This window comes from Ursus maritimus, unplaced genomic scaffold, assembly GCF_017311325.1.
Source record: "Ursus maritimus isolate PB19 unplaced genomic scaffold, ASM1731132v1 scaffold_11, whole genome shotgun sequence".
Classification (NCBI taxonomy): Eukaryota; Metazoa; Chordata; class Mammalia; order Carnivora; family Ursidae; genus Ursus; species Ursus maritimus.
The window spans coordinates 60442052-60586230 of record NW_024423453.1 but is presented as its reverse complement, the minus strand read 5'-3'; the positions used below and the strand labels follow the sequence as shown (position 1 = coordinate 60586230).

Below are 144179 nucleotides of genomic sequence, written 5' to 3'. Positions count from 1 at the left end.
TCCCTACTTATTGCGTGTTATAGAGGCTACTATCTCAGAATACCGGCGGAAAGAAGAGCATTGGTTGTACCAGGGCAATATGAGATATGGACAGGTTTTCTTTTACACAGCATCGCTAGGTGATTCCTTTCTTGAAAGATAATGTTAGTACTCTGATGATCGTCAAAAATTGGTTTTTGGGAGAATATTTAACTTCTGTATTATCATTTGTTGAATATTCAAATGGATGAGCTTAATTGATTTTAAGGTGCATTTTCTTTCGAGATAATGTAATGACTGCCAGTGTTGACTCTGCTACTTAAAATGTGTGATTAACAGGATTTGAATGTTTAAACATTTAACACTAAACATTTAAACATTAGAATTGGAAGTTAAAAATATGTTTAAATTATGCAAAGATGAGTAATGTCCTGCATAGCCCTGTTTGTCCCCTAAGAGAGAAGGCATCCATTAGCTCTCTGAAATTCTACCTAAGTAGTCTCCCAGTCCTCTTAAGATGGGATAGTCACTTTGATCTGTCTGTCCTCTGAAAAATTACAGACTACCCCAACTAGAAAAATGGGGTCCCCCTCTTCTTCCCAAGCTAGAAATTTGATGCAGTACTGGGACCCTTTAACCGTCACAATATACCTTTCTAGATTTTTCTCACAATAGGAAAATAAAGTTGCTGATATCTGAAAAAGTAAAGTGTGTTGTGATGTATCTTGTGCAAAACCTGTATTAGTTGAGAGAGGCTGTTATGCTAAGGTAACAAACATTACACATCATTTCTACCCACAATCGTTGACCAAAGCTAGTCACAAGGTTCCACATAATTGCATCAATGTTGAGAAATATGGGTGCCACTATCTCTAGTACAATCCTTATCACACTCTTTAAAGATATGACACTTGAGAAGAGAAATGCCAGCAATCTGTGTGTGTGTGTGTGTGTGTGTGTGTGCTCATTTGCCCCTCTTGTGGTGTCACAGAAAACAGGGGCTAGGTTAATAAGAGAAGAAGAGTGCCTTGATAGTACTGCTAAAAGATAAACTGAAACATATTGAAAATTTTTAAGAGTTTCAGCAAACTTCGAGAAATGTGGTCTATGTTCCGACTGCTCCACTCACCAGCCATACCTCTGTCTCTCTCCCTCTCCTTGGACTTCCCTATTCTTTGAAACACACAATATTGAAATTAGGCCAATTAACAGCCCTACAACATTATTGTATAATAAACCCTAAGTGCTCAAGTGAAAGGAAGAGTCCCATCTCACATTTTAAATCAAAAGCTAGAAATGATTTTAGTGAGGAAGGCATGTCAAAAGCCAAGATCGGCCAAGACGCCTCTTGTATCAAATAGTTGGCCAGCTGTGAATGCGAAGGAAAGGTTCTTGAAGGAAAATGAAAGTTCTCCTCCACTGAACACACAAATGTTAAGATGAAACAGCTTCATTGCTGATATGGAGAAAGTTTGAGTGGTCTGGATAGAAGATCAAACCAGCCACCACATTCCCATAAGTCAAAGCCTAATACAGAGCAAGGCCCCAAATCTCTTCTGTTCTATGAAGGCCAGGAAACATGAGGAAGCTGCAGAAGGAAAGTTTGAAGTTGCAGGGGTTGGTTCTTGAGATTTCTGGAAAGAAGCCGTCTCCATAACAGAAAAGTGCAAGGTGAAGCAGCAAGGGCTGATGCAGAAGCCAGTTCTCCAGAAGCTCCAGCTCAGATAATCCATGAAGGTGGCTACACTGAACAACAGATTTTCAATGTAGACAAAACAGCCTTCTATTGGAAGAAGATGCCATCCAGGACTTTCATAGCTGGAGAGAAGTTAATCCCTGGCTTCCAAGCTTCAAAGGACAGGCTGACTTGCTTGTTAGGGGCTAATGCAGCTGGTGACTTCTAGTTGAAATCAATGCTCATAGACCACCCCCAAAAACCTAGGGCCCTTAAGAACTGTGCTAAATCTACTCTACCTGTGCTCTATAAATGAAACAACATATGTGGATGACAGCACATCTGTTTATAACATGATTTACTGAGTATTTTAAGCCCCCTGCGAGACCCACTGCTCAGAAAAAAAGATTCCTTTCAAAATATGATTGTCTATTGACAGTGCACCTGGTCAGCCAAGAGCCCTGATGGAGATGACAATAGGATTCATGTTGTTTCCATGCCTGTGAACACAATATCCATTCTGCAGCCCATGGATCAAGGAGTAATTTTGACTTCCAGGTCTTATTATTTAAGGAATACATTTCTAAAGGCTCTAGCTGCCATGAATAGTGATTTGTTCGATGGATTTGGGCAAAGTAAATTGAAAACCTTCTGGAAAGAATTTACCACTCTAGATGCCATGAAGAAGATTTGTGATTCATGGGAAGGGTAAAATATCAACATGAACAGGAATTTGGAAGAAGTTGATTCCAACCATCATGGATGATGTTGAGGGGTTGAAGACTTCAGGGGAGGGATTGACTGGAGAGGTGGTGGAAATAACAAGAGAACTAGAGTTAGAAATGGAGCCTAAAGATGGGGCTGATTTGCTGCAATTTCATGATAAAACTTGAACGGATGAGGATTTTTTTTCTTATGGATGAGCAAAGGAAGTGGTTTCTTGAGATCAAATCTACTCCTGGTGAAGATGACGTGAAGATTGTTGAAATGACAGCAAACAATTTAAAATGTTACATAAAAGTAGTTGATAAAGCGGTGGCAGGTTTGAGAAAATTGACCGCAACTGTGAAAGAAGTTCTCTGGGCAAAATGCTATCAAACAACATCACACACTATGGAGAAATCATTCTTGAAAGGTAGAGTCAATCGATGAGGCCGACTTCATTGTTGTCTTATTTTAAGAAACTGCCATGGCCACCCCAACCGTCAGCAACCACCACCCTGATCAGTCAGCAGCCATCAGTGCTAAGGCAAGACCCTCTGGCCGCAAAAGATTATGACTCACCAAGAGCTCAGATGATAGAATTTTTCAGTAATAAATTATTTTTTAACTAAGATATGTACATTGTTTTTTAGACGTAATGCACATTCAGTAGACGGCAGTGTAATGTAAACATAAATGTTATATGCACTGGGAAACCGAAAACTTCACGTGACTCACTTATTGTGCTAGTCACTTTATTGAGGTGGTCTGCAACCAAGCCCACAGTATCTCCGAGGTGTGCCCGGGCATACTCCTTTCTAATACTCCTGTTGTCTTCCCCCATTCTCTCTTATACGCTTAAGTCATCTCTTCCAATGCTGCAGAAATAGCTGTCATTAACTTCACTGGAGGTAAATGTGTGCAGAAGTGGCTGTGGGGACAGTTTTGTTGCTCCTTTTTAGCTTCCGGATTTCTAGCAAGTCAAGGAAGAGATGCAGGAGATTTAAGTTTTGCTTTCTGGGGAGAAAATCCAATCTTATGACTCTTGCTGGACTTAGGGGAGTAGAAACAGCATGAGTCCATAAGCCAGACTTGGGTCAAGCTGGAGAAGATTGGGTTAGATCAAGAAAGAAGTGGATGACAATGGGAATTGGAGGGGGTGAGGAATGGAGGTAATTAAAGATGTTAGTATCGGTAATAATGATGACAATAGCTAAAACTCACTAACACTCATAGGCTAAGGATGGTGTCTCCATCCCTGGACATCAACAAATTATTTCAAAACCAATGGTCATATTTTAAAACATATGTATCTGCAACTTCCAGAAAATGGTTTGAATAAGGACAAAAGATTATTTTATTTTCCTGATTGTTCAATAAACATTTGCTAAATAAAATTTTTAAGGTACTGTATTTCCCTAGAAATCTCTTAAAAAAAAAAAAGAAAAAGAAAAACCATTATACTCATCAGACAAAAGGGTTTGAAATTCCAGGCATTGCCACAAAGTCACCTTTAAAAAAATTTTTTTTTTGCTTGGGATATTTTGATCATGTGCTTAGATCTCATGATCTAAAAGGAAGGATACAGGAGCCATTACCCCATTTTCACAACTTACCGCAGAAGTATTTAACTGGAGGATGGCGAACCTGGTGGCAAGTTTTCTGGAAGTCACTGTGCTATCAACATGTGTTCTTCCAGGCACTCCTAGTTACATCAAGACTCTCCCACCACAGTCAGCTTGTGGTTGATTTGCCGAAGTCAGGGATCCGCTCTAACCCGGATGTCTGGAAGAGGGGGTGTTTGACCAAGCTGGGATTCCAGGAAAGTTACCAAGAAAGAATATCTTAATTGCTCATTAATTCGACCAAACTGAAATATACACCAGCATTTTCTGTTATGTTCTGAGGACACGAATGAGTAAGATATGGCTCTGCCCCTTGAATAATTGATACTCTGATTGGAGAAGTTCAGCCTAGAGAGGAAAATCTGTGATCCTTATAGCACACTCTAAATCAACTCGAAAATACTTTTAAGGAGCAAAATGCTGATTTTCCTGCTTAGAGACCATTTCAATTTATATTTATATTTCAATTTATATTTCAATTCCTCCTAAGGTATATATTATGTACATATTATATAACAATATATAATATATAGTAATATCTATAACAATAATATAAATATATAATGTAATGATATTCTCCATATGTATATGTGTGTGTGTGTGTATGCTATTTATAAGTTGTTTCCATTTCTTGGCTATTGTGAATAATGCTGCAATGAACATTGAAGGCAGGTGTCTCTTCAAGATACTGATTTAATTTCCTTTGCATATATACCCAGAAGAGGGCTTGCTGGATCCTTCATACTGTTTCCCCACACGGCTGTACCTATTTACATTCTCACCAACAGTGCACAAGGGTTCCAAAAAGGATTAGGTCTTGAGACAGACAAACCAGGGCTTGAAAATATATTCGACCTGCTCCACGCTATGTGATCAAGGTCACCCCACCTTGCTGAATTCCTGTTTCCTTGAGGGTAAAAGGAAATTTTACCATAGGGTTCTGAAGATCTGGTGCTAAAGCCATTTTATAGTGCCTAGAACAATGTCAGGCATATACTAGTTACTAAAACAATTTTGCACCTCTTTTTTTTTCCTGCTCCTTTGCCTGACTCTACTCAGTCATGAAATTGGTAGCGCAGCTCGAAAGTAAACGCACCCGTTTGGTATGTATAGCCACGCTCTTCCAAAAGGGTTTGGAAACAATCTACTCCAGCATATTCGACCTCTCTGTTTTAATGTCAGCATGAATAAAAATGGAGTCATTACCTCTTGCTACTTTGCTGAGAGAACCGAGATGAGGATGACTCAGATGCTGTTTAAGACTCAATCTGAACATTCAAAAATAGGTTCCGTGTCAACAATAAGTCAGGGTAATCAGGTCACTTCTGCGGGCATGCTTGGAGGAGAATGCTCTGATCTCCATTACTATTTTAAAGCGCAAAGTATTGAAATTTGCCATTAGATTAGTTCCAAGGGGCCTCTCCTTTGTAATGCAGGGGATGGTTTCTTTTGTGAAAAGATTCAGGCAATTTCTCAGGAATGTGCTGCTTTGGAGTACAGATGCTGAGCACATGAATCAAATTAACTCTTATAGTAAAACATTAATCTATTCCCCTGGTGCTTTTCCCAAAAGTATTGAAAAGAAGTCGCTGAAAAATTGTTGCTAGGAAATTCTGGAGACCAACTGCAAGAAACAAAATGCAACTTCCGATCATTTGGGCAAGGTCGAGGCTTTTAAAAATGATGGTGATATGTTTCCCTCTAAGGTTAGTATATAATCCTCTTCATGGAAAGTAACACCTAGATTCTGAGCCCCAGGCCCATATTCTCTGACCGTCTGTAGCTATCTGTAATCCATACACCCTCCGAAAGAGTCGCTTGAATCCAGGATAGATTTTCAAGTGGAAAAGTCACAAGCAAAGAGAAAATCAGAAAAATGTGGCGGTTGGAGGGGTAGGGATTGGAGACAGTCGAACAAAAAGGAGTGAAAAATACATTTTAGGCAAAATTATCGGGTGCCTGAGCACATGCCAAGTTTTTAAGAAAAATAAACGTGATAAAAAGCATAAGCCCCGTGGATTCTTAAGACACACTATTGATGAGTCGACTACCTCTCTTCATTAGCCTTGGTGACCCCAGAGAATTGTCTTTAGAAAACCTCTAAATTTCAAAATCCAAGATCATATTTATTATCAGAGCGAAGGCAAAAGTAGATAGTGATAAACATTGAACAGGCGAGGGCATTTTAGTTGTTTTCTCTCATTACAGAACGACTGTAGTAAACTTACTCCTATTATTCATGAGTTAACGATTTTATTATTAACTTACAGAACTACAGAGAAAATAGACAATTTTATTTTTCTAGGGTAATATGTAACCGAATCAAAGCCGAGTTCATCTGCCCAATGCATAGCAAGCCCATTAAAACTGACCTGGAGACTTTGCAGGGAAGACAGGCAATTTATTGCTATGGCGCCACCCAGGAGAATGGGGAGCTAATGCTCAAAAGTCCCAAATTCTCTGCAAGTGAGGGTTTTTAATAAAGGACAAGACTTGGGGCAAGTGTCTCCTGAGAAGGTAGATGCCCTTGATTGGAGAAAATATTAGAGTCTCCCCTCTACTAAGGCATTAATATTAGCTCTTTATTTTATTTTTAAATATTTTATTTATTTATTTGAGGAACAGAGTGAGCGAGAGAGAGAGCACAAGCAGGGGGAACAGCAGAGGGAGAGAGAGAGAAGCAGGCTCCCCACTGAGCGGGAAGCCTGATGTGGGGCTTGATACCAGGACCCTGGGATCATGACCTGAGCCAAAGGCAGACACTTAACCGACTGAGCCACCCAGGCATCCCTAGCTCTTTATTTTAAAACGCTCTACCATGCTACAGGTCTGTTATGCTTTAGTAGCATATATTATGCTTTAGGATCTTTCGATCCCAATCAGGTCACTTCTGTGGGCATGCTTGGAGGAGAATGCTCTAACTTACCCATTACTGATCCCAGCCAGGTAGTCGCAGCCCATGGGATTCGTTGGGCATCTGCATCCAGGACAGGCACAACACTAAACTCTTCCGAAGCACTCTCACACTCAAACCCCACAACAATGCTACACTGTATTACCATCCCGACCTCACTGCGGACCTCTCATTATAAGACATTTCACTTCTCTCTCATTGTCTAGCATCCATAACGTTTGGAGGGCGCTATGGAAGGTAGACTCAAAATGGAACCATTTGGTTGTTAAAGTCATTGCAATGCCATCGGGATGCCTGGGTGGCTTGGTGGGTTAAGCCCCTGCCTTTGGCTCAGGTCACGATCTCAGGGTCCTGGGATGGAGTCCCATGTCGGGGTCCTTGCTCAGCCAGGAGTCTGCTTCTCCCTCTGCTTGTGCTTTCTCTCTCTTTGACAAATAAATAAAATACTTAAAAAAAAAGTCATTACAATGCCTGATTCATGTGGAAATTTGCTTTAACACTACTATGAATGTTCAAGTGAGATTTGGAATGTGTCTCTCCGACATACACAGTCCCAGATCTATAGCCATCATTTTATTCCATGGACATTAAAATGACACGAAAGAACAGTAACACATGCAAATGAATACCTCAAAAATACCTCAAAAACATTGTCCTTGATGACAGTATGTATTTAGAACGAGATGTATGAATAAGTTAACCTCATTCATTAAGAGAAACATAGGATCCCTTGAAACTTGATGCCAAGTCAATGTTTCAATTTGCCCCTAGCAAGTACATTTTACAGAATACCCACCAAATGATACAGGGATTTTTCCTCAGCTTCATCAAAACAAAAGATGTGGAGTATTTTGAAATATGATATAATAAAAACGGCAGAATTTTGTTCCTCTGCCTCATAAACTGGATTGCTTTAATCTATAAATCTAAAAGAAGGCTTTTTCCCAAATAAGAAATAAAGTGCAGCTGAATTTTGTGTAATTATTAGTAGGAAGAGGCAGAAATAAAGGAGTGGCTTAAAATTTCTGAAAGTTAAGATTTTGAAGCAGAAAAGCGTAAATGCCGTCCAGAGCTCAATGCCAAACTTTCTTTTCCTCTGAAATCGTTTTCACCCAGTTGGTTAGCCCAAGATTTATTTTACAGGTTTATTCTGCGTGTAGTCTCTGGCAGTGTTATTTATTAGACTTTATTAGTTTTAACTTACCCAACGCTAATGTTTTTTGATGAGTGGGTTTGGATCTTAAACCTTGCTAATCATGGATAATGTCATTACAGATTTTTGTTTGCTGAGGGCAAACCAAATTTGGCCCTTAATTTTCTCAGCTTTGTCTCCAACAAACGCCGAATGAACAAAATCCCAAACCTCTACTGCCATCCAGTGGTCCGTCTGAATTTTTGCAAATAAAATGATTTCCTTTACTGCAGCAAGCCATGATGAGCATTTGAAAAGGAATTTGTCCCCGTAAATTGCTAGAATGTTTTAAGTATTTTAACCTGAAGCAACTGAAAGCAAACACTTTTAAAAATAAACCATACATGTCTATTATATTTACATTATTATGAATAGTGTTATTTTTACCATTGCAACTAAACGATAAATACAGCAATAGCCCATTTCCATCTTACTGTGTTTCACATGTGATTTCTTTAACCTTTTATTATGATATAATTCAAAACTCATACGCAAAAATAATATATAGAATCCCATGAAGAGACCGCCAAACGTTTTTCAGAGTAATTGTACCATTTTAGATACCCACCAGCAATGGGTAAGAAATTCAGTTTGTTGGCTTTCTCATACGCATTTGGAGTTGCCAGTATTTTTTTTTTTTTTTAAGATTTATTTGTTTATTTGAGAAAGAGAGAAAGAGAGCAGGAGGAGGGGCAGAGGGAGAGGGAGATAAGCAGACTCCCTGCTGAGCAGGGACCCTGGTTTTGCCAGTATTTTTAATTTTAGCTGTTCTCATAGGTGTAGAGTGATATCTTGTTGTCGTTTTGATGTGCATTTTCTTAATACACATTCATAAATGAGGCCGAATAGCCTTTCATGTGTTTATTTGCCTTAAGCATCTTCTCCTTGGGTAATGTTTATTTACGTCTTTGTCTATTTTCTAAATTTTTTTTATTGTTGACTTTTGCGAATTCTTTGTACATTTTAGCTATAACTCCTTTGTCAGATATGGGGTTTGAAAATACTGTCCCCTAGTGTGTGACTTGTGTTTTTTATTCTCTTAATACGGTCTTTCACAGAGCAAAAGCTTATTATTTTGCTGACATTCAATTTATCAAAAACATTTTTGATGGATCATGTTTTTGTTGTCATGTCCAAGTCCTCAGTCCTAGAGATAGTCTCTTTTGCTTTTTTCCTAAATGCTTTATAGTCTTACCTTTTGCATTTAAATCAATACTCTGAAGTGCATTTTTCAGGATGCCCATTGCTGCAGCACCATCTGTTGAAAATTCTTCCATTGAATTATCTCTGTACCTTTGTCAAAAATTAGTTGGGTGTGTTTGTGTATAACCGATGATTTTTATCTTGCTTTATATTGAACACATCGCATGATGAATCCCAACAACAATTTTTTATGAAGCTAATATAGAAACATCAGTAAGATGGGGCGTCTGGGTGGCTCGGTCGTTAAGCATCTGCCTGGGCTCGGGTCATGATCCCGGGGTCCTGGGATCAAGCCCCACATCAGGCTCCCTGCTCAGCAGAGACGCTGCTTCTCCTCTCCCACTCCCCCTGCTTGTGTTCCCTCTCTTGCTCTCTCTCTCTGCCAAATAGATAAGTAAAATCTTAAAAAAAAAAAAAAGAAACATCAATAAGAAATCATTTTATAAAAATGAAAAGGAAAGCTCAATAAAATTAAATGGCTTAGCTAGGAAAACACAGAAAATTATTCCAAGTAATAATCACCTACTAGGTTACAGCCTAATTTTAAATGAAAAGCTGTATAACAGATCAGTAGAGAGCAGGGTCTTTGAAATGACTTCCATGGTTTAAATTCCAGTTGGGCTTTTATCAGCTACAGGACCTCGGGGCCCTAGCTACTAAAACTTTTCACGTGTGCATTTTGCATTTCCAAAGCATAAATAGTCAACTATCTCCTTGTGTTGCTGTTAGGCTAAGTTCATAGATGTAAAACACTTACTTAGGACTACGCTTGACATATTAAGAATGCAGTAAATGCCAGCTCTCATTAATCAAATCTGATAAAATATGTCTAATAATTCCAGAGACAGCTTGAATCAAACTTATCTTTTAGCATAAAATATATTCATCCTAAATCTTAAGCAAGTTCCCAAGTCCATTTCCTCACTGTAAAATGAGATTATTATGAGGAACAGACAAGCTCAGGCATTAGGAGAATGTATCACAGTGCTCAGTTATAAAGTATGTAGTCCTGTAGCAAAGACTACCTTTCTAAAGTGTAAAATACTGTCATTTTTTACCATTATCAATAAGATCAAACGTTTCTGAAGCCCTAATGTATATGTAAAGTATTGTTAGCTAAGAGGATTAAAAAGCAATAAAGGTGGTCCTTATGCTAGATTGCATCTTCTAGTCTACAGGCAAAAACTAGGGCAAACAAAATAGAAAAGGGAGGGAAGCTATTGCTCCTGTGGCTTATGAGACTAACCAGGTTCAATATCCATCATGCCTAAACATAGTTTGAGTGCTGGAGAACTCCAACACCAACGACTCTACTGACCCAGGTTTATATTATTTTTTTAAAGATTTTATTTATTTATTTATTTATTTATTTATTTATTTATTTATTCAAGAGAGAGAGAAGTGACAGCATGAGACGGGGGAGGAGCAGAGGGAGAGGCAGACTCCCCGCTGAGTGGGGAGCCCGGATGTGGTGCAGGCTGATAGATTCTGGGACTCAGGGATCACGACCTGAACCTGAAGGCAGACGCCTACCCGACTGAGCCACCCAGGTGCCCCGTCTCTTGACCCGGTGTGTAAAGACAGGGCCAACGTTTAGCAAACTCATGAAAATTAAATTTCTCTGATATCCTAAGAGAAAGAAACACAGATTAAGGAAATCTGCCGCAGAAGAACAGCAGTTTGATCAACTTAGCATACGTAAGAATTGATTACCAACAAAGAAAATTCCATATGGGACATTAAAGCACTGTGGTTACTTATCTCTTATGAAGATAATGATTTAATTCATAATTTATTGATAATTATTGATATTTATTGGTAAATACTGATAGTGTTTTTTTTTTTAAAATAGATCACTATTTCGAGACCAAGGTAGAGTAGGCTACTTGTCTACTGAGTTCCTGGAGTCCCCTATTAACATCCCAGGGTGAGCCACATCACTGGCCCCACACCTCTGCCACCTCCTGTCAACTCACCAGTTTGTGGCATGTAGAGAGTGACACTTCAGCCCTTCACTGACAGCAAATACCTCGTAGAAGCAGAGAAGCAAGATGACTCAGGGAGGCCAACTGTACGGGCTACAGGCAAAGCCAAAGGCTGCACAGGGGAGTAGTTGCTGCGAAAGAAAAAAAACAAAAGAAAACAAACAAACTAGAGCAAGTTCAAGATTTAAAAAAAAAAAGTTATTCATATTCATGCTTGAAACTCAAAGTCTCTCTTAATCATAGGAAACAAACTGAGGGTTGCTGGAGGGGAGGGGTGGTGGGGATGGGGTAACTGGGTGATGGGCATTAAGGAGGGCACGTGACCTAATGAGCACTGGGTGTTGCACACAACTGGTGAATCACTGACCTCTACCTCTGAAACCAGTAACACATTATATGTTAACTAATTGCATTTAAATTTAAAAAATGGAAAAAAAAAAAAAAGAAACTCAAAGTCTCCTCTTGACTTCATTACTTTTTCCATCCTATTCTTACCCATTTTTGAAAAATAATAACATTGTACTCTTTTTCCTGTGTATTGCTTTGTTGTATATTTAGTATTTTGAAGACAGTACATCTTAGAATGGGGAAATATATATGTATTTCTTTTCAGGATTCTGTCCACGTCTTTTCAAAAGAAAGAGTCTTAACAGCATAGCCAAGATCTGAATGGTTAGCTGAAGCTGGACCATCTCTGGCACGGGGGTGGGAAAGAGAACTTGCTCACTGGGACAGGGCAAACTCCCGCCTCCTCTGAAATTTTCTGGGAGTGGTCCCAAACATGCATGTATGCTTCTTTTAACCAGTGATGACCTGTCTCTCTTTTTCCTCCCGTGTAAATAAGGTTCACAAACCCGAGGAAGTGTAATCATAACCAGTTTGGAGGGAGAGTGGACATAGGGATTGAGTCCAAGATTGCTGTTAACCTGTGGAAATGAAGGGGTATTGTTGGTTTTTGGCATTTTGAAAATAACTCATAAAACAAGAGTATCTGTACACAGCTTTATGGATATCAAAATATTCTCGTGTATATTATTTAAATTTCACCACCGAGATGTAAATAGCAAAGATATAATTGAATCAGTACAATAAAATATATAGCAGGAATTTGGGTTTCATTTTGCTTGCTAGGAAGCTTTGAATAATCTTTGAAACAGAATTGTCATTCTCTCAGATAACATAAGAAATGATTTTATGCATGCAAAGAAATTTTTTAAAAAGGTGGAGAATTATATCAGAGTTAACCAAACAGATCCACTTACATGCAAATAGCAACCAGCAAAACAAAGTAAACTTCACTGGCAAATCCCACGACTCATAGGTAGCACTAAAATGTTAGGCAAACAATAGATAAACCTATATTCTTTTTTTTTTTAAGATTTTATTTATTTATTCAACAGAGATAGAGACAGCCAGCGAGAGAGGGAACACAAGCAGGGAGAGTGGGAGAGGAAGAAGCAGGCTCATAGCGGAGGAGCCTGATGTGGGGCTCGATCCCATAACGCCGGGATCACGCCCTGAGCCAAAGGCAGACGCCTTACCGCTGTGCCACCCAGGTGCCCCATAAACCTATATTCTTGATGTGCTAAATTAAATAGTTCCACTTTCCTGAAGAAAAAGGAAAGGTTACATTGCCTGAAGAATTTAGTTCTTATTAACACTTTCCTCTAGGTAAAGATCAATAGCACATATCTCTGCGATAAAGTAAAAAGTAAAGTCCAGTCCAGTGAGTGAGAAATAAAGTATGAGAAGTCTTAAGAAAGGAAAACAACAAGGAGCATGGGCAAATGTCGAGAAGGTTCAGGAGAGGTGGGTTAGGGGATGGGTGAAATAGGCAGGCGAAGGGGATTACTAGTACACTTACCTTGATGAACACCGAGTGACGTAGAGAACTGTTGAATCACTATATTGTACACCTGCAACTAATACAACACTACACGTTAATTACAGTAGAATTTGTTTTTTTTTTTTAAGATTTTATTTATTTATTTATTTGTCAGAGAGAGAGAGCACAAGCGGGGGAGGGGCAGACAGAGGGAGAAGCAGGCTCCCCGCTGAGCAAGGAGCCCTATGTGGGGCTCAATCCCAGGACCCTAGGATCATGACCTGAGCCGAAGGCAAACACTTAACAGGCTGAGCCACCCAGGCGTCCCAATTATACTGGAATTTAAAATAATTAATTCATTAATTTTTAAAAAAAAGGTTCAGGAGAATGTAGTACTTAAACTTTATATTGAGAAATGGGTAAAATTTGGATAGTCAAATGGAGGAACAAGCAAGATGTTTCAAGTAAAGGGGAAAGCAAGTCTGGGACACAGCTAGCAAAGCAGTTTGCATGGTGTAGAATGGTCACATTATGGACAAACAAGCATAAAGGTAGTTGAGGCTAGACAAGCTGAGGGAACCACAGGGTCCTGGACAAAGGTTAAGGACTTAAAATTTTATTTATTATGTATTGTTTACTTATTATTAATTAAGTTCAATTTAATGAATTATTAATTAAATTCAAAATTTTAAAAAATTTATCCTTTTGAAAATGGGAAGTCATTGATGGCTTTTAATAGGAAAATGACATAATTAAAGGTATTGTTTGGGAAAATTAACCCGATACTGGTATGCAGTCTGAATTAGGGAAGAGCGAAGCCAGAGGCGGGAGGACTAGCTAAGAGACTACAGCAACAAGTCTCCCTGTAGATTGTCTGACCATCAGCAGAGGGAGTGGGAGCAGGAAGGCAGGATGCTGATCCTGACCAGCACCGAACACTCACAACGTGCCGGCCCTGCCCAGAGCTCCCTCTGATCCTCTTAAACAGCCCTGTGAGGTGGACACTAAGCAAACTGCCCAAGGCCAATGTACCAAGTGTGTGATAAGTATATGACATTGAATACGCCCTCTGTACAATTGCCTCTACCAGAGAAGCTCGAGGAAAGGTCAAGGAGGAAAGAAATACGCTTTCTTTGATCACCGGGGTATTTAGCCTGGCCTGTGAGCAAATTCCAGACAGAACTCAAAATTCTTGGGAAACTATGCTGCCCGACTCCCTCTGTTGAGGCTGGTCCCTTCTGAACTGCTCAAAGAAATGCTTCCTAGAAATTAAAAAAAAAAAAAAATCATAGTAAACATTTTATTGTAAATATATTGAAAGAAGAAATCCACAGAGACTTCTAGATGGCAGAATTTCGACATTTTGGTGTTCAGACGTTGGCTCTCCTCATTTACATTCAGGGTACACAGACTTCTATCATATGCCTCTTTCACTAATAAGAAAGCGAAGCCTTGGGAATGCAAGCAGCTCATCCAAGGTCAAGCTGGTTCGTTACAGTGATCTGAACAAAATTACCATCTGGTCAATTACGCCCTAGATTCTTTCCAGTATACACCACCACCTTGCTATCTGGAGATGAGTTTATTTTTACTAAGTGGAAAAGAAAAAGGAAAAAGAGTGTGGCTGGTATTAATGAACTATCTCCACTGTTTTATACTTATTTTGCTATAAGCACTTCTGAATACTAAAATGTCTTCTGAGATTTCCTCATCCAACATTTGATTTATCATTATAAATCCATATATCAACAGGAGCGTTTTTCTGACTTCCGTTATCATAAAGAGGCATCGGCCTCTGTGAAAATCAATGTTGCTCGTCTCATTAGCCATAAAGACGGTGCACCACGCTGGATTCCTTAAGATGTAAGGGTGAAAACGATGTAAGTGCATTTCCTTCCCCATTTAAACTTAAACCACACATCTTATATATCTCCCTTCAAACACTCAATTGGGTGGGCAATTTGAGCTCTAATAGCAATGGATTATTCTCACCACAGTGAAAGAACAGAATTGAAATAGAAAAGAGCCAGCAAACTCATGTTACCCACACAGTGTTCATGGAACTATGAATTTCTAGCCACGGAAATTAGTATATTTATCAGACAACAGAAACTGTTAAAATTAATACATGGAATTAATTGAAGGGCTAAATGAAGTTTCTATAAAATTGGAGTGAGCAAATCGGTTACAGAGAAATGTGCCTATAATAAAAGGAAAGGAAATTCTGTCTCCAGTAATCAGTTCACATTTACCTGTGATTTGTGAGATGCGTAAATCATGAGAAAAAACAATTTCCTTAAAGGTTTACTGACAAAATAAATTCTCTGATAAAAATAATGTATATTTTAAATAATTCTTTCAGATTTAAAAATTTAAAAGCTCGATCATTATGATGGCTTTGGAATAAAGTCTGCTGAAGGGGCACCTGGGTGGCTCAGTTGGTTAGGTGGCTGCCTTTGGCTCGGGTCATGATCCCGGAGTCCCAGAATTGAGCTCTGCATCGGGCTCCCCGATCAGCAGAGAGCCTGCTTCTCCCTCTGCCCCTCACCCTGCTCTCATGCTCTCTCACTCTCTCTCTCTCTCAAATAAATAAATAGAATCTTAAAAATATAAATAAATAAATAAATAAATAAATAAATAAATAAATAAATAATGTCTGCTCTATTTAAGAATACTACTCTAGTGCCTGGTCCCCGGAAAAATGATGAAATAAACTGCCTTTTATTTTACTGACACATTGTAAAAGAAGAAATTAATGATATTGAGGGACTTTTAGAGGTCTGACGATTTTTTTTTTATTATGTCTTGGTCACATGTGCAATGTAGACTTTTATTTTTAAACAAAGAACAAATATACTCCCAGTAACACTCTCACATCTTATTTAATCTAATTGCCAAATTGATTGACAGTTTATATTAGGATACAATAGGAGAGATTCCTGAAGAACGTGAACACAAAACCATTTTCCCATCTATACGTTTATTTGTGAATGTTGCATCGGTGTCACAGAATGGAAAAAACCTGGGACTTTTCCTTCATACCATGTTCAAAACTTTACTGATCTGATATGAGACACAACAAAAATTAAGCTAGAACCTCGGACAGAAATGGCGCTGACAGGAAATGAGTTGTATATTTTTACCAACATATAAGAATCCATTGTATAGGCTGCGATCTTAGAGTGTTTAACAGCAGCTGCTCAAATATTTGCTCTATAAGGACTCCTCCCTGCCCGAAGCCCGTCTAATATGAGCATGAATCAGCCAGGGATCTGCTGTCTGTCTCCATTAAAGCATCTTCTGAGAGTGTCCTGGAGCCTTCAGATGACACTGAGGGTGTGTAACATTTCATTGCAATGTCAGCACAGGTAAAAGTTACTTCTGGGGCGCCTGGGTGGCTCAGTCGTTAAGCGTCTGCCTTCGGCTTGGGGCCTGATCCCAGCGTTCTGGGATCGAGCCCCACATCAGGCTCCTCTGCTGGGAGCCTGCTTCTCCCTCTCCCACTCCCCCTGCTTGTGTTCCCTCTCTCGCTGTGTCTACCTGTCAAATAAATTAAAAAAAAAAAAGTTTAAAAAAAAAAGTTACTTCTGTCAATAAGGCTGACGTTACTGCAGCTGGTTTGGTCTGGATTTGCTCTGAATGTGAGCTCCTCCCACACCTCCAATTCGAGTTACAGAGACTACCAAAGAAGGAATCAGGAACCTGGAGCATAATTTATTTGGGGGCTCTCAGAGAAGAAGGGAGGAAGCGGCCAAAATGAAAAACATAATGTCGTTGGATGCCGGAAGAAACTGTTTCTCTGAATAAAATTTCTAGAAATGACACTTGACTTTGTAGTCAAAGTTGTGAAGAACACAACTACTTTCAAAATACCCGTGTGAGAAGAATGGTTCAAAATAGTTTTATAGGGGCGCCTGGGTGGCACAGCGGTTGAGCATCTGCCTTCGGCTCAGGGCATGATCCCAGTGTTCTGGGATCGAGCCCCACATCAGGCTCCTCCGCTATGAGCCTGCTTCTTCCTCTCCCACTCCCCCTGCTTGTGTTCCCTCTCTCGCTGGCTGTCTCTATCTCTGTCAAATAAATAAATAAAATCTTTTAAACAAATAGTTTTATAAGGCAACTCCATTTAAAGAAAGACTCTTATGTCATCATGATCTCTGGTAGGTGAGAGTAATTGAGTATTGAGGCATAAGGATATATTTGACTCAGGAAAAGGCAAGACTGAGTACAGATAAACAAGATCTGGAACATTCTTGATTTAAACTGAAGGATTAAACTGAATTTTACTACAGGTTAAAAATAACCACCCACTCATAGAATGAACTTTGAAACAATGTGGACTCTTTGCTGTGTCTTTACATATTGGTGTAAGTCATGTGCTTTATGGGAGTTCATCTGACTCTTGGTGGTTTAGATACTACTGGATTGAACCCCATATTTCCATTTGCTACAGAAGTCCAAAACCATTCCTTGATTGTTGGCTACTTTCTGGACAGCTTACTACCTCATGACTTCCTCTGCTTCTTGGGTTCTTGTTCCATACATGCTGAAGAAGTGCTGCCTCATCTCGACCTGGGTGTAGAACAGCTCCTTTATTGTATTGTAAGCATGCGTGATTTTACTGATGACTGGAGAGGTGGGGGACAAAAACACATCAATTATGATACTGTCCTCTCCCCTAGGTCCATTTTTACCACTTACCAGAAGTTTTTCTCCTGGCTCTTTTTCTCTGCTTTTCTGTTTTGCTGGCTTGTCTCTTCTCTTGGCCCCACCTCTTTTGCTCCACACTTCTCCTTCACCCCAACCCCACCTCCCATGCCTCTCAGCAGCAAAACAACACATTCCTCCCCTTATTTCATGCATAGAAGCTTCCTCCTTCTTCTGAAGTGACTAGCTGATACCTCCCAGCATTTATGAACGTGTTTTCTGAACAGAAACTGTTCACAGAGAAGAATTCTGGACTGACGGTTAGGACAATATTTTCTAACTCTATTACATTATGTCTGTATTTGAATAAGACAAATTTGGTGTGATCATGTTGAAAATAATTAGGATGGGGCGCCTGGGTGGCTCAGTTTGTTAAACATCTGCCTTTGGCTCAGGTCATGATCCCAGGGTTGTGGGATCAAATCCAGCATCAGCTCCTCAGGGAGTCTGTTTCTCCGTCTGCCCCTCCTCCCACTCGTTCTCTCAATCCCCCTCTCTTTCTCTCAAACAAATGAATATAGTCCTAAAAAAATAATTAAGATGGAACCAACAACTTCTCACAAGTTTACTTCATTGAATTTTTAGCAAATGCAGGGGAGGAAAAACTTTTCCTCTACCCTCTTAGGCTCAATGGCTGGGGACCTGTGAGTTGCTGTAACAAAAAACAGATTAACAAGGAAAAAAAGCAAACAGTTTTTATTGACGTTCATATTTTTTACATACATGAGGCTTCACAGAAAAGAAGTGAGAAACCCAAAGAAGCAGTTAGACTCAGGGGTTTATATATCATTTTAACAAGGACCAATAAATTGTGGAAAAGTGGTCAGATAAAGGAAAGGGAGCTTGGGCTTCTAGGGCAGATAAACCTTGTGGAAGTGACTAGAAAATATACGGGGGGAACTAGTGGCACATAAAGGACACTTTTAATAAGGTTTGTCTATGTGGTCTGATCTTGGTGCCGCTCTCTATCTCTGGCTTGCTAAGGGTTGCTCTCCTCATCGTGCTACAGGAGAGGGGAAGATTTATGCCCTGCTTTGCAGGAAGGGCAGAGGGTTCTTCTTACATTCCTTGTTTCTCAATTGCCTCCAGCTCAAAATAATCAATATGCCACAGTGGCATATTTAGGGGTAGCAAAGATATCCTGATCTCTTTCACAAACAAGTGAGGCATCTTTCTCCCCACTTTACAGAGGAGGGCTCTAAGGTAATGCTAGGAAACCTCCCCAACATGACTCTGGAGTAAGTGGGAGGCCTATAAAAATACTCGGTTCTGGGGGCTCCTACTCACAAGTTTCACGATGCTTTTTTATATGGAAACCAACAATCAACACAATTCTCTGAACATCTATAATACACATTTTGAAACTTGACTCTACTATTTTGTAGTATTTCTTGTGAGCCTTTTCTCCCTGACAAGACAGGAAGTTTTTCTAAGACCAGCACTAATTAGTGAACTTCTCCCCTCCTATCCCCAAGATTAAGAACCAGTCACCATATTTAATAAGCACTTTTAAATTCCCTTATGCTAATTTCACCCTTCTGTGTACCATAGGATAAACCATCTCATACAGATTTTAGAATAAAGGTGGTTTTATTGGTTATCTTTAAACTACCAGGAACCGGACTGAAATGATATGAATAAACATTTGAGCAAATTATTTGGAAGCATCATCACTCAGGATTAACCTTTAGTAAAATGCTATGAAATGCAGTTTTACATACATAAACCAGAAAATCCCATTTTCCCCTTACTGGTTTTTTTTGGGACATTCTGAGGAGTTCCTTTCTCCAAGGCTACCTACTCTGGTCCTTCTTTCAGGAGCCTAGAGGCATCATGACACCTCCCTCCACCTATCCTTCTGAGATGTTAGTCAAATAAAACCATTTAGTTGAACAGGATTAAGAGGAAGGAAGGGAGGAAGGAGAAAGAAAGAAAGAAAGAAAGAAAGAAAGAAAGAAAGAAAGAAAGAAAGAAAGAAAGAAAGAAAGAAAAAGAAAAGGAAAAAGAAAGAAAGAAAAAGAAAAGGAAAAAGAAAGAAAACAGGTTTAAGATAACAGCTATAAATGTCTAACCACTCATGGTGTATCTGATGCTGTTTCTTTTATTTCTTCTCTCTCTCTCTCTCTCTCTGGCTGGGAAAAGGGAAGGGAAACTAGTTATCACCAGTTAACTAGAACATTCTTTGGCTTTTATTATGTCTTTTATGCCTCCCTTCCCCCACGGAGGCTTAAAGCCTTCTATTTCAGAATTTATATTTTTTAGTGCCCCCAACAGGTTTAGACATCTTCCTCTACCAGACTGCAGTCTTCAGCACAGGTAACAGTTTTTTCAAAAATATTTTGTGAAATAACGATTGAACAATTACCAATATGGAAGGAAGTTCCTCAGTTTCCCTTCATAATTTATCCTAATATTCAGTCAAAGTAGTTGGTCCCATGCGGGAGACTGTGGCTATTAAGTCCCTTTAGAGAAGACAGGGTACTTTCTCCATCAATCCACAGGGCGCCTGGCAACACCTTGGCCATTCAGATGCACTGTGACATTCCCTACAAACACGATCCCAAGCAGCTCTCTTATCTACCTAGTTTTCTGAGCTACATCACAAGGACTGCAGAGAGGTGATGAAAACAGAAAGGCTATTGGTTAGAACTTTCACATAGCTTGTCACAGCACACACAGAGAGCTCACCCTCCAAACATCACTGCTTCCCAGGAGGCTCAGCCAGCACTTCCCTGGGTATTCAGGGAACCCCTCTGAGAAGACAACTGGGAAGAAACAAATCAGAACAAGATTCTGATGTTGGATTTATCATTGAGTTTGATGGCCTCTTTCCAGGGCTGGAAAAGACAACACGATATGAGGCTAAATTCTCCTTCTTAGGACTTCTCTGGTAGAAGACAAAGTTCTATACCTTTTCCTTGCACACAGACAATTTTACAGTCAGTCCAATTCCTACCACTATTTTTTAAAGTGTAGAAAGGCTGATCGATCTCCCTGAATAAACATAACAGATACACCAACATGATAGGCAAAGTTGGGAATAAACACTTGGATACGCTTAGTGGAGACAAATCCGTAGTAAGTGGTTAACGACTTCTGGCCCTTGGGAAAAGCTGAGGAGTTCAAGTGAAGAGATGTGTTGTAGGACGGGGTTCTGTGGGGCGCCTGGGTGGCACAGCAGTTAAGCATCTGCCTTCGGCTCAGGGCGTGATCCCAGTGTTCTGGGATCGAGCCCCACATCAGGCTCCTCCGCTGTGAGCCTGTTTCTTCCTCTCCCACTCCCCCTGCTTGTGTTCCCTCTCTCACTGGCTGTCTCTATCTCTGTTGAATAAATAAATAAAATCTTAAAAAAAAAAAAAAGGATGGGGTTCTGTGCTTTTGACACAGGAATGAAGAGGATCCCTCAGAGCCTGCAGGAAAAAAAAAAGCGTCATACCTATGGCCTCGAGTGCGCCATTATGGCAGATTGAGACATATGGGCAGCGTATCGCACCTCAAGCAACTGGTCTCCAAATGTAGCCTCCTCCTAGACCCTCTGACTCAAAAGAGCTTTAGTTTTATGCATTTCTTTAAGAATAGATCCATTGTTATTATCTTGAAATGGAACATCAGAAACCCATCAATTTTATGTCTTTCGCTTACCTGGAGTTCAAAGTATTGTAGCAGCTCTGGTTCTTTTCTGTGAGAAACTGCTCCAGGTTGACCCTGAGTTTTCCCCATATGAAGTAAATTGAACAGTTAGGGGTTTACGAGATTTAGCACATGAACTCAATGTCTACATTAAGCACCGTGTCGAGTTGGAATTACTTGCTGTTGGAAAATGAACTGCTATAATAGTTCAGAGCGAACACTGAGTTTTGTCAAAATTCTGTCACTTTCAATGACAATGAAAATTACATTTAAGAAGTCACGCTGCTTCTGGCTTTGCAGATGCGGTTTCCTCCGTCTCACATACAGTGAATCTGTGGAAGTAATCAAGGAAAGTCAAATGCCCACTGATGAAATAAAAAGGTTACTTAGGAAGTATTGGTTGATTTTTGTTTTCTTAGGTATTCATCAAAAAAGTTCCAACTTGTTTTAGTGGTAATTAAAATCCTCTATTGACTTAACTTTTTAATTTCATTTCTCAGAAACAAGGCGCATGATTCTCATTTGCACAATTCCCAGTCGAAACCGCATTAGGTTTTTAAGCTATTGAATTGAACTTGGTGCTTTGATGCAGTAATTTACTAAACAGTTTAACGCCAAGCTATGGGAACTTGAAGACTGTAGTGAGTCCATGACAATAGCAAAGTTACCTCAACTTGTCTGCAAGTAGCAAATAGCTCCTGTGTTTTGTAAACTAATATATTTTCACACCTTGAGTAACATTGCCTTAAAAAAAAAAAGTCCATCTTCATCAAATGAATATGAGAACAGAGGGCTCTATTTTAGTGAAAGAGGCCATCAAACCAAGTCCAGACCCTGAGGGGGTAGCACGGAGGTCTCGTTTGCTCAATTCCTTCTCTTCACCCACACAGCGTTCTTTTACTTGAGAAGGGTAAGCAGATTTTACAAACAAACAGGGGAGGGAATTGAAATTACTGAGCCTGAAGCAATAGGATTTTGGACAGTGGAGAGAAATCACCTGGGAAATATTAGAGCCTTGTTGTCAGAATCTTGGGGTCACATAGGAAGTTGTATAAAGAGGCCCACTGGGACCCATGGATAAAGTAGGAATAGAAATAACATATGGTAAGAGCGTGAGAGGAATCAGTCTACCTCTCAAATAATTAGTCATTTTATGCACGCAGGTGGACAAAAGAGCAACAGGCAACCGGTTAGTCTGAGACACGATGAAGACCTTTACACAGTTGTAATAGTTGCCAAGCTTCTCAATTACCGCCATGGTGCTGAGCATAAATATTTCATTTCAAAAATATTTTTCCAACTGTCTTAAATCCACTGTGGAGAGAGGAAGCAAAAAAAAAAAAGAAGAAGAAGAAGAAGAAGAAGAGAAAAACAGAAAACAGCATGCTAAGCCATAGGGGTACAAAGATGTACAGAACTTAGTCTGCATACATGAGGAATTCAGTCTTTGGAGGAAAATGTTATAGATAGGGAAACAGATGGATCGATTAAAATGTAGCCTTGTAAATTCTATTATGGAGATGGGAACAGAATGCTCATGGAGGACAGGGCAAGTACGTTCCTTGAGGGAAGTCAGGGTTCGCACAGTATTTGAGATGAAGATATTGAAGAAATAACAACAATTTGCCAAGAAAAAAAAATGATAATGCAAGTTGGGGGGGCGGTGGGGGCACCTGAGTGGCTCAGTCTGTTAAGTGTCTGCCTTCAGCTCAGGTCATGATACCAGAGTCCTGGGATCGAGCCCCTCATCAGGCTCCCTGCTTGGTGGGGAGTCTGCTTCTCTTTCTCCCTCTGCCCCTCCCCATGCTTCTGTTCTCTCTCTCTCTCACTTGCCCTCTCTCTCTCTCTCTCAAATAAATAAAACAAAATCTTAAAAAAGAAAGAAAGAACAGTCCTGAAGTCTGGCATTTGCAGGATGAGCAAGAACATCAATGAAAGAAGAGCACGGAGTGCGTGAGAAATACAAATGCGGGACAGGCTTCAAAGCCTAGTAGCCACCAGAACAAAAAGGTTCTTCTCCCCGCCATCTGAGGCAGTGGTTCAGAATCAGAATTACCTGGAGGACAGCTTGCTACATCACAGCTCTCTGGACTAAAGGGTTGTGCCTTCCGTTGGTCTGGGGTGAGGCCTCACACTTTGCCTTACTAACAAGTTCCCTGGAGTGCTAATTCTGTGGATCCAGGACCACCCTGTGAGATAGAGGGAGAGAATCTGATTTCATCCAGAGGGCAGTTGAGAGGCAGAAATGAGAGACAATGGAGAACTTTATGGGGAAGACATGGAAATCATTGGCTTTGGTTTATAGTAGGAGATACCACTAGTGTATGGAAGTCTGGTAACAGGAAAATAAACTAAGGATTATCAAATACTCTAACTGAGCGATAAGTGAGAGCTTTCTACCTGGTAGAAACCGGAAGGAAGAAAAATGGCTAAGAAATATGTCTTAGGTAGAAGGAACGGGATTTGGCAACTTCTTGGATTTGAGAGTTGAGGGAAAGAAAGTAATGAGGAAGGACAAAGCAAGCATTGGCTCAGGAGAATAGGCCCTTAAGAGGGACATCACCTGAAGGATTCAACATAAGACACTGGAGCAGGTCTCAAGAAGGAGGGGTAGTGCGACCTCTATTTCTAGAAATATTGCTTTGTGGATACTTTTAAAAACATCTGTGTACAGTGCTGGATTAAAATACAAATCCTCTTTAGTGCACCGAAAACACGATGACACTGTAAATGATGATTATATGTCACTACGCTTTTGTCCGACCCATAGAATGTACAACACCAAGAATGAAAGTTAAGGTAAACTATGGACTTTGGGTGATTGTGATGAGTTAATGTAGGTCCATACTTAGTAAAAAAAAATGTACCATTCCAATGAGTGATTTGGGTATTAGGGTAGGTGGGGGGGGGAGGGCAGGGAATATGTGGAAATCTCTGTACTTCCCTCTCAATTTTGTTGTAAACCCAAAACTGTTTTTAAAAAAGTCTTTAAAAAATCAAAATTTGTGACATATGGGAGTGACATACAGTGTCAAATGCTACTCAGAGGTTAAATAGGATGCAGGGCAAAAAAAGCCTTCGGATTCGGTCAGAGGCCATTGTCTTCCAGAAAAAAATAGTTTTCCTCAATGAAGAAAAGATAAGCCAAACTAGAATCAGTTGGGGAGTATGTAGGAGTTAAGAAAATGAACACACCAAATGTGACTGCACTCTTAAGAACTTTGACATCAAAGAAAAGGGAGGATAGAGGAACTTGATGGAATGGTCGGATCAAGAGAAATTGGTGGTTGCTGGTTTGAGGGTAGGAAAGGGATTTAAGCATATCTGGAGGCAAACGCCAGTGGAAAGAAAAGATCCAAAATTCTTAAAATCAGGTATTACTGATCCAGCAAAGCCCATAAGTAGACAGGAAGTATTAAGAGATGTCTGCCAAAGAATGTTCCTTTTTCTGCTTTCTTCCATATTAGTAATAGCTGAACAATCATCATTATCAACACTTTTTGAGTAAGTGTTGAATGTGAACCTGGATTTAAGTTCAGTTACACCTGATCTCTTTATTTTTTATAAATCAACTTCCTTTCAGTTTCTTGGCCCTATCCCACTGGGCTGCTGCGAAACTTAGTCCTCCTGAGACTCTGTCCCTGCCCAGGCCTGAGTTGTGCTCTGGTTCTGGGATCACATGAAATGACATCCGGGCTTCTGGCACCTGCAACCATCCTTGCAATTACCAGAGTTATCTCTTGTCCCTATCAGTGTCGCCCCTACAGCTTTGGTAGACCTTAGCTACTCTTACACGGTAAAAACTTACTGGGAGCCTGCTTAAGCTCATCCCCCAACCCCCTGAGAAGCCCTGCAGTGCCCACCCCTTTGGGGAGTCTTGCCAGCTTTCCAGGCACTGGCATGGAGAAGGATGCAGACCCCTCTGCTCTCAGGGTCCACAAGCCCCCTCCTTTCCTCTCTCAGCTTTGGGGACCCTCTGTGTACTCTGGGTGAGCATTTGCTCCTTTATGGTTTTCTCAAGGCACTCTCTCTCTGTCTTCAAATGACACCCCACTCTTTTCCTGCTTCCTGCAAAACGTAAATTCTCTGAAAGTTTGAGGCTTTGAAGAACTAAGAATGATTTGCAAGCCAGTTTCATTTTTCTGTCCCGCTCCTAAACTGCTTGAGACATTGGGATGAGGGGCGGAGGACAGAAAGCAAACAGACAGTATGGGGCGGGGGTTGGGGGCGGGGATTACTCATACATATGCCTACACGTCACGTGCCAGCCTGTACACCACACATTTTACCTTTATTGGCTCCTTTAATACTCCTACAACCGCACGAGAAAGACAAAATTATCTTCCTTTTATAAATGGTAAAATTGAGGCTTAGGGAGATTATTTGTCCAGCTTTTAAAAAGTAGTGCATGGGGATGCCTGGGTGGCTCAGTCAATTAAGCTATTAAGCGATTAAGCATCTGCCTTCGGCTGGGGTCAGCGTCCCTGGATCCTGGGATGGGGTCCGCGTCAGGCTCCTTGCTCAGTAGGGAGCCTGCTTCTCCCTCTGCCTGCCTCTCCCCCTGCTTTGCTCTCTTGCTCTCTCTCTGGCAAATAAATGAATAAAATCTAAAAAGAAAAAAAGAAAAAAAAAGTAGTGCATGGTAGAACTGAGAATTCAGCTAAATAAATTCTCACCCCCAAATCCCTCCAACTAATCACTGCACTAAACCTCTGCCTTTATTTTCAAAAGATAAAATAATGTGGACCTTCACACATATCTACTGAAACAGCGAGGGTCTCAGAAAGTCTGCCTTTTATTTATGGTTATGTAGATTTTAAAGACATGGGTTAACTTCGTTTCCCAGAGAAATATATAAAAATGAACCTTGCTATGAATATAATATCAAGTATTTGAAAATTACTGTCTTTAGGCTTTTTGAGGACAGGATTAATACTTTTCTATGTCCCCCCACCCCAAATGGCTAAGACATTTCCTATAAAGAGTAAATAGTATTTAGTAATTTATATTCCCACCCATAAATATATCTGGGCCCTTACTCAGGAAGGTTCACTCAGTGCTCAGGGGGCTGCATGTTGACATGGAGAAGGCAGACAAAATGTCCTGGGAAAGCAGGGTCCTTCATTACTTGCTGCCAGGAAATGATGTGCTTATCTTGAGACACTAGTACTTTTTTATTTTAGGAGCACTCCCGAGTGTGTTACTGATTCATCCTGTAGTAGGGTCAGCAATCTGGTTACCTACCTCCAAAAAAGGCGGGAATAGAATTGGAAAGCATAGAAACATCATGATGACCCCTTAGGGAAAAAAAATGAATAGATGATAGATAGATAGATAGATAGATAGATAGATAGATAGATAGATCTATATATATCTTCTTTTTTATTATTATTTTAATCCCCTTTACTCAGTAATTCTACTTTTGAAAACTGAATCCGATGGTCTTTGGTTGCATCAGCTTGGCTAAGCTACAGTTCTCAGTTTCTCAGAACCACTTATCCAGGTGTTGCTCTGAAGGTACTTTTTAGATGTGATTGAAAACCCTTATCAACTGCCTGTAAGTAAAGGAGATGGTAAGATCGTTTGAGTGGGCCTTATTCAGTTAAAAGGAACCAAAAGCAGAGGAGCTTCCCAGAAGGTGAAATTTCGCTTGCGGACTGCAGTTTTAGCCCATTCCAGAGAGTTCCAGCCTGCCTTTCCTGACAGCCTGCCCTCGGGATTCCCCACTTGCCTAGCTCCCTCCACAATCACGCGAGCCAGTTTCTTAAAGTCTTTAATGTATATCTCCTACTGGTTCTGCTTCTCTGGTTGTGAACCCTGATTGATATTCTTCAATAAAAGAAATAAAAGTAAGACGCTCACTAGAGCATTTTTATAATAGGAAATTTAAGTGTGCAGTATTATGAGATTAAGGTAATGATGGTACAGTCACTGGATGGGTTTTAAAGTTACATGCATGAAATTTTGGTACTATGGAAAAACATTAATGTTTGAAATGCAGGATAAAAACTGTATATGGAGGATGGTCAGGGTTATGTAAAAATGCATCCGAAAAAAAAAAAAACAAACCTAGAAGGGGACTTGTATTAGAAGAAGTTGTCTTTGGGAGATGGACTTATTTATTGTATTTTAAACTGGAAAGAAAAGGTAAATATTAATCTTTTAAAAAAAAGCTGGCCATTTATGTAAAGCTGCACATTCCTTTAGAATTAAGGACATTTCCAAGTATTCATAATTTTAAAACTACTGCTTTTAAATTCATTGGTGATTTTTCAAAGAAGTCTTGTGCCTTGATCAATTAGAATAGTCAGAAAAAAGCAAAGTACACAGAAAGCACAGATAAGATAGTATGATTCTGCTTAGTGAAGAGTTGCCTGAAATTAGATTTTGAGCTGGACAAGTTTCTATCAAAACGAGCCATAATTGTAGCAGTTGTTATAATAGGCCCAAATCTTAACACTTACATTGGTTTCTCTGCACTAATATTACCAATGCTGCTCACAAGCCCATCTGTGTGGGTTCCAACAGCTCCCTGCACATGTATTTCAATATGTCTCCCTCTCTTAAGCTGTCTTTGAAAATGAACAGTTAAAAAAAAAAATCCACAGTTTTTGTCAGAAAAACTGTGGGGAAAAGGGACAAAGAGACATAGATGGGATCAGAGCAATAGACCCATGAGATTATTTAAGTAGTTAAATCCATCTGATGTGTGTATAGAAACAAGGTATAAAATGAATGTTCCTTGTTCTAGGATTTGTCCAATGAGGATTAAAAACTCAGTAACATACTTTAGTCCTAGCTGCCATATTCAGTTGTCTACCATCTAACCTATTATCACTTCTTAAGCATGTTTTATACGTACATTTAAACAGACATGAAATCTAAAGCAGATTCCTCTAGAGTGGAACCCATTGTTTTATGTGATTTCATGTGTGTTTTATGTTGCGTAAGTACCCACCCTCTCTATCATGAATACACTTATTGTGCAAGTATGTGTTTATAATAAGAAGAATAGTGATATTCTAATAGGTCAAATATAAAATTATATATATAATTTTTATATTTTAAAATTGTATAGATCATATATTTGCATATATGTATATAAAAGGCATGAGAATGTGGATTCCAAATAAAGGGTCAGTGGGTATCCTTTTTTTGCCTGCCTTCTGTCTCTGGGTCATGGAGTGACTCCAGATTTTCCGATTCGAAAAGAGTCAGACTTCTGGAAGATTTTGAGATCCTACAGCAAATTTAGGCTAGCCATGTCGTCAAATGCATCTGTGAGCCTCCCTCCCCCAGTGCCGCTGGGGGCACCAGCTTCTTTGCAAAAATACCCTGGGGAGATGTGCTCTTTAGTCAGCAACCCTGAACTCTATGAGGCCATCACCATAATTTCATACAGAGATTTTGGAAGAAGTCAATAAACTTTGGCAATGTGCTCTGGGCACATGAGCTTGTTAGAGAACACATGTAGTGATCACTGAAGAGTTGATGACAATTCGGGATCCTCTTTTTTGCGGCATCTGTTTTCATTTATATTCAGTTGTTCATCTGCTAGTCATTCAGGAGGGCTTATTAGTAGCTTAGACATATTTAAGCAGTTGACTAGCTGAATCTACACAGAAAGCTAAGAATACAGATAATGGTCAGAGAAGATTAAGGCAGAATTCATTATACACACACACACACACGCACACACATTACAATAGCAATTCTTTTACTTGTAGCCTTATCGCTTTTATTTGCACTAGAGCACATTATGAATAATGTGGTTCTGAGGCAAGTGGACCATTCAGTTCTCTGATTCACGAGCTAGAGCTCCTGTGTTCAGAAGGTGTCCAGTCCTGTGCCGGGGAATAAATGTGGGCCTTTATCCCGGAGCATCAGATAGACTCACTCATATGTAAGGCATTATTTTTATGTGAAGGCAAGTATTTTATTAAATAGAATTCAAAATTTGTTTTGAAAAAGAACACTTGGATCACATCAGGCTATATACCTTTCCGCCTCTATGACTACACTTTGACTCTTCAAGCCACGTTTCATTCACTCGTTCATTCGTAAACAGAACACCAAAAGCACAAGACATAAAAGAAAATCACTGGTAAATTGGACTTCATTAAAATGAAAAACATTTGCTCTTTAAAAAATGCTATTAAGAAATGGAAAGGCAAGCCAAAAACTGGGAGAAAATATTCACAACACATATGCCAGATGAAAGACTTATATCCAGAATATATAAAGAATGTTTACAATTTAATAATAAGACAAGTAACTCAAAAAAAAATGTCAAACTGTTTGCCAAGATGGTTATAAAATACCTGCCAACAGTGTATGAGAGTCTAGTTACCTATTAACTGTGTGATCTTTGGCACGTAATGACAACTCTGTCTCAGAAACGATGGTAGAATGCAAAATAGTCACAATGAATCTCTTTCCAAGAAGCGGAGTCCATCACCCCCCACTGCACACCCCACCACCATATTTGAAACCTGGTAGGACTGGTGACTTGCTTTGACCAACAGAATACACTAGAAATGAAGTTGTGCTAGCTCCAAGCCTGGGCCTCAAGAGATCATGCAGCTTCTACTCTGGAGCTTTTAGAACCCCAAGACTACCCAGGTACAAGCCCCAGCTTATAGGGAGACTGAGGAACATTGTAGAGAGGCTCTCGTGTCTAAGCTAAGGCCTTCACAGACCAGTCAGGCTCTAACTCACAATGACCAGCTAGCAAAGTCCCGTCCAAATTCCTATCCACAGAACCATGAGTTAAAGTCAGGGTTGAGGTTTCAAGCCATGAACTTGGGGGGTAGTTTTTTAATCACAATGGATAACTGATAATGGATGTCTCATCAGTGAGATGGGATAACACACGAATCTACCAAACTGGATTGTTGAGATTTAAATGAGATAATGTAGTCTGTCAGAGTAAGGAAGTACTCAAGTACGTTAGCAAAGATTAGTGCAATTGTAATTTTTGATAATGATTGTTTTGTGGGGGAGGAGCCTTTTTCAAAATGCTGGGACTTCATAGGGCCATGATATTATCTGATAATCTATAAAAGTTTCCATTTTGAAAAAATACATTGAGCTGTATAGGCTGAAAATGACTTCCTGACAGAAAGGTGGAGACACTTCTAGATGATGTCTGTTAAATGTAAATGCATTGTTGGTGCAGAGAGGAAGAAACTTTATGGCTGTTCTCCCTACTGATCTAACAGCTCACATTCTTCTATTAAATGAAGCTTTTTGTCTCTTGTGGCATCAAGTTGAATCAAACAGAAGTTCGGGAGGGAGCAGGGGAAGGAGAATGTGAAATTAATATGGTTAAAAGCCAGTTTCCAAGAGGACTACATGAAGTAAGCTTGAGCAGATTTCTGGATTGTTGTTTCAACATTAGTTAGGACTTTTAGCTGCATTAAATGTTATTGCGAACAATGATGCTCATCTGAATATAATATTCAAAATTTTATTCCAATGCGTCTTTTCATGCCCCCAAGCCCAAAACTATAAAATATATTTCTTTAATAGAGTCTTAAAACTGTAAATGCTAATCAAACAGTAATCCTTTTTAGTCTTCCTTATATTTTTTTGCATAATTTTCCAATTTTTACAGTCTTTCTCAGCAGCGAGTGCATTAACTGTTACACTAACAAGTATTAATGTAGTTCCTGTCTTTTCCCGAAAGGACTATAAAACTGCAAGGCTTTTAGGATTTAAGGCATAGATATAAATATTCAACCCAGGTGTTTCTACATCACCTTCCACAATCTCAAACCATGCTATGCTTGAATAGCTCTGGCAGAACGTCTTAGAGTGTCTTCTGTTTGTATCTAGTTATGTTACATCCAGAAGAAATGCATACAATAAAGCAAAGCCTGCTGACATATTTATTTTTAGGATAGTTCTGTCATATGAACTTTACAAGCATATTTGAAAATCCAGCTGTGGAAAGGTATGCATACTAGATAAATGACTATTGGACATTTGCCAGACCACAAAGTTAAACTCTATGTCGCAAAGAAAAATTCTAAACCAATGTTATAGAGCAACTCATCCTTTTAAGTTAAATCTTCAATTAACCACCTAACTTCTGTCAATATCAATATGGTAATCTTTTTTATGCCTATTAAAAATAAGAAAATATATTACAATGTTTTTCTGAGACACTCCTAAATGTGATGTCTTCTGGCTTTTAAAAGTCTTGTCTTATCTAAAGTGTTTCTATAAATATGAATGTCCTTTGTGCCCAATGTAATCAATTTTCCATTTTCAGTAAATTCCAAAGAACTCTACCCTCCACAAGAAGTGTTGGCTCAACATCCTGGTGGATTATTTCTATTAGCAAATGCATTATTTAGAGAGGAATGTCTCCATGTGTTCTAGACTTCAATTCCAAGAAGGCAGTAGGTTCAACCCTAAGCATTATTTCCCTCCAATTAGAAACAAAATGGCATTTATTCCTCCAAAAATAGATTGCTTGAGCCAGAATTTATGGATATGTTCACCCTGAATAATTTTCTCTTTAAACTAAGGCACACTCTGCTTCTAGCCCTATGGATTGAACAAACATCTGGACCTGAACAGTAAGTAGTTGTGATTAATGCATACATACATTGCTTGCAATCTTTGGTCGTTCAAATGTAAAGCACATAAAATTTCTGTCACTTTGAGACCCGGACCACTTGGGGAGATATTTTGTCTTAAATATGGTCATAAAAATAAAAGTGAATTTTGTTTGATTGAAATGATGTGAAAAAAGTGTATGTTAGCAATTTGAGGTGTCAATAAATACAATGAAAGGCGCCAAGGCCTATAAGAAAAAGGCCGGCCTATGGAATTGGTTTATAAGATGTGGTCGATGCAATTAGTGCAATGAGTCTAAAGTGTTGCCGGTGTTGCACATTCAAAGAGAAAGCAAATGCTGTCCCCATTATCTTCCTTTCTTTCTACTGCCACAGCTTTTTGTTGCTCGCTGAAATGAATGGCATGGTTCAGTTTAGAATGTATAATCAACACACGGGAGTAGCGATCTTAGATACAAAGGACTTAATTTATTTTCTCATCACTCCAGCTTACATGGAACATTCTGACCTTAGTGTGACTACCAGTCTTACAACAAACCGATTTTCCCTGCCCAGCCCTCTCTCTGCTGCTTTCATTGTTAAGCTGTGTATTCATTCCCACCTTGCTTAGCCAATGTTTTTGCCCCTTTTGCTATTCTGGTTAAGTATACATAACACTTACGTGAGGACCTCACAAGCAGTGAGAGGAAAGTAAGGATGGGCTACTTTGGTTCCTCTGTAATGTTTGGATTTTTCTCTAGTTACCTTGTGCCAATTTTTGTATATATTTTTTCCTAACGTTGATACAAATATTTAAATTAATGAAGCAGGTCTTCTATTTTAAGAAGTCATGTACTTTTCTACCCTCCATGGCTCCCATTTACCATGACAATAAAGAAATATGAAAGCTATAAACCCACATGAAGAGAATGGGTGAAGGGTTATCAGCAGAGGTTTTAACAAATATCTGGCAAGTGGAAATCAGATGAACAGTGTTATCTGTGCAGGAGGAAGAACAAAGCCATAGGATGGGGTGTACCCATTCGAAGAGCTGGAGCTGTGAAGGGAGCCCCTTTTCAGGCACAATTCTGAAGAACCTCTAGACTTAGTAAATGAGCTCCACATAAACATGAGAGTGTGGCAAGGAAAGAAAGACATGGGATCCAAGAAATAAAGATTAAACACAGGAAGAAGGCCAAGGAAAGTTCCATAATGCATGGTGAATTTGCACTTAAACAGAAACTCCCATAGACGAGTATAACTTACAGACATAAAGTCAGAAATAAGTATCAATTACCTGAATCACTGTTACCTTGAAACTACTTCCTAAAGGAATAATAATACATATCATCAAAGAGTTCCATGCAGAAGTGTATATCATGGCACTTATTGTTTTTAGGAACTTTATAAATCAGCAAAATACACCAAGAGAAAATTATTTAGAAGATTATGGTGTCGTGCGTGGCATGTTAAAGGTCAAATGTTCAACTTTTTCATGAATATTTTGCAGCTATTAAAATCCAGATTGCGCATTTGAAAACATATTTAATGATGTGGGAAAAGCTCTTGGGTTTCATGAAAGTAAAAATTACGTCTAAAATATAACATTTATTTTTAATAATCCATACAATCACATAAATACACATAGGTAGAAAAAAGTTAAAAAATAGATACACCAAAATATTAACAAAGGTTGTTTCTTTGTTATGCATTTAGTACAAATTTGCTCTTTGTACTTTTAAAAATTGTCAAAATGAAAATGGTCTTTTTAATATGTTGAAAAATGAACATGTGGTATATATTCAGAATAAGAACAGAAAAGCTTGTATATTCTTATATAGTCATTTTATAGGAAGGATGAAATTTGAAGCTAAAATAAATACTCTTATCTAAAAAATTCAAGTTTACATATTCTTTTTGACCTAAGGGTAGAGGATGTTATTTGTAACTTCTCCAAACTCATCTTTAAAAATTTAACAGGACAGTTCAGTAGTCTATTTTTACCATAAATCTATCTTAAGCAAGAATGTTGATAACCTGAAGGTTAACATATATTCATTAGCTTTTTTTTTTTACAAAATCAGAACAACGTAATCCAAACAGTCTTATCCTTTTTTTAAACCTAGAAACAAAAATAAATAAAATAATAAAATTAAAGATAAAAATAAAATTTAAAAAAACCTCATGAAATACCTTTTGAACTTTTTCCCTTCAGTTTCTCACAGTGTAACATTTTTAGTTCCCATGAGTAAAGTACATTCTTAAAGCTATAAAGTGTGAGAACATTATCCTGGAAGCAAAATGTTGTTGTTAAACCACCAAATATATTTTAACATTGACCATTTCATAACTTTGAAGATATACCAAGACAATTAAAAAACCGGTCTCCTTCAACTTCAGCTGTTACAACTTAAAACAATCAACTACAACTGTACCACGAGGGAAAAGGCTAACGGCTTTTTTGAACATTCTTATGATTAACCCTTGTTAAAATGTGTAATTTTTGTATGTTTGAGCAAAGTGCTTTCCTGGGTATTTTCCTATTCATCCTGATTCACCTTCCTAATGAAATCCGGGAAGTATATAATGGCCATTACTCTTCACATTCCAGTCTTAAATGCTAGTGGTTTGTCATAAATTTTCCTACGTAACTTCAGATTTAAAAAGCCACTTTCATTTATGCTGTTAAATGATACTTTGGTCCAAGGAAGTCAAGAGCAATTGATACCACTAATGAATCATGGAACTTTACATCAAAAACCAGGGATGTACTGTATGGTGACTAACATAATATAATAAAAAAATATATCATTATAAAAAAAGAGCAATTGATACCATCTATGTTGAATTCAACTGGCTTCAGTTGTATAATAATAACACGGTATGATAACTTTTGCATGACCAAAGTATTATGGTTAAAAATCATAGTAGCTGGGTAGTTCTTCTTTGCCATGAGAAAAACATTAAAGAAATAAGGGGGATTTTCCCTAAAAATTACACACAAGTTTCTGGATACATCATGATACCCATACGGTCTCTAGTAATTATGGTAGTATTTTGGTTCATGCAAATGAAAAGTCCGTAGGTAGATTTGGTTTTGGAAGAACCTTCCTCCAGCAATTCTGATACTGTTTTTACCATTGTGCCGTTTAAGATACTGGCTTCCTCTTTAGGTTCACATGTCAGCTTTTCACTCAGGCACAAATAACTATCAGCTCCAGAGTCGAATCCTCATACTGCATTGTACAGAGTAAGAGAGTCTCTCCTGGTAGATAACACGGAAAAGGAAAGGTTTTTCTTTCTCAAAAAGACCAAACACCTTAAAAACAAAACAAAACAAAACAAAAAAAACAAACTCCTTGTCCACAGTTGGGTGACCTGCTCACCTGTCAGTCAGTATCCGAGAATACCTAGAATGAGTTATAATGTAAGTGGGCTCACACCTGAATTCAAGTCACTTAAAACTACACACCTCATAGGGTAGCTCTATCTTCAACTTTTTGAGGAATCTCCATACTGTTTTCCAGAGAGCCTGCACCAGCTTGCATTCCCCCAGCAATTGCACTACTGGGTATTTACCCCAAAGATAGAAATGTAGTGATCTGAAGGAGAGTATGCACCCCAATGTTTATAGCAGCAATGTCCACACTAGCCAAACTATGGAAAGAGCCCAGATGTCCGTCGACAGATGAATGGATAAAGAAGATGTGGTGTGTGTCAATGATATGATCTCACTGATATGTGGAATTTGAGAAACAAGGCAGGGGAGCATAGGGGAAGAGAGGAAAAAATGAAACAAGATGAAACCAGAGAGGGAGACAAACCATAAGAGACTCTTTAACTCAGGAAACAAACTGAGGGCTGCTGGAGGGGAGGGGAGTGGGAGGGATGGGGTGGCTGGGTGATGGACATTGGGGAGGGTATGTGGTATGGTGAGTGCTGTGAATTGCAAATGATGAATCACAGACCTGTACCCCTGAAACAAGTAAGATATTATACGTTAACAACAACAACAACAACAACAACAACAACAACAACAACAACAAAACTGTGCACCTCAGAAAGGGAAGGCATTGTTGCCCATTAAGAAATTTGGGTGAAATCCCCAAAGGAAGAGAAGTATGACAGTGCACAGCAAATAAGTGTCTACTATATCTATCACAATTACATAGATTATTTAGACTTCCTCACTTTTCAGAGAAAACAACCAAAACAAAAAACTGTTTCTATGGTCTTTAATTCCATGACCAAAACGAACAATGTAACATGTTTTTTGACTTGAAAATAAGTCCCAGATGGACAAATCCACAAAGACTGTGTTTTCCCATGATTGGAAGAGCAGAGAAGACAGGGATAGTCCCATGATGTATCAGAAACTGTCTTAGGTAGTACGAAGGAAACACACAGTATTTGTGTCCCTTAGGAGAACTGTATGAAACGACTACCAGAAAATTATGATTTATGCAGAAACTAAATCATTGTTTGGGGCAGACATTGCACTAAATTTAGATCAATTGTATAAAAACAAGACCAACAAATCAATATATTTAATTATCTGGAATTATAGATGGAACATTATTTATCCTATCCCATTTGAAGACATGGCTCTTTAAAAGTGACTTCCACAGGACAAATATCAACATTGTTTGGTGACTATCATCCAGGCGAGACAGAAACATCCTTTCTTTTCCTTATCCCGCTCGTCAACCATTCTTTGATTCTATTTCCTCAGTATTTCTCTTTTCTGTCTCGCTTTTGTCTCCAGTAGTATTTCTTTGCTGTAAGGCCGTGTCTCTCTGGGACAGTGTATCAGCTCCCTAACCAGTCCTTATGCCTCTACCTTTGTCATCTTCTAATTCCCCTTCTGAAACTCACCCACCACCCTGGGGAATCTTTGTAAAATGAAAATTCTAGTCTTCATGGCTTCCCCTTGTTTAACAAGGTAAAGGTCCTTAGGGTGATATACAGAATTCTACCTCTCTACTCTCACTTCTCATCAAGATTACTAACTTTTTTTTTTTTTTGGCAATTTCATGCAATGCTACTATGAATAAGTATCAGCTGAGAGTCATGGGGGATAAGTGCTTAGAGACCCTGGGGTTCCTCTTGGAACTTTTTTGTTTTCTACCAAATCCCTTCAGTAACTTCTGGAACCTCCCAAAGTTCCATGGTACGCAGTTTGAGAATTAGGGCCCTGAGGTAAATTTCCCTGTCTGGGGGAAGAAACCAAGGCTCAGAGGTTGATCTACTTACCCCAGGAACCCTTAACCAATGCCATCAGGAAGGAAAAGGTGGGGAAATATTCTGGAGTGGGATGAATGCTCAGATGGTGGCCTTGATCTCAGGCTTTGTCTGCCTCCAACAAGGCCACTGAAATGGTTCAGCCCCACAGGTGTGCAAATTGAGGGCTTCAGCCAGTGTGACATCACACCTGATCCTGTACCCTTGGCATCCAGACTGCCAGCTCCCCTTCTCAATCTCACTGGTTTCACTAAGGATATGAGTAACATCAAAGGAGGAATTTGAGCACTGGCACCACTTTCTAAATGGCTCTATTGGGGAAAACCATGGCTGGCAGAGCAGAAAGGGTGGATAAGGACAGTGTAGGAAACATGGGTGTGGAATGATCTGGCCTTTCCCCATGGCTGGCAGTTTGAAGTCTTTTGCCAGTTGAGGCTGAAAGTCTTTCCAGGTTGCATGTGTAAAGGGAGACCATCTCCAGTTCTTACAGTTGGTTCGGCTTGCCAGCCAAGCCATAAGCGCTAGCACGTGCCTCTTGTTGACCCTGTGTTTTGTCCATATGAACATCTAAAGTATTTGAGAGATACAAGGGTGTTGGTCTTAGAGCTGTTAAACCATCCTAACATTGGCATTTTCTCAAACAGTCCAGAGAGTTATCCCTCGGTATACACACCTGGACTTTGGAATGGTGGGGGTGGGGGTGGGGCAGTCACAAGCTGCATCTTCTTCACACATACGATAGGTGTGCACACTGGCCTTAGCTCCAGTGCCCAGTTCTCAGCCTTCAGGACTGGAATTCCCACATGGCTACAACTTAGTTGTTTTCCCCTCCTTGGTGAGATTTCTGGGCCTCTGTGCATATATGGTTTCCTCTACTCATCAAATCAATGAGGTCATAAATTCCCTTTATATACTTAAGGCCGTATAAGTTAAGCTATTTGTGCCATAGATGCAGGATGCTGAAAATATGGTCAAGTAGCTTCCAATCTGACATATTTGCAGGGCTACCCTCTGTGTGAACTGCCAATTCTTCAGGAAGCCCCCATCTTTCCAGACAGTAATTCAAGTATTTAGTATTATGTCAAATTTATTTTCTGTCTTTTATGGATTGTGCATTTTGTGTATCAAGAACTATTTCCCTACCCCAGTGTCATGAAGATAATCTTTTTTTATCAGTGCTTATTCAACTTTAATAGGCATATTTTAAAATGCATATATAGCTCAAAGGCGATGTTGATACTGGTGTTTACAGACCTTACTTTTCTATTTTCATATTTATATCTTTGATCTGCGTGAAAATGATTGTGGATGGTGTAAAAAGAGGTTCTAACTGCATTTTCCCTTATACTGACAGCCACGTGTTCCCACAACTATTTACTGAATAATCCATCCCTTCCCCATTAATAAGTAATGCAATATTTTTCTATATCTTATTCTATACAGTCTATTTGGGGTCTCTCTGCTCTAATAGCCTGACTGCCCTGCACTACTACAACTGTGGAAGAACTCTAATTACTGTTAAAATTACTACAGTTTTAGAAAAGCCACACCCCATTCCCCCTCAAAATTGTCTTAGTTATCTTTGGGGACTTTTTCTTTCTTAATCTCTATGATCTTAAATTCTGGAGTAAATTCTGAAGAATTTGGTTGGAATTAATAGTGATGACATTATAAACTGGGTGAGGATGGACCATCCTCATTGACAATTCCTAGCATGACGATGGTAGGTCTCTCCATTAATTTGGATTTTCTTTGTTTTTATTTTACATAAGTTTTATAATTTTCTACATGAAGATCACAACATCTTTTTATTACATTTGTAACTACGTACATTCATTATCTATTCCTTTCATATATATGTACATATATGTAAATATGTACATATTTTATGTACATATATACATATATATATGAAAATCTCCATTCATGGCTCCTCTATAGAAATAAAAGTGATTTTTGTATATAGATTTAATACCCCCAAATTGACCAAATTCTATTACCTACAAAAATTTGTCTAACTGATTTTGGTTTTTCTACATAGCCCTTCTCATGGCTAAAAGTCAGTGATAAAGAGAAATCTTAAGTAAAAAAGCAGAGTAAAAAGAATCTGTAAAGGAACAAAGATAAAAATGAGACTTCTCATCAGAAATAATGCAAACCAAAAAACAGTGGAGAGGCATCTTTAAATGGCAGAAAGGAAGAAGAACAAAGCTGTTCACCTAAAATTGTCTATCCAGCAAAAACGTCTCTTTTTTTTTTAACATCTTTTGAAAACGAAAGACTTTTTCAGAATTCATCACTAGCAAACTAGTGAGAAAAGTTAAAGAAGCCCCTTCAGGCAGAAGGAAAATGATACCAGGAGAAAATATGGCTCTATATAAAGGAATAAATAGCACCAGAAATGGCAAATACGTGGGCACACGTGATTTTTTAAAAAATTATGTAAGCCTCTTTAAAAAAGAAGGAATTATTGAAGCGAATTTAACGACAATGTTTTGTGGAGTTTATACCACATGTAGAGGTAAAATCCGTAACAAAAGGCTTGAGAGGGAATGGAAGTATGTTATAATATTCTTGTTGAACTACCTGAATTAGTATAATATTATTTGGAGGTAGCCCGTAACAAGTCAAAGATTTATACAGCAACCCTTACGGCAACCACCAAAACCAAAACCAAAAAAAAAAAAAAAAAAAAAAAGTATACCTATAATAAGCCAATGAAAGAAATAAAATAGAAACATTAAAAAATTCAATTAGTGTAAAATAATGTAGGAAAAGCAGCCAGAACAACAACAACAAAAGGAACTAAGACCAAACGGGAAACAGAAAACAAATAAGGTGGTAGATTTTAAACCCAACCATATCCATAATCAAATGAAATGTAAATGACCCAAACACTCCAGAGATTTTCAGATTAGATGAAAGAGCAAGACCAAATTATAGATTACCTTCAGAAAGTCCATTATAATTACACCCACAGATAACTTTAAAGATGGGAAATAATTACTGTAATAATACTTTCTAAAAGAAGGCTGGAGTGGCTATATTAATGTCAAAGTAGATTTCAGAGGAGAGGCTATTACTAGACAAGCAGGGCCATTTCATAATGATAGTCAATTTGTCATGAGGAAATAGTCAAAATGTTTATATGTCTATAATAACAGACTCCCAATACATGAGGGAACTAAATGTTTTTTGTAGCCACCAACTACAGTTATAGTTGGAGATTCCAACCACCCTTCTCTCAATAACTAATACATAGATCAATTGGATGTTATTAAAATTTAAAATTTCTGCTCTTTAAAATACACTGTTAAGGAAATAAATGAGAAGCTAGATTGGGAGAAGTCTTCACAAAACATGTACCTGACAAAAGACTCTTACAGCTCACTAGGAAGACGACCCTAATTAAAATATAGGGAACATGGGGCACTTGGGTGGTGCAGTGGACTAAGTGTCTGGCTCATGGTTTGGCTCACGTGGGGATCCCAGGGTCGTGAGATCGAGCCCCGTGTGGGAGCTCTGCACTCAGCAGAGTTGACTTCAGATTCTCTCTCCACCCCCCTGCCCCTCCTGGTTGTGCTCTCTCTCTCTAAAATAAATAAATAAATCTTTAAAAAATAAAATATAGGGAACAGCTCTGAACCAAACTTCACCAAAGATACACAGATAGCAAATAAGTATGTGATGCTCAACATCTTAGAGAAATGGAAACTAAAATTGCCATGAGACACCATTATGCACGGCTTCAATCAGGTCTATTCACTGCACCGTTGAGGGAAAGATTACCGCCCTATGGAGATGGCCCAACATAGGACACCTAATACAGGACAGATGAGCTCAACAACAGTTTAAGTTCCATGTACTCACAGCCTGTGGGAGGAAGACACTGCATGCCATGCAGGGCCACACGGGAGTAACACCGGGAAACAGGGAACAGGTAGGGGCTGTGGGAGGTACACTTCATAGCATTATGAGGTGCCCCCTGGTTGCTGCGTAGGGATGTGATTGCCTTCTCTGAATAACTCTGTCTGGCATAAAACGTTGATAAAACCAAGTGTTGGTGAGGATGCAGAGAAATGGAAATAATAAATTGCTGGTGGGGGAAGTAAAATGGTACAGCCATTTTGGAAAACAGCTTAGCAGTTTCTCAGAAAGTTAAATATAACTTTATCATGTGACTCAGCTATCATTCTTAGGTATTTATCCAAGAAAAATGAAAATGTGTATTCAAGCAAAGACTTGTATTCAAATGTTTGAACAGCCTTATTCATAGTATCCCCAAACTGGAAATAACCATCAACTAATGGCACAATACAGAAATTGTGGTATTTCTACATAATAAAATAACTACTCAGCAATATTAAAGGAATGAACTACTAATACACACAATATGGATGATTCTCAAAAGCCAAATACTGTAGGGTTACATTTACATGAAATTCTAGAAATTATAAAATTAAAATGACAAAATGCAAATTAGTGGTTGCTAGGGACCAAAATTGGAGGGAGAGGAGTAATTACAAAGTTGCCTCTTCTGTATGTTGATTAGGGTGATGGTTGCAAGAATGTATACACTTGTTAAAGCCTAAATTAGTGAACGTGATTGTATTTAAATTATTCCATAATAAGACTGATGAAAACACATGAGGGGGAAAAAGCCCTCAAGGCCTTAGGATTCTACTATCAGCAAATTATCTTAGGGCAGGTGCTGTTTTAGGCAAGTTCGAGACTCTAAATTTGTTTTCTCTTGTCCTGTAGGAATTTCTTCTCATTTCCTGCCATATTTATTGTATTTTCTATTGAATATTTGATGATTTGTTGCAGGATTTTTTTTAATTTTTAAAATATCTTGTCTACCATATTGCTACAAGCAGAAATTTCATTTTCTCTCAAAATTCACTGGCTTATAGTACTTTAAATGAGACCTATCTACTTTTGTGTAAAATTTCCTCACCTTTTTAAATGGGAGAAACTCCTACTAGGGCTAAAAATATATCAATGCTTAAAATATGGAGAATGATTTTAAAAGTTAACAACTTGAAAATTAATGCTACATACTATATTTTGCATTTAAATACATTACCAGATATAGAAATATAATAGCTAAATAAACAGCTGATTTTAAATTGAAATTAGTTCAAGTTGAATTTAGAAATCAGTAAAAGTTGTCCATAAAATTTGAATCATATAGTAACATGGGGTTAGTGTTCATTTACCAAAGCGTTCATTTATCAAACCATAAAATGAACTGAAAATGTCCTAGGTAGCAGGCATGGTCTAAGTGTGGAGGGCACATCAGTAAACAAAACTCAGGTTGTTTCTCACACAGAGCTTATAGTATAGCAGGGAGGACAGACCTTATGCAACGATTGTGAATAATGGCTTTAATAATGTACAAATTAAAACGAAGAAAAATTACAGGGTGCTTTAATAGTATGTAATGGGAACCCTAAAGCATGCTAGGTACTTAGGGAATGTTACCTGAAAGAAGTTATGTTTAATCTGAAACCATGGGGTAAGTAGAAGTTCCCTAGACGTGGTGGAGACGATAGGAAACAAAGACTTGGGTTGCTGTGCTTGGGTGGCTCCATCAGTTAAGCGTCTGACTTCAGCTCAGGTCATGATCTCAGGGTCTGGGCATTGAGCCCCACGTCATGCTCCATGCTCAGCAGGGAGTCTTCCTGTCCCTCTGCCTCTCCCCTTCTGCTTCCCCCTCCTCCTGCTTGTGCTCTCCATGTCTCTCTCTGTCTCTCTCTCTCAAAATCTTCGAGGAAAAAAGAAAGAAAAAGAAACAAAGACTGGGAACTAGGAAGCATTTCAGGTAGATGGAACAGTATAAGGTCACGGCAAGTCCAGCATATTCAAACATTGAAAAAGCACAGTATATAAAGGGTGAAAACCTAATCCTAACCCAAAGGGTGAGGGAAAATGGAACAGAACATGCTTCAAAAAATGTTGCAAAATTGAGAAAAGGATAAATGGAATACTGAAATGCTTTCACATTTTAACACTTTGATTTTTTTTAATCTTCATTCAAGCATTCAACAGTGGTGGCATTTTTTAGTTTTCTAGTTTGAATGTCAACAGACTAACAATAATCAGAATTTAAAAACACAAGTGATTCTAAACTAGTAAGAATCACTTACTGAGAAGATGACAATACTGATTGGGTAAGTTGATGAATGCTTAACGGTTCCTGCCTTCCTTTCCTCTCTACTCAAACCCAATCCATCTATTGATACCGCTTCCTAAATATATCTTCTTAAATATAAGATGCATTTTTTTCCTCTCCCATTTTAACACTTCTCAAATTGGATTGTACATAACAAATGGTTTTTTTTGAAGAGTTAATGAGACTTTTTATCACTGAATTTTAATTTAAATGTAAAATATGGACTCCCAAAATCACTTTCCATATAGTCAAGAAGGTGACTCTGGGACATGATACTGAAAAGTTAATATGTATGCAGAGGAGGATTGCTCGTAACCCTTTGGGATATAATTAAGGTAAAAAACTGGGAAATTTCTCAGCATACACACAGATATTTCAAAGACAGAAGACATTGGTATGACCTACGCATGTTTAGTGAGGAATCATTTCTGATGAGACACCAAACATTGATTTGTACAAAGTTTACACCTCATTTTGGAAAAAGAATGTTTTAACTCTTACACATAATTTAACTGAGTAAAGGAAAAAAAATTAAATGCATTCAAAACCCTAAACTATCCATTTGAAAGGGGAAGAAACCCAAGATACTGAACATGGGTTATAAAAAGTCGCATTTAGATGAAAGCAATTCAAAAGAATCAGAATTTGAAAGCTTAAATTCAAAAGTTGATTATGATAACAAAGCAAGAGGTATGTTAAGTGGAAATTAGTGCTCCTCAAACTAGGTAGCTACAAATTACCTTGGGTTCTTGGTACAGTGCAAATCTGATTCGTAGATGGTGTGAATGGCTGAAGATTTTGTATATTTAATTAAGATCCCAGTTCAGGACCAATTAGGCAAAACAGCAGACCAATTATTAATGTAATATCACTCCCCATGCAGTTACTAAATTGAAGATAGTTCTTAAACAAGATCAATTTAAATGCAATTTACGAGGAGTCTTAAATGAGAAGAACTACATTTTCTCAATCCCATTATTTCCCTCCATCTCCACTGCCATCATAAACCGAGTCATCCTTACCATCTCTTTGGTAGATTACTGTAACGGCCTCTAAACAGTTTCTCTGCCTCTAGCCTTGCCACCTCTTACTCATTCTCCAGAATGTAGCACAAAAATGCTTCAAAAACTCAAATCTGGTTAGATATTCTGCTGCTTACCTTTTCCACTAAATACAGACTGTCCCTGGGGCCTGGATGAAGGGAACTCTCACTATCCTCCTCCCACCTACACACAATGCATGCTAGTCCTAGTGAATTTCCTTCAAATGACCTTCCTCTCAAGACCTGGTTTACACTAGCCCTTTTCTTAAACCTTCCCTGGCTATCCCTCATTCATCCTTTAGGATTTACGTTAACAGCACAGATTAACAGCACTTCTTAGAATTCTGCCTTCTCTCTCCCCAGATTAGTCAGATGTATCATACTTCCTTGTCAGTACTTACAAGACGTTATTACTTATTTGTCTTTTCCTGCTCAGCTTTTAGCTCAGTGAGAACAGGAACCAATGTTTATCTTGTTCTCTGCCTATGGCCAGTGTCTAGGTGCACCGTTTGAGACCCAGGAAACACTTCTATCAACTGTGAGTTTAAATCATTCATTAACATACCAACAAAGTACGCTGACCCTTTTCTAGAACACATGCTGATTAGATCTTTCTTCCCTCAATACATTCCATTGAAAGGATATAGCATGACTGACCAGACTCCAACTTTCAACTTGATAAAATCTTACTTATCTGGAAACCTAGATTATAATTTCATTATAATTTGATATTCATTCAGTCAACAAATGACTAATTTGTAATGAATAAACAAGGAAACGAATAATCAAAGGCTAGGCACTAGGGGAAATAAACATTGGAAGAAAGGCTGAAAACCAAAAGACAGAGCCAATGGAGATTAAAGTCATAAACAAATAATAACTATGAAATTGGTGTAAAAATCAAAAGTATAAACATGGCACTAAAGCAACAAAGAGATAGGAGCATATAATTTGGCTTCTGAGTTGAGAAAAGCCTTTTTAAGGAAGGTACAGTGTCTTAGAAGATAAGCCAAATGGAGGGAAAATCATTCTCAGCAAAAGAAACTCTGAGAAACAAACTGAGGGCTTTAGAGGGGCGGGGGGTGGGGGAATGGGATAGGCTGGTGATGGGTAGTAAGGAGGGCACGTATTGCATGGTGCACTAGGTGTTATACGCAACTAATGAATCATCGAACTTTACATCAGAAACCAGGGATGTACTGTACGGTGACTAACATAATAAAAAAATATAATAATAATAAAAAAAAAAGAGACTGTGCAAAAGCACACCTGAAGCGAGCACTATGCACACCGACAGTAGAATCGTAGGTGACGACTCTGGAAATACAGACGGGAAATGAAAAAGATCCTCACTGTCCAGAAGTTTGGGCTTTGCTCAGTAGGAATAAGGGAAACTTAAAAGACATTTTAACCAGCAGCATAGCATAATCAAAGGAACATTTCAAAAAACACAATTTCCTGGTAGTGTGGCTCTATTAAAGGAGGCAAGACTATAAGCAGAGAGATCAGTGAACAGTGCAGACAAAGAATAGAAGTGGGAATGCAGTGGCAATGGGAAAGGAGATTAACGGATAAAACAGTATAAAGGGTAGGACTTGCAGTGGGATTAGGAGTAGTAATCTCTGGCTGAGTGACATTCTGTATTGTGTTCTTGATAGCAACTGTCACTTTGTAAAACAAAAACCAACAACCTGAATTAGGATTTGGAGAAGGTTAATACATATTTCTTCTCCAAAGTGGGGGATGAGAGAAACAGAAAGTGAGTCAGTAGTAATGTACCTAAAAATGATCAATCCTGGTACCATTTGAATTCAAAGGAGTAGTGTTACATTTATAACAATCATTAACCAGTCCGTATTTTAAAACTTTTTCATAAATATCCTAACAGGGATACATTCTTAGAGAATCTCAGAAGTTAGTTTCAGAGGCATCAAGATAACTAAAGAAGTAGAAACACTGTCTAGTGAGGACCCAGAAAGAAGGAACCAAGTCAGGGTAAATTTTACTGATATACCGAAAAGTGAAAAGCAGTAGTAGATGGGAGACCTGCGGTTCTATCCACAGGGATGATCAAAAGACATTTAAAAAACAGGTATAGAATAATTTTAGTGCATACCCAGTAGTGTGTTTGACGATTTCAACACCAAAGAAATTGAAGAGCTATACCCAATGATTTCATAAACTGACTGCTGTCCAAGTAGTACAGCTCAACTTCAGTGAACTGAATGATTGGGTACAAATTAGGACTTACTCTACGGTATTCAGCTATCCCATCTGAGTCCCACTGTTCAACTTTCTTGGGTAATTAATACTGATTCTTTGCTTTTTCTTACCACCTATCCATAATATAAAATTCAAATAATTTACACATTTGAGATACTTGAGTAAGTCCTCTTAATTTTAAAATGTTGAGTTGAACATTCTGCATTTAAAACCCTTTTTTAATAAAATCAAATTACAATATTCTATGAGTGATTTAGTTGGCTTCAGAGAGAAAAATAAGGCGGACACAATATATAGTCCCCATTCCTACAACTATTGGCTATAATAAAAATCATTATAAAATTAATATAAATTTTCACCACCAACACCCGAAATTTGCATGTTCTCAGTGCTGCTACTGCTGTCAGTACTGGTTTTCCAGCTTCCTTCACTCTGTGAATAGTGTAAGAAACCTGCCATTTTCACTAGAAACATTAAAACTCAAGTGACACAACAATTAAAGTTTTAATTTTGTAGTTTAAAGTTTCACACTACTCCACCTTTTCACCTTCTCTACAACTTTCAGCTTGAAAGGAAAGAGGACAGATGAACCTGGGGATTGTTAAAAAGTAAAAATTAAATCTATAATGTTGTTACTTGAGCTCCAAAAGTGTTGTAGTTTGTAAAATTGACAAGGTCCTTTAATTTTTAATGCTTCCCCAAGTGCCTGTCAATTATATAAAGCTGTGCGTAATGAATGGTATAAAATGCTGTTCCAAAGTCTTTAAGTTTTTATTTTTTAGTGAATATATTTATTCCATGTACATTACATTAAGAATACTAGAATACAAAAATACAGAGCTACTTTTTCTAACTTACTAATCCTTATGGATTGTCTAGGATTTTCATATTGTTGATGTTACTTTTCTTCAATCTGTTCTAACTAGTATTTTACCTTACACATTCTTCATAGTGTTCCTGTATAATCTTTATCCAGACCTATTCACAAAGTATAGTACAGGTAGGGCAGCACAAGCTGCAGATGCCTTTGTTGGTAGTATAATAAACACCTTTTATCCAGGTTATGGGAGAATTAAGTGAATGGAGTTAGTGAAAATTTCAATTAATTAAGGGTTTAATAATGTAGCTCCAAATAATCTCTTCAGAATTCTCCTCTCTCACTTTCTAAAGATCCTCAAGTTAAATCCAAAGGGGTTTACTATTACAAGCTACTTACCAAGTTATCTGAGAAAATTTCTAAAAGAGTTAAGAAATAATTTGGCTCTTTCTTCAATAACTTCAACAAAGTCAGAATAGCCTTGTTTTCTGCAAAGATTATGTTGTCAGGGTAGTATAGAGATTCTTCGTAAGTGTAAATGTATAGTGTTATTATGAGTTGATTTATTAGTTCTTGTTTTAAGTTTTTACATAAAAATATTTTATTTATTTATTATTATTATTTTTTAAGATTTTATTTATTTATTTGACAGAGATAGACAGCCAGCGAGAGAGGGAACACAAGCAGGGGGAGTGGGAGAGGAAGAAGCAGGCTCATAGCGGAGGAGCCTGATGTGGGGCTCGATCCCATAACTCCGGGATCACGCCCTGAGCCGAAGGCAGACGCTTAACGGCTGCGCCACCCAGGCGCCCCTACATAAAAATATTTTAAAAACTGGATTCCAAATTTCCACTTGATAATAAGACATCTTTTACTATATTTTCAATAGCTACTTATATTTTGCATACTATCTGTAAATTAGAATTAAAGAAGTTTCAAATCATCTAATTGTACATACAATTGACCCCTGAACAACACAGGTGTTGGGGAGCCTACTGTCCACGCAGTCAAATTTGCATATAACTTTGGACTCCCCAAAAACCTAACTACTAATAGCCTACTGTTGACCAGAATCCTTTCCGATGACATAAAGTTGATGTAACACCTCTTTTTTTAAAGATTTTATTTATTTAATTGAGAGACAGACAGAGCAGGAGGAGGCAGGGGAAGAGGAAGAAGCAGACCTCCCAACTGAGCAGGGAGCCCAGTGTGGGCCTCCACGGGGTCTCCATCCCATGACCCTGGGATTATGACCTGAGCTGAAGGCAGATGCTTAACCGACTGAGTCAGTAGGTACCCCATACATACTGTATTCTTACAATTAAGTAAGCTAGAGAAAAGAAAATATTAAGAAAATCATAAGGAAGAGGTGCCTAGGTGGCTCAGTCCCTTAAGCATTTGCCTTCAGCTCAGGTCATGGTCCCAGGATCCTCTGATAGATAGGAGTCTCGCACTGGGCTCCCTGCTCAGCGGGGAGTCTGCTTCTCACTCCCACTCTCTGTGCTCTCTCCCTCTCTCTCAAATAAATAAAATCTTAAAAAAAAGAGAGAGAGAAAGAATCATAAGGAAGAGAAAATACATTTACAGTACTGTGTTGGAAAAAAATCCACGTACCAGTGGACCTGCGCAGTTCTTGGCTGTTCACCCCTATGTGTTGTACAAGGGTCAACTGTATATGTATGCTATATAAAACAAAGAAAGGAAGGGAAGAAAGACACAAAGAGAATAGGAGACTTACTTTTTCTTCTGTGTTGCACAAGAAAACCTGAAAAATGTTTCTTTTTTTAAATTGAGTTTTTCAAAAAAGGAAATATAAAATAAGTTTTATGGAAAATCACTTGTTTTAATAAAAAGTAAAATACTGGTATATAAACCACAAGGTGGTGCTATAATTCCATGCTGGTACTGGTATTTTAGACGTTAATAGATTTTTTCTTTTATAACTGTAATCTTGATATTCTATTTTTTAATGGAAAAAATCAAAGTGGGTTCATTAATTCTAGAAATATTTACTGAAATTCTACTAAATTTAAGCTTGTATGCTAACTTTAAAAATTTGTAAATGTTGAAGTCTTATGACTAAAAACATTACAATACTAAAAATGCCTCAAGTTATTTCTACACAGAATTTAATGTTAATAAAATTAACTTTTAATGTTAGTCTCATATGACAATATCACATTGCATACAGAATATAAACAAATAATAAATAAATATAATACAATCATATGATCTATTAAATAATAATAAAAAAAGAAAAAAAAACCTCCTTTTTTCCTTCCAAATAATGGAATCAATTTTCTTAAAGATTACCCAGGGCTATTATTACATTTTTTACGTATAAAGTTTAAAAAAGATCATTTGTCTAGTAATGTATCTAGTATTTTAAGGTGCATTTCATTTTTCTCTTGATTTAACTTCATCTAAGACCTTTTCTCTCTCTAGAAAAATATATAACTTCCCATCACTTAAAAGAAAACAAAAAACCATACTGTGTATCTTGTAATATTGGATGGCCACCATCTGTGTCTGTGCTGCTGGTCTTAAAATGTGTTATGGAATACAGCACTAAAATACTCAACACATTTTTCATGTTGAACTTTCTGACCTGTTGCCAAATACAAAAAGAGAATCATATCCTCACTCTTTCAGTGTTAACTGAAAATGTATTACTACTTTTTGATTAAGCATAAAATCGTATTTTTATTCAATTTTCAATGAGCATTTTTAACTTTTCATTACAACATATTAGCTAGTACAGATGGCAAGATGGTATGCACGAGAGCCTCCTGGGTACAATACGCAAGTCCCAATTGGAATGTTTCCAACAGGATGTAAACCACGGTCCACAAGCCTGTACTTTAAAAAACATATTACTTAGCACACTGCCAACAAATGTCAACACAAAAATACAGTGCTGTAATGACTTCACTCTGTAAAAGAAATGTACTGGCACATAAGTTTTCCTTAAAAAAGTAAATCAGAGTAAAGAAATGTAATCATAGCATAAAAGTAAGTATTTATTCAATATTGAAACAACTCATACCAAATAGAATTCAAATTCTTCATAAAAATATTGCAGTATATTAAAATTTATAGAGAATTCTTAAAATATACAACATGTACAGTAGCCAAAGTCCTAGAGAAGTTCATGCAGAAAATTCTATAATTAGTGATTTGGACATTTCAGTAACTCTGCGGTTTCTTCAAACCTGCAATACAACAAATAAATAATATTAAGTAAAAAAAAATTCATAATGAGGCATAGGATTTAAATGGCTGAAATTATGCTTTTGAACCTAAAATAAATTACAGTGTTTTTCTTATCTATAGGTATAAATAATAAATTAAGTATATACTATGGCCAGAGGGGAGAAATAGCAACCAAAGTCAATTATGACTCTTTAATTCTTAGAGCATAAGTTATTTTAATATTTTTCAAATTTCAAAACAATATAGTTCATTAAAGTAGTAGGATGCATAATAATCTTATATAAGTTCATTTCATATTTCTTTTTAATTGCTCTTTAATAACCATTTGTAGTTTCACATTTGTATAAGATACAAGTATCATTTTTAGTAGTGCTTACCAATAACTGAAAGACTGGCAATACTCTAATAATACTTAAAATGTCTCCAAACCATCCACTGACATATATTAAATATTTTGCTAAATCAGTTATCAAAAGTAGATAATACTCTTAACTTTCAACCAAAAATATCTCTGTACTGTTTAATCCCACAATTAATTCCATTAACAATGTTTTACATCACTTGTTGGAAACCAAAACAGTGACTCATCTCACAAACACATAACTGTAGGTAGATTTATTATCCACTGGAGTCCTGAAGGAAATTCCACACCTGATTGAGAGACCTTTAAGGTTTGAAACACATATGCACTTTCTATATATACTGTAATCCAATACAATTCCCTATAGAGAAATGAATTTCTGTTGCCCCTTTCTGTTACTTACATTTTTTTCATCCTTTCCATTTTCTGGATTGTTGTTTCCTTTAATTTAAAAAGCAACAAATTTAGGCGATTTCTCAAAGTAAACCATCATCAAAGATGGACCATGAACATATAAAACACACTCTAAAACATTGCATTAAGTACTATTTACTTATCATAAAGAATTTTTACGAGAGATGAAGATTTACAGTTTCACTATTTTTCTTGCCAACGGCATCTACAACTAAATCTAATGCTTGCTTGTTCTCCCGACCTTAGAAAGGAATCATCTACGCAGCTGCCAGCTTTTCTTACCTCTGAATTCTCTTTCAAACCACAGTAACTACCAGTTGAGGTTCTGGGAGTTGAATCCGATGACACTGTACTATAGCCGGAGGATAGAGGAACACTTGTTTGCCTCTCCGCTTTGCTCTCTCTACCTGTGGAGAAATTCATTTTTGGGTTACCTTTTCCTTTCACAGTGGAGTCATATCTAAAAATTTTATGTATAAAAATTTTATGTACACAGGGCGACTGGGTGGCACAGCGGTTAAGCGTCTGCCTTCGGCTCAGGGCGTGATCCTGGCGTTATGGGATCGAGCCCCACATCAGGCTCCTCCGCTATGAGCCTGCTTCTTCCTCTCCCACTCCCCCTGCTTGTGTTCCCTCTCTTGCTGGCTGTCTCTATCTCTGTCGAATAAATAAATAAAATCTTTTAAAAAAAATTTTTATGTATAAACTGAAGAAAAACAGACATTTAATACGAAGTGGCTGCTGTTATAGACCCAGATAAATTTTTATTATTCTTTTAAGATAGCGACCTAGACATAGAGATTTAGATGTTTAAAATAGGCCAATAAAAATGACAAAAGGTACTGTTACCTTTATGACAGAAATCAATTGAAAAAATAGGCAAGTTCACAATTTTTAAGTATAAGCTACTGACTCAGGTATATTCTTAAAGCGGTGGTTAACTATCACTAACACTGACTATACTTTTTAAAAATCGAGAAACATTCTATCCTAAGTTAACATGTATGGAAAAAACGACGCTTAAAATTCAGGGTTTACAGATTTCTTTTTCAAAGAACTGAACAACTTTCTACTTTCGGTATGCTGATACCATTTATTCAACAAAATGATGGCAATTTTTTCCTACAACTAAACCAATTATAAAACATCACAGATAAGACATGCTGCTATTAAATCAATCACATAAGCCGTATGTTTTAGTCAGGATACATATGGCTGCAAAATCAAGGCCCCCCAAAAACAGACACCCATTTAAACTGGTAAACATAGGACAGTTTTATTGTAAGCCTATACAGACAACCTCAATTAGGTAAAAAGTATTGCCACCTGAGGACTGAAACAACTAGACTTTTACTTTCATCTCACACGGAGCCAGGCTCTTTTGTCTACTTCTCTTCCCTATTTACTCCATTCCTCTGCTTGCTTATCGGCATGAATTTGAACAAAATGGCCAGCCAGCCCAGGCTCAACATCATTTGACTGACTTTGTACCCTAATTCCAAATTCCCAAGAGAGAGAAAATGATCTGGCTTTGGATTAGTATCTCCTGGGTTAGGTGTCTACTTTTGATCCAGTTGGGTCAAGATCACATGGTGATTAGCTACACCCAGATCCTTTAGCAGGGACTGTTGGCAACAGATAATTTCAAGGAATAATTTGAAACTAGGCAGGAACTACATCTACCATTCCCTAATCTTGGGTTATTTTCTATGGATAGAGAGAAGTGTCCTCTGAACTAAGCTGTTGAAAAATGGGGGGAGGGAGGGCTGAGTCCTAGGACAGGAAATAAAGAGTGGGAAGACAGAATGGAAAGGTGAAGGAATGGTTCTCTGTGTTTTGCTTTCTGGGGCCTAGACTTGGAGGTATCTATCTAGCCTTCAAGGGTGTAGCTCATGATGGGAAAAACCTGGTATCAGGCAGGATAGGGGGCTATTCCCATAGAGGGTATTCCAGAGATTACAGAATGGGGCATATACTGAACACCAGCCATATTTGATACCCAGAGCAGGTAAGTGTGTATTACTTTCTGTGACAATTTTTCCTATTGTTTTCCTGAGCCTTTAATATAGTCTTCCTTGTTTAAACATAATGGCTTCTTAGCTGGACTAAGGGAGATTTGAGAAAAGAATTGGTAACTAAGCTCAGGTTGGAAAGGAAAGGGCCCTGAGAGTAGTGGCCCCTAATTCCACTGTTGTTTTGGAGTTTCAGAGTCACTGCTAATAGATCTCTGCGAAGAAAGGGTATCTCTAGGATCTAGATTTTCTAGTCAACTCTCTCCATATGACCATTAATCTTCCACTGCCAACTTTGGAGAATTATGACCTGATTGCATTAAGACACTAGTTGGGTCCTTTGCCATTTAACTACGCAGGTTATCTCCCACTTTTTGAAAGTTTTTCGCATTACGCCACTTTGTTTTTACAAAAGACCCACATTAGTATCTGTTTTTGCTAACCAAAGAAATCAAGGAGGATGTTGACTTTTATGAATAAAGGTGAAAAATGAAAATAGTGTTCAGCATTTGTTTTGCAGTGAGTCATTATAGAGGCCTCACACACCCTGAGAGGTGAGAATGGCCCTGCCAAGCACCTTCCCTGGGAGCTACACTCAGCGGCTCGGCACCAGGCCTCCACAGCTTTGAACTGTTTCTGTGAGCAACTGTGCTTTATCACAATTTAACTGTGCATCCATTAGAAAGATGTGTCCTTAGGTATCAGAAAAGCCTAAGAAAAACATTGTTTTTTGGGTCTGGAAATGCTCGAAAAAATTTCAGTATAAATTAGTGGTAATTGCTTCTCTGCTTTACACCATTTAGGCATATGAAAGGTTTCATAGTAATGCTCTTCTGATAGTGGGGAAACCTGTAATTTGTAAGCCGGTACTTGCCAATTAGGGAAAAATTTATGTCCAACTGGTTTCTGGATATTTTGTATTCTGTATATCATACATAATTTAATATTTTCAAAAGTGAACTCATTATTTTTTCCCAAACCTTCTCCTTAATTCTCTATTTTATTAAAGGGTAACAATTATGTATCCAGTCACATAAGTCAAACACAAGTGATCAGTCTTGACTTTTTCCCTCTCCTTCACCACGTCTACTTCTATCAGCAATCAAGGCCTATCAATTCTAACAGCTAAATAAATTACTTCCTCTTTATCCTCACTATCATAGCCTTAGTAGACACGCCCATTATTGTGAAATAAAGATCACTGAGGAACCCTTCAAATTACTGTCCTTCCCTGTGTTACTTTCCTATAATGAATCACTGTTTTAAGATGACCTCTATGAAACAAATCTGATCATATCAGCTTTGCTAAAAATCTGCCTATGACCCCACATAAACTCCATGATTTTGTCTTTCCACTCTTCTGCTTCAATTTTCTTCATATGCCCACATGTACCCTTCCTTCTAGTCATACTGGAACCACACTCTTGTGATACCATAGCTTTATTAACATTTTTCTTGGGAGAAGAAAGGCACAAAAAGAACCAAAGCAAAAACAAAGCCTCAACAGTCATGGCCTATCTAGTAATTAACAACTAGATCACTCTATCCCCTACTGAACATAAAAAATTTCATAGAAAATGAAGGTCCCTTCATTACTGTGACGAAACAAAATAAGACGGCTCTGTCATGCATGAATATAGACAAGGATACCAGGTAAGCAGTAAACACACAAATGACCAGCTATAGTCCTCTCCCAACTAACATGAGTGCTTCTTCTTTTCCACTAACAATTTCAGCCCCTTCTTCATTCTTATCATCAGTCATCAAACTGTTTCCTGCTTCTGCTATCACCCAAACTAGAAGAACCCTTGCTTCTTTAAACTGTCTCCAAAATCACCCAACATAAGTCCAATCCTTATAACAAAAGCCTCTTCTCACTGATTTTTACCAAGACACAGAGACACGTTACAGCTCCCCAAGGAAACACTTTCTGATTAAAGGAAAACAAATCAGGTACTTCACAAAAACCATTCCCAACTTAACATAATCCTAAAATCAGGTTGGAGAATTATTGCTATCAACTACCAGGTGAGATCAAACTCTGCTTCCATGTAGCATGTATGTGTAAGGTGCAAAGTGTAAGAATTTATATATAGACTTGACTCTTTTAATTGATGACAGTTGGATTGTAAACTTTTTGAGACCAGATATTTACCTTCTTCATAATCTATAACCCATTTCAGATGGTTGCCTGTCTGCTCATCAGTCTAAGTCACAGCATAGCAGCTTAAACTTATATATATATGTTAACTGAATGGGTTAAAGGTATGTTCTGTCATAATGTTAATAAAATTATAACCATGAAAATGCAAAAGCGAAGTTGGAAAGGCAAGGGTTTGGTTTTTTTTTAAGATTTTATTTATTTATCTGACAGAGGGAGGGAGGGCGGGAGAGCGAGAAAGAATGAGCGCGCACACAATCAGGCAGAGCAGCAAGCAGAGGCAGAGGAAGAAGTAGGCTCCACTCTGAGCAGGGAGCCTGACATGGGGCTCGATCCCACAACCCAGGGATCATGACCTGAGCCGAAGTTAGATGCTTAACTGACTGAGCCACCCGGGAGTCCCAGGAAAACGCAAAATTTGCAAATAGCAGGCATTCACTATTCTTTCACTGTATAAACTGAGCTCTATTATATACAGATATTGGAGATAGAAATACGGACCTAATTTCTGTCTGCTAGACAAGGTAAGATCTTGACCTCAAGGATCTCAGAGTTAAGATCTGGAATTTGTTAAACAAATGAATGAATGAAAAATGCAAAGAGGAAACATTTTACCAAATCTGAAATGTGTAGTTTAATAAATTTAGTGCCCGAACCACTATGTCATGTAAGATATGTAAGCTGGCTTTTGAAGCAATCCTTGGCTTCAGTAGTCTGTAAGTTCAATACTGTCTTTGTTCTAGGGGCTCTACAATTTTTAAAAAGTAAGGCTTGGGAATATTAAAATTATCAAATATCTATATAAATCATCCTCCTGCAAACTCCTTACCATACCACCAATACCACTGCCATAAGAGTAAAACTTACCAGGATTCAGAATATCCATGTCATTACTAGATTCATAGTCTTCATTCATTTCACTAAAGTTTACATATTCATTATTCTGGAATAATACAGATTCGTATTTAGAATAAAATGAAAAGAAAAACGTACTCATTTTATATTCTTACTATTAAACATAAATACAAAGATGACATGATGAATGTTTAAGCATTTTTAATTGAACCAGAAATCGAAATCCTGCGTAAATAAAAAAACAAATTTCTTAGATTTGACGTGGCCATGGCAAATTTAGTTGACTGTTTCTATGAAATTTAAATTTGATCAAAGTAAATGAGAGAAAACGGGAAGTCATAATTTTATTTTTTCCTAGCCATTTTTTCTTTTACCAGTAAAAATAGGCCATTTATGCTATTAAAGAATATAATTTCAAGGTTCTCATAAAAATCAAACATTACCTTACCTTATTTTAAATGCTTAGAGCTGTTCAAGTATTAACAGCTCTAAAAGGTGACCCTAGAGAGTTTTGCCAGGTTATCTTAGTTGATAAAGAGAAAAACAATAACCACAACAACAACAAAATAGGCTGTAGCTAAACAGGACCTCATTTCAACTAAACATTTCCCCACTGCCTTAATATTATCTTAATCAGCTTTTCTAAATATATAAATGTTAAGGAAAGAAAATACCTTTTTAGACAAAAGCATTTCTGTTTCAAGAAGAGTGACACGACTTAGAAGATTAGTCCAGATTTTTTCATTTACCATCACTTTTCCTTTCATTTTTTCTTCCAAAGAGTCTAATCTACTCTCTACCAAAGTCAGTTTCTGAAGCTTTTCTTGGCATTCAGCAAGCATAGTCTGTAATGCAGTAATCTCAGGACTAATTTTAACATCCTAAAATGAATAGAGAATAGAGAGGTTAAAAATTGTATTACACAAACTGTAATTCCTTTAAAAATCCACGTATCCCCATTTTCATTGCACGGTGTCATTTCAGTAGTGACAACAGGCAGTATAGCATGAGAGTTGAGTGATCTGTAGAGGCGGAATGCTTGGACACGGAAACTACCTCATCTGAGGTATATGACCTTGGTGTCTCAATTTCCTTATATATACTAAACACACACACACACACACACACACACACACAAAACCAGTATCTACTTTATGCGGTTCTTGTGAAAATTAAATCATTTGCATAAAGCTCTCAGAACAACACCTAGTGGTATGAGAAAACTGTCACTAACTAGCTTTTTTGTAACAGCCCCTAGCACAAAGCTAAGAGGGAGTGACAAATGACAGTGCATTGAGACTGTTCAGTTTGCTATAAAAAGGAAATAAACTTCATTACCATGTGGTAGTTTTTATAAGGGACAACTGTATACTGTGATGTAGAGAAGTCACAAGAAACAAAAGAAAGATAGAAAAAGAAATTTAGCAGGAGCAGTACAGATTAGATGCTATAATAGGGGCTGTGGCAATAAAGTAATAGAAAAACGATTCTAAGAGTGAGACAAAAGGACGGCAAGGGCCCAGGAAGGAAAATGAAATGGCAGGAGTGTACCAGTTTTTCCATTCATTAATGAACCAAACAGACAGTAGAGAACCCTTACTGTTCAAAGTAGTATTTCTCTGTCTCTCACCGGACTAAATTTCCTGAAGTAAAGTACTATCCCTTACCTATCTTTTTCTTACCCATAACACCTGGCCCAGTACCCTAAACATAAGCAGCAAATATCCACTGAATCATATAGAGTACGCTTACTTATTCTTAAATAATGGTAACAAAGGCGTTATATTATGATTAATAATTCGAAAGGCTAGAGACATTCCAAAGTTTAGATGCTGAAGTAATCATGTACATCAAAGTAAATAATACTGGCATCTGTTAAAGAAGTCCAAAACTCTTACTTGTTGTTCAGACTTGATTTCAGGGAACGTTACTTCAGGAACCGTTACTGCAGTAGTCTTTAAGGCACACACATCAAATGCTTCACTGACATCTGTTACAGTACTTATCGTGTCTTCAGGAATGTTAACACCATCTTCATTATACAGGTGACGGATCACCACAGCTTTTTTCTGCATAGAGAAAAATATGTCAGAGCTGCTTCAGTGGTTTCTTCATATGATTATTTTAAACATAGACATAGTAATTTTGCAGAAGAAATATTCATCTTCCCTTTAAGATTTACCAGTTTAAATAACATATTAAGGTATATATCAAACACTTGATTAAACTATGATTATATATTAAACACTATTAATTACTATTACTAATATTTTGTGTGATGAAATTGTGGTCCTGATTTTTAAAGCATTCTTATGTACTAGAAAAATTGAAATACCTATTCAATGATGTCTGGTATTTGATTCATACTGTTTCAGATCTGGGGGGAAAGATGCTAGAAAAGTGGTTACAATAAAGATGAAACAAGATTAAGGAGGGCTTGATACACTGCTGATAGTGGGAATGAGTACTTTTTTAAAAAGATTATTTATTTGACAGAGAAAGAGAGAGAGAAAGATTATTTATTTATTTGACAGAGAAAGAGAGAGAGAAAGAGAGAGGCAGACAGCAAGCACAAGCAGGGGGAGCAGCAGGCAGAGGGAGAGGGAGAAGCAGGCTCCCTGCTGAGCAGGAAGCCCGATATGGGGCTCAATCCCAGGAGATCAGGACCTGAGCCCAAGGCAGATGCTTAACCAACTGAGCCACCCAGGCGCCCTGGGAATGAGTACTTTTATAAATGTTTGAAACATTCCATAATAGGTTGCCACATAATTCACATATAAATAATCAAGAACTGGCTCCATGAGGAGGATCCATTATATTTTTTTTCTAATAAACAAGCCAGAAGATATTAGACCTTCAGCTAGTAATTCAAACTTAGTGACAAAGGGAAAGTTCTAAGAGTAAGGCATGAGGTCATACTATGCATTCACACAAGACTCTTCTGCCTACTCCCTTTACTATTGACAGACTGCATATGCACTACAAAGATGTCATATAATATAAGATAGAATGCACGAATCACACTCCATACAAGGTACTGGGAAAAGAGACCATTTGCTTTAGTATTGACTCAATCTCTGCCTATAGAAGTACTGATTCCAACTTTTCTAAGTTGGATTACTTTTAAAATTTACTCAAATTTCTGATAAATAAAGATCTGGTGTCAATGATGAAATTTTGATTAATAACAAAGAATACTTTGTTTCAAGAAAACTAAAAACAAGTTTAATGCCTTGAAATGTTGCACCTTATTAGGACAATTTAGATTATTACTCAGCCCCAAAACTGAAATAGAAGATTGAAAAATATATTTAGTTATAGTAGCTCATATTTAGTAAGTGCTTACAGTGCCTGTGCTAAGTACAGGAAGGTTACGAAAAAAACAGTATAAGAAACTTCCTGTTCATATAAATTCTAGTTAGGGAAGGATATTATATATAAACCATTTAGAAATTAAAAAATAAATTTGTATAAAACTAACAAGAGTTGGATAAGTTAAAGATTCAAGTGTACGAGAAGTATGGGCACTCATTCAGAAACATGTATCTTTTAATTCTTTTTCTTATTGCTGTTATTACCTGCAGCAAAACAGGTATATTTTAAAAAAAAAGTAATTAAGAACATTTTTCCTCCAGTAAAATGTCTCTTTATTATAAAGGCATAAAAGTATCTTTTTAATAGATTCTATTAATATAACTCATGCAGTTTGGATTGGGGAGAAATAATTCTCTAGATTTTACTTCAGCCAGAAACTATTCATATCTTTTACCTAATTACACCTTAATTATTTATCTGATAGTCTATCCTTCAATCTCAGAAATGGTCTGCCCAAAGTGGAAGACAGCTGAAAATATACTAATTGGTATAAAGTAATATTTTGGCCTTAATGGCTCTTGAAATGCATTGGACTCATTCAGCCACTAGTGCTCAAAGGAGAAGAGGGTAGGTAAGATATTTACTAACAAAGAGAAAATATTCAAAAACCTAACCCAAAACCAGATTATAGGTTTAGGGACTATCAATCACTGGATAATATACACTCCTGGTATAAAAATATGAACGTATGCAAATGAATCATCATAACCTATCACAAACTAATGGTATGCTCTTCATACATTCGCATGTTTTAGAAAGACTAGATACATAATTAAGAATACATGTCTAGGGGGGAGGAGTTAAGATGGCGGAGGAGTAGGGGACCCCTTTTTCAGCCGGTCCCCTGAGTCGAGTTGGATAGGTACCAGACCAGCCTGAACACCCACGGAATCAGCCTGAGATGCAGGAAGATACATCTGGATCTCTACAAATGAACATCTCCAGCGCTGAGTATTGAGGTACGAAGCGGGGAGCCGTGAAACCGCACACAGATATTGGAAGATAAACGGAAGGGGGAGGGAGCCGCTGCGATCGGGCACTGGGAAGTGGTAGCCACCTGCACGGGGGAGTGGGCAGACTCGCGGACCGGCACCCCTGAGAGAGCAGTGAGAGAGCAGACTGAGACCGTGAGCCGGGGAACGCGCGCCACCAGACTGAAACGGAGCTCCGGTGTGCTCACTGGAACCAGCCTGAGACCGGGAGCTCCGGGAGCGCACGGGGGTGGCTGGCGGTGTCGGACACAAAGGACAGAGACGCGCCGGCCCTGGAAGTGAGGGCTGGGATGCCGGGTGTGGGGCGCACATCCCGGGACGCTGCAGGGTTGAGCAGCACCAACAGTAAGTGGCCAGAACATCAGTGGAGAATGGTCCGTGATCCCTCTGTTCTGAGACAGAGGCTGAGATTCGGCCACTGCTGCTCTGACTCTCAGAAGAGGCACAGCAAACTGCCAGGGAAAGCCGCCAGAGAACAAAAGCCTGGAAATACCGGCTCACAGTGTGCCCACCCCCATCCGCCCTCACAGGGGACAGAGACTCTACCCAAACATAGATGCCTGGGTATCGGCATGGCAGGCCCCTCCCCCAGAAGGCAGGCTGAAAAATCAAGAAGCCCACAACCCGGGCGCCTGGGTGGCGCAGTCACTGAGCGCCTGTCTCAGGGGAGCAGCAAGATACACAAGCCAACTCTTAACCAGAATAAAGAGACATATAAATAAAAATACATTAATAGTAGGGGACCTCAACACTCCACTATCAGAAATAGACAGAACACCCTGGCAAAAACTAAGCAAAGAATCAAAGGCTTTGAATGCCATACTCGACGAGTTGGACCTCATAGATATATATAGAACACTACACCCCAGAACCAAAGAATACTCATTCTATTCTAATGCCCATGGAACATTCTCAAGAATAGACCATGTTCTGGGACACAAAACAGGTCTCAACCGATACCAAAAGATTGAAATTATCCCCTGCATATTCTCAGACCACAACGCTCTGAAATTGGAACTCAACCACAAGGAAAAATTTGGAAGAAACTCAAACACTTGGAGACTAAGAACCATCCTGCTCAGGAATGACTCGATAAACCAGGAAATCAAAAATCAATTTAAACAATTTATGGAGACCAATGAGAATGAAAACACAATGGTCCAAAACCTACGGGATAATGCAAAGGCAGTCCTAAGGGGGAAATACATAGCCATCCAAGCCTCACTCAAAAGAACAGAAAAATCTAAAATGCAGTTTTTATATTCTCACTTCAAGAAGCTGGAACAGCAATAGAGGGACAGACTTAATCCACGCACGAGGAAGCAGTTGACCAAGATTAGAGCAGAAGTCAATGAATTAGAAACCAGAAGTACAGTAGAGCAGATCAACAGGACTAGAAGCTGGTTCTTTGAGAGAATCAATAAAATTGACAGACCACTGGCAAGACTTATCCAAAAGAAAAGAGAAAGGACCCAGATTATTAAAATTATGAATGAAAAAGGAGAGGTCACGACGAACACCATTGAAATTGGAAGGATTATTAGAAATTTTTATCAACAGCTATATGCCAATAAACTAAGCAATCTGGAAGAGATGGAATCCTTCCTGGAAACCTATAAACTACCAAGATTGAAACCGGAAGAAATTGATTCCTTAAACAGGCCAATTAATTATGAAGAAATTGAGTCAGTGATAAACAACCTTCCAAAAAACAAAACTCCAGGCCCGGATGGTTTTCCTGGGGAATTCTACCAAACATTCAAAGAAGAAATAATACCTATTCTCCTAAAGCTATTTCAAAAAATAGAAACAGAAGGAAAGCTACCAAACTCATTCTATGAGGCCAATATTACCTTGATCCCCAAACCAGGCAAAGACCCCCTCAAAAAGGAGAATTACAGACCGATTTCCCTAAGATCCAACAAGTGGATATGACAATTAAATATATATGCCCCCAACAGGGGATCAGCAAGATACACAAGCCAACCCTTAACCAGAATAAAGAGACATATAAATAAAAATACATTAATAGTAGGGGACCTCAACACTCCACTATCAGAAATAGACAGAACACCCTGGCAAAAACTAAGCAAAGAATCAAAGGCTTTGAATGACATACTCGACGAGTTGGACCTCATAAATATATATAGAACACTACACCCCAGAACCAAAGAATACTCATTCTATTCTAATGCCCATGGAACATTCTCAAGAATAGACCATGTTCTGGGACACAAAACAGGTCTCAACCGATACCAAAAGATTGAAATTATCCCCTGCATATTCTCAGACCACAACGCTCTGAAATTGGAACTCAACCACAAGGAAAAATTTGGAAGAAACTCAAACACTTGGAGACTAAGAACCATCCTGCTCAGGAATGACTCGATAAACCAGGAAATCAAAAATCAAATTAAACAATTTATGGAGACCAATGAGAATGAAAATACAACAGTCCAAAACCTATGGGATACTGCAAAGGCAGTCCTAAGGGGGAAATACATAGCCATCCAAGCCTCACTCAAAAGAATAGAAAAATCTAAAATGCAGTTTTTATATTCTCACCTCAAGAAGCTGGAACAGCAACAGAGGGACAGGCCTAATCCACGCACGAGGAAGCAGTTGACCAAAATTAGAGCTGAAATCAATCAAGCAGAAACCAGAAGTACAGTAGAGCAGATCAACAGGACTAGAAGCTGGTTCTTTGAGAGAATCAATAAAATTGACAGACCACTGGCAAGACTTATCCAAAAGAAAAGAGAAAGGACCCAGATTATTAAAATTATGAATGAAAAAGGAGAGGTCACGACGAACACCATTGAAATTGGAAGGATTATTAGAAATTTTTATCAACAGCTATATGCCAATAAACTAAGCAATCTGGAAGAGATGGAATCCTTCCTGGAAACCTATAAACTACCAAGATTGAAACCGGAAGAAATTGATTCCTTAAACAGGCCAATTAATTATGAAGAAATTGAGTCAGTGATAAACAACCTTCCAAATAACAAAACTCCAGGCCCGGACGGTTTTCCTGGGGAATTCTACCAAACATTCAAAGAAGAAATAATACCTATTCTCCTAAAGCTATTTCAAAAAATAGAAACAGAAGGAAAGCTACCAAACTCATTCTATGAGGCCAATATTACCTTGATCCCCAAACCAGGCAAAGACCCCATCAAAAAGGAGAATTACAGACCGATTTCCCTAATGAATATGGACGCCAAAATCCTCAACAAGATACTTGCTAATAGAATCCAACAGTACATTAAAAGGATTATCCATCACGATCAAGTGGGATTCATACCTGGGATGCAAGCGTGGTTCAATATTCGCAAATCAATCAGCGTGATACATCATATCAACAAGAAAAGACTCAGGAACCATATGATCCTCTCAATCGATGCCGAAAAAGCATTTGACAAAATACAGCATCCTTTCCTGATTAAAACCCTTCAGAGTGTAGGAATAGAAGGTACATTTCTCAATCTCATAAAAGCCATCTATGAAAAGCCTACTGCAAATATTATTCTCAATGGGGAAAAGCTGGAAGCCTTTCCCTTAAGATCAGGAACTCGACAAGGATGCCCACTCTCGCCACTATTATTCAACATAGTACTAGAAGTCCTTGCAACAGCAATCAGACGACAAAAAGGGATCAAAGGTATTCAAATTGGCAAAGAAGAAGTCAAAATGTCTCTCTTTGCAGATGACATGATACTCTATATGGAAAACCCAAAAGAAGCCACTCCCAAACTATTAGAAGTTATAGAGCAATTCAGTAACGTGGCGGGATACAAAATCAATGCTCAGAAATCAGTTGCATTTCTATACACGAATAACGAGACCGAAGAAAGAGAAATTAGGGAATCCATCCCATTTACAATAGCACCAAAAACCATACGTTACCTTGGAATTAACTTAACCAGAGACGTAAAGGACCTATATTCTAGAAACTATAAATCACTCTTGAAAGACATTGAGGAAGACATAAAAAGATGGAAAGATATTCCATGCTCATGGATCGGAAGAATTAACATAGTTAAAATGTCCATGCTACCCAGAGCAATCTACACTTTCAATGCTATCCCGATCAAAATACCAAGGACATTTTTCAAAGAACTGGAACAAACAGTCCTTAAATTTGTATGGAAACAGAAAAGGCCCCGAATCTCCAAGGAACTGTTGAAAAGGAAAAACAAAGCTGGGGGCATCACAATGCCGGATTTCGAGCTGTACTACAAAGCTGTGATCACAAAGACAGCATGGTACTGGCACAAAAACAGACACATAGACCAATGGAACAGAATAGAGAGCCCAGAAATGGACCCTCGGCTCTTTGGGCAACTAATATTTGATAAAGCAGGAAAAAACATCCGGTGGGAAAAAGACAGTCTCTTCAATAAATGGTGCTGGGAAAATTGGACAGCTACATGCAAAAGAATGAAACTTGACCACTCTCTCACACCATACACAAAAATAAACTCCAAATGGATGAAAGACCTCGATGTGAGACAGGAATCCATCAAAATTCTAGAGGAGAACATAGGCAACAAACTCTACGACATCGGCCAAAGCAACCTTTTTCATGACACATCCCCAAAGGCAAGAGAAACAAAAGATAAAATGAATTTATGGGACTTCATCAAGATTAAAAGTTTCTGCACATCCAAGGAAACAGTCAGAAAAACTAAGAGGCAGCCCACGGAATGGGAGAAGATATTTGCAAATGACACTACAGATAAAGGACTGGTATCCAAGATCTACAAAGAACTTCTCAAACTCAATACACGAGAAACAAATAAACAAATCAAAAAATGGGCAGAAGATATGAACAGACACTTTTCCAATGAAGACATACAAATGGCTAACAGACACATGAAAAAATGTTCAAAATCATTAGCCATCAAGGAAATTCAAATCAAAACCACACTGAGATACCACCTTACGCCAGTTAGAATGGCAAAAATAGACAAGGCAAGAAACAACAATTGTTGGAGAGGATGTGGAGAAAGGGGATCCCTCCTACATTGTTGGTGGGAATGCAAGTTGGTACAGCTACTCTGGAAAACAGTGTGGAGGTCCCTTAAAAAGTTAAAAATTGAGCTACCCTATGATCCAGCCATTGCACTACTGGGTATCTACCCCAAAGATACAGACGTAGTGAAGAGAAGGGCCATATGCACCCCAATGTTCATAGCAGCAATGTCCACAATAGCTAAATCGTGGAAGGAGCCGAGATGCCCTTCAACAGATGACTGGATTAAGAAGTTGTGGTCCATATATACAATGGAATATTACTCAGCTATCAGAAAGAACGAGTTCTCAACATTTGCTACAACATGGACAGCACTGGAGGAGATAATGCTAAGTGAAATAAGTCAAGCAGAGAAAGACAACTATCATATGATTTCTCTCATCTATGGAACATAAGAACTAGAATGATCAGTAGGGGAAGAAAGGGATAAAGAAAGGGGGGTAATCAGAAGGGGGAATGAAACATGAGAGACTATGGACTATGAGAAACAAACTGAGAACAAAACAAGGGAGTAATGGTTAGGGGAAAAAAAAAATAAAAAAAAAAAAAAAAAAAAAAAAAAAAGAATACATGTCTAGACCACATAATACAACCTTCCCAAATCACTGCTATTCTATTGGGGGAAATGAGGCAGAAGTAGGAATTAGAAACATAAAGAGAAACACTTTTTAATTTTACATTTCTATCCTCTTACAATGTGAAGACCATCTTCTAAAGAACATGGTATACTATATCTGACTAAAATGTTTTACTAGCTACTAGTCAGAAAGTGAAACTTGTACATTGATTAATTAGGTAGATAATTCTTAGCACTTACACATTTTCTTTGTATATTCCTACCTTTCCTGAAGTCATAAACCTGCCCGTGATGTCAATGCCAACAGGTTCTGTAGATGTCTTCTCAGTGCTTGAAGAAGGTTCTGACTTAACAGAACTGATTTTCTTTCTTTGTTGTGATGGAATCTTAAAAAAAAAAAAAAAAAAAGTATTAAGACTAATTTTATGTGAAAGCTGACATATATTTAAATTATATTATTTAAATGTTCATATATGAAATACAACTGCCAAATGATAAGACTGTAATTAGAGACATGTCTTGAAAACTAAGTGAGGAAAATGTGTTATGCTTGAACTGTTAGCTTAGGACTAGTAGATCTGTCACAAAAGTATAAAAACAAGTGACCAGTATTTAAAGCAAACATCAGGTATACAGCCACCCAAATCTGTGAACAATGCAGTAATTATACTTCTGTGTTAGTTTGCTATGTAGGGTATTGACTTCATACATTAAAATACTGGGCCACTTGGAATAAGTTAAAATAAATTAATAAAATTACCTTCTCAAGACTACTCAATTCCTTGTGCTTTTTCATCACACAATTCAAAATATCACAAATAATTTGGATTTTCCATTCTGCAAATCCACATTGGAGAAACTGCTTTTTTGTCAAGATTGGTTTATAATTAAATTGATCACGAAGAAGCTGTAAAAAGGGTAAAGACCAAAATCCAAAATGATAAACGGCCACCTGGTCAGGAACGTAATACCATCTTTGAGAGGAGAAGGAAGATCAAGCCATTAGATTAAGGGTATTAAAGAGATTTGCAGGGGTGGTGTGAGTCATGAGGTAGGAGAGGTATCCATGTAGAAAACAAGTAGCTAGGAAGTAGCAGAGACTAGATGGCTATGTAGGGAGATGAAAAAATATAGCCAATGATCAAAAAGTTCAAATATCCTCATGAGTACTAGAAAAACTCTGTAACTTACTAGATAATAAAGAATACCATACCAGATGTCAGAAAAATCATAATTTGGTTCATTCTTCCATGGCATGACTTATTAGACAAGTCAGTAGGCCTCTGGGTTTCAATGTCTCATTTGTAAAGTGAGAGAAAGAGATTAACTAGACCAGCAATTTTCAAAGCCTACATTATAGAACCCTAGGATTTCTTAGAAGTACCTCTTAGGTTTCCATGAAAGCTTGCTGGGGTTAGAGGCAAAGATAGGGAAGACTAAACAGAGACTCTACACATAAAAGCTTCCATTTCATCAAATGCAATTCACTACTTTAAAAAAAATCTGGTTTGATAAATGGGTTTTACTCTTTTAACAAGAATGAGAAAACCAGTGCTTGAGTAAAAATTAATGATAATCTGGAGGTATTTTTTAATCATATGAGATTAAGTTCAGTGTACATAGAGTACAAATGTAGATACTGGAGTAGATATAAGACATGGTTCCAGACCTCAAGGAACATAAAATCTCAAAGTGGTAGTTCCCTCTTACTAATAACTAAATTAATCATAATTCTATAACCCACAAACTTCACTCAATAAAGTCACATTTCTAGCTTGCGCCAGTATGCCAAATTTTACTAAAATTTGATATAAAAAATTGATATAAAAAATGGTAACCAATGACAAATTTTTACCAACTGCCACTTATTAGATTATAAAACACGGAGGGAATTTAATTATCTTTATTATAATAGGGACAGCATCTAAATGAAAACATGCATATGAAAATATTGTCAACTGTATGTGGTACACATATATTTAAGAGGTTATTATAAAACATTACTCTTAAAAAATGATTCAATGGCTTCTGAAATAATTATTTCATAAACTCAAATACCTTATAGACAGTATCTATAAAGCGCAAGTCATTCTTTGCTATGAGCTCTATGTTGGATTCCATCAGAAGTTCTGCTACATAAGGTGAATATGAGGTAAGGGAATAGCTGATGATGGGCAAAGATGCTGCTGTATCTCCCTTTACCAAACTGTTCGGGAGAAAAAGAAAAAGATATTTAATGAGCATAATTCCACAAAGTTAGATAAGGAAAGAAGTTTAAAATATGGTGTCAATAATTTATAAATTAACACTTACAGCCAAATAATTAGGAGATACACAAAACCCTTTAGATTCCATCCCCTACTCTAACTCAGTATAGACAAATCACTATGAAATAGTAAGTTTATTTACTTAAACAGCTATCTCTTTAGTACTAATACAGTCTATTCACCATAGTGTTTGAGTTTCCAAAGCTTAGCCTTACTCGATCAGTCCATTTTCCCTAATTAAACAAATGTACCACCTTTAGTGCTTGAGTACACTTTATGGTTTTCCAAACACTTGTTACATTACCTCATTTGCTCTTTACAATAAACCTGCAAAGATAAAATATTATGAATGCTACATTGCAGAGGGGAAAACAGGGCTGGAAAGGACATCTACTATAACTGGGCTGATCAGTTTGCAATCTTCCACTCGTATCAAGCAGAGTAGAAATCTGTGCCTTAGTACATACAGTATGCTAATTCCTCCAGTCTAGAAAGGCATCCCATTCTTTTCTGTCTGTTATTCACTCTTATGAATTATTTGGCAAATCTCAAGCCTTCCAGGAAGCCATCCTCAATTTTCTGATCCACAATGATCTCTCACAGAATGAATCCCAGGGCATTTAGTGTCTGATGCCTCCTGCTTTGTCTTGTACTTGTCTTTACAAAAGGACCTTATTTTCTCAATGTGAAGTACCTTCACTGGTTCTCCCACAACAAAGCAAGGAGGTATTTGTTCAATCAGCCAGTTCTATGTGTTCAACGGAAGCACAAATGCACTTACAGAAAACATTTGTTTTCCACAAAATTCAAGACATCCATAAATTTCCGCATCCTCACCCAAATTTTTTTAAAAAGGCAGGAACTAAGTATATAATAAAATTACATTTTATTTTTCAGTACTGATATAAATTATTTATTTTATATTTATGGGTACGATAATACTCTACCCAATGAGAAAACTGCTCTGGCAACCTTGTCCACTAGTTCAAAACAGGAAATGAAAACAATGTTTTGAGCAGCAAAATCTGCCCATTTTATGCACATTATGACTAGAAGACAGCCGGGGTCTACATTTAATACCTCTTGTTTTAATTAAAAAATCTTGATTATCTAGTTTCTAGGGACTTTGATTAGAAATAGTAATAAAACAGATATCATAAACTGGCACACTGACACAAACAGGAGATGCTGAGAAAAAGGTTAAAAATGGATAAGGAATCATGGAACACTACATGAAAAACTAATGATGTACTGTATGGTGACTAACATATCATAATTAAAAAAATGGATAAGAAATATAAGAATCAAAATACGTGTGGGGGGGAGTGTATAGGTGGGTGAGGGGGGTAACCCGAATAAGCAGCAGCAAGTAGTGTTACCTATCTCAATAAACCCTGAAGAGTACCATGTTGTGAAATAGTCTAAATTATTGTTCTTAATGATACTCTTGAGTCAGTTAGAAAATCAAATGTTTAGATTCCAAACTCAAAGGACAAGAGAATAATCGTTATATTTTCCAAGTATTCCTACCAGAATGTATCTTAAAATGATGTTTCAAGTAGTAAGAAGAAAATGTGGCTATTCAAACTGGGTAAGTCCCAGTGAGACAAGAAAGGAGAGCTGTCCCTGTTTTAACGAAGCAGGATCCGACTGCCAAATGCTGTGGAGCACCTTCTGATTCTCACACAGACGGCCTGGAATCGGTCATTAGAGCTCAGCTTTCTCCCACGGTCCTCACTATCCTTTCATTTTGCCATCTCTTGGGGTTAGTTCTCCCTACGGTCCATCCACGCACATATGTAAAGCACATCCCTAGAACATCCCCTCTTACATGTAAAGCACATTATTTCAGGATTCTCTTTTTTTACTGTTTTAACCAAGTTTTACTCTACTACTTGAACACATAGCTAATCTGGACTTGTCCCTTGACACTTACTCATTGAATAAATGTCTAGTTAGCTACTAACATGTGCCAGGCACAATTCTAGATGTGGGGATAGTGCAGTGAACAAAACAAAGTACCAGTCTTCAGCTTATATTCTAGTGGGGAATACTTTTAATCAATAATCCCAGATAAGAAGAAAGAAGTATTAAGGGATAGAAGATGACAAGAGTACCATATTTAGATTAGCATGAATATAGAAGAAATGCATGTTGCTACATACTACAAAACCAAATAAATCATATTTGGAAAGTGAAAACTACAGTGAAAGGTTCAAGTGCGGTCTATTAAATGAGTTAATAACAATCTTTGCGCAGTGTAAGTTGTCATACAAAATCCATTAAGTAGAATCTTCCAAATCAAAAATACCATCTAACTGAGTGTGAGAGGATAGCAAATTATATAATTAATGAGATCCAGTATACTTTAATGAGTTTAGAAGTTGTATAGAAACCATACGTTGTAATATTGTGGTTCTACTTCTAAAAGGTGTTTTAAACCTCTTGAGTTAGAATTTTTCATTGATTCATACTTAGAAAAAAACCTGTAATTCCTTGCCTTCTAAAATATTTTAATCATTTCAAGGAGAATTTTAAAACGACCCAGGTAAAACCATTCTCTACTTAGATACACCATCAATGTCAAATCTTACCTCAAGTCATTATCAAAAAGAACACAAAAAAGTTTGATACATAGCTTACCCAACACAATCCACCTCTTGAGGATAATTTAGTGAGCGAAGCACTTGCTCTAGGTTCCGTAAGCTTCTTTTTAGGTCACCTGTTGCCATTATGTAACATTACATTCAGCTCCAGCTTTTAAAATAATCTAATTTTTCACCTAAAAATAAATCAACAAAACACTGGTTAAGTCTATTTCTGAATCTTCTCTATTTTGCTCATATCTCTTACAGGCACTTACCATATTTATCTTATCTTAGCTATTTCTCAGCTAACTTATCTACCCTACTGGTCCAGTGCTCTCGTCTATCTACAATATATAAGATATGCTTTTTCCTTACAAAAAAATAGGTTTGCCTCATGTTCATATTCTTACAATGTGCCTCATGATACTCTCCCAAATATTTTATTTTGAACAAAGTACCATTTGGGAAGAGACATCAACCCAAAATAATCTCCATCAATAACTATTATAGATGCTTATTTATGATTACATAATAAAATCAGTAAAAAAATGGAGACAAAGGAATTTATTACAGATTTAGTCATTATTCCCAGGGCTTTGACCTCATATAGTTGCCAATAAGATGCTTTACTTAAAAAATAAAGATAGATGAGTTAAAAAAAATTTAAGATTTGGCTTGTAAAATATGGTAGATTAAGTGCATGTTATCTTTATTTCTTTTGTTTAAACATCCCTAAAATGAAAGTAAATGATTAAAAACCATATATACTCACCAGGGCAAAATGAATTAGAGGGGATTCCACATGACAGAAGAAGTATCAACAAAATTTTGGAAGATGGAAAGCAGATGAATAAGTGAAAACCAACCTAGCAGAGCAGAGACAGTCTAATCCTATCTGCCCATTTAAGAGGAAACAAACAGCGAGCAGCAAGATAAGTTCAGAAATGAGGGGCCCCTAATGCTTAGGAAAGGCTAAGGGGTAAGGCCAAGGGGGCTGAAATAAGGATGATTATTTGAAAGTCCGTGTAAGGAGCTGCTAAACCCTAGATTTTTACTCTCCTTCCCGCTTTACCCCCTCCCACATATTTTGTTCAGCTAGGCAACTACCTCTCTGCTTCCCCAGGTTTACCAATGAGATTTTAGATAATATCAGAGCAGAATTAATAAATTTTTTAAAAATCAGTTGTATGTCATTAAAATTTAAAACTTCTTTTCCAAAAAGACTTAAGAGAATGAAAAGATAGTTCACAAACTGGCAGAGAATATTTACATACACATACTGAATAAAAGACTTGCTCCCAAAATATACAAAGAACTCTTATAAGAGTAAGGAAGAAAAAAAAAACAAGCCAATTAAAAAATAGGCAAAATATCTGAACATACATCTCACCAAATAAGACATACAGATGCCAATCACATAAGATGCTCAGTATTACATATCATTAGGTGATGTGAATTTAAAAAAAGAGAGAGTAATACCACTACAGACCTATTATAATGGCTAGAATCCAAAAAACTGATGATACCAAATGCATAAGGAATATGGAACAACAGAAACTCTCACTTATTGCTGGAAGAAATGTAAATGGTGTAGTCATTTTGGAGGACAGTTTAGCAGATACCAAGCTAAACAGTCTTACCATACAATCAGCAATCATGCTAACAAGGTATTAACCAAATCGAACTGGAAAAGTATGTACATATAACATCCTGCACGCAAATGTTTATAGCAGCTCTATTCATAATCGTCAAAAAGTGAAAGCAACCAAAATGTCCTTCAACAGGTGAATGGATGAAAAAAAAATCGTGGTACATACATAAAACAGGATATTTAGTCAGCAATAAGGAAATAAGCAGCAACAAAAAGACATGGATGGACCTTACTGCATCTTCCTAAGTGAAAGAAACCAGTCTGAAAAGGCTACATACTTTATGATTTTAAATATATGACATTCTGGAAAAGGCAAAACTGTAGTGACAGCGAAAACAAGAGAGACCATGGTTAAACAAGGATTCAGAGGGAAGGAGAAGAGAGGGTTAAATAACTAAATGTAGGGAAATTTTTAGGGTAGAGAAACTATTCTGTATGATACTGCAGTGGTAGACACATGACAGTATGCATTTGTCAAAACCTATAAAACTGGATAGCACAAAGAGAACAGAACCCTAATGTATGCAACCTTTAAAAAACCATTTAGAAGTTGGTAAACCCCAGGACAGAACGCAGACTGTGACAACAGAATCTAACTATATTACCAATGTGTGAAACAACCTCATAGAAGGGGACGGGTGGAAAAGGTGCTAACTAAGTAACTTTGGAAATGAGTGCAAGGTTAAAGACAAAACCACTTGCATATAAACACTGTACCCTAGTTTATAAAGTTGTTTCCCATGTACTTATGAATTCTGAAACTTCTATGCATACACACTGGAATTGAACAATTAAGTAAACATATGGCAGAACGGAAATCAAGTATCCTACTGCTAGAGTGGGAATTTATAGATCAGTAAGGAGAGGAGACTAGAATGAGCATCCCTGCCTAATCAAGTAGAGTTAGAAAATTCCAGTATGAACTCATGTTCAGATAATATAGATACAGATAGTTATATACTGAAGTACTTCCAGATATGTGTAGACAGCTAGTGTACACACATTTCCTTTCTCTGCCAGCTGAAAGTGATTAAAAGCAACAACACCCCAGCAGTAAAGAGTAAACCTCACATTCAGATCTTAGTGTGTATAATGTTCTCCCATAAAAGGAACAAGGACTCACTGTAGAAATGGTTATTCTAAGACTGGGATAGACGATATACAAGATGAGCCTGAAGTATTACATAGTTCCAGAAAGTGAGAAAGTATACACAAAACAAACCAATCCCAAAGTAATGGGGTATGTCATTAGGACACAGGAGACAAATGAAACAGTTCCCAATGATCAAAGGTGAAACTATCTGAATGACAAAATTAATTTAATACTATTGGATTATAATCCAAAGTATAAGCAAAACAAAAAATGAATTACTATAGTTCAGTGCATTAACAAATCAAGGAGAAAATGTTATCATTTGAATACATTTCATAAAATTCAACATTCATTCGTAATGTAATTCTTAGGACACTAGAAATAGAAGGGAATGGTGTGCCTTTGATAAAGAATATCTACAAAACAAAAACAAAAAACAAAAAACAACACCCTACTGCAAACATCACACTTCACAGTGAAATAATGGAAGCTTTCTTCCTGAGACTGGGAATGAATCTTGTTCCCTCTCATCATTTCTCTTCAACATTGTACTAGAGGTCATAGACAGTACAAAAATGCAAGAAGAAATAAAAGGAGTAAACACTTAAAAGGAAGAAATAAAATTGTCCTTATTCACAGATGACATAATTGTATATAAAAGGGTCCAAAAGAAATAAGTGAATTTAGCAAGGTAGAAGGCCAGTCCATAAAAACCAGTTGTATTTCTCTGTATCCCTCAAGTAATTATATAACTTTTAAAACAAATTTTCTATGTATAAACCAATTAGCCTAAAAGTATCATAAACATGAGTAAATGTAGTAAAGATGTATAAGACCTCAAAACAAAAAACCCTAAAAGATTACTGAGATGTATTAAAGAAACCCTAAGTAGAAAAAGTATACAACTTTTTTATGGATTGGAAGACTCAAAAAACTTGATCCACAGATTCAATGAATTCCACCCACCCACCCAAAAAAAATCTCTCAAGGCTTTTTTTTTTTTAACGGAGATTGACAAGCTGATTCAAAAATGTATCTAGAAATGCAAAAGATAAAGGATAACTAACACAATCTTGATAAAAATCAAAATTGGAGGACTTAACCACTGGACGTCAAGACTAATAAAGTTACATTTGGTTCCTCAGAGAAACAAACTGAGGGCTTCAGCGGGGAGGGGGGTGGGGGAGTGGGATAGGCTGGTGATGGGTAGTAAGGAGGGCACGTATTGCATGGTGCACTGGGTGTTATACGCAACTAATGAATCATCGAACTTTACATCAAAAACCAGGGATGTACTGTATGGTGACTAACATAATATAATAAAAAATATTATTATTATAAGAAAAAAATAAAGTTACATTTGGAATTAGTGAAAATATGTACAAATAGAAAAATGGAACAGAAGAGTCCAGAAAAAGACCATGCATATATTGACACTAGATTTATGACAAAGGTGATGCTGACTAGCCTTGGAGAAAGGATGGTCTTTTTCAATAAATGGTACTGTGTCAACTTAATATCCAGATAGAATAAATAAATCTTGACCCCTTGATGTAAATGGTACCTCACATCTTTTACCAAATTAATTCCAGGTTTGTTGAAGATCTAAACATAAAATGTAAGACAACCAGGGTTGCCAGAGATCATAGAGGAGAATATCTTTGATCTTCAGATAGAGAAAGATTTCTTATCTTATGACTGTTAAAATGAGCCACATTAAAATTAGCAACTCTGTTCATCAAAAGACACCTTCAAAAGAGTAAAAAGATAAACCACTGAGAGAAAACGATGCTGCCGATGTATCAAACCAACAAAAAGACTCATATCTAGAATATGTAAAGAATTTCCTTCAAAGCAATAAGAAAAGGAAAGACAATAGAAAACGGGAAAGAGACCTGAAGAAGAACTTAACAAAAGAATAAACATGTGAAAAGACATTCAGTCTTATTTATCATTAGGATATTCCGAAGTAAATCCAAAATGTGAAACTGTAGAACATCTGAAACTCACACAATGCTCTGGAAGGGTAAATTTGTACAATTATTTTAGAAAACTTTACGGTGATATCTACTAAAGCTGACACATACAGGGCCTATGAAATGGGAATACGACTCCAGAGAATATATGTACGAAACAGTATGGTATGTATATGTGCACCAAAAGACAGGAATGATATTTGAAATTTTAAATAAAATAGTTCATTTTTTAAATCCCAAAGAAAATACCATGGAATTATATTTTTTAATGATTCACTGTATGGTGTAGGGCTTTCATTAGATTCTCAAAGATCATTCCCAAAAGAGATTCATATAATGAATAAATATTGATAGGTAAATAAATGGTTAAGAATCTTCGCCAGAAAGAGCTAAAAGGCTTCTGAACTGTAAGTCTAGTCAATCAGTAAGGCAACACTCAGTAATACACTTAAAAAGATCTATTTGTAACTGTCCATGGACACTTCATAGAAGGAAAATATATAACAATACCTTGAATAATGAATCCTCTGGGAATGAAGCTCCTTTAAAATGAAGTCATTGACATTAAAAACAAAACAGAACAATTCATAAATCAGGTAGGGTTAGTATAATCTTTTCCCCCAATCAACATTCTAGCAGTTACCCAGGACACAAAATACCTCCTTAAACACTTTCTCTGTATTTATACATAACTAGAGGTAATAAGGTCAGCAATTTGCAAATCCTAAATTTAGTAGGCTTTCTGTTTTAAGGCCCTAGCCACCAAATTCTGCTTTCCCCCCTCTTTAGGAACACAGCATCTTCCTGTTCCAAGACTCCTCTCCTTTAGCAACATGGTAAAGAACAGGTTACTGAGTATAATTTATACACTCATGCATGGATTTTAGTATTTTTCAGTTAATCAATTACTTCTAAATATTTACATTTTTAGGCAGAGAGAATTTCACGTACTGCCAAATGGGAGATAATAAGAAAAAGAAGTGATCCTGAAATAACATTATACAAAATATTGGCCAAGAAAATAAGCCTTATTTAACAACTTTTAGGATGACTAGGGAATAGATAGAAATGGGGATGCAGTAAGAAAGGACTTCCCAAGACCAGCCTTTACTTTCCTGGGAAAGATAAAGTGGGAACTAATCTGGTTGTAACTGCAAAATATATATATATATATATATTCTTGGGTACTGCCACTGGCCAATGTAGCATTGTATTAAGTTCCAGACCCACCTATCTTAAGATGATTCTTCTAAGGGTACCTTTTCCTCCTAAGACATTCTAAAACTTTAATATAAATTCTATCTCCCTCCACAGGCTTTAATTCTTCCAAATGTATATTCCATGTCTCTAGTACATGTAATTTTGTTTTATTTAACACTTTATGGTATCTTTCCTTTCTCTGAACTCCTGAACATATATCAATGTCTCATATTATTTCTACCTCTGATAATGGACTTTCTGACAACAAAGTATGTCCTTGGAACACATCCTCTTCAGTACCAGCAGAATAAATATTTTGAAGAAGAGTAAGATACAAGTACAGGTTGGATCTGTAGGTGAAGGAGATAAGTAATAAAACAGGATAGAAAAAATAAAGGGATTTTTAAAAAGTGAGTATTATACAAAAAATGACAGCTACTGTTCTACATTTTCATGAAAGCCTTTGCTAAATCTACTACAAAATTGAAAAACACTAAAACTAAGATAGTAAAAGAAGACAATCTACAAGTTATGCACATTTTAGCACAGTACTTTCAGAAATGAAAAATAACTTATTTTTTAAAAAACTGATTAACGTTTTCACTTATAACCCTTATCAAAAGAAATCAAGAGAAAGGAGCCATTACTCCGCTTGTAGCACAGATTCAACTATTAAGATGGACTCAGGATTGCTTCCTAGCATCCTCCAGAGAGGTCTCTCTGCAAGTCAGACCTGCTACACTGAACTTATCCTGGGGAGACTTTGTGAAAAGAGTATACAATAGCAGTTTACGATTTTTAATCTAGCTCAATCTCTTTGCGATTAGAGGTCTTAAATGATGCCTCCCAATGAAATGCCATTGAACTCAGAGTGATTTTTCTTCAGAATGAAGCAAGTATGCTGACTTTAATGATTATGGTTCATGGCTAAGAGTTTGCGACATACCTTACAACACTAAGATATTATCGAAAACCCGTGTATCAAAAATAGAGTAGATATGAGGTAAAATTAAGTTTATGAAATTTTCTCAAAAGATATTAGGGGAAATACTGATCTAACAGGTAGAAAGGTCTGGAAAAGGGAAAACAGAAAATTGGGAGAAAAACAAAGCGGGTACGGGACAAGAATAGAGCTCAGTAGGACTGCTATGTTCACATATAAAACTGCTCACGAATATAAAATAATTGTGTATAATTTTAGAAAAATAGTCTTGTGTACCCATAATTTCGGAATCAAAATGCCAAGATCGATTTTTTTGCAGAAAGGGGGAAAAAAACGTAAGTTGTCTAGAAGGTAGAGAAATACGGCAACCCAGGGAAATGCAAGCAAGGAAAACTCACTACTTTCACCTCTTCCTTCTAGTCAGCGTTTCGGAGGAGTAGGATCTTTCCTCAGCTCATAGGTTCCAACTGAAGGAATCAGTCTGTAAGTTCCCAACGCTAACCCTAAACTGAGAGAATTAGCTGCCACGATTATTCCCATTTCGCTGTTTATCATTAGGCTATACCAGCTGGGTACACAGGCAAGGCGTACCTAGGGATTCCCTCCCTCCATTTGATTTAAAAGGATGAAAAGGCAGACCTGATCATTCGCTCCCACCCGCGGTTTCGGTAAGGGCAGCAGAAAGAGGCTTCCCCTGCTTAACCTGGGGCACACTCTCGCCAGCCTCCCCAGCAGCCGCCGAGCAAAGAAGAGGGCCCCGAAGGCCTCTGGCCCCACACAGCAGGGAGAAGGGGAGGTAGCATATGCGACCAGAGATAGCCACCGTAGCACAGCCTCCAGCAGCTAGTCGCTGCGGCCGGACGCTTCCACCTCCGCGCACCCCTCGAGTCGACCGTTTGTATTTAAACAGTGGGCCGAAGCCCGCCACGCGCCGCGGGAAGACCTTCAAAGCTGCCGGCTCCTCGGTGTTTCACGATTCCTCGCTGCAGATTCCACACCACGTTTGTCCAGACCACTGAGGAGACTGACTCCGCGGAGAGGCTTTTCATCGGCCAGTCCGATCCCAAGTTACAGCTTAAAAGTCTGTCTAGTGTTGATGCTTAGAGTGGCTCGGGGTGGGATGTGAGAAACGGGGAATCTATAGCGAATCGTAAGCACCGGGAATAAAAATGCTTCTTCTCTAAGGCTCAGAACCCTAACGTCACTTCCGGCAACAATAGGAAACGTCAAAAGTCGTACAGTCGGCAGCTCTGGCTGCTGCAGCTTGAGGTACGCTGAGTTCAAGGGATCCTGTGCTGCTTCTGGTATCCTCACCGCTGATACCTCCACCGGCGTGAACAAGTAAAGTTTGAACCGGCTTCTCCATGGCCTGGGCACCAGTTCCCGGCTGAGCCATTTTCTCCTTGACTAAAAGCCCCCGCCCAGAGGCCGATTCGTCGCGGCGGCGGTGGGGATCGCAGGTCGCTCAGGTACAAGATATTTCAGAGCTCGTGCCTCTTTACTCTGCATACCCTTACTTTTCTTCTCGAAAATAAAGACAACCAGTGTTTGCCAGTTGGCAGAAACTTGCCAACCAGCAAGACTTTGGGACCAATGGCAGTGCAGGGCATTTTGAGTGACAGCCGTAATGGCTTATTAAAATGTGGAATCTGTATCAGGAGGCGGGAGTAGGTGTGTTCCTTGTGTTTCTAGGCCACTGGAGTATAGGTTAAGTTGGGACCTCAGGTGGTGTCCCAGGCTCATTATGAAATAAAGCCTAGAAATGGCAAAGATTATTCTTTTCTAGCCCAAGTGTTGCTTTTCAGGTAGAGTGTTTTCTTGATGCATAGGCAGTTTTCGGTTCTTTACTTACTTTTCGGTAATATGAATGCAAACACTTTTACTTAAGGTCATAATGGCTTTGACAGGTGCTTCAGCCATCAGACTTGTGTTACAAATGTGGCAACTTCTTAATTTGTCTCTTGTTTGTTTCTTTGGAACTGGTCTCTACTCTCTTGTATGTCAGGTGTTCCTATTAAATATTATTAGATGAAGTTACATAAATTCCAATCCTCACTGAAGTTTTTTGTTTTAATTTTTAGGTTCTGTATGTATTTAGTAATTTAATAACTGAGTCTACTTGTTTTAACAAATTGAATTTTTATTTTCAAGGATCCTAGATGTTTCTCTCCGAATCAATGTATCATGATTTTATTACTGCAAAGTGAAGCTAATTTATGTTTTTCATTTCCACTTTCCTTCTCCTTTTAATATTATAGTATGGTAACCATATTTATGAGATAGGAGGGTTTTTATCCCCCTAAGAAAATGGTTTACAAAATTGAGCAGATCTGAGAATGAAGGAAAAATTTTATTCTGTTTTTCAAGTTGAGTAGGAAACTTCCCGTTTTTAGCCAATTAAATTGGTAATTTGTCTGAGATACTGTATTAGTTATCTGTTGCTGGGTAACAAATTATTCCAAAATTTAGCAGCTTAAAACAACAAACATTTATTATCTCACAGTTTCTGTGGGTCAGAAGTTTGGTTATGGCTTAGCAAAGAGCTTCTGACCCAAGGTCTTTCATGAGTTTGTAGTCAAGCCACAGTTAGGGACTGTGATCTCATCTGAAGGCTTCCCTGAGGGATAGGAGGATCAACTTCCAAGGGCACTCACATGATTGTTGGTAGGCCTAGGTTCTCCAGCACATGGGGTTTTCACACAATGTGGTAGCTGCTTTCCCATAGGGTGAGCAATAGAGAGTATCCAAGACTGTCCATGGTCTCTTATAACCTAATCTCAAGAAGTGGTATCTCACCACTAACTGCCATTGTATTAGAAGTGAGTAGTAAATCCAACCAGAAGTCTTTGGGGGCTATCCTCTAGACTGCCTAACCCAGCCTGGCGGATAACTTTTAAGAGTTACTAGATAGGAATAACTGAGCAAAAATGCATCCAAGAGAAATGTAGTCAGACAAGGAGCAATGTCAACTTGTAAAGAAATAAATTTGTGCAAGCATTATCTCTCTTGGAAAAAAGTTGGTTTTATTTTTTGTCTTTTTTCCCCCTACTAATTATCTGAAGAGGGGTTTACTGTTTTTCTTGGAAAATTATGCCTCATGAGGGATGATGTGTGTGAGAGGAGTGTTTGTATTTTTAGGGTCTGCATGAGCAAAGCATATCACAACTGATGATTGTGTATTCCTTACCCATTACCATTTTATATGGTTGACACTACCAAAATAAACATGAGCAAGGATAGCTCTTAAGAAGGAAAGAGGTTAGAAAAGCTAGAGGTAATGCTTTTCTAGAATAGAAAGAATGCAAGTCATTGGCAGTCTTTGTGTTGGTGTGAGATCAAATAAGAATGGGAGAGGTGAATCTTAGAAGTGTGTTTTTCATGTCTGTTTTCAGGATTATTTTTAGGTGGCAGGTACCACCTATCAGCATTACCTGGCTGTCCATCCCCAGCACAGCTTTTGCCAGTGAATCACATAGGCTTCTTACAAATTAACGGTACAGGCTTTCAGGGCTTGTTGTCACACTATGATCTACGGTAAAATTGCATATGCTTCTTTCAGGTTTGAAAGATGCTGTAAAGCCTTACCTGTTAGTAAAGTACTATTCAGGTTTATCTTTTATAACTAAGTGCTTAACACCAACTTAAATGTGTCAATTCTCAAATTATAAGTTTGGCTTTTAAATTGAGATTCCCTGTCAGGTTTATATATTTCATTTATAGTACATTATGCCAATTAACGAATGTGACTTTGGGCCTTATATATTTGCAAAATTTTAAACAGATGCTTGAGAAAATAACACAGTTGAAACACTTCCATCCACAAAATACCTTGCAATAATAACTGCTAAATAAGCTTAAACATGCATTATAAATTATTATATATGATCAGTTTAATAGGGAATTTCTGTGTGTTTACTGTGCTTTTGTGTAGATTAAAAGAGCCATTTTCCTCTTTTCACAATATAAAACCATTGATTTCCCAAGAGATTATCTTCTTTGATCACAGTGCATTGAAGTTAGTCATTCAAATTTATGATTTTACAATTTACTAGTTATCCAAGTGCTATGTACAACTACTTTTTCTACATTTTGACTCAAATTTGGAAACTGAGGCTAATCCTTTGGCTGGCCTGTGATTAATGCATCAAAATCATTAATCCTGAAGTCTATGAAATATACATCTAACTCATGTTGCTTTCTCATTGAATTATTTTACTATTTTAAAACAACTTTGATGAAATACATCCACTTTTAGGAATTTGTATTCCGTTTCTTTCTCATCATTTTGTTTTTTCTGACAAACTTATTGATATATATTCTATAATAAAACTAAAACATCCCGATTTGAATAAGTTTACATTGTATTTGGGACAAATACTTTAGTGACATAGAGGTGATAAAAGATATCTGTGGTTTCAAGTTTAGGCATTAGGTTTAGTCACAAGCATAGGGGAAAAGAGTTGGAAAGAACAGATGCTTATATACACACATACAGCCCTCCATCACCTCTTCATTTTATTTATTTTTTTTTAGGATTTTTTTCTCATTTAATTTTTATAGAATCATAGAATTTTACAGCTAAAAGAGACCTTAGGGATTGATCATCAGGTTCAAAACCCTTGTTTTACAGGTGAGGAAACTGAGACATAGAATTTAAGTGACTTTCCCAATACAGTTAGTAAAGAGAAGGAGCCTGAATCAAATCTAGGTTTTGTGTCTGTCTCTTGTCATTACTAGAAATTTTCTCATCTCATTTCTGATTTTCCTTATATTCAGGCTGCCCTCAATATTTTAATATCTTGTTTTATTTGTCTAAAAGCTATTCAGTGAGAATTACACTTTTCGTTTTGCTTTGTTTTTTAATTCCTCAAATCTCAAAGGAATGGCCATTTTGGTTAGTGAGCATTGAGTGTGGTGTGCCCCGAGGAGGTGGGTTGGGATATGATGCTGTGGCAGTTGCTGATTACACGGGGTTCGAGTAAATAGTGCAGTTAAGTAAGAACCAGTGTGATTAACAATAATGCTGGCGAGAAGTATAAATGTTTTTACTTTAAAAGTTAAAACAGGTGAGAAGCATGATAAATTTATTTTATTTAAAGATTAAAACAGTGGAACATTTCTTGCAAAACAAGCCAAAAAAATTAAATAAGGCTAAAATTCTCAGCTTTTTTGGTTACATTTAAATAACACATTTTAATTTTTGCATTTGTTTAAATGCCGTTTGGTAACACTCATTATAGAATCAAATTAAAGAACTGGAAAAAAAAAAGCTTCAGAAAGTAATATTGTAAATCTTTTGAATTAAAAAAAGAAAACCACCCTACAAATGGTATGCTTTTTAGTAACACAAACTGCCTCTTGCAGGACCAGATCTTTAAATTTAATGAGTGGGGTTTTTTTTATGTGTTTAACATACCTTGTGACCCTTTAGTACTTAGCTATTTCCCTTTTCTCCTTAGAAAGACCTCCTTGTGGGCTTACCCTTCCTTCTTTTTCTACAATTGTTGCCATTCAGTTTTAAGGGTGTGATTGGTTATCATGGTTTTTTCTTCTCTCTCTTTTTTTTTTTCTTTTTTTTTAAATTCTCCACCTAGTGTGTTCTAAACTACTTTGGTGGTCTGTTCTTTTGGAAGTAGGGAAATAAATGCTGGGCTGCCCATTTGATTCTAAATGTATCGTAGAAAATATTTTCTCACAGAATTTCTCATGTTCTTATGCCATTGAGTAATATCACATCATTTAAAGATTTTTAAAACCTAAAATAATCAAAATCTAGTTGCTACTTTCTAATTGAAAAATATTGAAAATCTCTAAAAAGATAAAAGTAAGTGAATTTCCTCATGTTTAAGTCTTAATAAAATTAACATTTTAGAGAACACTTCTGGCACACATTTTAGCTCTTTATCTGAGATAACAAATATCTTAACTCAAAATTCCACTATTCAGATGTTTAAGAATTACTGAAGAATTTTATAATGAGTTATTTTAATTAGATTATTTATATGTCAATCCTCCCATACTGGTGATTTAACATGTTTGGTCAGGAAGAGACTTAGGTAGTTGGTTTGCTTTTGATCCCCAGACTCATTTCTGTTCTTCCCATCTTCTGTGTGTATTTTCTACTTAAATGGTATGTAAGCCATTCTTCATTATGTAGAGTTGTCTCCACAGCATGCGCTATTTGAATGCTTGGTGCCAAGGAATTACTAAAAGCACTAGTGCAGTTACCTTTCTCTTATAGAATAGTATTTTATTTGATGTTTAATTTGTTACCTAGAGACATTTTGATTGAAGTTGCTTAACATTTTACAGATAAGCTTTATATTAGACATACCAACAGCTATTAATAAATCCTATCTCATGCATTTGTGGAAATATTCTATTCTTGAAAAGAGAACAAGACATTACAAATACAGTCAAAAATACTATTTTAGAAACATAGCCATCTACTGGATAGAAAAGTGTTATGGTTCTTAGAAACTTTAATAAATTGGTGACTAATATAGTTGTTGGTAATTAATGTACACTGCCTTTAGATGAAAGTGTCATTGTGCTATGTTATACCAGATTCATTTTGTCTAAAACTGTATTTCACTTTTTAAAAATGAGAAAACTACCTCTAAAATCATGTCAGAAAAGTATTGCTGTTTCTTAGATTTTTGCATAAGAAGAAAAAGTGAGTCAGGACCTACATACTGTTTTATCAATTAAAAGATGCTTTTATAGGGGCGCCTGGGTGGCACAGCGGTTAAGCGCCTACCTTCGGCTCAGGGCGTGATCCCGGTGTTATGGGATCGAGCCCCACGTCAGGCTCCTCCGCTATGAGCCTGCTTCTTCCTCTCCCACTCCCCCGGCTTGTGTTCCCTCTCTCACTGGCTTCTCTATCTCTGTCGAATAAATAAATAAAATCTTGAAAAAAAAGAAAAGATGCTTTTATATATGTTATCTCAGTTAAGGCTTACAGCAATCCTGTAAAATAGACAGTAGTGATTTCCCCCACTTTATAGGAAACAGAAGCTTGTTTGAAATATCTAGGTCACACAGCAAATGGCATATTTGGAGCTATAACTTTAAATTCACCCTCCAGAGTAGCAGTGTCAAAAAAACTTAAACATTTTTCTCAAGCAGACATCATATAGCCTACATTTCTCTAATCTCAGCATAGTAAAACTAGAGATAAATTCTAAAAACCAAAGACGCCTGAATACTTTAAAAATAGGCTCTTCCAAATAATTATTACATTGATGCACAATAAAAATATTATTATTAATGTTGCTGTTATTTTAATAGAAATGAGGATATATAAGAATTTAGGAGATTTAGATAAAACTTACTCTGATTTTTAAAATTTTTAATGAGTCATTATTTCTATACATTAAAAACAATATTAGTTGAAGCAATCTAAATTAATTTACATTAGTTTATGTACTTTGATTTTTAATGAGGTAATTATACCAATTTTCTCTTTAATGTATTTTGCATTTACATTTTTTTTAAATCAAGGAGGAGGCACACTAATACCAATTCTTTAACATTTATACCTTTACCAATTATTGATACAGCCTGTGTAAATAGTTAAGATATAGGATTTGCATCTTTAAGGGTTTGTATTCCTTGATCATTCTTCTTTTGACCTATATGGTAAATTCCATGAAGTCAGAAAGGATTCCTAAGTTTTTATTTTTTTTTTAATTTTTTAATTTTTAAAAAATTTTTAAAGGTTTATTTATTTGAGAGCGAGCGAGCACAAGCAAGGGAAGGGGCAGAAGGAGAGAGAACCTCAAGTAGACTCCCTGCTGAGCCTCAGAGCCCTATTTGACTCTCAGGACCCTGAGATCATGACCTGAGCCAAAATCAAGAGTCAGCACTCAACCGACTGAGCCATCCAGGCACCCCTGATAATTTTTTATAGCTGTTTATTGAGGTATGATTCACATACCATAAAATTCACCCATTTTAAGTGTACAATTTTGTCCCCCCTTTCTTGGGGTAAGTGTGGATGCACATGCAGTTTGAAGAAATACACAGAGAGATCTCTTGTACTCTCTACCTAGTTTCCATGGATGGTAACATTTTGCAAAACTAATATACTATCACAACTCATTGACATTGACATTAATACAGTCCATCTTTTTTATTCATATTCCCCCAGTTTTGTTTAGTTTTGTTTTTTTTACTCCCATATATAAATAGGTATATGAAATTCTACACAGGTTCACGTATCTGGCACCACAGTCAAGATACTGAACAGCTCAGACACCACAGGGATCCCTCATGCTACCCTTTTATGATTATACCCACTTCCCTCCTGGGTAATGATGGTGAATATGTCACCACATGCTTATGTGCCATTTGTTATATCCTCTTTGGTGAAATGTCTGTTCATGTCTTTTGTCCTCTTTTTAATTGAATTTTTTTATTTCTTTCCTGTTGAGTTTTGAGAGTTGTTTATGTATTCTAGATACTAGTTCTTTGCCAGATATGAGATTTTCAAATATTTTCTGTCACTCTGTACATAACTTGTGTTTTCATCTTCTTCACATGAGTGAGTTTTTGATTATAGAGGTACACCTTATCAGTTTTTTCTTTTATGGATCATACTTTTGATGTCAAGATTGAGAACTCTGCCCAGTGCTAAAGCCTTAGATTTCCTTCTATGAATTTTAGAAAAAGTTTTACAATTTTATGCTTTACATTTAAGTTCATGATGCAATTTGAATTAATTTTTAAAAGATACGTGAAGTTTAGGTCAAGGTTCATCTAAATCAGTTTTTTTTTTAATCATTGCTTACCATTCATCCATTTGTTCACTCAACAAACATTTACGGAGCTCTTTATAGATCTAAGGTGCCGTTTGGTACTGGATTTATCCATGTAGCCTATTGTGTGGAATCAAGTTCCTCATCTTAGTACTTATAGTCAGTTCGTACTTTGCATGGTACCATGTTAACTGAAATAAGCATATTAGAGATGCGCCCTTGCCTTGCACAGCCCCATGGTCACTATTAATAGTTAGCACAATACTGTACAAAGCAAGGACTGCCCCTATTCAACCATACCTAGGAGATATTGAGGGTTTGGTTCCAGACCATCACAATAAACTGAACACCACAGTAAAGTAAATCAAATGAATTTTTCGGTTTCCCAATGCATATAAAAGTTGTTTATACTATAGTCTATTAAGTGTGCAATAGTATTATATCTAAAAAGTGTACATACCTTAATTAGAAAATACTTTATTGATAAAAGATGCTAACCATCATCTGAGCTTTTGGTAAGTCATGATCACTGATCACAGACCACCATCACAAATACGAAATGAAAAAGTTTGTATTGCGAGAATTACCAAAATGTGACACAGACACAAAGTGAACAAATACTGTTGGGAAAATGGCACCGATATACTTGCTTGATGCAAGCTTGCCTCAGACCTTCAATTCGTTAAACTATTCTGTGAAGTGTAGTAAAGCAAGGTCTGTGTGTATATACCTTTTTAAAATTTTTATTTTTTAATAAATTAAATAATAAACTTAAAAAAGCACGACATGATAGGTGAGTTCCAAAAGTATTGTCGTAATGAACATGTTTGAGTAAATATTAGTATTCTATAATCAATATGCTTAAAATATGAATCTCAACAATTATAATACTGATTTTAAAGATCTAAAAAATTAACCTATTCATAAAACACTTTAAGATTTAAATTACTGGTGTTCTAAAGATCTATAGTAGAAATTTCCTCTTATTAATTGACATTTATTTTGTGATACTGCCAAAAGAAACTTTGACATGTTGAATCTTCCCATGAAGTCTTGAAGTTTTCATTTCTGGAAACATTGATCGTGATTAAAGATGATGGTAGTACTTAAGTGCTAAAAAGGTATCTGTGTTCTCCCTGACTGATGACTAAGTACTTGACCTTACTTGCCAAATTTTGTTTTTATATATATAAAAATCTAGGCGAAGTCAGCTGCTGCTTCTTACTTTATATATTTACTAGCTTTTTTTTCTCCTAGCAGAGGTAAATGGCATTTCCCCAAATTTCACAGATCCTAAATTAATGAAATTTAGAAGCAAGACTATAACAACTCAGGTAATTAAATCCAAAATAATTGGGTGTACTCTGAAATGGAAAAGGCAACATAAGGTTATGATTTAAAGAGGGTTGAGAGATGAATACAAAACTACCTGTTATTGTATATTACCTGCTGTGGGCTAGGTTCTCTAAATGTTAGCCCCTCTAAGTCCCGCGGGATAAGAATTATCCATTATTGGGACACCTGGGTGGCTCAGTCAATTAAGCATCCAACTCTTGGTTTTGGCTCAGGTCATGATCTCACTGGTCGTGAGATCCAGCCCCATGTGGGGTTCTGTGCTGGGCATGAGATTCTCACTCTCCCTCTGCACCCTCCCACACACATAAATAAATCTTTTAAAAAAGAATTATCCATTATTTTACTGATGAGGAAAATGAAGACCACAGACTATAGGTGAATCAGATTCTGTGTTGGAGTTTGAGCCAGATCTTTTTTCACATCAAAGCCCGTGAGAAGAGAATCTGCAGCTGGGAACAACAATGGAGGTAATAAGCAGTGACAGAGAAAGAAGAGATGAGAGCCAGTGATGAAAAAACAGATGGTAGATTGCCTTTGCCATCTGTGGGCTCTAACAGTTTGGGCATAAGGTTTGGTGGTTAAGAATAAAGTCTTTGGGCTCAGACCTAAGTTTGAATCCTAAATTTTACATTTGCGAGCTAGGAGATCTCAGGCAAAGTCGCTTAACCTCTACTGGGTCACAGTTTCCTCAGGTATAGAATTAGAATAATAATTTCTACCTATTAGGATTGTTAATGAGTATTAAAACGAGATCATATATAAAGATCACATATTTAAAGAGTGCTTAGCACAGAGAAAGTATTAAATGGTGGTTTATAGTACAAAAACAATATTATTGTTTAATATTTTTATTAATATTACATATATAATATTATGTACAGAAGGAGGGAGCACAGCCGGGAATTCCAAGCCTTAAATATGAACACAAAAAGAGTTAAAGGGGGTATTTTTTTTCCAACTTTCTTTAAAAAAATTTCCTCCATCCTTTAAAAATTCCTATCAAAAATGGCAAAAATGATTCTTGCTATTTTGATATTTTCTTTGACAGGAGTCTCCTACTTCTCTTAAGGCATAATGCTGGGCATTTATTTCCTTAGTGATGATTTTCAGTGTGTATTACACTAAACTCTCAAGCGGTAATTTTTAAACTGCACGCACATCTAACAAAGAATTTTTTTCCAATTTACATGCTTGGATTCCACACCAGATATCTGTTTACAGAAAAGTTGTAAGAATAATAAAAATAACTAGTATATACTCTTTACCCAGATACATCAATTTGAAAATGTTTCCAACATTGCTTTATCACTCTCTTTATATAGAGATAGATATTACTATTCTTCTGAACCATTTGAGACTAGGTTGCATATACTATGCCTTAACACTTCAGTGTGTTTCCTAAGAACAAGAATATACTGTGATACAATCACTATACAGTTACCAAATTCAGGAAATTTAACATTGATATAATATTTTATCCAATCTTCAGCCCAGATGTCTAGTTTTTCAGATATCCCAAAAATGTCCTTGAACTATTCCTTAGCTTTTCTTTGGCTTCACAGTATTTTTGAAGATAAAAAATTCTGTCATTTTACAGACTCCATTTGGGTTCATTCCTCTGATATTCCTCATGTTTAGATTCAACTTACATACACATGTTTGGCTGGAGTACTGCATAATTGATGGTGTGCCCTTCTCAGGGTATCATGGCCAGAGGCATATGTAGTCCATTCGTCTGTAACTGATAAATGTTTTGATCATGTGGTTAAAAACTATCTTCATAATTTTTGGTAATTAATGAGTAATACGTGAGAAGATACTTGGAGATGCTGTGAATATTCCATTCTAAATCAGATTCCAGATCCAGCTTCCATTCATAATTTTTGCCCAAATTATTTTTCCCACAATGATTATAAAATGATTCTTCTAACCCTTTATTCCTTTTATCTTTATTAGTTAACATTTTACTGTAAAGGAGACCTTTCTTTTCTCCTTTATTTATGTATTTATTGATCCTCAGTGTAAACTCATGAATCCTTTTTTTTTTTGCGATGAATTATAATCTATTACTGTCCTTATTTTTATTTTGATGCTCAAATTGTCCTAGGTTTGACCAATAGGAGCTTTTTCATAATAGCTCCTAACATCCCTTTTGACATTATCTAATTGCTTTTGTTTTGTTTTGATTTTTTTTTAGCTCACTGGCCATTCATAATATGCATTTAAGAAACACTGCCTTAGGATTTTCTAGTTAGCCCTTCAGAGGGTCCCAAGGAGATTGGAAAGGTTAAAGTTGGTAGAAAGATGTATCTTTTTGCCATATTTATATGTTACAGAGCTTCAGTTGGTTCCTTCTCTAAGCAAACTCTCAAAAATATATGATATGTAGAGTTTATGATTTTGTTTAGTAGATTAAGATTAAAATTAATTTGTTAACTTTTGCCAAAGAGTCACTGGATGAAATCAGCAGTAAATAAGCCAAGCAATCTTTGTGCAAATGCTTTAGCCACACTTTAGTGATTGAACACTGGATCTTTGAGACAATAACATGTTGATTTGTAGGTTTATGCATCTGTATAGAGCTGGTGGCCCTTGCTTTGGGATGGTTGGGTTGATAGCCATTATGCTGGGCCACTTACAAATGTTAGAAGAGAAGGGGAGTCTTTTCTCTAGGGTTCAGTTTCTTTACAGGAAACGCTTCTTCATTCAACCTGGATAAGGGAAAAGGGTTAGAGTATATGCCTAATCATTCTAGACACTTGATGCATGTATGTTGAGGAATAGCTTATGGTCTGTCATCCCATATTATTTAATTTTCATAAATATTGTAAAGAGGCTAATCTTTTTCATTATTGTATAAAGATGGAAACAGTGACTCAGTAATCCCTTGATTTTTGTTTCTTATTTTACTCTCAATTATTTCCATACTTAACACTCTGTTTTGGACTCCCAAAAGCCTTTTGAGGGCTCAGCTTAATTCTCTGCACTATTCCATACTATCTTTCTCCTTCCTCTTCATGGCTTCGTTAGTAACCACTACTCCTTCCAATTTTTTGTTACAGGAATCTGTTGAAATGTTTTATCTACTCACCAGCCTATTGTCCCTCTTTTAGGCTTAAGTTTTCCCTTTTTAAAAAATTTCTTTTCTCTCATTTTAATAGGAAAGAAAGGTGATTAAAGATATATATTCAATCTTAAAATTTTAACAAGAAGCTAGGAGTTGACTATAAAAGATTTTTCCAAAACTAAGTTAGAATACTTCTTTTATCTATTACTGTCTAATTGACATCTCACGATTCATATTAATGGGATGGTACCTTACCATTTGTATTTATCCCAGTCCTAGCTTAAGACCTGGCCCTGAAATCATGTTAGCATGAATCAAAATAATTTTAGAGTTTAGACTATTAAAATCAAGCTATCTAATACTGAAAGAGCTTTTCAGAAGGAAAAGCACCATATATGCATAATAACCCTGGATGTAACATGCCTAAAATATTGTCAGGTAGAGGTGAGACAGATCATTTAGAGGTAATAGTGTCTGTTTGCTCCATAAATGGACCTTTACCTAAGCAAGAAGCTTTATGCACTCTTATTGATAAATATTTTTCAAAGACTTTGTTTATTTTTGAAAATTGCTGGAATCTTCCTAAAGTCATGTAAATTTCCATTTATGTTATCCCAGATATTGTGCCATGGTAGCATAGGACTTTAGGAACACAAAGTTAAATTTGAGATGTAAGATAATAAACAAAAATACAAAATTCCTTATGCATGACATCAAATTAATAAAATAGCTGTCTCTTTTAGCTAATGTAACATATTTATCCACATTACCACTGAGTATTCAAAGCTGTTCAGTTGGGTTACCCATCCCATAACCAGTAGTGCCAGGTTTTTGAGTCTTCTACCCACATGAGACATTTGCATATACACGTACTTATGTATGAGTATATTTGCAAGTAGTACAGAATCGAACATAAATATTTGGCCCTTACATGAAAACAGAATATAATAGCTCTGAGATAATAGGGAGCATTGCTTGCCTACTGTATTAAAATGATCAAAATTATCTAAATTGTTAGGCTTGTTTGCATAACTCCAGGAAAATAGAAATTCTTGAATAATATTCATTTGCATGTTTGGCTGTTGCTTTATTTGAGATTCTTTGTACCATTTAAAAAGGAGTTTTGAGATTTATTTTATTTTGCATTAATCATTCTCTGTAAAATGTAAATTTAAACTTACTAAATAGTATCTAAATCTTTGTTTATAATTATCATTATCATTCTGAAAAATAAGAAAATATAACATCCTAATTGCCTTGATTTTTTCCCCATAATTTTTTCTCTTCTCTGGGGGGAAGAATTTCAACTTTGAAATCTTGCATGGAATTTTTGTTAGAATAATTTCTCCTCTGTAACCTACATAATTATGAAATTTTATTTCCATCGAATGAGAAATAATAAAGCACTGTTTCTGACTTTGGAAACCAAGAGAAAATATCTTTGGTTTCATTTTGAAGGTCCTTAGAATTTTATAAATTCTTTGAACTTGATAAACTTTAAACAAAATAAATTCAAATTTGGAGGAAAAGACATGGGACATTTTAAATAGTATTAATTACAGTCGAACTTCCGTATTTGCAGATTTTGTATTTGTGAAGTCTCCTCACTAAAATTTATGTTTTTATCCCCCAAATCAATATTCCTAGCACTTTCACAGTCATTCTCAGACACGTACAGGCCTGTAGAAAATTTGTGTCTCTGACGAGCTGTTCTCATGTAAGGTCAAGGAGGGCGGTGCTCTGCTTTCTTGTTTTAGCTCTCATATTGTAAACAAGTGTCCTTGTTGTAATCTATTTAGTGGCACATTTTTTACATTTTTGTGCTTTTTTGTTGTTGATTTCAATGTTTAAAATGGCCCCACACTCACTGCTGAAGTACTGTGTAGCATCCTAAGTGCAAGAAGGCTGTGATGGTGCTTTAGAGAGAAAATGCCTGATAGATGAGCTCTGATCAGGTTTGGTGAGTTCAATGTTAATGACTCAACAGTGTATATTAAACAAGGTGTACTTAAACAGAAACACACATAAAACAAGATTATGTATTGATTAGTTGGCAAAAATGTGGCCAGAAGCTTGCAGGAACCTAACCCCATGTATCTCCTAGGAATGATGGTTCAGTATTGGCTAATTCACTGTAGTGACTATAGAACATAACTACCAGGAATTACAAGAATTGACCGTATTTCTTTTATTTGTACATTAACTAGACTAACTGTGCTCTTATAAGAGTATTGTTTCCTAGAAGTATCTATATTCGTCAACCTGTTTTGAATGAACAAATTATCAGCAGTGATTTCATCACAAAAGCCATATTTACAACAAAACTATTTAAATACAAAAAAAACTGTTTTGTGTTTAATTTTTTTCAATTTGAAACTCTGTATATTCAGTGATTACACTATTGAGCTTGATATTTTTTGGACTGAATTCCTGGCACAAATGACAGAGTACCGTATCTTTTATAATGTTATGTTTTAATGTTGAAAATCTTTATACTAAGATTTTATTAAAACTTTGATAAGAAATCTGAAGATTTTATAGTTTGAAGTCAGATTTTGATTGACTCAGTTCAGACACATATTTTCAAGAATTTTGAAATCATGTAAGACCCCAGTATGAAATTCTATCATATTTTATATCTTTTAGAGCCAGATGTTGACACATTACTAATAATAACACAAGGAGCTGTTTCATGCCATTGTTACTGGCACTATTATAAGACTTGCTGAGGTTTGAAATTTTTCGTGGAACATAATACAGGCGCTTTTGTTTTTCAGGTTGGGGTTTAGTTGGTTGGTTGGTTGGTTGGTTGGTTTGGTCATCAATATAAAAGAATTGCATTTATGAGCAAATGCTGGTAAATGGCTGAAATATCATATAACTAAAGGAGATGAAGAATTGTGTGTATCAATATGAACAAATGAGTTTATTCAGCAGGCATAACATCTGGACAACTGAAGTATCATTAAGTTGTACTAAAGTTCTTATTTTCATTTTATGAAAATATGATCTTGTCACAACAAACAAATAGCTAACATTTTCGTAGCTGTAGAATGAACTTTATATGCATTATCTCATTCAATACAACAACCTTTTGAACTATAGATATTATAATTATGTAATATGCAAATTATCACATTACAGATGAAGAAACTAAAGCTTTTAACACTTGAATTTCCCAAGATCCTGTAAATAATAACCAGTGGAGTCAGGACTTAAACTCAAGTCTGTTCAATTTCAGAGTCCACAACATTGTGCTCACTCTGACTTACTATACAGCTTCTGCAGTGGATATCATGTCGTTTTGAGAGTTTTATCACTTTTCTGACAGTTCCACCCACATTCCACATCCCTGTTACCCCAAGAAGGATGGGGATGGAACTCTATAAACACCCTTTCCTTTCCCCAAAGCATAAATTTATGATATTAATCTTCCTCAAGTGGTTTGCCCAGTATGAACAACTGCTTTAAAGGGAATGGAACATTCCAAAAGGGCAATTTGTGGTATTATTCATCAGTAGGAAAATAGAAAATGCAGTTTCCTTTGTCTGAATTATGTGTACATGAACCTCGAACTTCCACCCTCCCCATCAAGTTTTTTTCCCCCTCCAAGAGCCAGCTGCTAGCTTTACCTCTTTCTACCTGCCGGATGCTTTCTGAATCACATTATCCAGTGCTCAATTTAAGTGATCCCCATTAAAGTCCAGAGCCTAGGGAAATCACCCTGATTCTGTGTTCCCTAGCAACATCCCTGAGAATAACAACAGCTGCTTAACAGCTGCTTAACCAGAAAGATGCTGCAGGGGAAATACACAGAAATTGATATTAAATGCTTTAAATCTTGAAACTTCAAACATTATAGTTACCATGTTGTATTATTTACCTTAGTGGTACAAAAACAAAAGAGAAAAATACGTGTAATCATCAAAGAAAGAGGACAAGATATGCTAAATGTCCTTAGCAAGCAATGTGCTTCTAGGTATTTTCTTGCTCTGATAAACAGGGAAATAGCCATGATGGAAATAAATACCTTTCTTTATGATTTTGAATCTTAAAATGTTAAATTTGTGTCAATTAAATTATACTTAAGTTGTAATGTGACATGGCATGTTAAACATTCAGCAAATTTAAAATTCTTACAAATTTTTGTTGATATTCCTTATTTTTTCTGTTAATCATTTTTATTCTTTGTGTCGTTTGCCTTTTCCAGAATGTCAGATAATTGGAATCATACATTATGTAGCCGTTTCAGATCATTTTCTTTCTCTTAGTAATGTGCATTTAAGTTTCCTCCGTGTCTTTTCATGGCTTCATAGCTCATTTCTTTTAGTTCTGAGTATTTCATTGTATGAACGTACCACGCTTTATCCATTGACCTATTAAAGGAAATCTTGGTTGCTTAAAAGTTTTGGTAATTAGACTAAAGATGTTACAAACATTTGTGTACAGATTTTTATGTGGACAAAAGTTTCAATTTATTCGGGTAAATACCAAGGATCACAAATGCCGGATCACATGGTAAAAGATACTGCCAAACTGTTTTCCAAAGTGACTGTACCATTTTGCATTCCCACACCTTTGCCTTCATTTGGGGTTGTCAGTGTTTTGGATTTCAAGCATTCTAATATATGTGTAGTATTTCTCTCGTCGTTTTGATTTGAGATTGTAGAATAACACATGATGTGGAGTGTCTTTTCCTATGCTTATTTACTACCTATGTATCTTTTTAGGTGAGACATCTGTTGATCTTTTGCAAATTTTTAAGTGGGTTGTTTTCTTATTGTTGAATTTTAAGAGTTCTTTGTATATTTTAGATACCAGTCCTTTGTCAGATAATGTTTTGAATTTTTTTCTCTGGCTCTGTGGCTTGTTTTTTCAGTCTTTTAATATCCTATATTAAAAATACAAATTTAATTATTATAGCGTAATCACTAATTTAAGAACTGCTGCCATTATTGTATGTATTTTAGGGATGAAAGATAATTTTTTATGGTTTCTTTGTAAAAATAAATTTCCCCACATTTACAAATTATTAGTATGTTCCTTCTCTTTGACCCCCGCCCCCCCCAGCCATCACTTTATACCTTAAGCTCTTGGGATTCCAAGCAGTTCACTATAAAGGAGAAAAGTGAAAAATTATCCTGAACTGTTTTTCTGTTCTGATCAATAAGTAACCCATTACAGTGGTCATTATCGAAATAATAGCCAGTAACTCAGTAAATATACATGTGGAGAATGCCTTTTTAAATACAGGAAAAATAGTATCTTTGACATTCTTTGAAATTCCTAATAATTTAAAATTTCTAGTCACCCCTGGGTTTTTTTTCTTTCTTTCTTTTTTTGTTAGTTCTCATTATAAACAGCTAATTAAAGCTACTTTAAAGATAGGCTATGCTGTGAAATTTATTTTAATGATTTTATATGAAAATCAGTCCCTCCCAATTTTTAAATTACATGCACACACTTAGTAGTCAGTCAACTCAGATTTATAAAACAAGAACATTTTGTTTGGAAAAGAAATCATGGAGCTATCTATATTAGTTAAAAGCTCTTCCTGATTTCAAGTTTCTCTATGAATTTATTTGCCTAGGAAAAGTTACTTAGTTTAAAGCCAAGATCAAATAGGAAGTCTAGGCCTGTAGTTTCCTAATATTTGTATACTAGACAGGCCAATATTTCTTAACAGATAAATGTAGGGCCACTCTGGTTGGAGGTCAAATGAAGGTAGAGGAGGCTAGAGTATACTCTCTTCTACCTTTTCCCAGGTACCTCAGAGGAATCCACAGGGCTATATGGAGAAGAACTGGAAAATTAGTCTAAATTATGATTTTTATTTAAAGAAACAACAAAACCAAATAGTCATTACTAAGCTATTTATCATGGAGTTCTAGGTGTCTAATTTATAAGGTTTCTGAATTAGACTTCAGGGCCTATGTTACATTTTATTACAGTCTACAACTTAAGTGTAGACTGGCAAGAATTAAAGGAAAAGCCTGTTTCACAGCTGTTATGCATCTGGGAGTTTGGTTAAAAGGGGCTAGCTTAGCTTTGCCTGAGTTGTGATAAAAAGCAGGGTCTAGAGGCCTTTTAACTAAAGTCCTGTGCTCTGATCAGAGCTGTATTTAATACTGGCCCATAAGTCCACATAATTATAATTTGTAAGAGTCTTTAGGACATCAGTAACTTTTAAATCTTACCATGTGAAAAATGATATGTCACCTATGGACTTTAAAAGTAGCTAGCAAATTGGGATAAAGGTGATGATCAAATCAAATCAAATATTTCTGCAACTTTCTCTGTCCAAGTTTTGTACTTAGGATGTTCCAGCTATTCTTTGTAATATACCACTCCTTTTAATGTGCTTTAATGAGGAATGTTAATTGTGGTAGACTAATGCTTCGTGTCACAGTTAACCTTCTTACTACATTCTGGCTTTCTCCCAGGCTTGCAGATGGGTCAGGGGCTGTGGAGAGTGGCCAGAAACCAGCAGCTACAGCAAGAAGGTTATAGTGAGCAAGGCTACCTCAGCAGAGAGCAGAGCAGGAGGATGGCTGCCAACAACATTTCTAACACCAGTCATCGTAAACAAGTCCAAGGAGGCATTGATATATATCATCTTTTGAAGGCACGGAAATCTAAAGAACAGGAAGGATTCATTAATTTGGAAATGTTGCCCCCTGAGCTAAGCTTTACCATCTTGTCCTACCTGAATGCGACTGACCTCTGCTTAGCTTCATGTGTTTGGCAGGACCTTGCGAATGATGAACTTCTCTGGCAAGGGTAAGTTCAACCTAACATGTTTGATTCAGATATCTCTAAACACGATCATGCTTAAATATTTGTTTTTAACCTCTGTTTGTATTTTGACTTGCTTTTTGTTAAAACCCGGAAAGATAATGAGTCATCCTCACAATCAAATTTGATATTGGGGAAAGGAGGACAGTATAAAAGAAAATGACTTTATAGTTAGAAGTTACCAATGAAGAGGTGTCAGTTTATTCTAAAAATGCAAGTTGTTGGGGTGCCTTCCCGCCTCGGTAGAGGGTAGAGCATGCAACTAACTCTTGATCTCAGGGTTGTAAGTTCGAGCCCCACATTGGATGTAGAGATTACTTTTAAAAAATAATAAAATATCTAAACAAACATACAAGTTAAGTGAGAGTTTATAATCCAAAACTTACAGTGTTCACACCCCTGGTATAGTTTTTGCTTCCCGTATGAAGATTGTTTACTAATTGATATACTTCTTTCTATCACGGAGGTGCTTGTTAACATAAACTGTGGTGAATGTTTCATCTACTTTTTATTTTTTCTAACCAACATTTCATCAATGAAGTAGGAAAATAGTAGAATCCAAGGAGATAATCTGCTTACGGAAGTGAAAGTAGACTATAGAAATTATAGTAGTGATTATATCAGTTTAAATTTAACCTACAAATTTAAGAATGTTTGGAATAGAATCTATTTTATACATAACTTCAATTACTCCTTAAATAGCATCATATACTTGAGTTGTAAATATGTTAGCAAACTTAGAAGAATCTTTGGATCTTGAGCTTTCTAGTATATAAGGTTTTTTTAAATCTCATTATTTCTAGTGATGTAAAACATGTCTAAAAACAAAGGTCTTTTTGTGACTTTAAATAATTTCTAAATGAAAATCTAATTGATAGAATTAATAAATTATCCAAATAACCAAACTTTAGTAAAAATGCATTACCAACAATGACATTTCTAACTCAGGCTTTCTGATGCTACAGAATTATAGTATTAATTATATAGTTAATTTATCAACCTCTAAATAGATAAAAATCATCAGTATCACCCTGTTACTCTCTCATTGTCTTGTTATAGTGAAGGTGCTGTGGAAGTGAGAGGAAATTCTATTAACTAGTGGTGTTTATGGTTATTAATTTCTTAATCAGTAAAAGAAATAAAAATACTTTAAAACTGGTTCATTCTTTATTTAGAATTTCTTGTCTGCATTTTAGTATTCCCAGAAAACTTAATTTGTAATCCTATATTTGAACTCTGGAAAAAAAAAGTTAATTTCTAAGCTTATCTGAACTCAATCAGAATGTCCTCTTTATCTGGGATTTAAATCTGCATGTTCATTTCAAAAGAAATGCTTCCTTTATTGTTACCACATAATATGCCTATTTTTATGACATTTGTGTTTTTTTTTTCTTAGTGATAAATTGCTTCTATTTTAAATTGAAGGCCAGCTTAGTTTTTATTTTAACTTTGGATGTGTGGAATACTTATTAATGTTGCGAGGTTCTGTTACTTTCACATAGCTCGGTAATAAAAGTCAAAAGCTATAAGACTAAAGGTTCTGCTAAAATATTGATAATTTTCTAAACAAGCTCCTACACTCACTATTTTAGAATCAGGAATTTCATTTGGTTGGTAAAAATAATGCATGGATATAAATAACTATTAAGAAGATATTCTCATTAAATCACATATTTTACTCACTATCCTCACAATTTTTGAAGTTACAGGCTGAGACAGTAACTTTTTCTTGTTACCCTATGCATTGTATGTGTGTGACAAGAAATTTGAGTCAATCAATAATGAATATCAGAAAATGAAACTATTTTAATATCTATCACTACAAGTAGGTGTTTTTGAACACACAAAAATCAGGTAATTTTGAGATAGAGTCATTAAAAGTGCACTAAAATATAATTGCAGTATTCTCTGTGTCTCTAGAGTAATGCACTTATATTTAATATCTATGATCTAATGATCCAGAATTTCTAGGCATTGTAATAAGATAAAATGAGATAAAACTTTAGCTTTTGAATAATAACCAGTAGCTAATGCCTTTGTATGGAGTTGGACACAACTATCCCAAGCTGAAAAAATAATATGTTTTGATATGAACTATTAGCATTTTAGGTTTCATAGAATTTTAAAACAATCATGTATACTGTGATGGTAAAAAAAAAAAACAGTGGTTTGAAGCAGCATCTTAAAAGCAGCTATGCTTCATGTTATATCCAGCTTTTGATGTATGTACTGAAGTGATAGCATTATAATTTCTTTTTTTTTTTTTTTTTTTTAAAGATTTTATTTATTTATGTGACAGAGAGACAGCCAGTGAGAGAGGGAACACAAGCAGGGGGAGTGGGAGAGGAAGAAGCAGGCTCACAGCGGAGGAGCCCGATGTGGGACTCGATCCCGGTACGCCGGGATCATGCCCTGAGCCGAAGGCAGACGCTTTAACGACTGCGCTACCCAGGCGCCCCTTAGCATTATAATTTCTATGTTTATATTTCCTGTTAACAATATAAATATTGTTAAAAAAAAAATAAAGGTCTCCCTCTACCTAGCAATCTTTACCCCCATTCAAATCTACTTTGCAATAGAGCATAGTTACTTAATCCTGTTTAGCTTCTTGGTTAGGATTTCTAGCTCTGGAGTAAGACTCCTTGGGTTCAAGTCAATTTTTTTATCTTTTATCGTGTCTGTGTTTCTTTATCTTTAGCACCAACATCATAGTGTTGTTGGAAAGATTAAGCAGGTTAATACTAGTATAATGTTTTAAATAGTGCCTGACGTCTAGTAAACGCTGGGTAAATGTTACAAATAGCTGTCATTGCCATTATTAGTAATAGTTTCTATTTAACTTCAGATAGTACTCATGAATATTATTAATCTTTAACTCATGTTTATTAAGTACTGTCAGAATTGCTAAATTGAAGGCATTTGTCGATCATACTCTAGTAAACAAATAAATAAGCACAGAATTAAACATTTTCAACTTTAGAGCTATAAATTTCATGTTACTATTTTATCATGTGTATACATGTTTAACTTAGGAAATTAAATATAGTAACGTTTTCTTGTTTGATTTTATCTTTTATAGGTTGTGTAAATCCACTTGGGGTCACTGTTCCATATATAATAAGAACCCACCTCTAGGATTTTCTTTCAGAAAATTGTATATGCAGCTGGATGAAGGCAGCCTCACCTTTAATGCTAACCCAGAGGAGGTAAGTGAAGAACTTGAATATTTGTAATAGTTGAACTTTATTACCACCTTACTGCAGCTTTCCAATATAGTAAACTTGCAAGTAAAGTAACAAGTCATTGAATATTCCCTTTCAAGGAGGAAATCACTGAGAAGACCACTAAGTAAAGTTAATGCTGTATAACATAGTCATTTCTCTTTACCTTACCAACTCACATTTTAAATCTTTCTACCTGCTCATGTTGTGTGGCAGCTTCCATGACATATATGCGGTCCTCTATCGAAAATGATTAAAATGTGACTACAGTATATGTGGAGAGCACAATATGTTCATCAAATTTTATCTGCAGCATTTTCTTCCTGTTTTATTTTTCTGTTTAGTAATGATGCTACTTTTATCAGAGACAGTCACAAAGAACATTGTTCATTTGTGACACATCAAAATGTTGTCTTCTTAATGCCTTTAACAGTCCATGTTGCCATAGAAACTGCTTATAGATTGTCATAAAATTGAACAATTTTGTATTAACTAATTATTTCTTACTATAATGTAAGAATGATCAAAATGTGAAGACCATTCTTTCACTGATTTTTCCCCCCATTCTCATTTTAATATATATTCTGGAAAGGTTCAGATTCTCAGAAATGTTTTTCTTTTTTCCTCAGAAATGTTTAAATGCCTACTAGACTTATTCTTAGAAATCTAACAGAAATTATACAGCACTCAGAACTACTACTTCTAGGTGAATTCTTTTCTGTGGAAAAATTTAACTGGCAGTTATTTTAATTTAATTTTCAAAAACCCAACTTTTTTTCATTTGTTGTAGCGGTATTAAGGACTATTTAAATTAGGCAGTCGAATATTTTTTAAAAATATCTTAACTTTTGCTGTGTCATAATTAGAAATCTGTTTCCCCCATGCAAAATATTTGAATATTAAACAAAAATACTGATTTTATAAATATGCATATAATACAAATGACATTTTAAAAATTAGGTTGATTTTTACTTATTACATATGATTTCTTAAATTTCCCTTGTATACAAATAAAAAAATATAACACCATTGCAAAGCTTTACTGATACACCATACATTATCAGTTAAGTCTTAGCCCCACAAATGTAAATATATATATATATAGTTTCTTAGTGATAAATTGCTTCTATTTTATATATATAAATATATATATAAAATATATATATATTATAAAGCCTGATATAAATACTTAAGAAATCTGTTCTCTCACTGCTGTTTAAGAGTTTTGATGTTCCGATTGAATAGAGGACTGATACTTAATTTAGAAGGCAAATGAATGGATAAACTCATAAATTTAGGTTTTGTAACTTATCACTTGATTGGAAATTTTTTCTGATGCATTTTGTCATAAAATCCACTTCTTTTGACTTTATTTTTGGTCAAATCCAAGTTCCGTTCCTTCTAAATATATGACAACAGTAAGCATGTCACTTTTTGATCTTGTACTGTGGCATAGCTACTCTGTACTGTACTCTGTACTGTACTATTCTTTTACACCTACATATTTGAAGAATGGCATGGTTTCAAAGACTTCATTATTCTGTTTATTAGAATTTGACATTACTTGTAGCTAATTAAAATAGTTCATATGACAAACTTTATAATAAGATACATATTTTGCATTAGTCTCTTAAGTTAGTCAAATGATGATTACTGGAGAACCTTGGCAGAATAGTACAGTATTTTACTTCAGATACATAAGAATCAGGAAAGGCGGCTATTACAAGCCCCAGTCTTATTATGCCCAATTTATCAAGGGATTCTGGTTCCTGTCGTGAATTATACTGATAATGAGTAAAACTGTCATGTTTAATTCATATCACTTGCAAATGTTACATTCTAAGGAAAGTATAACTTGGTAAGTACTGAGTTGTAGATTTACAAAGTCAGAAAAGTTGGATGTAACTGCTGATATTGATTATGGTAAGTAGTCATTCCTTGCTAAAGGAGTACCAATTTTTAAAACAAATTATAAAGTCATCATTTTTATGCAAAGATGAAACCATAGATAGGCCCTCATATACTAGGATATGATATGGATAGTTTTAAATATCTAAATTGGAAAAGCTAGATGTCAAAATATGTTTCCATCTTTGCAGCTGCACATATCAGACTATAGAGTTCTTGTTACACCTCCTCTACTGTGTTTGGAGGGGTGGGCAGAGAAAAAAGGTAAAAATAAAAGACCTCTCTTTAACAAAACTTAAAAAAAAATTTTTTTAAGTTGAATGTTTGCTAAGAGAGAGGATTGAAGTTATTAATTAAAATAAGATTTTTAGATCTTCAGATTATACTTATCCATCCTACCTTCCATTGTTATTGAGAGTTGGCTGTATTTTCTTTTTCTTCACCCCCTTGCCTGACTTAAAAGATATCCTGGAGCATTCCAAAAGCGTTGAATTCACTATTCTGAAAGGGGCATAGTGCTGTCAAGAGGCATACAGCTGAACCTTTCAGAGTGACTTGTGGTTCCAGAATTCTGATTCTATGCTTTTATGAACATCAGTAGCTTCACAGGTGTTACCTGATAACAAAATAGAATCTATCTTTACCAGAATGTACCTGTGTTATAAATAGGCAAAGAAGGACATTGAAATAAATACACCTGTAGATGCTGAGAATGAGGAAAAGCATTTTAATAACTATATTCTGTACTTTATTTCATTGACTAATATAAATAAAATCAGCTTGGTTGTTTATCCAAGTCAAGCCTTCAGAATTAAAATCATGTAATTGAAAGAGTTATCCTAATAGATGTTTTTATATAGAACTTATCTGTATGAGTCATACTTTAGCCAGGTGTTAGAATGACTCTTACCAAGTTTTTTGAGTGCTAGAAATCAGGAAGTACTTTTTGGAGGTTGATTTCCCCCCCTTATTGGGGCACTATCATCAGATGTGTTATTTTGGGTTCTTTTAAGCCTGAGAAGTAAATTAGTTTTGATGATATGTGTAAATATAAGTGTTGTTTATTGTAAGTACCTGAGGTAAGATGTGTATAATTGTTCAGTATTATAAAAAGTCTACTTTTCCGTAATTTCTAGTTCTGTACTTATCATTTTGATAGCAAGCATCATTAAAATATTATAAAAATAAGAATACTTACAGCCACAGGGAACAAGATTCTCCAAAGGACATCGTTCATATCACGGATATGGGTAACCAAACTCCACAGCAACTGCTGGCAGTGGCTCATGGGGTGGGGGAGAACATCCGCACAATTTGTGGTACGATTATCTAGCACGCTGTTGTTATCTGCATGATGTTGTGATCTCAGCTGTATGTAAAGTCTTGATCTTGTGCATGAGCTTGTGTACTTTGTGGCAGGTGACCACATTCTAGTAAAGGAATGTGCTAAAAACCATCTGTTTACATTAGGCTGTATTTCCCCTGCATGTACAAGTTACGTGTGTTGATTTTATTCTGCTAGCAGTATTATAATAAAGTAATTCAACTTCTCAACCAACTAGCTATATTCCTTGATCTCCATTTAGTATGAAACAGTTTCTTGACTTAGTTATTTTTAAATTTGGAATCTGAAAAATTGGGAGCAAACATGGTTTAATTTCAGTATGTTATAGGTTTTATTTTTGTTTGTGTAAATATGTTTTTTAAAAAAATTTTTTAAATAATATTCTTGGGAGGCCTGGGTGGCTCAGTCAGTTGAACATTGGACTCTTGGTTTCAGCACAGGTCATGATCTCAGGCTCTGTGGGATGGAGCCCCTCAGCGGGAAGTCTGCTAGAGAGTCTTCCTCTGCCCCCACACCCGTGCCCCTCTCTCTCTCAAATAAATCTTAAAAAAAAAAAAAATTCCCATTGGGGTCAGGTAAAAACAGTCTTTTAACTATATAAGCACAATTTTCTTGCCTTCATAAAGGAAGACCCACATGCATGCATACAATTTATGCATAATTATTAGAATGATCTGGGATAGACTCTATTATGAGAAATATTTTAAATTGGACCTGTGCACACATTTTAGATGGACGTGCATAAGCAATTTATGTTCATGATAATGTATTCTTTTTGCTGTTGGACCAGCTAAAATATAAACGGGGAATTTGTAGTTCTCCATTTTAAAAAGGAACTCAGGAGTTTATCCTCAGACATTAAATCTTACTGACTTTTTGCTCCAGTATACAGCAGTAAAATGTTCATTACCATTACTTCATAGCATAGCAACAGTGATGAAAAATAATTTTTATTTTTATTCCTGGGGCTAGAAAACCCTGATTGGTATCATCAGAATATACAGATAAGCATTTTCCAAATATATTCTGTGGAATAATTATTCCACAGGATAATGGACATAGTCAAAGGAGTCCTCAAGTCTAATAAATTTGACCATGATAGGTTATGATTAGTTGGCTTATTTAAAAAATAACTTTCAAAGTCTTTAATACATTGATGCACATTGTGAATACGTGTTGTGTGCAGTATTATTCAAATTTATTTGACATAGCGTTAAATTTATTTGACAGTGTCCTTTTTTTTCCTTTGGTAAAGTAACATTCCAGCAGACACGTTCTGTGATATGTTAGTATAGATTATCCGTATCTTACTATGTGTAAATAAATATGAGTTCCTAAATGGATAGACACCTAGCTTGAATACCTTCGTGTTCACTGACAGTTATCTGATGCCTATTTTACCAGTAATCTTTTTTCTTTTGAAAGTCTATGAATTTATATTTGTTTTCTTTCCTTTTGTCTGATAGTATTATAAAAAATAAATTAAAACTGAGAGTTGTGCCTTGAAAGACTGAGAGATTTATCCATGTTCTATATTTTGATTATCATCTAATATGTTAAGGAAAATGTTACTTTGTAAAATAAAACCTTATAGAGATATTGAATTCAAATAATTACCTTTAGACATTGATACAAGTATTCGTATTAAGTAATTTATACAGATCATTTATCATTACATCCTTGATATTTCATTCTCTATACTAACTCTGTTATCTCTTGCAACACAGATATTTTCAGCGAAGACTGACAGGCCACTAAGATGCTTTTAAGTTTGGCAAGTGTACTGCCCACTTTTCCCTTTATGTATCACCTAGGGTATTTTGGCTGGAACGAACAGACAGTTTAATAGTGGCTTAACCGTATATATTTATTTACTCCAAAGAGACCCAGAGGTGGGTATCCCAGAGTTATTTCAGTGATAGACTGATCTCATCACAGACTCTCAAGGTGTGTTGACTTCTGCCTTCTTTTGGTAATAAGTTGGCCACCGCCACCCAAAATATCACATCCTCGTATGAAAGTATCCTCAGCGCAAAGATGGGGCAAAACAAAGAAACTCTCCTCTAATTCCTTATGCTTAATAGGAAGAAAAATATCTTTTCAGGAGCCTTCAGTGTACTTCTGCTGATTTCTAATCCACAGACTGAATCACATGAACATCCCTAGACCTATTGAGAACAGAAAAGAAGGGATTACCTGATTGACATAGAGTTACCGTGATTTAGCAACTGTGGCTGAGATGCTATAAGCAATAAAAAGAGTGAAATGGCTTTGAGGCAGGCCCAAGCATCTGCAACAGTAGTTTTACTAGTGAGCCACTTACAAAATTTGTTATTCTGCTTCTATTATTTCTGGGCTCTACTGGTTTAGAAGCCTACCAAAAGGAGGAATACTGATAAGTGGCACAACAATTCAGATTGGTTGCTGAGACTACCTTCTTGGAGTTTTAGGTCTTCCTGCCACTGAGCAAAAATGACCAAAAAAAAAAAAAAAAAAGGATAAAGGTCGATAATTACACTGTGGTTGAAGTAACAAAGCCCAGTTATCAGTGGAAAATAGTTTTTCCCACAATGTGGGGAAAACAGAAAGATAGAAGTGGAACTCAGGAGCTGTCTTCAAGGTTCTTCTAGTACCACTATATCCTATCATAAAAATAAATTTTTAAAAAATCACATAGCCCTATGTGGGCAGGGTTTATTTTTTTTATATTATATTATATTATTTATTTATTTATTATTTTTTTAATGATTTTTTATTATATTATGTTAGTCACCATACAGTACATCAGGCAGGGTTTAAATCACATCACTTAGACTACTCACTAGGTAAAGAACTTCAAACAGCTGAAAAGATAGCTCCATTCCCAGCCTCAGGAGTTGTACACAGAGTATTCCAACATAATCATGCTAATTTTATTCCTTTTGGCTTGGCATCCACTGCAATCCACCTGTAAGATTGGAGGAAACATGTGCAGAGAAAATTTTAAGTCTCAAAAAGAGACAAAAGAAGGTAATACTATATCTATGTGTATGTGTACACACCTGTATGTGTATATACTTCTGGAACTAATGTATGAGCATATAATGACAGGAACAGATGCGGCCATGTTGCAGCCATGACGGCTATTAATAACACAGGGAAAATAGAGCATTAGGAAGGAAGAATAGGGTCCATGAGCCTAACAACCCTGGAGCCAAAATACTTTGAAATTTCTTTTTATATTAGAAATTAAATACCTTTACTTTTTTGGATAGGGGTTCCTGTTGTTTGCAATCAAGAGCGTACTAATGCATTGTCATCACTATCATCATTATTTATTACCCAAACTCATTAAGAATTTGATATGTAATCCTGAACACAAATTATTTTTATAAGAATAAACAGTGCTCATTTTCATTAACAAATTAATTTTATCCCCAATTTGCTGATGAGAATCTAGTCAGAGCAAAGGAGCTAGTTGACACTGAAAGGAGTCCCTCATTATATATAGCTTAAAAAGCTTTCTCCTCTATTGGAATTATTTACTCAAAAGAGCAAAAATACTCAAGTTGATTGTCAAAACCCCTTTCCCTTGATTAAAATTAGAGTCAAAGTGAAAAACTGTGCCTCTCAGACACTGAATATTATCCTCTCACTAGATAATTCAATATTTTCAGTCTGGTTATGACTAGTCAGGTCATACTAAACTGGAGGCCATTCACTTTTTTGAGGGCAACATGGTATGTGTATAGGTGTGTATGGATATATCTTATCTCTTTTTAATCTGATCCATCATGTGTTAATTTTATGTTTAAGTAGGTAACTTTATCCTGTGTCTTTTAGGTCAACTTTATTTTACACCCTGCCGTGACCATAATAGATCTTGACTACCCTCCCCTTCCCTTGTCACCAAGAGTCATTCCAGTATGTGGTATACAATGACCCAACAGAAGTATTTGGACTCGGGGTAAACCTTTTAGAAGCTTCAAAGGGAAACAAATTTCCCAGGCCCTCTTTCGTCTTAATCTAATTGAAAAAGAGATTCAGACATAGAATATTCTATAGCTTGTTGATCAGTCAAACCACCGGATGCATTTTGCTTTTGTTTTCCCCAGTATGTCATGGGAGATACTGTTATCTCATTTAATGTGAATTATCTAGGGTAAATAGAAATTAGTGGACAATGTATTAATCTAGGACTTTCAACTAGAAGAAAGAATAAAGTTAGAATATTTTAGCACCACAGCACCCATACTACAAATTTTAAAATGTGCAGTGCTGAAATGAGCAAGATTTTTTCTTTGTTTGAATTTTACTTTTGTTGCCAATTTAGATAAATACACCTGGTGAGTTTACAATATTGTGGTAATATTTTAAGTACATTTCAAAGAAAAATCTGTTTATCTTTTATTTCCTTACCATATCCTGACCATCTTAATACGTCCATGTTCTTTGTTATCTGATGTGACCACAGTTTCAATGAAACTTGACAGCACTTTCTAGACCTAAGTTCTCAATTTTAATGTCCAAAGCAGTTTTCTGTCCTACACATCTTGTCTGAATGTAGCAATTGCTAATACCAATGTCACAGTAAATGTCAGTCTTAAAGATGAATTCTTTATCAGAAATCTAAATAGTATTTCCTCAGTTCTTGGATGTCATCAGTTGTACAGCATCCATCAAATTAACTGCAGCTTTTGAAATATGGAAGTATGAAGGAAACACTACAGTAAATGCAAATTTTTTACCAACTAACTATAGTATACATTTATCCCTAATATTATATAACATTTTCTTTCATGTCATAAAGATTTTGAAGATGCCTTCTTTATAATAAAAATGTTAAGATCTTTGTGAATCTCTTTGGCCATTAGCAGGTAAAGATAGCATCAGAGTGACCCATTGCTTTTTTATTATTTGTACTGGGACCTCCAACTTTGGAGAGTTTATAATTTGAGGTATTTCAAAGTACACTGGAGTTTTGATCCAACTCATAGGTTTTTGTTGTGGTTATTTTCTGTTCTTTTTTTACCCCTTAGTTTAATTATGTAATCCTTAAAAGCCGATAGCTTCTCTTGAAAGCCACCTGGAGGCTTTGTACAGATTCAAACATTCAATTCAACAAATATTTATTAAGTATCTCTCCACTTACTAATTATATGACTTAAACCTTGGCAAATTATTTAACCTCTGGGCTTCAGTTTCCCCGTCTATAAAATGGGGACAATAATATTTGTGATTCACAATATATGTTACTGTGAATATTAAATGAAATAGTGTATGTTAAATGCTTAGTGCCTCTAAGCGCTCCCCAAATGTAGCTTTATATTTATACTAGAAGTACAACTATAACAACTTAGACTATCAAGAGCCAAGCACTGCTGTAGGCATTGGGGTTCATCCTCTCTCGGAACTTTCAGATTCTAGTAGATAAATATTTGACACCTGCGTAATGTTCCTTCATAACGTATGTATCGGTCACACCAACATCTGCTAGCTTTAAATGACGACACCCTTTGTTTTTAATTTCATTGTCTAGCATGTGATGAACAACCTTTTGCATATACAGTAACCTTTTGTGTCAGTGGTGATGCTTATTTTTTATCTTTTTGAGGACATTTTAAACAGTAATTAGGTGTCCAAAATTATGTTCAAATTAAAACCTGTGTCATGGCTGAATATGGTGGTGGGACGAACAGATACTTTAATTACCTGAATAAGTATACACATGGGCTAGCAGTGAAACTACTGTTTAAATTCCAGCTTGCTTCTCTGCTTGTCTACCATTAAGGTTTGTAGTTTTTCTTAGTGTTGTTTATTTCAAAATTGTTTCAGAGCTGTTAAAATGTATTTATAAATGTACATATTAGAATCTAGAATGAGAAAATTAATTTTTATTTATCAAAGTCAAGTCGATCATTTAAATAGTTCTGTTTGCACGTGATTTTTATAAAGCAGGAATTCGAAATTAGCAAATATTATATTCAAATGTGTCACTTTCTCATTAGTTTGAATTATTATTAATTGTACCTTAACCTAATAGAGTTTTATTTCCAGATTTTGACTAGAATGTTTTCTTTTTCTGATTTACAGACAGTTTAGATAAGAAGGGGCCTTTCCAAGAAGTTTACTTTAGCTACCAGCAACTTGTCAATAATAGTAGTAGTAGTGATTTATCATTAAGAATTGCTTTCATGTTCTTCATCTTATTGATCTATCCCAGTCAGCAGATTAACACTTTTGGGGACTATTAGAACTCAAAGCGTGACTCTTTTTCTGTTTGACTCTATTAAAACTAATTAATAGGAACTAGCTTTTGTTATTTAAAACCTGGATAATGACATTTATATGATTTTGTCTGATGTCATTGCTTTCTCTCCTATGAAAAAAGAAGCACAATCATCTGTCTTACATTTCTCCTCCATTTCCCCTGGACTCCATTAGAAAGATTTTCCATTTTTCTTTAGATCTTCTTTGAACTATCCCTCCTTTATGTGAGATTTCCCATTGACATGTTCTGGCTGGAAATGATTTAGGGTGTATGTGTGCCTATTCTTAATAGTTGATCAACATTGTACACTCTGCTGTATGGAAGATTCCTCCATAAATTGTTTTGGAAAGCTGAAATCCTTGCCACTTTAAACAAGATCTATAAATAAGCTGTTTCATTCCATATTTCATACTCAAAACTGAATAATATGATTCTTCATTATCCTCCAGAATGTTTAATTCTGGCCACTTTCAGTAACTGTATAAGAGGAAATTGGCTGACCAATACACCAATGCAAAATGTTTATAATAGGGGAAATTGGATGGGGTGAGCAAATTGGGGGAGTGGAGCCAATATGGGAACTCTTTACACTTTTGTTCAATCTTTCTGCAAAACTGAAAAGGCTCTAAGAAATAAAATCTATTAATGAAAAGAAAAGAAAAGAAAAGAAAAGAAAAGAAAAAAGAAAAGAAAAAAGAAAAGAAAAGAAAAGAAAAGAAAAGAAAAGAAAAGAAAAGAAAAGAAAAGAAAAGAATTGGCTGCAGTATATTAGCACTGTCTCTCCCCAGCTGTCACTTCCCCCACATGAGCATGGACAGTATGTGCTCTCTGTTCTTCCTAGGGAAGAGACAAGTGGAATCTGCAGTTCAGATTTCAAACTGACATCAAAATCATCTTCACATTTCTGTCCCAATTGTCATGACGTCCTTTCCTCTTAATTATAACTAAGTCACACAGAAGCTTCCACTGACTACTTATAGGCACCTCAATAAGAGGAAAACTTTTCTTGTCATTCTTATAATCTTTTCAGATGGGACAACTTTAAAAACTTTGGCATAGTTTTTACTTTAGTCTTGGACTCTAGTGACTAGATAAGGAATAACAATTATACTATGTAGGTGTGCCTGGGTGGCTCAGTCGTTAAGCGTCTTGCCTTTGGCTCAGGTCATGATCCCAGCGTTCCAGGATCAAGCCCTGCATCGGGCTCCCTGCTCACAGGAAGCCTGCTTCTCCCTCTCCCACTCACCCTGCTTGTGTTCCCTCTCTCACTGCCTCTCTCTCTCTCTGTCAAATAAATAAATAAAATCTTAAAAAAAAAAATTATACTATGTATAAACAGCTTAAATTAGCATGAAAAAGCAATATCTGACATTTCTACAGTATGCTGAAGGTCAGTGTTACAACAGAGGAGAATGGTATGGAAACTTACAGAAGAAAAGGCTGCAAAAGCTAGTGGGTAGAATGAAATGAAATGACAGAAGAAAAGCTTCCATACTTAGTCTTAAAACTTGCTCATTAAGTAATCTTCTGCATTAACGTTGCAACTAAAAAGCAAGGTGTTAATTTATTACTTGCACAGTGTATATATCCCCAGATGAATTTCACCTGTTCAAGTTCTATGTGTTTTTTCCCTTAACTATAGAATACATATGCTCTGATTACGTAGGGAGAGTGAAGCCCTCAGTTTGTTTCTCAGACAGAGGGGAGGGGGGTGGGGGAATGGGATAGGCTGGTGATGGGTAGTAAGGGCACGTATTGCATGGTGCACTGGGTGTTATACGCAACTAATGAATCATCGAACTTTACATCAAAAACCAGGGATGTACTGTATGGTGACTAACATAATATAATAAAAAATATTATTATGAAGTTAAAAAAAAAACGTAAGGAGAGAACTGCTGACTGACCAGAAATTAATAGATTTTTCATTTTGCTTAAGTGATTCTGAAAACACTATAAGAAAGAAGAAATAGTGTCACCATCAGTGCTATTTTCAAACAAGACAATGTGGATGCTCCATTTGACCTATAGAAGGCTGCCCTCTCTCTGATGTGCTAATTATTTTTTACTATCCAGAAAATAAATATCTATAACATTTTTTGTATCTTAATTTTTACATTAAGGTTATTATTTTTAATGTGAAAAGATGACATTTCAATTGTTCATTTCACTGTGGCTAAAATACATATTTGAATATTATTGTATCACTTCTCACTGAAAGAAAAGGTAGAAATCTAGATTGAACTGTTGTTTTATAAATATTTATTGTTAAAATTTAAGGATTGTTATTTTAAAAGTCTTCAGATGTCCTTTAAAAAATGAAATGTAGCATCCAATTTGCTTTCTATTATCTAATTCTCCTAAGTGTAGATTTATTACCTGAAAAATAGTAACCATGGTTCTGGATTTTACATTGTATACATAGGCAAATTTGAACAAAATTAGTTAAACCAAGTTTTTTAAAAAATATCTTTATTATGCCATTCTGTAGGAAAACAAGGGTACCCCCAATTTTGTTTTAGTAATGATTTCTGTTATTGATACAAACTGCTACATAATGTTTCTGCCAACTGTCAGTGCCAATAGCCAATACTTTCAGTATCAGTGGTCAGTGGGTTTTGGTTTTTTTGTTTTTTAATTAACAGTGTATATTTTTTAAGTCAGTTTTAGGTTTGCAATAACAGTTGGTTCTTTTTCATTTGGTTTTGCATACCCAGTTTTTTAGAATTCACTGTGTTAACTGTATAATTTCTGGTCCTGAACATATGTATAGTAGATTTTGCTTTTGAAGCACACTGTGGATAATAATGATTTGAATCAAAAAAAAAAAAATAAGGCTTTATTAAAATGGAAGAGAAAATGCGTTTATTGATGTAATAGAAGAAATGAAAGTAGATGTATCTTAAAACATGAATTGTATGAAAAGAGGCATTCTTACAATAATAAAAAAAAAATAGATGACTAAGCCCTAACACATTTTTTCTTTTTCTTTTTTAAATTTAAATTCAATTAATTAACATATAGTGTATTATTAGTTTCAGAGGTAATTTAGTGATTCATCAGTTGACTATAACACCAGTCTCATTACATCACATGCTCTCCTTAGCGTCCATCACCCAACCCCCCCTCCCCTCCAGCAACCCTCAGTTTGTTTCCTATAGTTAAGAGTCTCTTACGGTTTTGTCTCCCTCTCTGATTTCATCTTATTTTATTTTTCCCTCCCTTCTTCTGTGATCCTGTTTTCTTTCTTAAATTCCACATATGAGTGAAATCATATGGTAATTATCTTTCTCCGAATGACTTATTTCACTTAGCATAATACCCTCTAGGTCCACCCATGTTGTTGCAGATGGTAAGATTTCATCTTTTTGATGGCTGAGTAATATTCCAGTGTGTATGTATGTGTGTGTGCGTGTGTGTGTGCGTGCACGCATGCGCACACACACCCCACATCTTCTTTATCCAACACATTTTTTCTTGATTCTAAATTCCTTCTTGATATTGGTGTAAACAATCTGTTCATGATTTCTTGAATTATTTGTTACCTCCTACACAAATTACATCAAAACAGTTCACCACTCTAATTTGATTGTGTAAGTCCTGGAGCTATCATTTATATAAGTTTTTAGTAACATACTCTATGGAGTCTGCTTTACAAAATTTCTTTCTTTTTTTTCTTGAATTACTGCAAACATCTGTTCTTAAAATGAGATGGGATGAATTTACATTAACATCACAAGGGTTCTCCCTGCTGCTTCGCACTCCTTTTGTTTATTCCTAGTGGATTCCCAATGTATCACATGTGGAATTTAAGAACGGAACAGGAACTTATTCCTAGTCGATTCCCTGGATTCCCCTTGTGGATTGAAATCTTTATTACTTCACTGTGGGATCCAATTCAGCTCTCTTTTCTAATTCTTTCTAGATGGTTTATGCACCCTAAGAAGAAAACCAATATGCGCTCTGCTTTCTGCCTTTATCAGTTTCTTAATATATCTATCCCTGAACCAGCACCGCTGTCCTGTCCTCCAGTCTCAGGAAGCATTATCAGGTCCTTAAGTCTACATTCATGATCCAGGATTTTTCTTTCCCTCTTTTAATCAGCTTCATTACTTTCCGGAATTCTTTTATATCACTTAATTGGTTCCTCTGCTTCTTCCATCCTTGTGGTCATTGCATCCAGTCGGTTTCAAATACCAGTTTTTGCATTTTTCATTTTGGCCTGATTGGTTTTAAGTTCTTTTATCCCTGCAGTAAAAGACTCCCTTGCTTAGTCTTGTATGTGTTTCTCAAGCCCAGCTGGTAACATTATGATTGTTGCTTTGGAGTCTGGATCAGGGGGTGCCTGGGAGGCTCAGTCGTTAAGCGTCTGCCTTTGGCTCAGGGCATGATCCCAGTGTTCTGGGATCGAGCCCCACATCAGGTTCCTCCACTAGGAGCCTGCTTCTTCCTCTCCCACTCCCCCTGCTTGTGTTCTCTCTCTCGCTGGCTGTCTCTTTCTGTCAAATAAATAAAAATCTTTTTAAAAAAATAAAGTCTGGATCAGGCATATTACGTACCTATTTTGATTAGATCCCTGGTCGTGACCTTTTCTTATTCCTTCTTTTGGGGTGAATTTCTCCATCTTAGCATTTTGTCTAGATCTCTGTCTTTGTGTTAGGAAGGCCAGTTATGTTTCCTGCTCCAGAGAGTAGTGGCTTTATGAAGAAGAGGTCATATACTGTCTAGGGCCTGGCATTTCAGGAAGCGTCTCTGGTGTGTGCTGTGTGCACTCAGCCGCTGTGTTATGGCTGCTCTGTCCCTCAGATCAGTCCTCTGCAGGGTTTCTTCCTTGCCTGCAGTGGGAGTGTTTGGACCTTGGCCAGAGTATGATGAATTTTAATTCCACTTGTGTTTTCAGTCCTTCACTTGCTCCCCTTTTCTCTACCTTGCTGCTTTCATTATCTCTTATTGCTTCTTTGTCAATCTTTTCCTCTCCCTGTTGGTTCTCTTTCTTTCCTCTTCTGACATGCATGGGTCAAAATTGTCTTTAAAAAAAAAAAAATTTGTGTCTCTTTTTGACCTTTAATGTTCTTTAATATTTTTTCCTCCTTTGTACTAATAAATTTTTCAAATGACTGGGCTATCAGTTTCCTTACCTTGAGCTTATTCCTTAGCTTTCTTCTTAGACTTGAGCCCCCATCACTCTGTAGAAAGAGACCCCTTGAAAGGCACTACTTTCTTTTCTCCAAATCACCAAATCCATTACCTTCTTTCCCATTTTCATATCCTTGAGCTACCTAAAGGAAAAAGGAAACTAGCCATGTTCTATGCTAGACACTTTCATATCTTCACAGTAGCCACTTAAATAAGATTTTTACTAATTAAGAAACTAAGGTTCGGAAAGTTTGAGTAAATTATGTTCACAAAATCACAGAGCCATGATTTGGTCCCTCTTCTGAAAATTATGCTCTTTCAACTGTACTAGGTAATTGCATTGTGTACTCTTTTCTTTACATTTCAAAGACTTTTAGCCTCTGGGACATTATTCTGTCTCGGCCTTCTTCCATCTCTGCCTACTCCTTTCCTGATTGTTCTTATTCAGGATCCTTAGTCTGTACCTTCAACCCACACTTTTTTCTTTGTCTTATTACATTGTCAACTGCCTACTTTGCCTTTCTAGTTTTATCTATCATCACCTGAAGGTCAACATTTTGAAGTCCAAACTCATTACTGTTTTCTTTAAATCAACACCCTCTGTAACCTGTGAGATTTTCCCCCTGTCAGTCTTTTCCCTTTTCATCAAAGACAGAAACATCAGTACCTTTATCTTTCACTTTTCATTATTCCTTGGATTGATTGCCAGCATGGTAACATGTGCTCTCACCTCTTATTTTCATTTACAAACGTAACATATGTGGATTTTTTCATATGTTTTTAGGATAGATTATTTCCTTTGCATTTCTGTTGCATTAAGCCTGCACAACTGTAGTAGCCTACTGTCTAATTTCCCTTTAATTATTTCTCTTTATATTACTGTCAAATTTATATTGTAGGCCATTGTTTCATCATGTTAAAACGCCTTCAGAGACTTCCAATTACATATAAGGGAGAAAATAAACTACTTCCCTTAAAACTCAGTGCTATTCCTGCTACAGTCTAGTTCCAAGTCTAGTTCTCAAACCCAAGATAGTTCCCTATTTTCCCAAAAATTGCCTGATTTTTTTATTTTATAATGCTTTTGCTCATCTAATACAACATCGACTAAAATATTCATCTCCAGTGTTCCCCTCATTCGGAGCTATTTAAACCACTACCATTCCTTCAAAGTAGATATCCAGGAAAACTTATCTAAATGTCCTGTCCCACAGTGATTTTTCCTTCCACTGAACTACTGAAATGCTTATTTTCCACACCTGTTCATTTAGGCCCTGTTTGCCTTATATCATTGATTTGTTATGTATGCATATTCTAGTTATTTGTGTCCCTGTCTCATCTCCCCAGGCAAACTTTAGATTTTCTTAGAGCAAAAATGTTTTATACTTCTCAATGTCTGTCACTGAATAACTTGCGTATATCCCTTGCGCTTAATACATTTTAAATGAAGATGTAGATAATTTTAATGTGTTTGTTCTGATTCAATGTTTCAGAAATGCTTTTAAAGCAGATAACATTCCTCTCTCTCTCTCTCTCTCTCTCTCTATATATATATATATATACACACATATAAACAGACAAACGTATATCTGTTTTACGAACTAGTCTTTGGGTATTCATCATATATTTAAATCTAAAGTTAAATGGATACTTCTTTTAAAAATCACATTACTGGGGCACCTATCCTGTTGTTAGCAGCTAGAAAGACTAACCCATTTGTCTGGTTATAGAGTGGATATTAAAATTTGGATTATTTTTCCAAATTAGTATTTATGATTATTTATAAGAATATCTCTTTCTCGGGCACCTGGGTGGCTCAGTTTGTTAAGCATCCAACTCTTGATGTCGGCTCAGGTCATGATCTCAGAGTTGTGAGATTAAGCCCCTCGTATGCACTGAGCGTGGAGCTTGCTTAAGATTCTCTCTCTGCCCCAGCCCTTCTCAGGCACATGCGCTCTGTCTCTTTAAAAAAAAAAAAATCACATTAGTAAGGAATTTAGGATTTGTAATTGAGTGTTATTTTATGATTTTCCAGAAAAATATGAATCTTAATGTATACATCCAATCTATTTTCATGATAGGAATTTTATTTATCCCACTGTAACTTTCCTTTAAAACTATTTTTTTTAAATAAAATCCATTTTGGTCAATACCTTCTAGATGACAAAAACTTCCCTTTGCTATGGAGCCAATTCATTGTAGGACTGACACCATCATGATTTAGCTTCGAGTTATATGACAAAAATGTTTTAGAATTATTCCTATGTGAAAAAAAAGGAACTACACTATGACTGTAACAATTCAGATAAACCTGCAAGTTGAACAGTGTAGAGTTTGCATAGTGGAGTTAAAATGTATATAGATTAAGCAATCAAAGTAGACTAAGTAGTAATAATGTGAAGCTTAAGCAAATTTATTTTGGAAATGTAAAAAAAAAAAAAGAATCAAATAAATGACAAACCATTGGCCTTGAGCAACTTGGCTGTAATTGCAAGTGAGGCCTTCGTTACATGGCACTAACCTCCCCCACTACTGACATTCAGTAGCCATACTTCTACATCAGCTAGAATAGGGATTCCTAACCTGCAGTCCTTAGAGGGGCTTCAGGCATTTAATGTGTATTTTAAAAATGTGTATGTGCATTATTCTGGGAAGAAGTTCTGTAGCTTTCATCAGCTTAAGATCTTCACTAAAACCATACACAATGCATGTTCTTTTTCCTTATGGTAAAGCCTTTCAGGTGTCATAAAGTCTTAAACTTCTTTCCTAAGTATCTTCTTTAGGCCTAATATCAGTACATTCTTTAACTCTTCCTTATCTAACAGGGATTCTAGACCCTTCAACAATCTTATCTGGTCCTGATTTCCTTTATCTAGATAAATTCTGGTTTGTCAATAGCCCCACAAAATGTGACATCCAGAATCTGACACTTTTGTCGTGAATTATGTGGGCAGTAGTGAGCTATAGCCTTCCCTTTTTCTGGAAACTGTTGGTATAGACTAATAATAATGTTCATGATTTCCTTTGTCTGTGAGACACCACACATGTACTCTCACTCTGCTGAAAGCTCTAGTCCTGATTAGTAACGTGCTCTGTGGTCTGGGGCTCTCTCTATACCATTCTTCTAAAACTACATTAAATATTAAAAAAATACTTATACCACTTGCTAAACAAATATAGAGTCATTCAACCAATCTCATACAATGTTTTCTTTTGTAGTTCATTGCTTACATAACAAGATAGGAATTCGGATGGTTGCCACCTTGCTTATTAAAGAAAATTATAATCTGATCTCATTCCTTTTCCTATTTCACACCCCTTGACCCATCACTTTGATAGCCCTTCTGAAGTATTCTTCCTTTCCAGAGAAATCCCAGGCTTGAAAACTGATGCCTCCTTTCCTCGTAAAACCAACAGAGTTGGTTTATTTCGATCTGTGTCCCTCGTTGTCAGGATTGGGTTTCAAGCTGTTTGTGTTCTTGCTTACTCCTGTGTATATGATTGATTTTGGAGACTTCAAGTTAGGTGAGGGATTAAATTCTTAAAACATGTATTCCTTAAAAAAGGAAATTATCAACAGCATACTTTTAGGATACTTACATGAGGCAAATACCAATGCTAATTTGTAACTAAGGAGCATCAAATGATATTAAAAGACATATATCATATGATTAGAGAATTATGTTCTATTCAATGGATCATTTAGTGTTTTTTAATATTTTGTATAATTTTAAAAATTGATTAGAATTAGTTTTACATCTCTTAAATATTGATTAACAAGTAGGTATAAATAAAGAACCTATTAAATAATATTTAGTTGACATTCCTTGGGGTTTGAATAGCTTAGATTAAAATTAAGCACTGCAAATACTTTTGAAATATTGTTATTCTCTTAAATGGAGGAATTTTGGAAAAAATCAAACCTGACAATTTTTTACTAAGTAGATGAATTAAAACATACAGTCAACTCTCGATTATTCAAATTAATGGAGGAAAGGATGGAACAAGCATTACTATTTCTTTAGTCCCTGCCCCCTCAGACAATTGCTGAGAGACTCATTCCAAACAAATTCTTTGGCTTTCCATCTTGACCATGTGGCATTTCCTAGCCTTGTATCCAGGACGCAGTCTGAAATACTGCTTACAATTGAGTTGACAAGAAAGTTTCATGTTATCACATTCTGCTCTTCTTAGGCACATTTTTTAATCCAGAGCCTTAGCACTGCTTTTGTACTATTAAAATTCACATGAGAAACTGATAACATTGTCATTAGGATATTATCCTCATGGCTCATAAAATTAGTTTTATATTAAAAAATCTTATCTTTGAATTATAATTTACAGATGATTATAACCTTTCAAAGGCATTACCTCATGGTACCAAATTGCTTTTTAATTTTTTTAATAGAAAAATTTTATGAGATTTTATCTCGAAGAGTCTTTCATAAAAATTCTTCCAACTTTTTGAATTCTTAATGGGTGCAATATTTCTGAGTAGTATATGTGTTTGTAAAAGGGAAGAAATGCTGAAGGAATTTATGTGTGAAAACAGTATGTTGTGTGTATATAATACATCATTTTCTCTACTAATTAACTGCACACAGTGTGCTATTATCCAGACATAAGTATTCATGGGAATGCATGTATCTGGATAACTATGAGTTGAAATAAACACACCTGCCTTTTATTTCAATAACTGCGCATTCAAATCCACATAAGGCATTTATTTGAATGTGATCTCCATATACATGAGAAAACATTAGTTTCAGTGTTCAGTTTTTTTGTTGATGTTTTGTTGTTGTTGATTTAAATCTAAAATAGGTACAAACTGTGGATAATGCTTCTCTGGAAAACTTTGCATGCAGGGAAAAGGAAATTCAAAGATAAATCCTATGAAAAAATGTTATATTTTGCCTCACTATAAATTGAAGCTAAATTCTTATGGAATATAGTGATGCTTAAAACCAAAGTATATACACACCATAAACCTACCTGGAACTGTGCCTACTTTACTTTAAGTTAAATAATTTAAGTATTTTTCTTTACAGAGTAAAGTTGTTGATCTTTGATTTGGAGAATCCCTTTTTCTCAAGAAGCTTTTTCCTTGAATAATGTATTAGAATATGTCTAAGAAATCATGTTTTCTATTAGGCAGCGGAAGTGTTTGTTACAGGCTTATTTTAAAGTCTATATAGTAGTTTCCCCTCCCGCCCAGCCACCACCACAATATAAGCCATATTTCTGTATAGTTAGTTTTAACTGACATGAGCCAAAAAATTGAATTAGGATTTCTTTAGGAGTCTTAACTTTGAATTTCCTACTTTTCATTGCATGTAAACTATCAACCACAAGTAATAGTTTCAGCTCAAGTTCTAGCTTGTATTTTGCATGTTAAAGCTATAAAAAGTCTATTAATGCTGGAAAGAATTTATGGCTATTGTTCTGCTATCGCCTAATTGTTAAAATTTATAAATAAAGGTTGACTTTATTTATGTAGACATGTCTTTCTGCTTTAGGGAGTGAACTACTTTATGTCCAAGGGTATCCTAGATGATTCATCAAAGGAAATAGCAAAGTTTATCTTCTGTACAAGAACACTAAATTGGAAAAAACTGAGAATCTATCTTGATGAAAGGTAAAAAAAAATTTTAAGTTTTCATCAGAAATGAGTTAGGTAATGCTTTTAATGAGTTAAGCTTTACTTTTAAAACTATACCACATAGCAGTCATCTAGTTGAGAAATTTTTCTCACAGCTATTCGTAACTGCCATTGTAGCCTGAAAGCAGACAAACAGTATGTAAACAAACGAGGATGGCTGTGTTCTAATAAAATTTAATTTACAAAACTAGGTAGTGAGCCATATTTGGCTCACTAGATATAATTTGCTTATCCCTACCATAAATAATTGATAGAAATTAAAGATTATAATCATATAATCATGGTTGAGTTCAGCAAGAATTGAAGCATAATATAACAAAGGATGACGATTTATTAGATCACCATTGATAAAAAAAATACTTACATATACACATATACTTACACAAATATTTGTACACATATGCACACACATATACTTACACAAATATTTATATAATTGTAAATATCCCAAATGTACATAAGTAGAATTGTTACATCCATAAGATGGGATGCTGTTGAGTCATTAAAAAGAATGACTTAGATCTGTGTGTAAAGACATAAAAAGCTGTTCACCATATGCCATATGGAATAAGAAAAGCAAATACTAGAAAAATAGGTACTGTATGTTGACATTTTTAAAAGTCTACAAAAATAGTTGTTACCTCTGGTGGTTTGGATTGCTGTGGAAAGTGAAAACTCTTATTATTCTCATAGTTAAAAACATAAAGAATTCTGTTGCTGTTTGAATTTAGCCAAAAAGACCCTTGAAAAGAAGCTGCCCCTTTTAATATTGCAAAATTTATTTTTTCTTCATTTTATAATTAGAATTACTAGCTTCACCTTGCTTTGTTATCACCTATTCACAAAAGATTTAAAAATTATTTAATGTCTTAATCAGAGTTGGATTTTTTAATTTTAAGGATTATGTATACTTTATAGCATTAGCTGATCTGAGAATCAATAATAAGGTATTTTCATCCAAAAACATAATTTATGAGTCCTTATCATTTTTTTAGTAGAGAAATGTTAACTAAAGCTGTATCTTTTTCTTTTTCCACTAGGAGAGATGTCTTGGATGACCTTGTAACGTTGCATAATTTTAGAAATCAGTTTTTGCCCAATGCACTGAGAGAATTTTTTCGTCATATCCATGCCCCTGAGGAGCGTGGGGAGTATCTTGAAACTCTCATAACAAAGTTCTCACATAGATTCTGTGCTTGTAACCCCGATTTAATGCGAGAACTTGGCCTTAGTCCTGGTAAGAATATATATCCATTCCCCCTTCCCACCTCCAGGTAAAAATAGTAGTGTATGAGACATTTTTTCTCACCATGGGGAAACATGCTTTCAGTGATTAGAAATACTTCTCTTACTACTTATAGCAATGACTAATTCTGTAGAATACATTTATGTGAGCTTAGAATAGTTTGTCATAGCTGTCATTTATAAAAACACAGTTTTTGGAAGAAAGTTAGACTTAGCTATAAATTCATTAAAATTATTCTTGATGGAGAATTGAATATTACTAATTTAACTAAAAACTTGAGAAATTATTTTTAAAGCTTTTCATAGTCCATATATTCCATAGGTAACACGTAGAATTTTTCCTACTAAAATTTATTTTTAATACAACTAATTTTTATAATTTGTGAGTATGAGTATATATCTATATATGTGCAATATAACCTGAGTATCCTACATATTTTTTCATTTGACAGAGCTTTACTTTTCTCTTCATCTCAAAAATTTTATTGTGTTTATTAAATGGAGATTAAAAGAACATGTACCCATCTTATGAAATTTGTTGAAAATGCTTTTATAAAATAACATAATATTTAACTTTGCTTTATTAAGACTGCAGGATTCTGAAATAAAAACCCCATTGTAATAACAAGTAGTTGTAGCATATAATACTAAGTATCCTGAGGTTTGTTACTATTTTGATAGTAAACATCAGATATTGCTTTGGGCATGTATAAAGACATTTCATTGTTGTTGTTGCATGGTGCTCAGGTTTAGCAATCTTTTTCCTAAAAATTTACTTTTGAAATTAATACGTAAATTCCATGGACCTTAAAAATACGTATCTCAAAAGAGGATATTAATTTAATTGTCTTATAAGTTGTTTACCTTTTTTTTTTCAAGGACTGTTAATACATGTCTTTGTCATTAAATATTTTGCAATTAGATTTTTACAAAAAACATTCTATGTAAATAAATATGTGGGTTTTTTTTTTAATGGGAAGACAAATATACTAACAGTACAGGTGTATTTTATGGATAGTTGAATGGGAGTATCACATTTGAAACAAAGATGAAAATAAAACCAGTTCTGAGATTTTTAAGTTTAGAATGAGCTTTCACTATAAATTCCTAAACTATTCTAAAATGCTTTATGAATTGAAGGAAATACTCACTAAACTGGTGTGCATTCAGGATGATCAAGCATCCCTGTTTGTCCAGGACTGAAGAGTTTCCCAGGACATGGGATTTTCAGTGCTAAAGCTGGAAAAGGCCTAGGCAAACTGGGATGAGTTGGCCATTCTATGTTTAGTTTATGATCTAATCTTGATTTCTTTAAATTATACAAATGTTTGCGTTAAATAATGCCTTTGGGACCACATTTTTCAAACCACCTAATAATTTGAGGTGTTTCTTTTTAATTCCAGATGCTGTCTATGTACTGTGCTACTCTTTGATTCTACTTTCCATTGACCTCACTAGCCCTCATGTGAAGAATAAAATGTCAAAAAGAGAATTTATTCGAAATACCCGTCGTGCTGCTCAAAACATTAGTGAAGATTTTGTAGGGCACCTTTATGACAACATCTACCTTATTGGCCATGTGGCTGCATAAAAGCACAATTGCTAGGACTTCAACTATTAACTTCAAACTAAAGTTACCCAAGGACTTATTTAGCAGATATGGGGGTTACATTAGTGCTGGTCATTCTAGCCTCTGTATACAATCAAGCTCGAGTGTACACCTTTTTTTTCTTTTACTATTTTCTTTTTTAGTAATTTCCTTGGGGAACTAAAGAATTTTGCAGAATTTTTCTTAATTTTGCTTATCATGTTTTGCACAAAGCAGAGCCATTGTCTGACACAGCTGTTTAAGAATGTTAAACTGACATTATACTCTAAAAGGTGGTGTATTTGTGCATTAGATTTGCTTGAAAAACTACTCATTTTCATTCTTTTTTAAAATTCCATGTAATGTGTACATATTTAACTAAAGAGATTTATAATCATAATTATTTTATTGTAAAGATTTTAACTAAAGCCTTTCCTTTTTCTCTCAAACCGAGTTCTGAAATTTATTTGATTCTGATCTGAGCTCATTACTGTTCATAAAAGTTGGATCTGACTTGGATAAAAACCAATACCAGTTTCTCTTTCCTTTGAACTTTGAAAAGAGTATCGAGTTATTACTAGTAATAAGCAAAACAGGCACTTATTTTTATAAAATAAACTCGTCACTTGACTTTCCATTTTTAAAAAAAGTTCTGGGTTAGTCATTTCTCAATAAGTCCTTTAAACTACTTGAGATAGCAAAATGTGTTAAAATCTAGCATTCCCATACATAGGAACAGAATGTTATTAAAACATATCTCTTGTAATTAGTCAAAATTTACCATTCTCTTACCTTGATAATTTCTGTTTAGAATCAGTTGAGAAAGGGGTATTGTGAAAGAATAAATTTTCTTCATTCATTCATTCAAATATTCACCAAGGACCTTCCGTGTACTAAACACTCCGCTAGGTAGTAGCAATACTTAGACATGGGCCCTGCCTTCAGAGATGTTACATGACTGGTAACGAAAGGAAAAATACTGCTTCTTAGAGAGCAAATGTATGAAGCATAGCTTAATTAACAATTTTTTAATTATGAAACACTTAGCATCGAAATGATAAAGAACAGTATATTTATATGATAAGTTAGAAGTCTCCTGGAAATACTGCTAAGTGAAAAGCCTCAGCTTTGAAATGAGACGCTATGTGATGAGTAGCGCCGCTAGTTTAGGGGGTGGAACTTGGAGGATTAGAAACTTTTGCTGGAAGTGTACAGTCCCAGCTTCTTTCCAGATCTGGTCCTAAGTAAATAGTGGTTGGTCATATTACAACTACAAGTGATGTCCTACAAAATTTTCAATGACAAGACATAAGATAATCAAACGATTTTGAAAGTCACTTTAGACTGGACGTAAACAAGTTCTCAGATCTTGAGGAAAATACCTAAATTTTCACATTTGCATAATTTTTTTTAAAGATTTTATTTATTTATTTGACAGAGAGAGACAGCCAGTGAGAAAGGGAACACAAGCAGGGGGAGTGGGAGAGGAAGAAGCAGGCTCCCAGCAGAGGAGCCCGATGTGGGACTCGATCCCAGAACGCGGAGATCACGCCCTGAGCCGAAGGCAGACACTTAACGACTGCGCTACCCAGGCGCCCCAATATTTGCATAATTTTGAATTCCATGACAAAGTAATTCTTTGTAATTTTTAACTTCAAAACTAATTTATTGGAAAGTTTCAGAAGACCAACAGTAATGATAACATTTTATCATTTTTATTTTCCCATGAATGGCAGGCATCTTGCCCTCTCTGTCTCCTTTTCTTTTTTCTTTTTTTTCTATCCATTAGGTTCTTTCTACCTCTGTTTTAGCTTTACTCTCTTTTCTTTCCTTCTATTTCTTTTTTTGTATCCTCCATTTCAGTTTTCCCCTTTTTCCTGTTTTATTTTTTCCACCCTGACCTGATTATAAATGTAGATTGGCAGTATTCTTTTTTTAACATTTTCTTATGAAAATTCTCAAACATATAAAAATTAAAATATTTTACAGAGAATGCATATATAACCACTATGTAGATTTTACAATTAAAATATTACTGCATTCACTTTAGCACATATTTTTCCATCCCTCTGTCCGTCAGTCAACCTATCATTGTTTTAATACAGGTAATACAGGTTTCGGACATCACAGGACACTTTCTTGCTATATAGAATTCAACTTGTATATTGTTAGCTAGAGATCCACTTTTTAAATTTTTTTTTCTTTATAGGTAAAATTTACATTCAGTGAAATACGTAAATGTAAAGTGTACTAATCCATGAATCTTAATAAATGCATACACTTGAGTAAACCAAGCCCATATCAAGATATATAACTTGACAAAACCTATTTACAGTTAATATTTGCACCACTTCACTTAAAATATAGAAACCTTGTAACCAGATAGGGGTGTTTACCCACTTCCTCCATTCGTTATAGTTGTCATATGAATTACAGATAGCATACATTACAAACTCCACACTGTAATAATATGCTTTGAGTGGTCATATATACTTTAAACAACAGGAAAAACGTTTGTTTATATTGACCCACATTATAATTTCTAATGATTTTATTCCTTTCTGAAAATCCGAGTTTCCTTGTAGTATCATTCATGACAGCCTGAAAAATATTAACATCTATGACAGTTCAGGTCTGCTGGCAATTAATTATCCTAGTTTCCTTTGACATGAAAATATCTTTGTTTTGTTTTCCTTTTTGAAGAATACTTTTGCCGCGTGTGTAATTCTGCATTGACACTTTCTTTCCCCCTTTTGCACTTTAAAGATAGTCCTCCGCTGTCTTTTGGCCTCCAATGTTTCCAGTGAGAAGTCGGTATATCCAAATTGTTTTCTCCCTGTGTGTATAAAAATCCCATTTTCCTCTGACAGTTCTTTTGTCAAATATTCTTCAGTCTCATTTTTTCCTCCCCTTTTACACATATGCTAGAACTTTTGATATCATCTTACAGATTTTTTAAAATCTTTTTTTCCTCTCTTCTTCAGCTGGATTATTTCTCTTGATCCTTGCTCTAGGTCACTGACTCTTCTATAATCATTCTTCTTTTAAGCTCATTCAATGAACTTTTTTAATTACTATACTTTTTGGTTCTAGACATTCCTTCAAGTTTTTATAATTTATATTTCTGTGCTGCTGAGATTTCCTATCTTCATTTACTGCAAGCACATTTTCCCTTACAACCTTGAACATAGTTAAATAGCTGCTTTAAATCTTTATCTGCTCATTTCATCTTCTTCAATTGTCTCTTCTTTTAAGAATAGATCACATTTTCCTGTTTCTTCATATGTTAGTAATTTAGACTTTGTCCTGGACACGGCAAATAAAATATGTAGAAACCCTGTATTATGATACATTTCTCCAAAGCCTTTTTTTTTTAAGCTAGAAGTTAACTGGCAGAACTCAGTTGCGAGCTCTTGCTCCCCTGAAGCAGCTCAAATGTCAGGTCACTTCTTTGACCTGGAATCTTTTTTCTGTGTGTACATACGTCAGAGAGAAGCCAGAGTTTGGGGCACAGTACATACACAGAAATTAGGGTGCTTACTCTTCTTTACTTGCCATTATTTATCTCTTCATTTTCTTGCAGTTACTATTGCCCCAAACTCTGCCCCACGGTTCTTCAGGTCCGTAAAATGAAAGCTGCTATGATGCAGACTGGAGGCCGCCCTCAGGCAAAAGCCAAAAAATGGGAAATTCATCCAACGCTTTTCTCTTCTCCCACGTATTCTTTTCAATGTCAGCCTGAAAAATATTATTGAATCAGCCTTTATTTGGGTTGCTTTCCATTTCTATACTTTGTCCAGAGTTTGTGGTTTTACCTGTTCAAGGATTGGTCTGAAAGAGCTACTGGGCCATCATTTGACGTAGAACCCTCTTTCCTTGGGCAGTATTCTTTTTACTACTTTCTATGCTTACTGAATAGAGATTTGTTCCTGGTATTTTAAAAACTAGGTGACTATAAATTTAAATGTTTATTTTTTAAAAACCCATCATAATAAACATTTACTGAACGCTTAACTCAATTAGAAATTCAGTGTTTTCCAGTGGAGGCCCCACTGGCTTTCGGGGAAGGATGTTCACTATGGGAAACTGCGCCCTACAGTAGAGAACATCAACATGCCTGGATTTTGCCTGCCAGATGCCAGGAGCATCCCTCGGTTATTGTGACATACAAATAATGTTCCCACATGTTTCCAGTTGCCTGAAGTTGGAAACCAGTGGAACTTCTTTCTGATAAAACAAATTTATCTTTCTAAAACACAGGCTCCGTATGGCACATCTGTTTAAAGTCCTCAATGTCTCCCTTTCTACAAAATTAATCCTCCTAAGCATGGCATATAAGGCTGTACTATCTGGGGGCAGCTGGGTGGCTCAGTTGGTTGAGCATCTGACTCTTGATTTCGGCTTGGGTCATGATCTCAGGGTCCTGGGATTGAGCTCTGCGTCAGGCTCCATGCTCAAGTGGGAAGTCTTCCCCACCCCCACCCCCACCCATGTACACACACTCCCTCTCTGAAATAAGTAAATCAATCCATCAATCAGTCAATCAATCCTTAAAATCAAACAAAAAAGGCTGTACAATCTGGCCTCAGTTTATCTTTCTTTAAAGCCTCATTTCCAGCGTTCCTCAAATGTGATTTATCTGTCTTTGTCTTTTACAAGTTCGTCTTTCTGTGATATCCTGCTCTCCCTTCTATATCTAAAGTTGCCCTACTCATCATCTAAGATCCACCTCGGATATAACTTATTCAGCAAAGCTTGCAAAGTCTGCCTTTCTATTATAAGGCCTGAACTAAGTAAGTGACAGAGGACTTAGGAGGAATGAATAAAAAACTAACAAAAACTGAAAATTGATGGGATTTAGTGATTTTGAAGGAAGGTGTTTGGTGTAAGGATCTGGTTGTCCTATTATCAAAGGGAACTACTAAGAGAAGCAACCAGCGGAGTGATATGGAACAGATAACGATCCCACCTTTTGGATATTTTGAATCTGAAAGTATCAGTAGAACATTGGTTGCAGCTGGAGAGTAAGGCTAGAAAAAAATCAGGTCTGGATATGTAAGTTCGGGGGTCATATTCGTATTTGAAAGGTATTTTGTTAAGTGAAGCACTGGAGAAAACTCCTCTAGGAAGTTTGTTGAGTAAAAAGAAATGCTTGGGAAACACAGCATTTTAGGTTTTGGTAGAGAAAAAGAGGGTTTGTGAAGTCCATAGAAGGACCGGGGAAGAATGGTGTCTGGAGAACTAGGGACGTGGTGTTTCAAGATGGATGCCAACTTGTATTTGGTACAGTTCAACCAAGTGGTTTTTTTCCTATCCACACTTAGGCTTCTTTGAGTCTACCTTTTCCACTTAAGGCTGAGTTCTTTAGTTACAGTAGTGCTAATGGCTTTTATATTGTCTCTGACCAAATATTCTCTTCCCCAATGGGTAATCTGAGCTCTGCTGAAACCCACAAGAGTAGTTATGGTCCACCGCAACTCAGGCCTGTCTACACCTTCCATCCCCACTAAGAGCTGTGCTGCTTCAGGGCTAGAACATACCGTACCAACTGTACTGCTAGTGCATTTTTCCTATATACATAATTACCAGTTAGGTTTTCTAATATATAGGTTGGTTTGTTTGTTTTTTAAGAAAAGAAGGCAAGGGAAAAAAGTGCTCAAAAACTTTGAGTCATCCAGATTTATCATCAGCAGGATTTTTCCTAAGTACATTTGTTAAAACTAACACTCTCCGGGGCGCCTGGGTGGCACAGCAGTTAAGCGTCTGCCTTGGGCTCAGGGCGTGATCCCGGCGTTATGGGATCGAGCCCCACATCAGGCTCCTCTGCTATGAGCCTGCTTCTTCCTCTCCCACTCCCCCTGCTTGTGTTCCCTCTCTTGCTGGCTATCTCTATCTCTGTCAAATAAATAAATAAAATCTTTAAAAACAAAAAACAAAAAAAAAACTAACACTCTCCAATCTCAATGAACCCTGTATTTTCATCCTTCCATTAATTTTGCTGGTGTTTTTTTTTGTTTTGTTTTTTTGTTTTTGTTTTTGAAAGCTCGTAACCTCTCCCTCACACTTACCTGTTGCAGTGTTATTTGCCCTTCAAAGTCCTCTTAGACTCTTTCCTCTCCAGGGCAACTGTTCCAATTCTTTCAGGTGGAAATTTTATTCTTATATCTCCCTCAGTACCTAACATAGACCTTGCCCAACTGAATTATTTTAGATCTGGTTTAGTTTGTACATAAGCACATAGGAAGATGGCTTTAATATGTCCATTTTTTAAAAATATATTTGGAGCTTTCAGGTGTATGTGGTTTATAAATTGGAACATATTAGAGTTAATTAACTTCTTAAAAATATTTAAAAACAAATTCAACCTGTGTATTATTCTTGATATAAATTCATCTCTAGAGGACTTCTGATTTTAAATATTTAGATGAATCACTACTTTAAGATTGTCTTTTTTTTAATCTCGATTTAAGCCGTTGATATTTTTACTTCTCTAAATTGATCTTTTACGTGTTTTACAATATGATTAATATGGTGCTTGATGAGACTAAGCGCATTCAGGAGTCTTAACATTTGAGATAACAATTTGTTTATTGTAATTGGAGTCTGTTTTCCTGTGTTTAAAATGAACTTCTTAAATATCATGCTGTTAACTGCCTAGTTTCTTTTTAAGCATTCCTAACTGAATATGTCCACTGTGAGAAGCCATCCCAAGGAAATAATCCAAAATAGGGAAAAGGCAGTACTTACATTTTAGTTCTGTCATTGTTTTTAATTCAAAGGGAAAAAAAAAAAAGGAAATAACTGGAATGCCCAAAACTTGGGGCTGTTCAAACAAATAACTAGCAGATATTTGAGTACACGCTATGTACCAGACACTACGTTAGGCACTGGTCAAGTAGACCAAAATACGTCTTCATCGTGTATCACCGTGAAGCTATGATGTTTATGAATAATATGGGAAAGCAGTTACAAATCATTATGAATACCAAAAGGATATGAAATTATGCATATATGTATATGTATGTATGTGTGCACACACACACATTACAACTTACTATAAAACACCACAAAAATCTGGAGTAAAATATACCAAGATATGGATAATGAGCTTATTTCCTCCTTTGAATATTATTAAGGATCATATATTTTAGATAGAACTAAATAAATTCCCTGAGCTATTTAGAAAATAAAGATAAATGGTGTCCCTAAATTAACCAGTATAGTTTCCCCTCAGAATGTTTCCATGTATTTTTATTCAAAATTTGTTTTATTTTTAAAAGACATTTGGTTGATCTGTTAAATCATTTCTGGACAAATGTTTTGTTTTCAAGCTTCGAAAAGTGGATTGTTTTATATTATTTTTGTCTCATCGAATTAAAGACCAATAAGAGAAAGAGACCAAATCTTTACTGAAGAAATTTTCATTTGTTAAAAGAAAAAAAAAGAATGGCTTTCTTCTTGGCGCAGTTGGACAGGAAGGTTGGATTTAATTTAAAATGATTAATGAGATTTTGTCAGGCTCCTTGACTTTACCACCACTGCAGTTTGTCAGTGCAACAACCCGGGGAGCCCGGACGCCACTCTGTCGCCCAAAACCACTCTCCGGGGAAAAAATTAACTGGCAGAAGTAGTGCCAGGTACACGTCAATGGCATTGTCTCCTGGGTATCGACAGTTTAAATGTCTGAATCAGAAATATGTAAATTTTGGGGACACACATACCTAAGATAATGGTTTCACTCTCTTTGCAAGTAGCTAATCACTTTTTAAATATTTCAGTGGTGAAAGAAAGAAAGAAAGAAAGAAAGAAAGAAAGAAAGAAAGGGAAAGAAAGAAAGAAAATGTAAGTTGTTGACGCTTTCCAAAGGAAACTATGTAAAGCCAAAATCTTTACTAATGTCTCTCCTCCCTAATTTATTTTAAAAATTAAAATAAAAGGGATTCTAGGATCTCAGGTTACTTTTCTGCTTTCCTTTTTTTTTTTTTTTTAAGAATTAAGGTGAAGCATTCTTTAAAAATGAAATTGTTTTTCACTTTTGAAAACACGTCTTAGCAGTCAGTATGACCCAGTTTTATTATCAGGTTTTTAAATTAAGCCAAAAGATTGTGATCTGACTTAACACACCCTTTTATGCTCATTCTTGTACTTAAGTTTAAAAACAATCAATGTGATTAGCTAAAATCAAATTAATGAGTATGGTCAGTTATGCATGGTTAAAGCAATATGTATTTTTGCTTTGGTGTTAAGCTGCAAAAGAAAACAATACCAGTGTTTATCATCTTCTTTAAAAGCCTGTCTGAAAGAGTTCAGGCAAAAGGAATTGATTCTAACAAAATCTTGTTGAAGGTTTGAGGATAGGATAGACATCTGAAGACTACACTACCTTTGTGGAAGTTTAACATAATGAATATTTGCCAATTTTTATGCAAACAAAATGTGAACAGAGAATGCTTTCATGTTAAACAGTTTTAGAGGAGTCCTCTCTCTGAATTGTGAATGTGTGCAACCCCAGGAGACAGACCTCTGCCAGGGCCTGACTGCCAACGAATCTGCCTGCAGATTTACAGAGAAGTGGAAATGTCTAGAAGAGTTGATCGAGGCCACTGTTCTTACCATAAGGACAATAAAAGAAGGAAAACAGAATAGCTCTGTGTATCTACCGGCACTCTCCCACCCATCACATTGCCTCACAGTGAGTTTCTGTCAAGGCAAATGTCATTTCCCATCCTGAGGCCATCAAATAGTTTATTATATCTCTAAAACTCTCAAATTATATACACTATTTTTAATAAGTATCAATTTTAGTGTTGCAATCTAGCTACTTTGTTATGTTCCCCCCCAAAAAAATGGACTTCAGTATCCAATGTAGGTAATCATGTGTATGAAGGGATTCAGTTATTCATTTTATTTCACTTTGGAGATATTTGTTTTTACTACATAACTCAAAAAAATATATTTTTTTTTCTCCTTCCCTTAGTTAATCTTGGAACAAGAAAATAATGCATAAGATTTTCCAAAATGCAACCCGAAAAAAGATTATATAGCCATTGTCAATAATAAGCCAGAGGAATGAAAAACTCTTGACTGAGGCCAAGCTCAGTTTAGATTAGGAGAAATCCAATGCCCTTGGAACAGCGTTCCCAGGGTAGCATTTATTATCATGATGAATTTGTTGGTTCTGGATCTGGTTCTCAGCCTCAAAATCTGGTTTTATCAATAGACCTCAAGCAATGTATTTTTCATGGCACTGATTTTTTAAATCTAGAACTGAAGGAAGTGTTACAATGGAAACTTACTGAATGTGATCAGTACATTCTCTCTCTTTACCAACATCCAGAAAGTTGGTTGATGATCATGGAGTCAGAGCAAGGGAAGTTAGCAGAATCAAATGCTTAATGTTTCGTATTAAACATCTTAGCCAAATACATCATTCTCTCAACAGAGATGAATTTTGCACATTTAGAGTTTGATAGCTGAAGTCACTTTGCACTAGGTATGGCCAGTACTTGGCTCCATATTTCTTTTTATTTTTTTTTTAAGATTTATTTATTTATTTTTGTGAGAGAGAGAGAGCAGGAGCAAGAGCAGGGGGAGGGGCAAAGGGAGAGGGAGACTCCCCACTAAGCAGGGAGCCCGATGTAGGACTGGATCCCAGGACCCCGAGTTCATGACCTGAGCCGAAGGCAGACGCTTAACAGACTGAACCACCCAGGCGCTCCATGTTTCTTTTTATTTCATACCATTAAGTGGAACAATGCTTTGCCTTTCCCCTCCTCAGTGGTTTCCTTTTTCATTGACTCGAAGAGTTTCTAATACTTTTTTTTTTCAAGTTTTTATTTAAATTTCAGTTAGTTAACACACGGTGTAATATTACTTGCAGGTGTAGAATTTAGTTTGTAAGACTTTCAATTATTATTACATTAATTTCTTTAAAACCTTAATATAGCAGATCATATTACAGGCATGTCCTGCTCCCTAAAAGCCATTCTAATGCATTTGGTGCTTTTCTCATTATTTAAGGGAAATCTCATTTCTCACATATTCAAGTTTACTATACCCCCCATGTACCTATAACATGGCATAAACTTAGGACACTGTTTTACAATACAGTGATGTTTTAATTTAAATATTCAAATACGCATTTAAAGATGGCTCATTTTGTGTGAGGAAGGAATTAACTGTGAAAGAGACAAAAGTGAAGAAAACTGTCCCTTACCATCAAAGGCTTCAGCGGGGGGAAGACAACCATAGTCCATACAGTTCTATAATACTTTATATAGAACACCACAATTTTGCAGAGGTCTGGAGAAGTTATGTGACTTTCGGAGGTTCACATGAACATTTACAGGAATCGAGAGAGGCTGACTCCCAAGTACATTTTGTATATTACTAACCTTAACGAACAGCAGAAGAAAATGTACTAAAAGATCTTAGGAAAGAAAAAGCTAGCATTTTAGAGGAGTGAACAATTAACGTTCCCTAGTTGAGGGATGCCTGCGTGGCTCAGTCGGTTAAGTGCCTGCCTTCGCTCAAGTCATGATCCCAGGGTGCTGGGATGGAGCCCTGCAATGGGCTCCTTGCTCAGCAGGGAGTCTGCTTCTCCTCTGCCTGCCCATCCCCCTGCTTGTTCTCTCTCTCTCTCTCTCTCTCTGTGACAAATAAAATCTTAAAAAACGAAACGAAACACACTCACTAGCTGAGTGTGAAGGATGAATGGTATTTCAGTAGGTGTATTACTGGTTCGGGGGGAACAGCGTGATCCAAGTCATGGCAACAGTGCCGAGGGGGAGCGTGGAATGGTCACTGATCTGCTGGACCTGGAGGATAAGGTGTGAGCAATGAGATAGTGGAAGAGATGACCAGAAACTATAGATTGGAGTACGTAAGCTGAAATAGGGATTTGGTACTTTAGTTTTGTAGGCAATTGGAAAGTTTTGTGAAGAACGGTGTCATTTCTGATCTGTGATTTAGGAAGATCTTTCTAAAGCCAATCTAAAGCATGAAGTCGAAATGCAACAGAATGTAGTGCATTCAAGGAGATCAATGAAGAGGCCCCTGTACTTACACAAGCGAAATATGGACAGCTGACCTTCAGCATTGGTACTGGGCGTGGAAATGGAGGACATATCTATGAGACATTTTGGAAGTAAACCATCTTGGCAAACTACCAGCTGTTGGATATAAAGAGGAAGGGGTTAAGAATTACTCCCAATGGTCTGAAGAAGATGTTGCCATTACAACACAATAGACAGACACAATTGAAGGGCAAGTTCACTTGGGTTGGGTGTAGGGTGGTGAATGGAAGGAGAGAATGAGCTCCCTTTTCTCAGTTAGATGTAAAGTACAAGTAGGACAGTTATGGGGATCATTATTCAGCAGTTAGTTTAGACATGTATAACAACACAGAGATTAGAGATGAGAGCTGAGATACCATTTTGGGAGAGTCTTCAGCATAAAAATGTAGAAGAAATAGCAGAGCAGATAAATATGCTGTCATGATCACTTGGCACGTTGCATGAAACATTGTAGGATCTAAAGACATAGTCGTTGAGTGAACATTTTGATATTGATAAGTGTTCTCAAACCACATCTCCAAAAATCTCTAAGTGCTTTAATAACATGTCTTAGATATAAAAAATTCATCCTGTTTCAATTTAAAAATCTTTCCCAGTACAATTTTAGAACTAAGTAACCAAGACACTGTCTGTTCAGCAAAAATTCCTCTCGGATGTGAGGTGTTCTACATATCAACTATTCTTTCTAAATTGATAGACCATAATTGATTCTATAATTGGAATACTCAAAACTATAATTATCCTAAAGCAAATTAAATCTTGCCCTGGTGACTGAGACCCATGCAAATCCGCCCCCACCTGACTATTTCTCAGAATGCCTAGAAACTCTGGTTAATTGTTTTCACACCTCCCTGGGGTGAAGGGTTACAAAGCTTCTTCCAGGTTATGTCTCATTGCCCTCATTTCTTCACCAGGACGCTGCCCACTAACATTTATAACTGCAAGCTCTCCGAGAGCCAAAATGGTTCTGTTCTCTGCAGTCCTCACTGTCTTAGAATGGGTGTTCTTGGCAGAAACGGGGTGGTGGGGAGAGGGGAGGGGGCGGAGTACCCACCTCACAGGGCTTAGCCACAGTCTTTGAGGCCCTCCTGACTCCTTTTCTGCTTCTGCCTTCGGCCACCAGTGGCTAACTCTCCCCCCAAAGCCCTTCCCAGCGCGCAAATCGGCCAGACGTCTCTTCGTCACCGGCCTCACCAATTTCTCCAGCCGGCCCACACTCGGCTCCGGACCACCCCAGTGCTTCTCAGCCTCTCCAGCCAGGCACCTGCCTCATAACTTGGGGGACTACAGAGTTTATTGTCTGAACCAGGACACTTTTGAGAGCACTAAAATGCTAAACCAGATGGTACTTCAAGACAACAGGCATAAACTAGGAAGTATGGTCACCCTACCCATGACTATAATACAATGTGATAAATGCAATAATAAAAGTTTAAACACTTTTCAGTGGAAACGTTGTGAATGTAATGCACCAAAGGGTCAAAATTTGTTTCCAATCAAGAACATCTCTAAATTATTTTCCAATTGGCATCCATGATAAAAACCATACCGTTAGGCTGGGGATATTTGTACCACGCTGCACAGCAGAGCTCGGGCTCTGGAAGGAAATAATCTTTCAGCATCTTGGAAATGTATTTTGTGACTTAGGATCCTTGTAGAGAAGCTCATTTTGTAGTTTGGTCAACACTATAGGAAACCTAGTCTCAGAAATCTCTGGGATGATTCGGGAAATATTTAAAAATAAAATCACAATTACAGAGAACTTTGATCTTACTGCTCTATCATGATTACTCTGCTAAGGGCTTCGTCTTCATTAAGTCATTTGCCTTCACAAGTACACTCAGAAGATAAACACGACTTTAGAGGTCACCATACACTGGCTACAGTGATAGATATGTACATGCCTGTCTGTATCTGTCTAAACACACCGTCCCTGAGAAGATCCGGACAAGAATATTCCAAAGCAGAGGGAGAAGCCAGTGCAAGAGCTGTGAGGCACAAACATTCACGTACAATAGAATGTAACCTTCAGGAAACAAGACACTCTTTCATTCACCTCTCTAACCCAAGCACCTTAAAAAAGTCACTGAAACACAAGAAAACATCAATAAATATTTGGAAAATGCATGCACGAATGAATGAACGAGCAAATTCGTTCAGGAAAGCAGGCAGTTTTTGAGAAGAAGGCAGAGGTCCTATCTTGTCTGGCCTGGTAGGTGGCGGTAAGGCATTTGGATCTTATTCAAGGGCTGTGGATAGTTACAGAAGGATTTTAAAGGAGGAGTGATGTGGTGTGACTTATGTTTTTGAAATAATACTGTGACTGCTGTGTGAGGAATGGATAACTGGCTGGAGCAAGAATGAAAGTAAGGAGGGCAGTTTTCTCAGGCTTCTGAGGTTGGACAGATGAAAGCCTGGGAGGCTTGGAAAAGAACAGTGGCCGGAGGGATCTTAAGAACTGGATGCTGCTAGGTTTTTGGCTTTAAAAACTAGGTAGATGGTGGTGTCATTCACTTGAGATGAGGAACATTGGGAAGGAGTATGTTTAGAGAAGAAATCCAAGGGAGTTTAACCATTAGGAAAATATAAAACCCAGCTAAGAATTAGGGAACTGTTTATGATAAAATGTTAAGTAAAAAGAAACCCCTACGAATTGTATACAGTAATTACAACTCTGAAAAAAACTGTGTTTGTGTACTGAAAAACATGAGTAGAAAATATGGTTGAATGAAAACTTCGATTTATTGAGGATTTTGTGGTTTTTAAAAATTTTAGTTTAAAGTTTTACTCTGTTTATTATAATATTGTAAAAGTAAAATTCTGGTTGAAAAAAAAAGCAAACAGTAAGTCCATAAGACAAGCCTAAAATGAATGCAGCCCAGAATACAATTTCATTGTAATAAATTCATTAAAGAATTTTGTGATGGGATTACTTTAAAACCACTAAAAGCTGTATTCTCAGGACTTAAAATTCAGAGCAGATGTAATGAGGGGTTGAGGGAGAAGGAAGAGAGGTAGAGACCAAAAAATAAAAATAAATAAAATCAAACTCAGATTATTGATATAAAATTCTACTGGTAAAGACCGGAAGTGAAGGAGATCCCATGAGCTCCCATTACAATCCAGTCCTTTATTTATAACTCTAATTTCCTTAAAATTCTTCCACCTTTTTCGAACATAAGGTCTCCAAGTCTCCCTGTGCTTGACTCTGAGGCTTTTTCCTGTTTCGCTGTCAGTAGGGATCACAACCAGCTGCTCTCTTCAGTTTAGGAGCACGTTATACACCTGAACCCCTTGGAATTGTCCCTTCTTTTGTTCATACAAAGAAATCCTTTTACAATTTAAACTTATATTAATAAGTACATTTTGGGGCCCCTGGGTGGCTCAGTCGGTTAAGCATCTGCCTACGGCTCAGGTCATGATCCCAGGGTCCTGGGATCGAGCCCTGCGTCGCCTTCTCCCTCTCCCTCTGTGCTCCCTCGCTCTCTCTGAAATAAATAAAATCTTAAAAAATACATATTAAAAGAAAGAATCGATCTTCCACTAGGAATTCCGTGCCACACCTTGCTTGACTACATTAAGAGCTACAAATAAATTTTATACAAATGATTTCTGTATGAAGTAATCACTGTTATCAGTCAATAAAGTTATTACCATTCAGCTATGCTGGAGGGCCCCCTGGGCCAAGCAGAGCAGATATAAATCGGTGCCCAGATGTGTGTTGAAAGCACTAAGTTCCACATGAATGTTTGCACTTTGCATCAAACAATAGTTACCCTAGAATTCAGGTAACTCTAAAACAATTACATCTACTGGGAAACTCACCCATATTTCCAACTTATGTATTAAAATATTCTCTCTCTCTCTCTCTCTCTTTTTGTTTGTTTATTTGCCACTGTTGTCAAGCCTCATGCCCAAAGTGTGATCCATGCATTTCAAATGTATTGAGAATCACCAGGGCCAAAGTGAAAGATGTGATGAGAAAATTTTCAGTTGTCCATATTCACATGTTAGCGTTCCATTAATTCTGTCCTTAGAAAAAGAACACAGAGACTTTCCTCGTGTGTTGGAGAGAGCATCTTCACACAGACAAATACCGCAACATCTCGCCTTCCTATTTAAAGAGCAGTCAGTAACAAAGATCCTGACACAGAAGCACAGGACAGCCTCCAACTCTGTGTAAACAATTCTGCAAGTATTTCTACGTGGTGTATAAACCACTTTTTCTAATGAGAAAATTATTTTTATCTCTAGGAAATGTAAAGATGAATAAAAGTCCAATTTCATTTGGGACTATCTTAATTCTATCCCAAAGAAGAGATCTGATTACATGAAGTAATTTTATTTCTTCATAAGTGTGACTCTCATTTAAGGGGCCTCTGAAAACAAAACATATACATGACTGCATGTATGTTTATATTGGCATATGTGTTTGACTATTCATCCACATGGATGTTATTCCACTACGTTAACGTTTTGGACGATAACTCCCCAAATTTGAAATCGCAGTGTGGTACCTAAATTTATCTCTGTAAATGTGAATAAAATTGACCCAAGGCTTTGTGGGACCTTATGCAAAACCCTTAGGTAATTTTCTATAATCCACACACCAGAGAGTACAGAGAAAAATGGGAAAGAAAAAAGCAAAATTTCTTAAAATAAGCTAGGAGATCTTGTAGACAGACTTCTATGGAATGCAGCTGGCTGTATTCTTTCCTTGACATGGTGAGCCCCTAGCAAGGAATGCTTTGTAAACTGAACACAGAATCTATTCTTACCTGCAATGCTCAAAAAGAGACATTTAAAGCAAAATATGGTGGAAAGTTTCATAGAAATAAGCTATTCTTTGCACCAAATTTTGCTCCACATCGAGTGGTCAGTTTTGCACACTTTGCCACCTAGTGGACAACATGAAAACTACAAGGTGTCCCCCTCAAGTATTGATTTCCATACTCTTCAGAAAGAATTGCCCAACTGTGGAGGGCAAGGATTTTGTTTGTTTTGTTCATTGATGTTCCTAGAACAATGCCTGGTACTTGGTGGATGATCAATAAGTAATTGGAGGTAACTTCGTTTAAAGACTATTTTATGGAGAATATAATAGAAAATATAGTTATAGTATGATATTGGCTAAATGTGTTTCCTAACTAAATGGAAAGTTCAAAATTATTTCCAAAGTAAATGGTGGGTTCTATGCTTTTGGGTTAGAGATATCTCTACATAGCTCTTTAGGAACAGGAAATGTCATCATTGCTCTATGTAAACAGATAATCCAGATAATTTAATTTAGATGGTGAGAACCTACCTCTCTTTCACCCCTACTGCTCCAAATAAAACTAAATCTAGCCTGGAAAATGTCCTTTCTTCTTACTCTAAAAACCATGGCTGACTTTCCTCTTGCTTTGGGCTGTGATGTTTGCTATTCCCTTTTTCCGCTGCCCCGAATTATGAAGCCCTTTTAGCTCTCTTTTTAAAAAGAGTACATATGTATACATATGAATATACATATATTTCTTTTTCAAAATAACATTCCATGTTTCTACTTCAATGAGCCTAAAGTGTTAGTGACTCTTAACTATATTTCTCCTGGCATAAAACTGGTGCTTTTAAAAAACAGAATAATGATCATAATTTTTATTCATTTTTTTAATGATTGTAATTTTTAAATAGAGTATTCCTCTAATATCTTTTTGATTTTTGAGACTCTCTTTTGGAAATATTTTTTTTAAAGATTTTATTTATGTATTTGACAGAGATAGAGACAGCCAGCGAAAGAGGGAACACAAGCAGGGGAGTGGGAGAGGAAGAAGCAGGCTTCCCGCGGAGGAGCCTGATGTGGGGCTCGATCCCATAACGCCGGGATCACGCTTTGAGCTGAAGGCAGACGCTTAATGACTGAGCCACCCGGGTGCCCCATCTTTTGGAAATATTTTAAACAGCAAAACGTATGCCAGTGTTTTAGCATTTGGGCTGGAAAAAATTCATTAAGTAATCTACCTCAAATTTCTTTCTCAGAAGCATTATATTCCATTCTAAAATCAGCAAAATATGTGTCCATATGTCACAGGGCAGTATGTTAGCAGTTCATTAAAAGAACTTAATCATTTTTTCAAATCAAGCTGCTCTTAGACTGACAGTATCCTAACACAATAATATATTGTTGAGATACAAATCTTTTTTTAGCTGAAACTCTATATTCCTTTTATAAAACTCATTTATGTTGCATAGAATTAAAACTCTCTCCAGGGTTCATAGTTTTAAACGAATATGCACACACATCCAAGTATTATATCCAAAGCAATGACTTAATCTGACCCAGTCAATAGGAAACGCAACCTTACATAAATAGTCTACCGCCAAGACATTTTAGAATGACAGCTTTGAAGAAGCCTAAATTTTTTTTAGAATGATAAAGATATAACTTATGAATTAAAATACTCAAGTTTCAAAGACTTTGAAAATGGAAGTTGCAATGCAATTGCTTTCCGAGGTTTTTTGCTCTTCTGAGAAAAAAGGACTTAAGTAACATTTGTATAAGCACAATCATTTCTTACGTATCTGTGTAACTGAGTATAGCATTCATAAGCACATACAAAATGACATGCACAAGAAAAACAAAGTTTAGAATAACATTTTAATTATTTTTTAGTGTATGTGGAATTGTTTGCTTTTCTCAGTTATACCCCAGGTCAAGGTCTATAACATGCATTTGAACCAGCTATCTATCTTATTTTCATAAGGGTCCCAGGAGGCTATAGTCAGACATTGTTACTTTAGCCTTCATGAAGACAAAACAGTACAGAGCCCTGGGCTGTTATAGACAACATGGCCAGGTCCCGATTTCAGTTCCTGTTACACTGACAAGACTCCTGCAGGTAAAAGACTAAAACATTCTTTTATCATTATAAGGTTAGTGACCATTTTAATGGAATAAAAGGATTATTCCTGCTACATTGGGGATAGGAAGTTTAGGGTGTGAGTATGCAGGAAAAATGTCTTTTCCTTTTATGGTTGTGCAGTTTACAATCTCTCTTTAATTGGAATAAAGCTACCTCTAGAATTTCAATATTAATATTTATGATAAAAACTAGTGAGGACACAGATTGTACAGAGAGCCTGTCCAAGGAATTCAATGGACATTTTTTTAAACATCAATAGAAGGTAGGTAGGTGATTTTCACAGGCTGAAAGCTTTTACCTTTTAACATCAACAATATAGTGCCGCTTATATTTGCTCCACCATTGTGACTAAAAAGAAATTCTACATTTAGTTTATTCACCTCACAGGGATGATATGTAACATTTTTTTAAATCAAGGAGGAGTTTCAAAATTAATTTTTTTGCATAATGTGCAGGATTCCTAACTAAATGCAATCTTCCTTCGTTGTGTGTTTTTGTTTGGAGGTAGTTATAAAATGAATTTTTGACCTGCTGGGTTGAGAAACAAATGGAAAGGAACCTGGAAAGGTCAAGGGAAAGATAGTGAAGGTCACCCAATTATTCACACTTGTAAATTATGAGAGACAGGGAGAAGAGAAAAGCCAACAAATACAATCTCTAAAGTTTTCAAAATACTGTCAAATAATTAATTGTTTTAGATTTTTTTTATATAAAATTTGCTGTTTAAACAAAAGCATCCCTCTTTTGGGAGGGAGGCTTTTAAAAGTAAAAGTAAACCAACAGAAGTGATATAACAATATTTGCTTAAACAAAACAATAAGTCTTCCTTTCTGCTGCAAAATAAATACAACACAAGTTAATTATATTCCATAAAAGTATAAAATTTATAAATGACAGTTTCATATGGTCGGATAGAAATGTATGTAAGTTACGTTTTACAAGGAAGATTATACAGCATTTTAATCTTGATTTTTAGTGATTTCTTGCAAATATTCATTTATTACTTGCCAATTCATGTCTAGGAATTAAGAAGAAAAGATTGTTTAACTCAAAGAGTTAGTCGTTCTTTCTTAGTTTAAGTGGGGTAAATTCTGATTTCATTGAGGCAAATGTATTATAATAATTTCTAAAGTATAACCAAATTTTTAGTGATTTGTGTACCTGCCTGGCAGTTACAATATTTCGTTTCAAAATAACCAGGTATGTTTAAAAGTCCAATATACTATTTGCTGCCATAGTGTTATAACTTGATAGGGAAGCAATAATTTTTTCGGCAAAATAAAGTTTTATAACCAAGCGTCCTCAATGCAGGAAATCTGTGCAAACAACTAAAATAAATTTTATTAAATTGGAAATGTAATTTCTTCATTGTAACTATTCATATAACTCATAAAAATTATGTGAGCATTTTGTGTATGGTTATCTTAAATGTTATGTGTGTCCTCCTAAAAACATTTTTTCCTTTTTCCTTTACTTTAACGGTGTGTTGGCGTGTGACTAGCACAAACCATAGGCAATCTTTTTCTGCATCTTAAGTGTTCCACCGGAGATTCCAAACGGAACAAAAAAATCTCTTCAAGTCTTTGACACAATTGGAATAATATTTATGAATAAGGGAGGCTTGTCGCCTTTCCATCTTTTTTGTGCTGAACCGTTGATA

General features: G+C 36.2%; 2 protein-coding genes across 8 annotated transcripts; one reads left to right on the top strand and one right to left on the bottom strand.

Annotated features, from left to right (window-relative positions):
• Window positions 1-50504: 50504 nt before the first annotated feature.
• CEP44 (centrosomal protein 44) lies at window positions 50505-79308 on the bottom strand. 7 transcript variants are annotated; one of them, XM_008705057.2, is made up of 13 exons: window positions 78856-79308; window positions 77515-77623; window positions 76584-76615; window positions 71409-71547; window positions 68557-68704; window positions 67259-67405; window positions 66762-66884; window positions 58415-58585; window positions 57191-57397; window positions 56529-56604; window positions 51771-51895; window positions 51478-51515; window positions 50505-50712 (listed from the first exon to the last, which is right to left on the bottom strand). In XM_008705057.2, exons 4-13 carry the CDS (start codon window positions 71495-71497, stop codon window positions 50670-50672), a joined length of 1167 nt encoding a protein of 388 aa, XP_008703279.1. In that variant the 5' UTR covers window positions 71498-71547; window positions 76584-76615; window positions 77515-77623; window positions 78856-79308; the 3' UTR covers window positions 50505-50669. The 7 variants fall into 7 exon arrangements, with proteins under 7 accessions (XP_008703279.1, XP_008703280.1, XP_008703278.1 ...); XM_008705058.2 differs by having other exon boundaries at window positions 79040-79308; XM_008705056.2 differs by lacking the exon at window positions 77515-77623.
• Window positions 79309-79445: 137 nt separating this feature from the next.
• FBXO8 (F-box protein 8) lies at window positions 79446-124994 on the top strand. Its single transcript, XM_008705055.2, has 6 exons — window positions 79446-79685; window positions 97842-98178; window positions 101273-101399; window positions 121570-121688; window positions 122753-122949; window positions 124361-124994. The coding sequence occupies exons 2-6, from the start codon at window positions 97850-97852 to the stop codon at window positions 124546-124548; spliced, it is 960 nt and encodes a 319-aa protein (XP_008703277.1). The 5' UTR covers window positions 79446-79685; window positions 97842-97849; the 3' UTR covers window positions 124549-124994.
• The last annotated feature ends 19185 nt before the right edge of the window (window positions 124995-144179 follow it).

Coding starts and splice junctions, on each gene's coding strand:
- FBXO8 (XM_008705055.2), top strand. CDS start 97,850: ATGGGTCAGGGGCTGTGGAGAGTGGCCAGAAACCAGCAGCTACAGCAA. Junction 98,179..101,272: donor GATGAACTTCTCTGGCAAGG/GTAAGTTCAACC, acceptor TATCTTTTATAG/GTTGTGTAAATCCACTTGGG. Junction 122,950..124,360: donor AGAACTTGGCCTTAGTCCTG/GTAAGAATATAT, acceptor TTTTAATTCCAG/ATGCTGTCTATGTACTGTGC.
- CEP44 (XM_008705057.2), bottom strand. CDS start 71,497: ATGGCAACAGGTGACCTAAAAAGAAGCTTACGGAACCTAGAGCAAGTG. Junction 51,516..51,770: donor GTTTGAAAGAGAATTCAGAG/GTAAGAAAAGCT, acceptor TTTAAATTAAAG/GAAACAACAATCCAGAAAAT. Junction 50,713..51,477: donor ATGGAAAGGATGAAAAAAAT/GTAAGTAACAGA, acceptor GTTGTATTGCAG/GTTTGAAGAAACCGCAGAGT.